General features: G+C 49.2%; 5 protein-coding genes across 6 annotated transcripts in view; 4 read left to right on the top strand and 1 right to left on the bottom strand.

Moving 5' to 3' along the window:
• The first annotated feature begins 19,013 nt into the window (after positions 1-19,013).
• On the top strand, positions 19,014-19,837 carry LOC118983187 (mas-related G-protein coupled receptor member X2-like). Its single transcript, XM_037040539.1, is given in 2 exon segments — positions 19,014-19,200; positions 19,203-19,837. Coding segments are annotated over 2 exon segments (822 nt in total).
• Positions 19,838-32,895: 13,058 nt separating this feature from the next.
• Positions 32,896-79,939, top strand: PTPN5 (protein tyrosine phosphatase non-receptor type 5). 2 transcript variants are annotated; one of them, XM_037040366.1, is made up of 14 exons: positions 32,896-32,959; positions 45,960-46,032; positions 65,603-65,796; positions 66,341-66,424; positions 66,582-66,659; positions 67,102-67,322; positions 68,531-68,720; positions 70,964-71,048; positions 74,779-74,858; positions 75,042-75,179; positions 75,770-75,880; positions 78,007-78,167; positions 78,257-78,370; positions 78,797-79,939. In XM_037040366.1, the coding sequence occupies exons 2-14, from the start codon at positions 46,008-46,010 to the stop codon at positions 78,888-78,890; spliced, it is 1,575 nt and encodes a 524-aa protein (XP_036896261.1). In that variant the 5' UTR covers positions 32,896-32,959; positions 45,960-46,007; the 3' UTR covers positions 78,891-79,939. The 2 variants fall into 2 exon arrangements, with proteins under 2 accessions (XP_036896261.1, XP_036896260.1); XM_037040365.1 differs by having other exon boundaries at positions 67,102-67,343.
• Positions 79,940-81,141: 1,202 nt separating this feature from the next.
• IGSF22 (immunoglobulin superfamily member 22) lies at positions 81,142-100,493 on the top strand. Its single transcript, XM_037040363.1, has 23 exons — positions 81,142-81,267; positions 82,525-82,658; positions 84,861-85,001; positions 85,236-85,372; positions 85,716-85,815; positions 85,895-85,934; positions 86,146-86,320; positions 86,972-87,085; positions 87,608-87,770; positions 88,401-88,673; positions 89,601-89,885; positions 90,863-90,987; positions 91,075-91,216; positions 91,348-91,644; positions 92,683-92,985; positions 94,435-94,608; positions 94,804-94,932; positions 95,587-95,883; positions 96,349-96,437; positions 96,631-96,823; positions 97,497-97,796; positions 98,601-98,930; positions 100,265-100,493. Exons 2-23 carry the CDS (start codon positions 82,550-82,552, stop codon positions 100,333-100,335), a joined length of 3,987 nt encoding a protein of 1,328 aa, XP_036896258.1. The 5' UTR covers positions 81,142-81,267; positions 82,525-82,549; the 3' UTR covers positions 100,336-100,493.
• Positions 100,494-101,718: 1,225 nt separating this feature from the next.
• On the bottom strand, positions 101,719-106,083 carry TMEM86A (transmembrane protein 86A). The gene is made up of 3 exons (XM_037040364.1): positions 105,913-106,083; positions 103,557-103,821; positions 101,719-103,201 (listed from the first exon to the last, which is right to left on the bottom strand). Exons 1-3 carry the CDS (start codon positions 105,931-105,933, stop codon positions 102,765-102,767), a joined length of 723 nt encoding a protein of 240 aa, XP_036896259.1. The 5' UTR covers positions 105,934-106,083; the 3' UTR covers positions 101,719-102,764.
• Positions 106,084-136,961: 30,878 nt separating this feature from the next.
• Positions 136,962-141,519, top strand: part of SPTY2D1 (SPT2 chromatin protein domain containing 1) — a 20,899-nt gene continuing 16,341 nt past the window's right edge. Inside the window, exon 1 of the mRNA XM_037040362.1 lies at positions 136,962-137,240. Within this exon, the coding sequence (XP_036896257.1) occupies positions 137,181-137,240 (60 nt within the window). The 5' untranslated portion in view covers positions 136,962-137,180. The remainder of the gene's footprint in view (positions 137,241-141,519) is intronic.

The following is a 141,519-nucleotide window of genomic DNA, read 5'->3' as shown; positions in this document are numbered from 1 at the left end:
TAGAGCCCTGGCTGGTGTAACTCAGTGGATTGAATGCAGGCTGCAAAACGAAGAGTCTCTGGTTCGATTCCCAGTCAGGGCATATGCCTGGGTTGTGGGCCAGGTCCCCAGTGGGGGCCATGTGAGAGGCAACCACACATTGATAATAAATAAATAAGTAAGTAAATAAATAAAGTGAGGGTAGTTTAAAGGACTCCTGGGACCACATCCAGCATGCTATCACTCCCATATAGGATTCCCAGAAGGAGAAGAAAGAGAAAGGGCCAGGAAGTGAACTTGAGAAGTAATGGCTGAAACTTCCCTAAGTTCAGGAAGGAAAGATTGACATCCAGGTCCAGAAAACACAGGCAACCCCAAACAAGAGGAACCCAAAGAGATTCACACCAGGTCATTTTATGGTTAAAATGGCAAAAGAGAAAGGTAAGAAGCGATGTTAAAGGCAGCAAGAGAAAAAAGAAGTCACATAAAGGGAAAACCCCACAAGGTTATCACCTGATTTTTCAACAGAAACTTTGCAGGGAGAAGGCAGTGGCAGGATGTATTTAAAGTGCTGAAGGAAAAAAATAAAAAAGACAACACACCACCTAGAATATTCTAACAGCAGGTTATCATTCAGAATTGAGAGAGAGATGAAGTATTTCACAGACAAGCAAACTCTAAAGGAGTCACCACCATGAAATTGGCCTCACACGAAATGGTAAAGGTCTTTGTGAAGTGGAAAAGAAAGGCCATAATCAAAGAGAATATATATGAAAGAAAAAACTCACAGACAATGACTAGTAAAGTGAAGGCAGTGAATCAACACCAGAAGTGCTAGTGTGAAAGTTAAAAAAACAAAAACAACAAAATCAACTATAATTAAATTAGGTAGAGGATACACAAAACAGAAATATCTGGACTATGACATCAAAATATAAAACATGGAGGGGGGAGATGACATGTAGTACTTCTAGACTGTGCCAGGACTAAATGTCTATCCACTTTATATATATAAAGTTTTTCACTCATATTGTATGAATGAAAACATATAATAGATAAACAAAAACATAAAGAGAAAGGGATAAAAATATAACACTAAAAAAATTAAACCCCAAGGTTTAAATAAAAAGACTAAGAAAAGAAGAAAAGAAGTACAAAAACAGCCAAAAAAAACAATGCACAAAAGGGCAATAAAGACATAGCTATCATAATTACCTTAATTGTAACTGAATTAAATGCTGCAGTCAGAGATGCAGGGGTGGCTGAATGAATGGGGGAAAGGAGACCCATGTATGTACTACCCATAAGAAACTCACTTTTGGTCAAAACATAGAAAAGACTGAAAGTGAAGGGATGGAAAATAATGTTTCAGGCAATAATGAAAATACAGATGGAGTAGCAATAATCATGAGACCAAATAGACTTTGAAACACAGGCTGTAACAAAAGACAAAGAAGAACATAATGATAAAGCAGTCAACCCAAAAAGAAAATATAATGCTCAAAAATATTTACACACTCAACATCAGGGCATCCGAAAATATCAAGGAAGTATTAAACTGATATAAAGGGAGAAATTAACAACATACAATAATAGCGGAGAATTTAATGTCTCACCTACATTAACAGGAAGATTATCGAGACAGAAAATCAACAGGGAACACTGGCATTAACTGACACATTAGAAAGTGTAGGAGGACAAGGTGGCATGGATGACAGCATGAAGCACCGAGAGAACAGTTTCCATCCAAGAGGTCAAGGTTAAGTGGAGAAGAAAATACATGGGAAAGGGTACTGTCCGTGGAGCATGGGGTTGGAGAAGCCCACACTATTGCCACCTGACCACAGAAGACAATGAGCTGAGTCAGTAAAGTCCAGGCTGAGGACCTCTGGAAAGTTATCAGGTGGAGTCCACATGATAGGGTCAGGTGGTCAGGGAGTCCAGAGTCACTGGACCTGTGGTCAGAAGCCTTCCAGCCATTCCTGGACACCTTTAGAACACAAAGATGTAAATACGCACCAGAATGTCCTTGTAACCATCATCACAGTTAATATGGAACTACTCACTGTTGGCTTTTGAACAAAACAAGGACTAGGGGTTCTGATCCCCTGGACACTTGGAAATCTCCATATAACTTTACTAAAACTTCTAAAGATTTCTAAAAACTTTACTAAAAATCTACTGTTAGCCAAAAGCCTTAGTGCTAATGTACACAATTAACTCATATTTTGTATGTTAAATACATTATATACTGTATTCTTACAATAATGTAAACTTCAGCAAAGCAAATATTACCTAAAAATATAAGGAATAGGAAATATTTACTAAATATTTACCTTATTTACTAAAAATTTCACCTATACCTGGAAGCAAGCAGTTCAAAACCCTGTTGTTCAAGGGTTAACTGTATGAACACCAGACTTACTAACATCCTTTGCTCATACACCCCTGGGCCTGCAGGTGTCCGTGACCCAACACCAGTGACCGGGTGTTCCAGAGTGAGCAGAGCTCCTGAGACCTACCCTCCCCAAACCTTTTCCTCTTTGTCCCCACGCTAGTGCTCTCAAAGAACCACACTCCCACTGCCTTCACTCCTGCACACTCAGTTCATCTCCTAGGTCCTGGCACACAGTAGGTGCTCTGTGGTTTGTTAAATTGAGTCGGTCTGGCTGTGCACCTGGAGCCGACAGCAACCTCAGAGAAGTGCCTGACACTGTGTCTCCAGCTCGGGCTCCAGCGGGAACTCTGCAGGGATTTTAAAGTCCTGACCCTCCTGCTTCTCTGTGGTCCCCCCACTCCTCTAGTCTCCGTGCCCCAGGTAGAGTGGTTAAAAATGAATTGAAGTTTTCATGAGCCCTTTCTTGAGATAACCCCTCTAACTGTTGAGGGTGATGTGAAGGCTGGAGAGTGGGGGCATAGAGAGATAGGAGTGACATGCAACACCATTGACACTAAAAGGAGAAGCAGAAACAGAGCCATGCGGAGACACACAGGGAGGAGACAAAGGCAGCAAAAATCAGAGGGAGTCAGAGACAGGCAGATGCAGAAACAGGCGGACTGAGCACAGAGAGAACCCCACCTGGTGGAGAACTGTGGGGACAGAGAGCCAGCACTTGACAGTGACAGAGGGGCTTCTTGGTCAGGTGTCTTCTGTGATCAGTGAAAGCAGCAGTTGGGCTCCTACTCTTTATCAAAACTGACCGACCAGGAGGCTGGACGCCTCTCCTGGTAGCCTCAGCCAGTGCCCAGCATCCCCTGGAAAACATACTTCCTGTTCTGATAAAGCGGAGATAATTATCAGTGGAGTCCCCACCCCAACAGAATCACCCAATGGAGAAGGAGTCAAAGGGAGGAACTTTGCAGTGGAGGGGAAAGGTGCACACTGGCCTGGGGCCTCAGAATGCTTCACCCATTCCCCAGTATCTTCAAGTAGGTTATTTTAAATCTGGCATTTCTAAGTGGGGTGTTGTCCTTTTTTGGTTTTTTGGTTTTGTTTTGTTTCTCAGAAAAAGCATTAGTCTGAAAGTTATATCTCTCTAGCTTCCTGGACATTACCAATAAATTTCTCACGTAATCTTCCTATGAATGTCTTTATTGAATACTTTTTCTTTACAATTGTCATTGCAATAGAAAGAATCCCTGTTCAAAACCATAAACTCTTGTTCAGAATAGTTTTCTATGTGATGAGATAGAAAAAAAAATCCGTATTTTTTTCAGACTATATAGTCCCCTAGATTTCATGTTTAATCCTATGATCGGAGGCATTCTATAAGTAAAAGGTTCGAGTACATGAGTTGGCCTACCTCTAATCTCACTGGGTTCTCTGGGTTTTGGGAAAATGGTATCCATCAGATAGAGTCTCTTCCTGCATCAGAACAGCCCAGGAAAGCAAGCTTATGAAAAGTCCTCTGGTGGCCTTCGTCCACAGCACGGAGACAAGTTGGCCTTGGGCTGTCATAAAGAAAACCATGGCCTTTACCCTTGAGAAGTGATGAGTGGTTTTATAGTTCTCACCTCAACCAGTGTACAGCCTAGAACTGTGCCTTACCATTTCCAATGCAGCCATTGCAACCACAGTGTCGATTTTAAAACAGCAATCTTAGAAACCATTTATTATTAGCATACAGATATTCGTTTTTGGCACACTGTGTAAGCCTCAAGGTTTTGTACCAATTTTTCTGGCTATGACTTTTAGTCAGTTTTACGGCCAATGCCCATGACGAGCAGGGTTGAAAACATCTGACCCTTTCATAGTCATGCCAGGGTATGGGTAGAAACTTAGGGTCGTTACAGAACTCTGGACTATTCTCTGGCACCAGCTACTTATTCCTCAGAGAACACAGGCAGACAGAGAGGGTCCACTACGTCAATGTGTGACCACACAGAGGGCTGTCTTCACAGTGAGGCTGCCCCCGCGTTTACACTCAGAGGGGAACTGACAAATGAAGGCTGAGTGCTCGGGCCACACTACACGTAGCTATGCAAAATGACACTAACCATAGTTCTCAATTTTCCAACCCAAATATGTCCATCAGAACTAAGTGGCCTGACCCTTAATTCAACACTCTTCCCTGTTCAACACTTGACTGACTTGCATTTAACATGTTCCTCTTCATTTCCAAATGCTGGAATAGAACTTGGCTGTAGGGGAGGGCCTCCTCAGCTGGATGGCAGGGCGGTGGAAGGCAGGAAGACAGTGCCCGAAGCCTGTGCTCCAGGCAGGGTGCCTTGTTGTGATGCCACCAACACAGACTGGGGGTTCTTATAGGATTCAGTCCGGTGTCTTATGATTCTTTCAGCTGTACAGCTTTGAGGAACTCTGTACAGAAAGTTCATTTCGCTTTTGAACCAAACCCTGTTGGGTTTCGCCTAGGCAACTGATCATTTTGATGCCAGTGGCATCCCTTGTCAGATTGGCTGCACTCTGACAGCAACCAACACAATTTGTAGAAACGCTTTTCAAGAAGAGTACCTGCAGGTGCTCAAACCATAGGCGCCGGCCCACCACCTATTTCCAAACCCTGTGTTCCAGCAGAGAAAGCCTTGTCTCCACCCAGCCCACGTTAGCATCCAGAAACCCCGGAATACACAGAAATGCAGAACTCGCCAGTGCTGGGTCTGGAGTAGTGGAGCTGGAGTCAGGGAACCTAGAGTCTCATGCTGACCCCATCAGCAACCCAGCCCACAACTCCAGTCCAGGCTATCCAAGCGATAGTGAGATTATGAAATTGTCCTGGTCTGAATTGCATGCCATTTGTGGTCAGGTACCAGTTTTCAGAATGAGGTAATAGGGTTTGACTTTACCACAGACGTGGACTGGAGGTAACCTCTGTTGCAAGTCAGGCAACCTCAGAAGTTCATGTCTCTACATCTGACTATAATAATGAGCATACAGTCTTCTCACCTGAAGCTATATTTGACAGCTACCTGAAATTCAGAGAGGTTGCCTGATGCTCTTTCTATTTGATAGTAAAATATGTATTGGGCACCAATATTGTCAATGTCATAAAAATAAATGAGATTTGGTTCCTATTCTCCAAAAGTTTACAGTATAGTATAGAAGAGGAAATCGCCTTATACATGCCTATCATATTTGTATATTGGTTCTGAGTCCTTCCAGGACATAAACACAGAGATGGGAGTGAAGAGGGAGAAGGTCACACTACTGTGTATGTCGTGGTAAGTGGACCAGGAAAGACTTCTTGAAATACTTAGAATTTGAACTGACACCTCTACAATTTTTCAAGCAAATACCCTGTGTCACTTTGGCCAGCCACACCAACATTTTGAGACAGGTGAGGAAAGAGAAACAGTAACTGGACAAATGAAAATGGGAGAAGAGGAAATTCTTAGTGGTGTTGTTAAAAGTACAAAGGTTGTTTAGAAAATGGCGATCAAGTATTGGCAGGGATGGCTCAGTTGGTTGGAGTGTTGTCCCATACACTGAAACATTCAAGGTTCAATTCCTGGTCAGGGCACATACCTAGGATGTGGGTTCTGTTCCACCACCTCCCACCCCCGTTGGAGTGTGTATGGGAGGAACCAATCTGCTCCTGTCTCATATCAGTGTTTCTTTATCTCTCTCTCTCTCCCCACCCCCTCTGTCTCTCTAACAGCAATGAAAAAATGCCCTCAAGTGAGGATTAAAATTTCTTTGTTTAATTAAAACAAGAGAAAATGGTGATCCACATGCAAATAAGTTTCATGCCCTGTGACACCCCAAATATATGGTCATGGTTGCTAGATTCCCCTTAAGAAGGCTCATAGGCTGAAGTGTGGTGACCAATGAACAATATCTGTCATGGCTTTGAAGTAACAGAGGTTGGCCTAAGTTTTATAAAATGAGTTGGAGTCAATTTGACAATACTGTCAAGTCCAGATATAGCCAGTCCACTTAAATTCTGCATGTCATTTCCTACCTCTTTTGAAATGTGGTATCTATAGTATCTTGATATTTAGATCAAACTATTTTTAACATCCTGTTACATGTATGGGAGAATAATGCATACCAATGTCAGGTGCTCTGCAGAGCCCAGTGAATGAAACTTGAGACTTCAGTTATATCCATAAAACTTTATTTTTTCATTTTTAAAGACAGACTAGAAGCAAATATAAAGACATTTTAATACATGCTTACTTTTAATAAGGGTTATGTGAATGCTTATTATATTATCTCTCAGCCTACATGCCTGGTTCACAAACTGCTCTCCAGCATAAACCTTGTCCTCATTCTTGGTTCCTGCAATATCCATGTAGGTGGTCCTACAACCAACTTTTCATTCTGAATTCATTACAGACCAACAAGGAGTTGCAAAATTAGTGGAGAAAGTTCCTGTATGCCCATCACCCAGCCTCTGCCAATAGCAGTATCTTACACAAATATAAAACATTATCAAAATCAAGAAACTGACCTAGGTAGGATACAATCGACTACACCACACATCTTACTCAGATCTCACCCATTTTTGCATGCACACATTTTTATTGCATGTAACTCTAGGATATTTTATCATAGGTATCGGCTCATGTAATCACAGCCACATTCAAGTATGGAACTGTTTCCTTATTAAAAAAAAAAAACTCCCTTAGGCAACTCTTCATAGTCATACCCACCCTGTACCCCTTCAAAAACCCATGGGAACCACTGACCTGTTCTCCATCTCTATAATTTTGTCATTTTGAAATGTTGTATTAATGGAATCATACAGTAGTCAACCTTTTGAGTTTGACTTTTTTCATTCAGCACAATGACCTCGAGATCTGCCCAAGTTGGTGCACGTATCAATAGTTTTTCGTTGACTTTTTCCATTGCCATGTTGTGTTCTGTGGTATGGACTGCCGGCTTTGGTTTCCCTGTTCACAAGGGGAAGGACATTTGTGTTTTTTCTGGTTTGATTATTATAACTAAAGCTGCTATGAATATTTGTATAGAGGTTTTCATGTAACTGTAAGTTTGCCAGTCTCTAAAATGAGTGCCAGGAGTAGATTGCTGAGTTGTATAGTAAGTGTATATTCAACTTTTTAAGAAAATACAGAGTTTTCCCGCATGGGTGTACCATTTTACTTTCCTGCCAGCAATGGATGAAAGATCCAGTTTTTTCTAAAGCCTTGCCAATATTTGAAACCATTGGTATTTTTTTATTTTAGCCATTCTAAGAAGTGTGTAATGGTATTTCATCATGGTTTTCATTCTGTATTTCCCTGATGGCTAGGGATATGAAACATTTTTTGTGTATTGATTTGCCTTCCATATATTTCCTTTGGTGAAATGTTGTTCAAGTCTTTTGCCGTGGTGGAATCCAGCTCTCCACCAACTCCCTGCCTGTTCCCAGGAACCATATCCAATGGTTTCACCTTCAACTTATGTCCACAAACCACAAGTAGCCGCTTAGCTCTGCTGAGTGATCATGCACCTTTTCTATAATTACTGTCTCACTATTACTCCAGGGGAAACACTTGATGCCATCTCTCTCCTGAAAACTCCTCCTCATTCTTTTATCACTCTCAGATGTTGCCCTCCTGAGAATGTCCCTGTCTCCCCACACCAAGTCTTCCTGCCAACCTGCCCGTGAGCTCACTTCTTTGCCTTTCTCTCATGCCAGGAGATAGCTCTACATTCTGCTACCCTAAACCTTCCTTCCCACCTGTGTGCAGGTTCTACCCCTCTCCTACACAGAAACACTTTACACAATTATTACCTCTCCCACCTGCATCTTCAGTGTTCCCTTCTCTTCTGGGTCATCCCAACACCATACACAACATGCTATCCTATGTCCTGGCATAAAACACCATACAAGTCTATGTTCCCCTCCACCCACAGCTTGATTTCTCTCCTTCACAGCGAGCCTCCTAAAATGAGTTTTCTATACTCATTATCTTCATTTCCTTACCTCCCAGGCTCTCTCTCCATCCTCCCTCTCTTTTCTCTCTCTTCCATGCTCTCTCTCTCTCTCTCCTGCCACTTCTCTCCTTCTACTCCTCCCCCATGCCTTTTCCTCTCTACCTCTATCTCTCTGTATCTTTCTCCTGTCATCTCCCCCTCCCTCCCTCCCTCTTTCTCTCTCATCTTTTTATGTCTTTTTTTCCTTCACTTGATTAAATCATTAAGTTTATTTTACCTGTTCTAAAAATTTAGTTTTGAAACTGCAATAAATTCACAGGTTTAAAAAATATTTTTGATGCACACACTGAAAATTGTCATTCCTGTAACCACCCAATTAAAAAATGGGCAAATAACCTCAACAGACACTTCTCCAAGGAGGACATAAAGAGGGCCCAGAGACACATGAAAGGATGCTCAGAGTCACTAGCCATCAGACAGATGCAAATTAAAACCACAATGAGATACCACCTCACACCAGTCAGAATGGCCATCATTAACAAATCAACAAACAAGTGCTCGGGAGGACGTGGAGGAAAAGGAAACCCTAATACACTGTTGGTAGGAATGCAGACTGTGCAGCCACCATGGAAAACAGTATGGAATTTCCTCAGGAAACTAAAACTGGACCTGCCTTTTGACCCCACAATTCTATTGCTGGTGTTATACCCTAAGAACCCTGAAACACCAATTCAAAAGAACCTATGCAGACTAGTTTTTCACAGCACCACAATTTACAATAGCCAAGTGCTGGAAGCAACCTAAGTGCCCACCAGTAAATGAGTAGATAAAAAAACTACGGTACATTTACACAGTGGAATACTATGCAGCAGAAAGAAAGAAGGAGTTCCTACCCTTTGCAACGGCATGGATGGAACTGGAGAGCATTATGCTAAGTGAAATAAGCCAGGAGGTGAAAGACAAATACTATATGATCTCATCTATAAGTGGAACCTATTCAAAAAAAACAAGCAAGCAAGCAAAATATAACCAGAGACATTGAACTACAGAACAAACTGACAGTAACCAGAGGGAAGGGGGGAGAGCGATAATGAGGGGAATAGGGGGAGGGCCATCAAGGAACATGTATAAGGGACACATAGACAAAACCAAAGGGGGTAGGTTTNGTGAAATAAGCCAGGAGGTGAAAGACAAATACTATATGATCTCATCTATAAGTGGAACCTATTCAAAAAAAAACAAGCAAGCAAGCAAAATATAACCAGAGACATTGAAATACAGAACAAACTGACAGTAACCAGAGGGAAGGGGGGAGAGCGATAATGAGGGGAATAGGGGGAGGGCCATCAAGGAACATGTATAAGGGACACATAGACAAAACCAAAGGGGGTAGGTTTGAGAGTGAGAGGCAGGAATGGTTGGGGGCAGCGTGTGGTGGGGTGAAAATGGAGACAACTGTACTTGAACAACAATAAAAGAAAAAAGAAAAAAATTGTCATTCCCAGCTTACAGTCAAGGTGGTGACATACACAGACAAGGCTTGCCTCCTCACACAACCACATCAAAATTACAACTAAAATATAGAACAGCCATTACTCAGCAACACCAGAAATCAAGTTGAATGAAGTCTGACAACTACAGAATTGAAGAAACCATATCCACCCAGACTAGTAAAAGGGGCGCAGATGCAAAATGGGTTGGCCCCTCATCCACGTGGATAAAAATTTGGGAGGGATATCTCAGTAGCAAGGAGTTCCAGACCTACACCAGGCTCCCCAGCCCAGAATTCCAGAGCCAGGAAGATAAGTCCACACAACTTCTGGCTGCAAAAACCAATGGGGATTGAGTCAGTGGAAGAGGCTGATGGAGCCCTAAGCAGTTCCCCTTAGAGAACTCACACACAGACTCACCTACTCAGACTCGTCCCTCTGAGCTCCAGCACCGGAATCACAGCTTGAAGGGTACCAGTGGCATACAGGGAGAGACTGAAGTCTCTGGCATTAGGGTGAGCAGAGGCCATTGTCCCTTTCCTGAGTCCTCCCTCTACAGAGCTGGTAGGCCAGAGCCATATCTGAGACTCTATCAACCTGGCTAACACTGTGTGACTCACCTTGGAGATCCCCAGAGGCTCCACCCTACCCAATTTACAGGACCCCCAAGCTGCTCTCCCATAAGAATGGCTTATCTTGGCTCCTAAATCTTATCAAACAAGTAACAGCTGACTTCAGTGAGCCCTAGCAGCTGCCAGATTAGAGTCACAGCTTGGCTTCACCTGGGAATCTCCAAGCCTAGAACAAGTAGCAGCCATCTCAGATTGCTTTACAGCTCAGTCAGGGTGCCCCGGGCAAAACACAGGCAGGGGCTGGCCTTGGCTTGCACCACCTGGGAAACCCTAGGGCCAGTGCATCCAGTGGACAGTTACAGACCATGTTGGAGCACCAGCACCCTGCCCCCGCACAGCTGATCCTCCTTGGAGGGCGGAGGTTGGTGGTCAGTGGTCACAGCCAGTCCTTGCAGCTGACTGGCTTGGGTAAATCCCTTCCGTTGATCTGCCAAACAGAAACCATGACTCAACTACAAGAACAGGGTGTACTCTGCCCACACAAAGAGCATACCTCGAGTACCCAGCTTGGGTGAAAGAGGAGGCTGTGCCACTGGACCCTATAGGACACCTACTACATTAGGCCACACTACCAAGACACAGAGTTAAAGGAGCTTTACCTAATACATAGAAACAAACACAGGGAGGCTGCCAAAACAAGGAAGGAGACAAAGAAACATGGCTCAAATGAAAGAATAGATCAAAACTCCAGAAAAAGAACTAAATGAAAGGGAGATAAGCAATCTGTCAGATGCAGAGTTCAAAACATTGAACTCTGGAATTCAAGGAATTTAGGGAGGACCTCAGCAGCATAAAAAAAGATACAGTGAGAAACGGAAGATATACTAATTAAAATAAAGAACAATTTACAGGGAAACAACAGTAGAGTGGATGAAGCCAAGAATCAAATCAATGATTTGGAATATGAAAGCAAAACACGCACACAACAACAAGAAAAAGAGAACCCCCCAAAATGAGGATACTGTAAGCAGCCTCTGGGACAACTTAAAGCGGTCCAACATTTGCCTCAGAGGGGTAGCAGCTGAAAAGAAAAAGCAAGAAATTGGAAATCTATCTGAAAAAATAGTGAAAAAAAACTTCCCTAATTTGGTGAAGGAAACAGACATACAAGTCCAGGAAGTGCAGAGTCCCAATTATGATGGATTCAAAGAGGCCCACTCCAAGACACACCATTATTAAAAGTCAAAAGTTAAAGATAAAGAAAGACTTTTAAAAACAAGAGAAATTAGTTACCAGAAGGTTGCCAGATGGGAGGGGGAGGGGGATAACAGGTGAAGAGGTGAGGGGAGTAAGAAGTACAAATAGGTAGTTACAGAATAGCCATGGGGATGTAAACTATACAGTATAGGAAATGGAGTAGCCAAAGAACTTACATGCATGACCCATGGGCATGAACAATGGTGGGGGGATTGCCTGAGGGAGTGGAGGGTACTTGGTGGAGGAGGACAAAAGGGGAAAAGTCAGGGCAACTTTAATAGTATACTCAATAAAATATACTTTTTAAAAAAGAGAAAATTGTCATTTCATTTCCTTAGACATCTATGCCTTCTCCTTGAAGATAAATATGATTATTACAGTTGTTTCTTAAATTCTTTCCAGAATTATTTAATGATAAAACAAGCATATACAGATGCGTTTGTATGCAAAGTAATATATAACATATATGTCATATTGTGTATAATACATATAATGTATATGAGTGTATCTTTATTCCTTCTCATACAAATGCACATTGTTCTGCACTCTGGGTTTTTTTTAACTTACTGTATCCTGGAGGACCTTCCACATCCGGTTTGTTGCTCTTTTGATATAGCTGCACAGTAGTGCATCATATGGATGGACCATAATTTGTACAGTATTGGCAGCCATTTTGTCTGTCAATCAATATTTTTATTGCAAACTATCCTACGTTTATTAACTTTCTATATGTCTCTTGCACATGAACAGATATATCTCTAGGATAAATTCCTAGATGAGGAATTATAGGGAGAAAAAGTATGACACTCCGTATGTGTTTATGTATGTTGCAAATAGCCCTCCCCGGGACTCTATCAACCTTCAGTCCCACCAGAAATGTGTGTGAGTGCCTTGTCTCATTCCGTGTCTCACGGAATACACTGCCAAACTTTTTGGTCATTTATATTTTAGTGAATAAAATATTAGTCTGTCTGATTTTAATTTTTATGTCTCTTATTATTGTGTTTGCATGTTTCTGTCTGTTTAACAGCCATTTTTATTTTTGAGGAATTATGTATTTATGACCATAATCATTTTCTTATTGGCTTGTTAGATTTTGAATTATCATTTTCTAGGAACTTTTACAAATAGAGGAATTAGTGGTTTGTCTTTGATGTACATTACCAATACTTTCCCAACTCATTTTTATCTTCTGTGATGGTTCATGACATACAAAAAGAAATGTCTGTATGTTCTTGTCCTTATCAATCTTTTCTTTAATGCCTCCTGAATTTTTGCGCTATACTTTGAAAGTCTTTCCCAACATTGAGTAAAAAAAGAATTTCTCTATGGTTTCTCTAGCAACTGGTATATCTTCAATACTCATTTTTAAGTATTTGGATTACATATGGATTCATCCTAACATCATATATAAAGTATTTTTTCAACTTTATTTTATTTTGGATGACCACCCATTATCCCAATTCCATTTACAGAATAATAGTTCACGTTACACCCACTATTTTAACATACCTTTTTTTAACCTTATACTAAATTCCCATATGCATTTGGGTCTGATTCTGAGACTTCCGTTTCACTGATCAGTTTCCCCACTTACGGCTTTCTGAATCCAACTCCCCCTCCAGACCCCTGATGAGTGAAGTCCCCTTCAGACTCCCTCTCTTCTCCGTCTGTATTTACCACCTGAGGAATCGCATCCAGACCTTTGAGGATAAGCGCCACAGGGCCATGCTCTAGTTCCCAGTTGTCTTCCACACCAACACTCCACCGCCCGAAATATAAGGCCCGGGCTGCCGAAGGTCTCGACCAGTTTCCCGGGGCTGCCCTAACAAAGTCCCACAGCTGGGTGGCTTCAACCACAAGAATTTATTTTCTCCCAGTTCTGGAGACTAGCACTCTGAGAGCAAGGTGCTGGTACGCTGGGAGGCCTCTCTTCTCGGCTAGCACATGGCTTCTTCTTCCTGTTCCTTACATGGTCTTCCTCCTGCGTAAGTATCTGCGTCCTAACCTTCTTGTAAGGACACCAGTCAGTTAGGTAAGTGCCCACCATGATTACCTCACTGTAACTTAATTACCTCTATAAAGACCATCTCCAAATAGTCATGTTGTGAGATGCTGAGAGTGAGGACTTCAGCTTATAAATTTGGGAAGGAGGGACACAATTCAGCCCACTGAAGAACTTTCTGAATGTCTGAAATAGTTCCCAATTCAAATGACACTTTAAAAATTAACAAGGAAGTTAATTTGACTAGCATGAGGCACATGAAAGGAAAATATAGGAGATAAGAGTTAAATTTTTAATATTTACACGAAATAAAAAATACATTTTAAAATTATATAAAGTGGAAGATGGAAAAAGAAGAATACGTTTTGTATGCCGAAGTCCTTACATATTATAAGGGAAGTCAGCTGATCCACTTCTTAATGCTGAAAAATTAAACATGTAATTTTAAGTTTAGGGCTCAGAGCTAATAATAGCAAAGGAAATAAGAATGGGCGGCCTCTGGAGAATGGGATTCGGGGAGACTGTTTCCTTGCATACACCTCTCTATCAGTTAGAAAAAAATGATACACATGAATGCATAATACTGTGAGAATTAAAACTAATAAGTAAAAAAGTGGGTTTAGGCCACGATGAACTATGATATACCTCATTCTTCAGTTTTAAAGCATCACAATGCAAACTCACATTGCTTGACATTTCTCCCCAGGCTCACAGTTGTCAACTGCAGGCTCCACAACAGAGATTCCTTACCAAGAGGATGACCACACAGGGGTGGGAGGGGAGTGGCTGACACGTGAGTGGAAGCGGGACAAATGATGAGAAACATCGTGGTAAGGAGTCNCAGTTAGAAAAAAATGATACACATGAATGCATAATACTGTGAGAATCAGAACTAATAAGCAAAAAAGTGGGTTTAGGCCACGATGACCTATGATATACCTCATTCTTCAGTTTTAAAGCATCACAATGCAAACTCACATTGCTTGACATTTCTCCCCAGGCTCACAGTTGTCAACTGCAGGCTCCACAACAGAGATTCCTTACCAAGAGGATGACCACACAGGGGTGGGAGGGGAGTGGCTGACACGTGAGTGGAAGCGGGACAAATGATGAGAAACATCGTGGTAAGGAGTCATGTCTCAAGCAGCTCCGGGCTCCCCACTGGCCCACAGTCTCTGCACAGCAAATTACAAGATCTGTCCAGGATCTTGATAAACCTTGCTTGGTCACCAGAGGTCACACCCTCTCCTGCACATTTCTCCCGATTTGGAGGACGGAGAAGTGTCTTCTGGCGTCACTCAAGCCCAGAAAAGCTCTTCCCTCCAACACAGAGGTCAGCTCTCCCCCTATGACAAGAAGAATGGAAGAAAGGTAAGAATACATACCCAGAACTGACTTAGGTTCAAAGCCAGTTTCAGATTTGGCTATAAGTTCCTATCCCCACAATTCTACTTTGGGAGCACACGCAGCAACTGTAGTCCCTCCTTCAGGAAAAGGCAGGAGACACGAGGCTCCCCACCCCCACCCCAGCCCACCCCCGGGCACCTGTGCTGTGCAGCAGCTCCGAAAGTCAGAGATGCAGTCGGGGTCAACCAGAACCTTTCTCTCCTCTGCTCCATCTCCCCATAGGCACCCCCTTCATTCCAGCCATTCAGATCTGCTGTCAGGGAAACGGTGTTGCCCCTTAATTTAGGGAGCAAGGTGAAATGTAAGCATTGCTTCCCAGAGCAAAAACTTCTATTAACCCAGATTTCCTTGTTTTCAGAATTCTTTTCTCTTTTGGTTCTGGCAGAGTGCCAGGAGTTAACAGCCCAAACGGGGATAAATGAGGAGTTTTCACGAGGGACCACTGAGCAGGTTCAAGGGAAAGTGGCAATGCATGGTGAAACACCCTGAGGCAAGCAATAGAGGAGCACTGTTCCCACCCTGAGGCTTAGAGGGGCCAGAGAAGGAGCAAGTACACAGAGAAAGCAGAGCCTCAATCATAGCAATAGGAGAGGACCCCCAGCCTGGCGGAGCAGCGGGGCCACTGCCAACACACCGCCCAGCAGGGAGTGAGCCGGGAGATGAAAAGCTCAAATCTCTCCTTCCCTGCCATCCAGTCTCCTGGCAGCTCAGTGTAACCAGAAACCAGGGCAGGATCCCACGGATGAGGTACCTAGGAGCCAGCTTCCTGGGATGCCCAACAGGGTGGAGAAGGCTGAAAAGGAGGTCCTCGGAGCAGATGCACACTCCACTCTTCTCTGCTTCCTGGGTTTTTCTCTATCTCGATGCCATCAAATTATTTCTCGTCTCTGCGGGAGTTCGTATGTCCTTCTTCATGTGCACCTTCTTTCTCCAGTTTTACTTTTATGACGCAATCACCCACATTCATAAAGAAAGAAAATGCCTTGCCACTAGAATGTCATTTTAAAAGGAAAACCTACTTTTTATGGGTTAGAGCAGGAGTGTCAAACTCACTTTCACCGGGGGCCACATCAGCCTCATGGTTGCCTTCGAAGGGCCAAATGGAATTTCAGCTCCTTAACTGTTAAGGAGTAGTTACATTTACACAGTCCAGAAATTATTTCGGCCCATTGAAGGCAACCTTGAGGCTGATGTGGCCCCACAGTGAAAATGAGTTTGACAACCCCTGGGTTAGAGTCTAGGATTGGTTCCTCTAGTAGAGACCTGTTGTAATAAAGACTTAAACAAGCCAGAAAGTTCATTCGTCCCGGACTACAGGATCCAAGGCACTCAGATGTGGCCTTCCCTCCAACTTCCGTCTCCCTGTCCCTGGACAGATGCCCTCGTGCTGCGGCCCCTGTGGCTCCCAGACACACCAGCACTCAGGCCCCAGACAGAGACGGGAAGGGGAAGCCTGGCCCAGGGATTGTGTGCAACACTTCTCCTCGCCACCCACTGGCCAGCGCCGAGTCACACGGCGCCATCAGTAACAACGAAGTTGGAAAATAGGGTCCTTTCTCTGATCTCAACATCCTCAGAATCATTATGTGAAACATGAGGAGAATGAGTATGGGGGGCGATCTCTGCACCCCCTGCTTGTCCCTCACATTCTGAGGTCACGTAAAGATTTTTGGGGAGCTCCTCCAAGATCCTGAATGAGGTAGCAGAGGAGAGCAGGAAAGCCTGGGGCGGGGCTCCAGGACTGGTCATGGGCCCCCTCTTCACAGTGGGACCTCAGGAAAACCCCTCTGACGCTTTGGGCCTCGTGTTCTCCCGGTTTTAAACAAGGATGGTACAAGATGGTCCCCGGGGGACATGTGCTAAAAGGCTGGGTACAGCAGTGAACAGGCCTAGCCCTGTCCTTAGGAAGTGTCTAGTGTGACTGGGATGACACCCCTGACAGGCTAGAAAACGGACTTGCTGTTAAGTTTTCTGAGTGGGGAGAGCAGAGACTCGTTTTCCTCCCACATCCTTTTCTGACCAATCAGGGCTCTGGGAGCTTGTCCCTCTAAGGGAACACAAGGGTGGGTGATTGGGTACTTAATTCCTCCCTGGGCCCAGGAGGAGGATGCCTCTTCCTTCCACGTGGAGGCCTCCTGGCCCAGTGAGTCCTCTGGGTTTTGGAGCAATGGCTGACTTTCTGAGGCAGGAAAGGGCTCCTGGATCCTGCTGTGTGTTCCTAATTGGCTTCCACCCACTTCTTGTTCCCTATTTCATTGACATCTCTTGCTCTCCGTATTTCTGGAGTTTGCTTAAGTTAGATTTTTTTTTAAGCTACCATTATGACTGCCATCTTGAATTAAACTTGGGAATCACTTCTCTGGCTTTTCCCTGTCCGGGAGTAACCAATACTATCACCAATACTACCCGTGGTGGGTCTACACGGCTGGTCAGAAGTGTAGACCCCGAGGGAGCCCTGCTGGGTTCACATCCATGTTCTGTGAGACCGTGAGCAAAACACTCATCTTTTTTTGTGAATCAATTCCACCCTCTGTAAAATGGGAATAATACTAGTTCTCCCCTCAAAGGGGCCTTGAGAGGATTACACAGGCAATACCTGATACGCCGCATCAGCTGCTAATAGGCCCTCACAGGTGAGCAGGTCCTCTCGGTCCACTTGACATCTGCATGAGTGTCTCTCTTGACATTCCAAGCCCACACTTTCCCATTTCCCCTCATACCCGCCCCTCACAGGAACACTTTACTCAGCCAAGAAAACCCCACAAAATATCTCCTGGGAGGAGTGGACTGGGTTTACACTGCACACACCACATCACCCCACTTCATAGCTCCCCATAGTTATTTCTAAACCTGCAGAATCTCTTTCCAATGGCACTCAGACCTCACCCCCACTTCTGCCCTTGTACTCAGCTCCACCCCTGATCTCACCCTCATGTGAGCACCAAAATGGTTCCAGGTGCTCAGCAAAGCCTTCTAGAGGCCTCGGTTCAAACGCACATCAGTGGTCAGTGGATGTTTGGGGCACACATAGGTCACTCTCCTGAATACACACAGACCTTCCAGAAAAAGAATTACAATGTGTGAAATTTTCTTTACCCATTACACGTGTGTGTGTTTTAACACCTTTAATGGTGTTTTCATTTTTTTAAACATTTAATTCAAGTTTTCATTGTCATTATGTTCCTCGTTCATTTATTCTTTCACTAAATAAATATTTCTTGAGACCAGACTGCGTGCCACACACAGCTAGGGCACTAGGGATAAAAAGTGTTTCTGTCTTCATAGAGCTGACACACTGGGCTGTTTTGAGGCCACCTGTCCTAGCAAGAGGTCACATTCCCTTCATGTCCCTAAAGCATGGCCTTTCTCTTTGGTGAATGGGCCCAGTAGCCATGAAGGTGGCCCATGGTCATCTCTGTGTCTTTCTGGCTTCATGCAGCTGAGAGGGAAATCCCAGCCCAGGACAGAGGAATGCTTGGGCCCACGGCCCTCTTCCGGTCTCTCAGATTCGATCCCAGTATTGATCTCGTCTTCAGAAAATTCTGGGGGCATGACATTACCTCTGGACAGTGAGTGGGAGCTCGGAGGGGGGCACATGATGGGACCACAGAACATCCACACATCAGCAGAGGGCCTGTGTGGCAGGAGAGGCAGCCCAGGCTCCAGAGTCAGAGAGGGCTGGGTTTGAACCCAGGTTCCATGACTCCAGGGCTGTGTGGCCTTTGGTAAGTACTTTAATCTCTAGAAGGCTCCATTTCCCTCCTCTGCAACACGGGACAATAACAGCCACACAGCACGGTGACTCTGAGAAACGGTGATCATACCAGGTGCTCAAATATTGTTTGTTTTGTTTGTTTGTTTTTCTGGTGGTCACCACTGCAGGGTTTCTGAGCAAAGATACGACTATCACAGCCTGGGGGACAGAACTCACATCAACAAATAGAGGTGACCAGGTCCCTTCCATGTGTGGCAAGGCAACCCTGAACCTAGATGGGCTGATCTTCGTCACTGCCCTGGTGTGGCTGGCAGGGAACGCCACTGTGCTCCGGCTCCTGGGCTTCCGCTTGAGGAGGAACACCTTCTCCGTCTATATCCTCAACCTGGTGGGGCCCGACTTCCTCTTCCTCCGCTGCCAGGTTGGGTATTCCCTGCGGTCATTCATGGAGCACTCTTGCGGTACCCCCACATCCATCACTTTGCCTACGTCCCAGGCCTGAGCTTTCTCAGCGCCATTATCACAGAGCGCAGCCTGGCCATACTGTGGCCCATCTGGTACCACTACCGCCGCCCCAGACCCATGTCAGCTGTCACATGTGCCCTGCTCTGGGCCCTGTCCCTGCTGCTGAGCATCCTGGAAGGGAGCTACTGTGGCTTCCTGATGAAGATTCGTGACAACACTTGGTGTCAGGGGTTTGATTTCATCATTGTCACCTGGCTGATTTTCTTACGGGTGCATCTCTCCAGGTCCAGCCTGGTTCTGCTGGCCAGGCTGCTGTGTGGCTCCCAGCGGGTGCAGCCCACCAGGCTCAGCGTGGCCATCCTGCTCGCCGTGCTGGTCTTCTTCCTCTGCGTCCTGCCTTTCGGCTACAAGTGGTTTCTGTGTTACTGGATTCAAGAACTTTGCAGTAAAACGTTTTCATACTTTCTGACACTGACTGGGTTTGTCCTGTCTAGTCTCGGCAGCAGTGTCAATCCCACCATTTACCTTTTTGTTGGCTCCTTTAGGGGGCAGCGGCAGCTGCCGCAGCCCCTCAGGTTGGTCTCCATAACGCCTTGGAGGATGTAGCTGAGATGGAGCAAGTGGAGGGAGCCTTCCCCAGGACACCAAGGAGACTTCAGGAAGCAGTTTCACACAGTGATTCTCTATCAAGCAGGGTTCAGTCAGAGAAGGAGTGCTTACAGAAGTTTATATATATATAACTATGTAAAACATATGTATAGTGTAAGGAGATGATATACATATATACTCCTATGTGGTCCCACTGTCTCTGTAAGGCTGCTGCTGGTCTGATTCTAGAGCTTGAAGTCAGCAGGGTAAACGAGAACCCAGGAGCATGAGTTAAAACCCAGGATAACTGACCGGAATTCCCATCAGTCTCTCTCAGTGCTGTCATGTTGATGCTATGAGAGTTCTTCAGAAGTTGGCAGCCCTCATCACAGAGCTAAACACACACCTGGTCCAGAGTCAGGACCCTGAAGGAGGATGCGAGGGAAGGCGGAGCAGCTCCAGACCCAGCTGCTGCCGCGCACCACGCGAGGAGCGTGCATGCGCACCCCGGTGCCCACGCACTACTCTGCTGTGCCCAAAAACAATATGGCTGCCGCTTCATTTCTAACCACCAAATCCTGTGCAGATTGTCTCTTTTTTTTTCAGACTAGTTATTTTTATTATTTTCTCTAGCAATAACAAGATCTTCTGGGATTATATAATTTATGTTTCAGTTCCAATTCCATTGTTGGGGGAATAGTTGTGTAAATTCATAACAATGCCTTTTCTTTTTTTAAGTGTTTTTTATTGATTATGCTATTACAGTTTTCCCAATTTCTCCCCCTTAGTCCCCCCTCTGCCCTGCCCCCCAACCCTCCAGCATCCTCCCCTTTAGTTCATGTCCATGGGTTGTACATATAAGTTGTTTGAGTCCTCTGTTCACTATACCATTTTTTATCTCTCCCTGGCTACTTTACACCTACCAATTATGCTTCTTTTTCCTTGTACCTTCCCCCCATTCCTCCCTTCCCCCTCCCCAATGAAATCCTTCCATGTGATGTCCATTTCCCTGAGTCTGTTCCTGTTCTAGTTGCTTACTTAGTTTTTGTTTTCATTGTTTTTCTTTTAGGTTCATTTGTTGATCATTGTGAGTTTGCTGTCATTTTACTGTTCATATTTTTTATCTTCTATTTCTTAGATAAGTTCCTTTAACATTTCATATAATAAGAGCTTGGTGATGATGAACTCCTTTAACTTGACCTTATGTGGGAAGCACTTTATCTGCCCTTTCATTCTAAATGATAGCTTTGCTGGATAGAGTAATCTTGGATATAGGCCCTTGCCTTTCATGACTTCAAATACTTCTTTCCAGCCCTTTCTTGCCTATAAGGTTTCTTTTGAGAAATCAGCTGATTGCCTTATGGGAGCTCCTTTGTAGGTAACTCTCTCCTTTCCTCTTGCTCCTTTTAGGATTCTCTCTTTATATTTAATCTTGGGTAACTTAATGATGATGTGCCTTGGTGTGTTCCTCCTTGGGTCCAACCTCTTTGGGACTCTCCAGGCTTCCTGGACTTCCTGAAAGTCTATTTCCTTCACCAGACTGGGAGTGTTTTCCTTCACTATTAATTCAAATAAGCTTTCAATTTCTTGCTGTTGTTCTTCTCCTTCTGACACCCCTATAATTTGGATATTGGAATGTTTCATGTTGTCCCAGAGGTTTCTAAGTCTCTCTTCACTTTTCTGAATTCTCGTTTCTTCATTCTGTTCCAGTTGGATGCTTATTTTTTCCTTTTGTTCCAGATCATTGCTTTGAGTACTGGTTTCCTTCCCGCCACTGTTGGTTCCCTGAATATTTTGCTTGATTTCATTTTGGGTATCTTTCATTTGTTTTCTCATTTTTCAACCAAGCTCAAGCAGTTCTGTGAGCATTTTGATTACCACGGCTTTAAATTCTCCATCAGATAGGTTGGCTATCTCCTCATCACTTAGCTCTCTTTCTGAGGCTTTGCTCTGTTCTTTCCTTGGGCCATATTTCTTTGTTCAGGGTCCCTGATAGATTATAAGGGGGGCCTTAGGTGTTCACCTGGGCAGGGCAGACCTCTTTGCTGCGCTGTGGCACTGCCTGTTGGGGAGGGGCTGGAGAGGGAACAGTGTAGCTGGCCTGCTTGTCTCTAGTGCACTTTTCAAAGGACTCTCGTGTGAGACTGGGAGTTTCATGTGCGACTGGGAGTTTCTCCCACCGCAGCAACCGCCGCTGTAGTCCACAGTCAGCTCTGAGTCTCAGTTTCGCCTCAGCTGCGGTTTTTCTGAGCCAGCCCACGCCATCCTTACTGGTCTGGTTGTTCTGGCTGATTTTTCCTTTAATTCCTTGGTTGTCAGAGTTCCATGCAGTTTGATTTTCTCGCACTTCTGGTTGTTTACTGATTTTAGATTGGTTGTTATCCTCCTCTTGGCTGTGCGAGGAAGCAAAGGGTTTCTACCTATGTCCCCATCTTGGCCAGAGCCCTGCCAGTTGTCTCTTGATACACCCCTTGACCGAAACATGCAAGGAAGGGAAAGGAATTCTGGGAAACATAGTTCAGCCTAGCCAAAGTTGACAAGAAGACACTTTCAAACACATCACAGTCTACCCTTTGTCAACTTGGCACCCATAAACATCTCATTAAAGCATATTAATTCCAAATAAAGCTAATAAAGCAAAGTCACCCTTCTCCTAAACGTGGTGTACCTATTTCACCTATACCCGAAACACCCCAACTTTTCCCCTAAAAGAGGGTACATCTTTTCCTGTGTATTGGACCATTTGTATATATATTTTTTGAAGTGCCTGTTCTAGTTTGCTATCCATTTCTATTGGGTCGTTCATCTCTTTACATGGATTTGTTGGACTCCTTACATATTCTAAATAAAAACCCTTTGTCAGATTTCTGCATTGCCAATACTTTTTTCCAGTTTGGTACTTGCCTATCCATTTTTAAAGTATCTTTTGATGGGAAGAAGTTTTTGTTTTTTATGACACCAAATTCATGCTTTTTTTTTTTCCTTTATGGTTAGTGCTTTATGCACTCCAGGAAAGCTTTGCCTACTCCCAAGCAAACGAAGGTATTCTCCAGTGTTTTCATCTAACAGTATTATAATTTTTGCTTTCTAGAAAAAAGCAAAATTACTTTTAGATGTCTGAACCATTTCAAATTCATTTTTGTGCAGAGTTTGAGGTAGGGGAGAAGGCTTCTTTTTCCCCAAAGTCATCCAGTTGCCCAGCACTCTTGTTGAAAAGACACCCCTCTGCCCCCACCCCCATTGAATCATTTAGCTCCCGTGTCAAAAACCACCCTTATCAACACGGACGTACTTCTGCACTTTCTGATCTGTTCTGTCAGTCTATCCCAGGAGTCAGCCTATGGGCCAAATCCAGCTCACTGCCTGTGTTTATAAATAAAGTTTTACTGAAAACTAACCATGCCTGTTGGTTTACTTATTGTTTGTGGCTACTTTCATGCTACAACAGCAGAGCTGAGTAGCTGGCACGGAAAATATTTAGCATCTAGGCCTTTACAAAGGAAGTGTGCCGATCGCTGGTATGTTCTTTAACCCAGCACCCACTGCTGTGACGACCGTAGCTTTGTGGTAATCTATCAGGTAGTATATGTCCTCTCGTTTTGTTTTTCTGCCTCAGGTTTATTTTAGCTACCTAGGTTTTTTCACATTTCTATACAAATTTTAGGGGAAAACTTCTCAAATAGCTATAAAAACCCGGATGGAATTTTGACTGTGATTGTTTTGAATCTATTGATTAATTTGAAGATCACTGACACCTTAGGAAAAAGGATAATTTCAGTACTTCGTTTATGTGTGCCATGAGGTGAAAAAGGTTGAAAGTCGCTGCTGTACCCCAATTGCTATATCACGAACTGAGGGTCAAGACCTGGCTGGTGTGGCTCAGTTGGCTGGGTGTCATCCTGTAAACCGAAAGGTTGTGGGTTTGCACCCCTGTCAGGGCACGTGCAAGAGGCAACAGATCATGTTTCCTTCCCTCTCTTTCTCTCTCCTTTCCCCTTTCTCTAGAATCAATTAAAAAAAAACTTAAAAAGAACCGAGGGGCAAGAGGTAGACATGCCAAATGGGCAAAAGTTGGCTCTGGGAGTGGAAATACATCTATATTCCTTTACACGACATTTATGCACATTTCTTTTATCTTTTCCAGAGGGTTAGGCAGTAGGATTTAAATTCAATGAATAGTGTTTGTTGAATGGCTGAGTCTTTCTGCAATTTTTACATAGGTCACCAGGGGGCGCACTTGTTGCTTAAATCGTCACTTACTCATCTCCGAGGCTGCGGACCAGCGGAGTCCCACAGAGGTACTGGACTAGAAAAATAAATAATCAGACTTTTAGATCCTGTTGCCGGCCTTTTCTACAACAAAGGAACAATGCTAAAAGTAAGATTACCTGGCAAGGCAGATACTCAGGGCACGTCACATCTACTGAGATGGGTGGATGGAAATTCCACCTTTACCACTAATTAAATAGCCAGAGGAGAGCAAGCCAAAGACCTATGGGGAAATAGTGTGGCTCCAAGGTGAAGGGGCTCCAGGGCCTTGGTGAAACAGGAGAGTCATGGAGATTTTACCGGTCGATGCTGCTTTATTCTCTAAATCCCTGGCAGCCTCCTTCTGAAATATTAGGGCTGGAACTACACAGAACACACAAGCATTCTCTCTGCCCTCTCCTTCACAGATGGGGAAGCTGAGGCCCAGAGGAAAATAACTTACTCACCAAAGGCCAAATGAGTATCTAGCAGGCAGGGCCATAATTAAAAGCCAGCAGGTCACTTCACTGAGAGTAGTTTGGCTGGTGGGGGTGTTCTTCAGAAATAACCCTTTGGATTCAAGGTGACCTAAACTCTATCGGAGACTAAGATTAACCTTTTAGAAGGGGTTATTGACTATGATGTCTTTGCTCAAAAGAGGAGAGAGAGAAAAGCAAAGGGAAGGGAATGGAAAGAAAAGGGGAAGACAAGAGTTTTCCGTTGGCCTTGTCTCCAAACAGCCTCTGCGGCCTACAGTTCTCTTAGCAACTGCAGCCCTGCTGCGTTGTCTGACGTACTCCTCTCCTTCCAAAATCAAAAGATGAAGGATAAGCTCCCAGAACAAAAGTCATTCTTCTTCCAAGCACTCCAATAAATCATAACTCAAGGGCAAAAGCGTCAAGGGTGAGCAATCCCTCAAAAACTGCAGGACAATCAAGCGCTGTCTGCAGCACAAGTCATTTCTGAAGTGCAGACTCAGAGGGGCTTGGAAGCCACAACTAGAAAGGGCCTTGGAGCCACCATATTCAAACACCCCACTTTTTCACAGATGAGGAATGTGCAGTTCACAGAGGGGGAGAGAGAAGGTCTTAACTCAAATGCTTTCACAGGCCAGGGAAATGGAGCAAGCTGGGTCAGATAACAGTTATTTCTGATATGTTACAGGAAATATGTGACTTTCCCCTTCCAGAAAAACAACAGGGCAAGCACCTCGACAAATGGTGACTAACACATGCCCTCAGTAATGGGGGTAAGAGTGGGGACCCTGGCAAACCGGACACGCCCTGCCTTGAGGGAGTAACTGCTACCAGCTCCTTGGCCACTCTCATGTAGGCTTCTGAGCCTGAAGTTGCCAGATCTTCTTATTTAATATGGATTTGTACTTGAAATGTCCTAGTTGTTTTTTTAACAATGGCAACTAATTTGCATTGGTCGCAGGCCAACCAGAGCCCTTCTGGAGTCTGGTTTCCGCCCCAAGTTTCTGGTGTGGGTGTTCTGGGACGCACTGGCCTGCACGGCCTCTCGGGGCCCTTTGAGAGGAGAAGAGCTGAGATTCCTGGCGCTTCTAGGGTCCCCACAGTTCAAGTCCAGATCTGATTGCTCTCCCCACTTAGACACCTCCTGTAGCTTCTGAGTACATTAAAATAAAACTTATCCACAGCCTTCAAGGCCCTAGGCAGCCTGGCTCCTGCCTGCCTCTCCCACCTCCTTGCTCACTCTGCCTTCCTGCTGTGCCTGGACAAGAAAGTTCTGCCTGGGAGCCCTCCCCCTACTCTGCATGGCTGGCTCCTTCTCGTCACTCAAGGCCCTGTGTAAATGTTCTCTCCCCTGAGAGGCCATCTCTGAACAAACAACCAAAAGGGACGCCTCTCCACCTTCTCTCCATCACCCCACCCCCTTTTCTCTTTCTTCATTGCACTTACCACTGTCTGAAATGATCTTTTTAGTCATTGTTTTAACCTGGCTATGTCCCCTCTAGAATATCAGCTCCCTGAGACAAAAGACACCATCTTGCTCTCGAATGTGCATCCGGCTGGGGGAACAATGGCTACCTCACAGTAGGCTCTTGATTACCAGGTCAATGACTGCTTTGCAGGACCCCACAACAGTGACCACGGGGGAGACTAACTTCTGACTCCCACTCTGCCTGAGACAAGTATTTCTGATGTTTCTTCCTGGGATCAGCAGCCAGGTGCCCTTGGCCTTCACCTTGAGCTGACAGGCTGGTGTCTGAGGCCCCCAGAGGCTCGCTCCGGATCTGTGGCGGGCTCCTACAGCAAGACCACATCACACCTCCCTCCCCCCGCACACCCACATACAGCCCGGCGATTGGTCTCAGCTCCAATTTTCTCCTGACAAACCTTGCTAATGTCCTTGGCTTTTCACTCTTCAGGCTTGCGGCCAGGAAATACAACAGGAAATACGACTCCAGAGATGAACTCTCAGGAACAGAAGGATGTCCTCTGCCTTCAGATCAATTGGCTCACACCAAAGCTCTGCTTTTCATCTTCCCATCTCCACCCCTACTGCATCTACACCAAGTCCCAAATCCTTGAGACAAGGACTTGGATGCTATTCCTAGACCCCAGAAAAAGGATCACTTTCACCAATGTCGGTGTGGGGACACCACCAAAACCAGCTTCATGAACCTCATTTCTGCTTTCTGCAACAAGACTAAGGTCATCGGCCACAGGGACCCTCGCTCAGGTTCCACCCTCAGAAAACTCTCCCAAAGACTCTCTGAGAGTGAAGTGCTCGAGTTACCTCACATGCTTTATGGATGTGAGACGGTGAAAAAGAAGAAGGAGGAAAGGAAAAGAAAATATGAGCCAGGAGGAAGAATGCACCTGGCTTTGTCACTGTAGAGATGTCTGTTTCTTTCCCTCTGAAATAATTCCTCGAGTGTTCCACAGAAATTTACTGAGAAACTACTACCTACCAGGCAGTGACCTTGACACTGGGTCACATCCAAGGTCTGCCACAGACCTCGATGCCTGCCACTGTGGACCTCGTGTTCCAGTGGAAGAAGACAGGCAGCTGAACAGTGGACATATGAAGTAGATAAATTACCTAATCTGTAATTCCTAAATAAATTTAGCCATACAGAATGTACTACAGAATATCTCACATTATATATAATACACCGTATCATGCACACTTTTTGCCCAAAACTTTGAGGGAAAAATAAGGGTACGCATTATACATGGGTAGTCCTAATTCCATATCTATATAAATGTTTTTCATTCATTTATTTATGCTCACGTGCTAAATCCTAGAAAGCAATAATGGTACCCATATGCAAAATAATACCGTGGAATACGATAACTGGTTTTTAGATATAAATAATTGAATTTAAAAATTTTCATGAAAGGGTTTTTCCTGAAAGTTTGGGCCACAACAGGGGTGCACATTATACACAGCAAAATACAGTAGTTTAGCAACTACCCAGTATGGTAGAAGGTAAAATCTGCCCCAGCAGAAAAGACACAGGGGGACTGAGGCCGCTGAAGGGAGTAGGAAGAGGCGGTCTCCAGTGTTAATTAAGGAGTGGTCAGGGAAGGTCTGTCTCAATGACAAAGTGATGCTTCAGCAAAGGCTTGAAGGAGTGGAAGGCATTAGCTCTACGTAAATGATGTTTTTCCTTCCTTTTTTGCATCCAAGAAGATCAGAACCAAATTTGGAGCTCAGTCCTCTAGAGGCCCCTGTGGTCTGCAAATCTGTGGTCTTTCGTCTGTTGAAGAGGCCGGACAAGACAGTGGGTAAGGCCATGGCTTCCAAAATCCAGCTGGACTCAAACACTGGCTCTACCATTTGCCACTTATGCGACTCTGGGCATCCTATTTAACCTCACCGGGTCTCAGTTCCCTACACTTCAAAATGAAGATAACAACAGCCCCTTCCTTACAGGGCTCTTTTAAGGATTAAATGAAAGAATGTACACAAGTTCCTTTGCACACAAGAACTCAGTAAAAATCAGCTGTGATTATTAAGCTTTGGTCTTGTCTCTCAAAGTTTATGTACAGTTTCCTTGGTCCTCATTCTCTATCTTTATTGACATTTTAACTTTGTTTTATGGTCCCTGCTCTTGTGGTAAGCTACCTCAAACCCTCTGTGGATTGGGGCAGGTTACAAAAAAGTATATAAATAAATAAAAATCTAGAGGAACATTTTCACGGAAGCAAACCATTTCATTACAACAAGCTGAATGGCAAGTGGGGCCAAAAGCAAAAGACACTGACTGACTCTGACCCCTCACCGTCCATCAACACCCACCAGCAAGACACATTGGCTGCCAGACCAGCTCCCTCTTCCCCAAACCCCTGTCCCTCCCTCCATCAGTAGAGGGTAGAGGAGACACACAAAATCACCCAATAAGCCTAAACCCTCCCGACCTCAGGCCCACTTCATCGCCAGGGGTTTCAGAGAGCTCTCCTTCCCCATCGGAGAAGAAAAAGGAACTCGATGGGGCTGCTTTCCATGGAGAGGGGGTTCAGGAACCAGGTGCTGCCTCAGCACACAGTCAGGTTAGAATCTCATTAAGGCCATTCATTAGTGAGCGACGTGGCCACAGGGAAGTCCCAGGCCCCAGTTTCCTTGTTAGTAAAAACAGTACTGCCCCACTAAGGTGTTTGTGCTGATGAAAGAACAGGATGGAGGAAAGCAATATGGAGAGTTTATCAGTCAAGTTCTCAATCCATGTGCAGGTAAGGAAGGGCATGACCTTCCAGAAGCCTTCTGGAAGGTCATGCCCTTCCTTACCTGCACCCCAGGGCAACACTCAATAGACTATGGGAACAGGAACCTCTTCAATGAGAGGGTGTGCGGGGCAGACACCTAGGAAGACGAGTTCAGGTACAGCCCTATGTGACAGAAACTCCCTGCAGGATGTAACAGGGAAAGGTCATTTCTGAGCAACACCAACCTGCTAGGTACCTCATCACGCTTCTTCCTCACCATAACCCTTTGAGATGGGCCTCATCACCCACATCTGACAGCTGCAGCTGGGCTTGAACCCAGAGCACACAATCCCAGCTGCCTCCCAGCTGAGAGGCAGCCCTGGCCCTCTGACACCGACTTCATGAGGGCAAGGACCAGCTCCCAACGCAGGACACCACAAGCACAACTGACAGAAACCTGTGAGCCCCAGGCCCTCCTGGAGCACCGTGCTTCTGTGAGTCCAGAGCTGAGCTCAGCAAGAACGTAGGCCAGGCTGACCTCCCTGCGGCTTCCCAAGCCGCTCCCCTCACCTCCACCAGCCCACAGGGCCTCCCCTGGGAAGGCATCCCTGCTCCCTAAGTTTTGAAATTAGCTACATCTGAATTTGAAACACCCCCCCCCTCGCATATCAATAGGAGGACCTTAGGTAAATCACTTATTCTTTCTTGTTCTCCTTCTGAAAATTGGGATATCATAATCAAATGCCTACCCCCCAAAGTTGCCATGAAGATTAAATAAAGCAGTACACTAAACACACACCAGACACTGCCAGGCACACAGTCAGCACGCATTTATGGTAGTTGCTATCATTACACAGACACTGTCTGGGGGAAAATCAGCCTTATGCTGGCTGAACTGTGACTGAGCAATAAATAAATAAATAAATAAATAAATAAAAAAGAATAAGGAGGTTTGGCTGCCTATTGCCACAAAAGCCAAACTCAAGAGGCGGATGCTGGTGCAAAAGGAAAGAGGTTTCATTCAGGTGCTGTGCCATCTGGGAGAATGGCAGACTCCTGTCTCAAAGCCCATCTCCTTAGCAAGACCAAGACAAAAGCCAGTGTCCAGAGTTCCTGCTCCAATTTAGCACACAGTCCTTTGGAGCCCACAGGCAGCTGCTAAGCGGTCATGGTCCCCATCCAGTAGCCTGGCTTCTTCCTGGCTACTGTTCATTTCAGGCTCCCCGCTGAAGCCTGCCTGTGGAGCTTGCACGCGCCATGCAGCTGCTGGGGCCACATAGTCACATGCCCCCAGGTGAGAGAGCACGCAGACACACTGACCTGTGCGTCACCAGGAGAGAGAGAGAAAGAGAGAGAGAAAGAGAGAGAGAGAGACGAGAGAGAAAGAGAGACTCCTTCCTGGAGGCCATGGGCCACATCGCCGCTTAGGCCACGTAGCCACGAAGAAAACAGCTGAGGACATGGCAGAAGTCCAGGTCGAGAGCAAGAGCGAGCAAGCGAGCGAGACAGGGAGAGAGAGACAGAGAGAGAGAGAGCACGCATGCTTGCTTATTTCCCTGGGATTATATTAGCTTGGATGTGGGACAAACCTGGTGCTTTCTCAAAATGGCCAGTTTTCCCAACTTTTGCATGCGTCAGGTGGGTCCACCTCCCAACCAACTCCTTCTTTTTCCAAGCTAGACTCACAGGCTCATTGGTCAACTACCACCCCTTGTGCCGTTTTGACTTCTCTGGCATACATACCTGCCTTCCCCTTGTCCCACCCCCAATATGGTACCAGACAGTGGCAGAGATGGGGAGCTTTTTTTCCCAACCCAATTTCCTTGCTAGCTTTTCACCCTCGGGCCTATCCATTGATATTTCTAGCTTTCCATACTCAGCGTAAGAACCTCCCCCTGCTGCCATCTTGGCCAATGAGGGAAACTCCCCTGAGCTCCAGACAGACTGTCTACCCTTAACAGAATGACAGAGATGATGCTCTCAAGGGGGAATTGTGTCCCTGAGCACCAGCTGACCGCTCTGCCCACACATCCACAGGGGAGGAGCATCGTGGTCTGGCCATCTGACATTTGACCCCTCCCCATGCCCCACAGGAAACTAACTGGAATAACAAGATTTAGCTGAGCTCTGTGCCCCTCCTAGGAAAAAAGACTAACCCATGCCCAGGCCAGGGCCTCTCATTCACTGCCCCTGATCCACAAACATGTACTGCTGGTCCCTTCTTTGCTGGGAACTGGAGAGAGAGAAGACCCAGCCCTATACCACAAGTTCATAGTACACTGGGGAGACGGGCAGGGTGGGGTGGGGGGCCGTGCGAGGAACTGCCATTAGCAAACGGAATGAGGGCCGAGTGTCCCTGGGAAGATGAGGAAGGCTCCATGGAGGAGGACGTATTTGAGCACGACCTTAAACTTAGGTAAGGCATGAGGCTGTGGGGTGGAGAATGGGGGGAAGGTATTCCAAACTGAAAATACAGCATGAACAGAAGCTAGATATGTGGGGTTTGTGTAGAGAACAGAAGCCTGGTAAGTCAAGAGGGCTGGGAAACTGGAGGACTGAGGAAAGAGCTGGCAGCCAAGGGCCCTGAGCCTGAGGGACAGGGAGCACAAAATAAAGATCCGTACTACCGTGGAGAAAATTGGAGGTGGGGATGGGCCTGCAACTTAAAATGGGATGATCATAGAAAGCCTCTTCGAAGTGACAAGTTAAGATCAGAAGCAAGTCATGTGACTCCCTGGGGGAAGTTTTCAGGCAGAGAAAATAGCAATGCAAAGGTCCTGAGGCCACAGGGTGGTCGCCATGTTGGTAATGCATTAAAAAGGCTTGTGGGACTGGGGTGGTAAGAAGATCCGAAAGTTAAAAGGAAGCCAGTTCATGAGAGACCTTAAAGGCCTTTATAGAGGTTTTTGGCTTTCACTTGGCTGAAATGGAGAGCATTGTAGAATTTCTAGTACCGTTTTCTGACTTACGTTTTAAAAAGACGGCTCTGACTGCTGTGTAGAGGATCAACTGTAAGGAGCCAAGGGCGGAAGCTGGAAAACCGTTTAGGAAGCTGTGCGAACAACCCGGCAAAAGAGGGTGGTGGCTGGAGCTTTCCTCGTGTTAAAATGGAGCTCCGGATCCCTGCACTGTGTGCAGCCCAACGCTTCAAATTATAAATAAATAAATAAATAAAACATTGGAACCTCGGGCCGACGGCGTGTCAGCCTGGGGAGTGTAGGACTATGGGCAGCCCTTTGTGAGTCCGGCCCCTGGTGCCCAGGAAAAAGCCAAGGCAGGTGCGCTCCCCGCAACGCGTCAAAAGAGGGCAGAACTGGCTGAGGGCTGTCTGGCTCCCCAGGGACTGAAGAGAGAGAGAAGGGTGGAAAGGAGGGCGCCCCCTCCCAGCCCTGGAGAGGGTCCTCACTGTGTGCATCCCGGTATGCAACCTCTCCGCCTGTACAGGTGGATCCTATAAGCATCCCGTGGGGAGCGCCACGCACCCCCTCCGTGCAAACCTACCCCCTCACCCCATAGCCCTTTGTTTCACTGTTCCCCTACTCCCATCTGTCTGCCTGTCCGTCCCCTACATGTTTCGGTGCGCACCGATCAGTAGTGATCCCTCTGGCGGTAGCCCTAGCGGCGCAGCCCCGGCCCAGGGCTCCGGAGAGGAGAAAATCATGAATGAAATGGATGCGGTGCTCGCGCTCCCCCGCCCTCCCTGTCCAGGCAACCTCAGCGCGGGGGCGGTGCCTGCGAGGACTCCGAGAGCCGAATCCCGGAGAGGGGGCTCCCGAGATCTGGGTCAGGAATTAGGGGTCTGCGACCCGGCCCCACTCGGGCCCTGGGACCAATGGAGCGCCCCGCCTGCCAGCCCCGCTAGCCCTGCGCAATCCCTGGGAGCGCCGCAAGCCCGCCCGGAGGCGGGGCGGAGCCGGGACTGGGTAGGGGGTGCAGAACCCACCCGCCGGCTGCGCCTGCGACTCCGCAGCTGAGGTGCATTTGGTGCGGCGGTCCGGCGAAGGAGCGTGCACAGAGCGTCGGGCGGACAGACCGACGGACGGACGCCCCCGCACACGCAGACGCACAGAGCTCGGCGTGGCCCCCGTCACATACATACACACTCGCGCAGACACTTACAGGGACACACGCAGATACACGCACACTCGCGCGCGCACATCCTCCCGCCAGCCAGCCTGCCCGCTCGCTCGCCGGCGCCCGGAGCCCGCTCTGGCCGGTAAGTGTGCCGTTTCCGTCGGCGCCTTTGTGTGGGGAGCCGGAAGGCGGAGGGCACGGGGTCTTTCCCGGGGCGGCCTTGCAACTGAGACCTCCTCTAGCCCCCCGCCAGCAAAGCCGGCGCCCGCCCCCGCCACGCCCCCATGGGGCTCCCGGCGCCCCCCGACTGGGGGAGGGGTCCCCATCCAAGGGGGAGGCCGGGCGCTGGGGAGCCGGCTAGGAGCAGCAACCACTACCCGGAGCTCGGACGCGGTTTCGGGGAGGGATTCGGATAGTGGTCCGGGGTCCGAGCTTCTGCGGCCGAGGCTGACGCTCGGCTGTTGGCCGCATTGCCTTTCCAGGGTCTGCAGCTCCAAGGGGAGACTGGAAAACGCCGCTAGCCTGTTGGCTTGTAAACTGCGGCTCCAGACTCCCAGCCTTCCCCTCGCTTCGCCACCCCCGGACCGAGTAGCTTAAACCACCCGCTTCCCACCACCACCGAAATAAAAGCCCAGTACCTTCCCCTCCCCCAGCATGCCCCTTTTCCCTAGATGAGGCCCAAGCTCCGGCAAATCCTGCAGATTGCCTGGGTCAGAGCCCTGAGCTACCTCACCAAGGATCGTGTTGGCTTAGAGGATCAGAATCAGAAGAACCTTTGGAACTCATTTAACCCCCTCCTATTACAGATGGGGAAACTGAGGCCCAGTGAGATGATTTGAGCAAGGTCACAGGAGAGTTAGTGGCAAAGCCTGCATTAGAATCTAGGGTCCCCAGCTTTCGAACTCATTACCCCCCATACAATTTGATCCTATTCCCATTGAAGCCCAGAACCCCAAAATTCATCTAAGTGTACCAGGAAAGTCTCTGTAATCCCCGCCCTGCCCCTACTTGGAGCTTCAAGTACCATTCATTTGTTACCATCCTTACTGTAAAAAAAAAAGAGAGAGAAAGAAAGAAAGGTTAGCCTCTCATTTGCCTCACTTGGCCTCAGAGGAGTGTTGTCTTATGCAAGCACTCCAGGTTTGGGGTTTAGTTTGGGAGAATGAATCAGTCCTGGACGGGAGGTCAGATACCAGGATGTTCCTCCTGGTGCTCCCAGGAGTCTCTGAGCCTGTGTCCTCAGTTGGACCAGGTGATGCAGCATCCGAGGAGTCATCCCCTCCCCCCGACCTGGACCCGACTGCATGCCTTCCCAGCCCAGCTTCCCGCCTCTGTAAAGGCTTGGGCCTTCAATCCAACCAGGACCCTTTCCTCACCCCTTTGTGGAGGGAGGTCCTCGGGTCCCTCACATCTGCTGCGTGTTGCTGACAAAGCTGCTGGGGAAGCCTGAGTTGGAGCCCCCTCAGGTCCTGGTGGCAGCTCAGGGCAAGGCTCCGTCAGGTCAAGGGCAGCTGGGTGTCCCCGGAGCTGGTCCATGGAGGGTGCCCAAGAGACGAGGTGAAGGGGTGCAAGCTGGATGGTGACTGGATTAAGTCAGTCACCTTTGAGGGGACTCCATGGGATGGCAAGGAAGACAATGTTCGTTCTCTACAGACCTGAGGCTCTTGTCTCAGGAGCTTCCTTCTTGAGTGGGATGAGCAGGCTGGCTTGCATGGGTCAAAGCCAGGGCCACCAGGCCGTGTAGCCGCAGGTCCCCCCATTTACACCGTGGCCCACCTACATGGCACTGTGCTCCAGAAGCACCATTTGCATAGACTTCATAAGGAGTGGGGGCCACTGGGGTTTTGCAGGGCAGTGGCTCCCAGCCTAAGAGTGAAGGGATCTGGATTCTGGATTCTCACGTCCTCCCCACTGGTAGGACAGTTTCGGTACATGCTCATGACCTCTCTGGGTCTCAGTCCCTCCTCCCCAAAAAGTAAGATAATTGGATTGAAGAGTTTCAGGATGTCCTTCAAGTCTGAACTGTTTGGGGAGCAGGGAGCACTTATTTATATAACTGCCATGGGCTTGATTTCCTTCTTCTCTTACTCTGTGAAGGAATAAAATGAGATGAGGTAATTTATGTAGGGTGCTTAGCACAGTGCCTGGGGCATAGAAAAAGCTCAGGAATTGGTAGCTTTAGGGCCCCAGTTTTATGGCTATAGCCTCTACTCCCTCCCTTTTTCAGATTGCCCAAGGACATGAGATTTTAGGGCCTCAAAGACCCTCTTCCTCAAAATCCCTCCCCCACTGAGGGGTTCCTGGATTTCGGGCTCAGCCCACATAAGTCATTCATGCAGCCTCCCTGGGAGACGTGGCACTTTTGTTCACCATGTATTTCACACCTAAGTGTGATCCAATTTATTACTTTCTAACACTCTGTCATTAATCCTCATCACACACAGGAGATCAGTTGTATCATTTTGCCATTTTATAGATGGGGAAGTTGAGGCTGGGTGTCATTTACCAGAAGGGGCATCCTATAAAAGCCTCAGAGCCAGAGAGCTGTGCCCCCTGCTCAGACAGCCTGACTCCAGATTCTGAACTCTTTCTTCTCTGTCACGTTGCCTGTCCTCTTCCAAGACCTGCCCTGAAAGAGGATTGATAACCCCTTGGAAAGAGTTGAGGAGAAGGGCAGGTTTTATTCTTCTGGAAAATCAGGAATGGCTTGAGCGTGGGTCTGAATGGTTTGTACCACAGAAGAAAGGAGGGGAAGCATTGCAAGTAGCAGAAACAGCATGAGCAGAGACTAGGCAGTGGAGGTCCCGGGGCCAGGGGTAGAAATGGGAAAGCAGTTTGTTGGACGGGTGCAAAAAGGGAGGCTGGGTAGGAGGGTGGAGACGGTTGCTGGGGGCACTGGGTGCTGAGCAAAGGGATTGGTCTTTGGTTTTTGAGTGTGGGAGAGACATGATCAAACCTGACCATTAGGAAACTCACTCTGAGTGCCCCGCTCTCGTGCTGTGGAAACAGATTGGTGGCAGAGAGCCTGCTCGCAGGCAGCCCAGGTAGGAAGCAATGGCAGCGTTCTGGGTGAGAGGCAAAGAGGATCTGGACAGAGGGAGGTTGGAAGAATGGAGAGAAAAAGGAGTTGATGCGGGAGGCTAAGTGTCACCAAAACCGGCAGCTAATTGGATATGTGTACTAGAGGCAGGAAGGAATGAGAAGTGATGACAAGGTTTTGATCCCGCATGGCTAAGGAGGCCATTCACAGAAAGAGCCCAATGGGGAAGTGTTGGGAGGCTTAGGAGGGGAGGTCACGGAGCCGACAGGGAACCGTAAAAACTACTGCGAAGCAGGCTCACCGAGCACCCCAGACTGTTAAGGGCTGGTTCATTCATTCATTCTTTCATTCTCCAAATGCATATAAACATCTGTTACATGCCAGGTTGTTCTAGGCTCTAGGGACACAGTGCTGAAAAAGATGAACTTCCTGCATAAGCTCTACCAAGGTAGGCAGAAAATAAAATATAAGCAAAGGTAGAGCATTTCAAGGGGGTGAGCAGTGCTGGGGAGGAAAATTAAGCAGGGTCGGGAGTGACTGGAGGACAAGAGTGGGCGAAGGGATTTGCCTTTAAATAGAACTGTCTTTAAGGAGGAGATATTTGGACAGAGACCTGAATGAAGTGAGGAGAAGACCATAGAGAATAAAAGCATTCTAGGAAGAGGAGACCACAAAAGTGGTCATTACCACCATCCTCCAGTGGGCAGCTGTCATTACCCCCATGTCCCAGAGGAAGACACTGAGGCTCTGAGAGGTTCAGACACCCACCTGAGGCCCTGGGGTGAGAAGGTGGCAGAACTTAGCTTTCAGCTAGTTCTCTCTGCCTCCAGATCCACACCGTTGCCTTAAGGTGTGTGACCTCAAACTGGTCAGCCTGTGGTGTTTTCAGAGATTCTGCCCTTGACTGAGGACCTCTGAGGACAGCCCGCCCTGGGCCCTAGGTTTCCAACTGTCCACTGGCACACGGCATTGAGAGAGTCCGTCCTTCTAGGCCCAGGACCAGGCTCTACCCTGTCTTCTCCTTTGGGCACCTGAGCAGGACCAGAGTGACCACTTACCCCACCTCACGCCAGCCCTTAGCCCTTCCAAGTGCCCGTTAGCTCCTGTACAGAGTGGAGTGATGCTGTCTTCTTCACAAGGTTGCCACACATGTCTGATGAAGTAGGGGACAGGAAAGTACATGAAGTCGCAGTTGATTCTCTCTGAATTCAAACCCTTTTCAGCCTTGACTCCTGTCCCCACCTGTTTTGGGTTTTTTTTCCCCATTTTATTTGACTTCCTAGATCACATTCTTCTCTCTCCTGGCAAAGGTGCCTCTGCCGGGCCCTGCTCTGAATCAGTTTGCCTGACTCTTTCACCATGTGCTAAAGGGCCAGAGTCTTCCCAGCTGGCGCTGCCACCGCTCAGCTGGGCCTGAGCACAAAAGGGTTAAGTCAGAGGCTGGGCAGGTGCCCTGACAGTACACTAGCCCCCTCCCTCAGTGGAGTGTAGCAGGAGCTCAGGGCCTCCCGAGCTGCAGGTGGAAGCAAACCAAGCTCCGAACTCCTGCTTTCCCCTCTGTGGGTGGTGCAGGCTCCTGGAGAAGTGGCTTTTTACGCAGTGAAGCTCAGAGCAGACGTCCAAAGGGATCATCTGGAGGATCTGGAGCAAGGCACAGGTGACCCTCGCAGGCCAGGCGAAGGCTCAGCGTCAGGGACACCTGGGAGTGAAACCAGAGGCAGGCAGAGACCCGAGCACAGAATCATTTGTGATCAGGGTGGGTGTGTAGCCAGCACAGGCTCGGTTGGAATTCTAGTTCCAGGTGGAGCGGGGAGAGCTGCAAAAGTGGACAGGCCTTTGTCCTAGAAGGCAGATGACCATGACAGAGACAGTGCCTGCCAGGGCATAAGGCAGAAAGCCAGGTGCTAGGACTGGGCTGGTGTCAGGGCCAGACAAGCAACAGTGAGACTCAGAGTTGTTAAAACTCTTAGCAACAATAATACTAGCTGACACAGTGTACAGTGTGCAAGGTATTTTTTCTAAGAGCGCCCTGTTGGCTCATCACAACAATGTTATGAGTTGGGTTCGGCTGCTGGTGCATTTTACAGATGAGAAGACTGAAGCAGGGAGAAGCCAAGTATCTTTCTCAAGACCAGGCAGCCCGTGGGGGAGCCTTAGTTCATGACTGGCAGCCCAATTCCAAAGCCGGTGCTTTGTGCTGATTTTAATGAGCTGTTTACACATCCTCTAACTCCAGTTGACTTTTAATTTATTTTTCCAAGAAAAATGTCTTGAATATCTGCCTGGCACCAGATAGAGTATTAAGCATAGGAAACAGGAAAGTCCATATAGGAGGTTGTACACCTAATGGTTTAAATAAAAGCTGGGCCCGGAGTTGAGACAAACTCAGCTTGAAGCCCGCTCCTGCCACTTACTAACTGTGTGACCTTGAGCAAGTGAGTCAGTCTCTCCAGGTCCCGCTCTTCACGTGGGCAGGAGGGGGTGATGAGCGGGTTTAGCTCACAGGATATATAGTGAGGGATGGATGACATCGTGCACAGGACTTGGCGAGGTACCCAGCACACAGTCAGCACTCGGTAAGAAGAGGCCACAGGGAGTGCAAACCACAGGTACCGTTAAATGACTACCAAACGGAGAGATGAGAACAGAAAAGGGAGTGCCCAGGTCTTCCTAAGGGAGGCAGGGAGGGTTCTGCGGAGGAGGTGACATTTCAACAGGGTCTTGGAAGGGTCGTAAGGGGGTGGGGAAACGGGGGCTTTTCCAGTGAAGAGAAAGTGCATTCCAAGGCATTATAGGTAAGAGCAGGCATCTCACTAAGTGGAAATACCGGAACACCCCCACAAGAGGTGTGATCTCGCCTTCACGTTCCTGATTGCCTGTTTTCTCCTCGTAAATTAAACTGTGTACCTTGGGGATAGAGGGGGTATAGAGAGAGGGAGCAGAGTGGAGTGTTTTCAGAGTCGTGGAGAACAGAGAATTAAACCAGACCTTTGGACTCTGAAATCCTGCTCTTCACTTGATCTTATGGGCTCCTGTCCACCACAGTGGTAGGACTATCCCAGCCGGTACTCATCCTTAAGGCTGAACAGGGCTCTGTCAGTAACTGGCTGGGGTGGGGGCTTCCCTCTACCCTTGAAGGCGGGGCTGCAGTTGCCCTGGCTCCCTGGCCCAGACCTGGTTTCCCTGGTGCTGGGAGCGCCCTCTGCTGGTTTCCTGCTGCTCCACCCCATCTGCTTCATTAAACCTTGACAGCCCCCAAATTGAAGCTTGACCTTAAGGAAAGGTCAGCCTATAGCCTCTGTAGGCTGGGCGTCTCCGGCACAGTTCCGTCTTCCTTTCCCTTGGGTCTCTGCCACACTGACGCCCCCGTCTCCCACCAACAGAGCAGGATAGAGAAGAAGTCATCGTTTATCTGGGCACATCCCAAGCAGAGAACACTCAGACCCTGTGTTTGGGATGCAGAACACTCCAAGTTTGCAGTCTGCTCAGACGCGGGGACAGATGGCTGGACAGTGGACAGCTGGGCAGGGAGGGTAGGCAGCTTGGCAGGATGGAAATAGCAGTGAACTAAGCATCGGGAGTCCTGGGCTTGGAGCCTATCTGTTCTGCAAGTTTGCTGCACGTATCAGCCTGTGTCCTCTGGTTGCCAGCAACAGTCATGGACTCTCAGTGATGTGCAGAAAAGCTAATTATCAGAAAGCTTTGGGGTGTGACACAGAGTGACAAGTAACTGACCTCTGGTCTTGGGTTCGTCCTCTGACAGGGGACACAGGGCACCAGAGGAAGGGAGAGGTAACTCTTAAAATCTAGATTTTGTTAACTACCTGAAAATAACTGTTCACCTGCTGTGTGGCCTGAGGAAAGTCACTTAAACTCACTTGCCTCAGTTTCCCTCCCTGGATGTTCTAGAGCTGGCCTCTCTCCTCCATTCGCGTGTCCAGTGTGCTTTTTTGCTGAGAAAGCTTCCTGCCCCGGTCCCGTACGGCACCTTTCCCATCTGGGGAATGAATTATGAAGGAATGAGGTGAGTGAGGGGCTGGGTGGTTCCCTGCGCTCATCTATTAAGGGGGATGAGTCCTCTCCCCGTGCATCCTCTGAGACTTGTGACCTGTTTGCAGAGGTGGTCAGCATGGAACCGGCCTTTCCTCCACCCCTGCACACTGACCATGCCAGTGAAACTCTGGATGGCATATGAGCACTTCCTGCCTGTCATCTGGCCACCTTCTCCAGGTTGCAGAGCTCCTCGCCAGAGCCCCAGAGTCGCCACCCCCAAGACCCAACCATGCCTTCTATTTAACACATCTCTTTACAGACTCAAGCCCTGTGCTGAACACCTGGGCTGCAGAGGTAGCTGAGGGGGTGGGGAGGCTCCAAGTCACTGGAAGCCCAATGGAGGTGGCAGGTGCATAAACAGCTAACTGTAGCGGAGGAACAAAGTAAGAGACAGAAGTGTGAGGTGGGGGTGTGGGGGTGCCCAGAGATGGGAGAGCTTGCTTCTTCCTGGGAGATCAGGGTGTGCCCCATGGAAGAGGTAGTATTGAGAATGAATAAGATTGTTATTCAAGGACTGGAGGAGTGGGCCAGAGTCAGAGCTTTAGGAGGCTGGTAGGAGCTCCATGCTGACAGCGTGGGACTTCTAGACAGTCCCAGCAGATTCAAGAGTGTGCAGAGCAAGGTAGAAAGCACATCAGGCTGGGCTTGCGTCAGGAGGTTCTTGCGGGCTCAGCCTCCCACTCAGGGATCCTGGCTTCAGCACCTCAGCCCCTCCTCTGCCTCTGTCCCCAAACCCGTCAGCCATTACTCTGAGTAAGTCCTGGGCACAGCTGGCATCCATGCCAGGGCACCTTCCCATAGCACCCACTCATCCCCTTCCAACCCCCAGCAGAGGTGAGGTGCCCCCAGCTGGTCTTGGACAGACATCAGATAGAACACATCACCCAGCCCACAGCAGTTACCTGTTGTGTCTCCCCCACTAGCCATGAGCTCTGAGAAGATGCAGCGGGCTGGTTCAGGCCGGCGCCCAGCACCCATGCTGGGGCAGCCAGGTGGTAAGTACTACCTTCACATGTATGAGTGGACAGATGACGGCGATGACACTCAAACTGAAAGGGACTTAGAGTCTGACCGATTAGTTTATAGATGAGACCTCGGGGGTCTAGGGTGGGAGAGGATTGCCCAAAGTCAGAGCATGCACAGGGCGGAATTTGAGAGACTTTGGGTGCACAGCAGCCCTGTTCACAAAAGCCAGAAGGTGGGAACAATGCAAATGTCCATCACCTGATGAACGGAGACTAAAATGTAGTATATTTTTACAGTCAAATATTCATCCAAAAAAGGAATAAAGTGCTGTTACAAGTGAATGAACCTTGAAAACGTTATGCTGAGCAAAAGAACCCAGACACAAAAGGCCACACACTGTTTATGATTCCATTTATGTGAAATGTCTAAAACAAGGCAAACAGAGAGAGAGAGACGAAGCAGATTGGTGGTTCCCAGGGGCTGGGAGCGGGTAGAGTGAGTAATAACTTAATGGCAGTGGGGCTTCCTTTTGGGGTGATGAACATGCCTGCAACTGCATGATGGAGGGGGGTGCACAGTCCTGTGAACATACTTAATGTCACTGAAGTGCACACTTTAAAATGGTTAAAATGAGGGATTTTATGTTATATGGGGGGCGGGCGGTTTGGGACCAGAGCAGACACCGGGAGCTGGGCCTAGTCTATTCCTCAAACACAGCTGCTGGCCCCACTTGCCTTTCAGACCTCCCCTGCCCAGGCCATGAGGAGCCTGCAGGGCACCTCTCACCGTGGGGGAGCCCATGTCGAGTGGAACAGGGCTGCCTGCTCCCCGAGGAGGAGGACTCCGGGCAGCCAGGCCTGCCTCTTGCTGTGCTCCTCTGCTGAGGCCTAGTGCCCGTCGATTCCCCACCCCACTAATCAGCCTGCTCCCAGTTAGTGCCAAATGCTCCGTACATCTCGGGCCTCCATGCCTGGCTCTTGCTATTTGTGCTACGCAGGAAGGTCTTTCCCTTGTGGCCCCTCATCCGAGTAGAAACATCCTGTAGGAGCCAGCTCCTATCTTCCCCCTTTGAAAAGACTTCCTCCCCCCCTAACTCCCTCACCGCAAGCTGAGCTGATCCCTTCCCAAGGTGTCCACTCGTGTGTCAATTAAAGCAGATGTGGGTGTGCCGAGTTTGCACCTGTGTCTCCCCAGGAGGACTGGGAGCCAGGGGGCGGGGGGGCTGTATTCTAAGGCAGTCCTGGTGCCTTGTTCGTAGGAGGTGCTCAGCAGACGCTTGTCGAATGAGGTAATGGCTTTGGGAAGGTTCCCTTTCCTCCCAGACATTCGCCATCATTGAGGGAGGGACAGGCTAGGTGATGTCCCTGCATCTCCAGGGTTTTCTGGTTCAAAGAGTGACGGTGAGCAGCCACTCCAGAATTTGCTGCCTGTATCTTGGCCAGTTTCCTGCTCCTTTGCCCACTGATAGAAGTAGAGAAGGAGATGGAAGGGGCCCGCAGCAACCCCCTGCAAGCAGCTCTTTCTGCTCTTGGCGAGGGGGCAGGAGGGCAATGCCCAGAGACTTCTCCGTGTAGCCTGAACGGAACATCTCTTTGGGAATCCGCCTGCAGCCCTCCCCTGAACAGCCTGGGCGTGCAGGTCCGGACGGCGGGTCCCTGGAGTCCTTCAACTACAGGACCAAGCAGCAGGTTCTTGCTCCATTTTCCTCTACAAAAGAGAGGTGCTACTCTTTCTGCTTTTCTGATTATGAAATTAGTCATTTTCTAGGAAGCTTATTTATAGAGTCCTCTGCACACATGCAGCACCAAGCTATTCTGAACACGGCTTGGGGCCAGGGAGCCTTAAGGTGTAAAAGCATCTGTGAGTCACTCCTGGGGCCCCTTCCAGAGAGGTATCTGGGTAGCGTGGTTACCTTTCTGCACCCAGCCAGAGGCCAGCCCTCCCAGATCGCCCTCAGGCTGGGGTGCTCTTTAGGAAAAGGAAAAAACTCACTCTCAGGATTGAGAGATTAGGGATAGGCATTCTTGATCCCAACTTCCCTGGCCACGATGTACAACCTGGGGCAAGTCAGACCCCCGTTTTGTGCCTCAGTTTCCTCCTCTGCAAAATCACTCCTCCAGATACGTGAGTCTGTGACTGCTCTTGACATCAGCCCCCGGGGAGGGTTCCAGGTGACTTAACAAAGATCTGCCCACCAGGCCCTGGCCTGGTAGCTCTGCTGGTTAGAGTGTCATGCCAATACACCATGGTTGTGGGTTCGATCTCTAGTCACGGCACATACAAGAATCAACCAATGAATGCATAACTAAGCAGCACAACAAAAAAATCAGCGTTTCTCCTGCTCTCTCTCTCTCTCTCAAATCAATAAGTAAAAAGTAAAGAAAATTTTTAAAAAGGCATAGCCACCAGGCAGCTCTGATTATAGCCTGGTTTGAGGTTCTTGGCGTTTTTTTCCAGCACAGTCAGGGCAACATTCATTTACTCAACAAGCCTGTGTTCAGCGAGCACCTGCTGGGGGCCAGACACTATGTGGACTTTAAAAATAGAGCAAAAGTGGTGGTGTCTGCCCTCACGGAACTCGTGGCCTAAGGTGCAAATGGGCGTCAATCACGTAATGGCGTAAATCAGAACGAAATATCACATTGTGTCAAGTGCTGTGAGTAACACACGCTGAGAAGCGGAGCTGGGGGGAGCTCCCTGGGTACAGGGGAAAGCGCGTGCAAATTCCTCAGGACAAAAGCGGCCTCTGTGAGCGTGCAGAGGTCAGGGGGGAAGGGGCGAGAAATGAGGTTGGAGGGGCAAACAAGGGTCAGCCATGCAGACCTAGTCCGCTCCGGTAAAGGAGCTTTCTCTTGGTTCTGAGTGTGGCATGACGCCATTAAAGCAGTTTTTCAAGGAGGGTTCCGTGATCCGTGTGGAGTCTGGAAAGAGTTGATTCTAGCTCAACCTACCCCATTCGGCTGTGGGGGGTGTAAACAACTGCCCAGCCTGCACAGCCCCGTGTGTGTGTGGGGGGGGGTGCATGTGGAGGCGGCTTTGGAGGCCAGTTAAAAGACTGACTCGCTAATAAAGGCGGGGTGCTGGGCGTGGACCAACGTGGAGGTGGTGGCGAGGGGAAAAGTGCAGGGATTCAGCAGACGTTTAAAGTCCCGCCGTGCAGGGGAGCTCGGCCCTTAGATCTGGGGTTCTGTGAGGAAACATTGCAGTGAGGAGAACATGAAATAACGCATCGCCAGTGGTTAACCCAGCTCGTCTGCCCGTGATCCTTTCAGGTCTACAGCCTGGCCCGCACTCGGCCTCAGGACCAGCCTGAGGGGCAGGGCTGCGGGACTGGTGGGCCGAGAGGCAACTGGCCTGCTGGACTTCTCGAAAGTATTAGGTTGGCCAAAAAGTCCATCTGATTTTCTTCACAAAATAAAAGACACATTTTTCATGTTCACTAATAACTTTATTGATTTGGCTGTTTTGAGCAAATCAGCTGTCTCCCGCGTGGTATAACATTGATTGTTCTCAGTGAATGTCTCCATCTGATCTCTGTTGGCTTCAGCTGGTCTACCCGACTGCGGCGCACTGTCCAGCGAGAAAGCTCCAGCATGAAACTTCACACTTTGTATTTCAGTTGCGTTTTTACCCTTCTTGAAGCAATAAAGCATAGTATGTCAAAAATGTTGCTTATGTTCTTCCATCTTCACTATTGAAATGGCTTTGCAAAAACTCACCAGTTTTGTTCCGTTGTTTTTTAAAAGCACAGTGATATGACAGCTGTCACAATACAATCTAACAGAATTGTTTCAAATGAAGTTGAAGACAGCTAAGTGCCACTGGAGCCATGTTACGGAAAGAACCAAATGAACTTTTTGGCCAACCCAAAAGTATGCTAGTGAGGCTCTGTTGAAGTTTCTTCTGGTTGCCGGTCTCCAAAATCAAATCCCACTAACTTAAGCTAAAAGGTTGGGATTTGTCAGAAGGATTCCGGGACATTGTGTAGCCTTGCTGGACGTGCTGGGCAGTCATGGCCAAGATGGGCAGGAGTGCAGCAGCTTTGAGGCCCCCAGCAGCAGGTGTTGTGGCCTTTTTCTCCAGCACTGTGGCCACCGTGATTCAGCCACCACAACCACAGACCCTCCAGAGTACATGTGATCGACCCCGCCTGGTTGGTGTGTCCAGCCATCTACCACAGAGGTCGGGAATGTGAAGAGCACAGGGGGCGATTGGAGCCCACCGCGTTTCAGCCTACTCCCATAGTCGGGAACCATTGTGAGCTACGCAGTTGCCCTTAGAGTGTGTCTGTCTGCAGACCCTTCAAGGGCTCTGCCCAATTCATGCGACCTTTTTGCAGCTTATGGGGTAAAGGAGGAAAGCTAGACCCCACTATAGTTCTGGAAAGTGCCCTGATGGTCTAGAAAGAGGGTTTTCTGATTTCAGAAGGAAATAGAGCATTTAGAATATGCAAAAATACTTAATAGCTACTTCTAGCTGTTTCTGGAGATGAGTCTTGCATGCCGCTGTCCACTGCCTGAGGCATAGGGCACTGCAGTCCTCAAGGAGCTGGACACAGATTGTGTTACCCAGACCCCTCTCCTTGCTCCCCCACACTTTCGATTTTTAAACACACAGGAACTAAGAGGCAGGACCGCACAGCAGTGAGGGTGAGCCTGGAGCCTTAGACTAATTTCATACCCCTCTCCACCCTAGTGAGCTGAGTGACCTTGGGCAGGTTGTTTAACTTCTCTGAGCCTCTTTAATGATTCCTGATTCATGGGGCCACCACGAAGACTCGGTGTGATAAAGTGTACAAAGTGCTTTGCACATGGGGAGCCCTCTTTCAATGGCAGAGATGATGATGACAATGGTCACAGTGATGCTGCCGTTGCTGATTTCACCTGGAAGGTGCCTGCAGAACTCCTGTCTCTGCAGCCTGACCCTCCTGCAGGTCGGTCCTTTCCTAAGGTGCCTCTGATGGAGCAGGGTGCAGTTATTCAGAGGGACACAGTGCAAGAAAAGGAGACTTTTTATCTTTGCTCAGGGTTTGGTCTTGATCCCGGCTCAACGGCATCCTCTCCGGTTTTTCATCCTGCTGCAGGAGGGAGACAGCCGCGCCGCTGATGACTCCGAGGCAGGGGCCCTGGACATGTGCTGCTGTGAGAGGCTGTCGGGTGAGTCTTCCAGCACCCAGGCGCCAACCCCCCTGCCCAGAGTTCCAGATGGAGGGAGAGAGCCCCAGATGACACTGGGGCTGGAGCAGAGCCTGGTTAGCTGCGAACTTGCGTGAGAGGAGTGACTCAGCTGGTCCATAGATCTTCACTGAAATGGGGATTTGTTTTTCTAATCCCTGATGTCTCTCTGGCCAGTTATCGTTTGGAGCTGCTCTAGGCTCCTGTGGAGGGAGGAGCAGGTGGCTGAGGGTGTCCTGGGAGGGTAGAGAGAAAGGGGGAGAACTGGGGGGTCCAGGGCTGATCGAGGCATGACCACTGACCAGTAGTGTGCTGGGCTCATTTCAAGCAGTAAGATCAGGAAACAAAACCTGACCTACGTGCGAACCTGAGAGGGCGGAGAGTGTGGAAAAGCTACCTGTTGAGAAGCCTGGTTGGGGGTGTGAAATTGTGTCTGACTGACCACTCAGGGGCAGCCTGGCTGTCTGAACCATGGGCCATGTCACCACAGAGATATTATCAAGGCACTCCTGCCTGGGGGGGGGCAGATGTCCCAGCTATAGACCAGATACCATGTTGTGACAAACAGTCTTGGAAGGAATAGAGACAAGGAAGGTGGGGAAAGATTTTAATGTTTTTTTTTCTTTTTAGAAATTTTTTGTTTTTTTCTTCTTATAACATACCCATTGTAGAAATATTAAAAAATAAAGACAAGTGGTCTGGTTGGTGTGGCTCAGTGGATTCAGTGCCAGCCTGTGAACCAAAGGATCGCCGGTTCAATTCCCAGTCAGGGCACACGCCTGGGTTGTGGGCCAGGTCCCCAGTTGGGGGTGCTCGAGAGGCAACCACATATTGGTGTTTCTCTCTATATATATTTCTCCCTCCCTTTCTCTGCAAATAAATAAATAAAAATCTTTTTAAAAAGACAAGTGAAAAAAAAGAAAAATTACTGTCATCCTATAACACAGCATACTTTTTCATTTCTTTCTTTCCAAACCTTTTTGTTTAAAAAACAAACAGCCATTTGAATTCTAAGACTGATGTTCTAAACCTGTGGCTTGTCAAAAAAACCTCACACTTGGCAAGGAACATTACAATGGAATCTTCAGTGATACTCTTTAAGATAGACGTTTAAACAACTAGGTATGCCTCTAAAGTGGTGACTCTTTAAAATACACAGTTATTTTAGCATTGGCCAGTTTGGCTTAGTTGGTTGGAGCTTTGTCCTGTAACCAAAAGGTCGTAGGTTCAATTCCTTCTCAGGGTACATACCTTTGTTGTGGGTTCTGTCCCCAGTATGAGCTCATATTGGGCTCATACGAGAGGCAACCAATTGATTCTTCTCTCTCACATGGATGTTTCTGTCTCTCTCCCCTCCATGCCCTTTCGTCTCTCTCTAAAAAAAGCAATGAAAAAATGTCCTCAGGTGAGGATAAAAAAATTAAGTAAGCAGTTAATTTTATCCACACCCTAAGCCAGTGCCCCAGGTACTCCTGAAGTGGGCATTGAGCCCCGTGGTGCAATTCACTCTTTATCCAGTAGGGGTGCCATTGCTCAAAATACTGGACAGCCTGTTGAGACAGTCTAGGATGAGGGCCACTGCAGGTGGTGCCCCACAGGTGGGAACTGCACCAGTGGTTCAAGTTCATGGGAACTTGAACCATCCAGCTTGGAGAAGAGACTTCTTCACAGGGATGTGAAAGCTGTCAATGACTGTTTGAAAGACTATGCAAAAGGGGGAGCCAATTCATTCTGTGTGTATCTTAGGAAGATGGCATAAACCCAACACGCAGAAACTAAAGAGAGGCCTGTTGGCCCACGAGAGGCAGAACCTTCTTTTCGACACTAGAAGGTGCCCAGTCATAGACTTTGATAATTCAAGAGGAAGAAAATGAGTGTTTCGTCACTGGAGGCATTCAACTATTTTCTGGATAGACATGGGAGAGGAAATTTCCACAAGGGTGGGAGGTTGAGATGACATCAAAAGTCCTTTTCAACTACTAACCCGTTCTGTGACTCAGATATGAGTCACAGAATTCGGAAATGACTCTACACTCAGGGATGGCCCCACTGGCTAGGAAAAAAAAACGTGGAAAACAGGACATGACATGCAGGAGTCCGAAGAGCAGCACAGTGAGGAGGAAAGAGCATGGGGCCAGCCTTCGAGTCTGGCTGTTCTGTTTACGGGCCGGGTGTTAATGGACAAGTCGCTTAACCTTGCTGGGCCTGTAGTAACCTCCTTTGTAAGTGGAAGCAACAACAAAATGAATATCCTCATAAAGATTAAGTCAATAAAATCACACAAGTCCTTATTTAACAAATATTTACTGAACACCTACTATGTGTCAGGTACTGAACTAGGTGTTAGGGACAGTAGTGGTGAACAAAGGAGGCGTAGTTCCTGCCCTGCTTTGAGTTGCTTCTGGAAAATGGAATGAAGCCACAGCGGAGAAGTTATAGTAATAAGGATGTTTATTTCCACTGTCCACTGCCGTTCCTCCCTGGAAGCCAGCAACCTGTGTAAAATGCAGGAGGAGCATTGGTTGTCCCGCCTGGGGCTGGCATCATCCTTTGCTGTTTCCACCTTCCAGATGGGAGGACCAAGGCCCGGGGCGGTTAGGGAGCCTGTCCAGGTCACTTAGCTAGTGTTTGGTAAAGTGAGAATGGACTCCAGACAGTATCTGCAGAGCTCACGCTGCTGGCCCACGCCCACTGCGCTTCCATCGTCACTGTGGAGCCACCGTCACCTGCAGCCCTGTCGATGGAGGTCAGAGAGCTAAGGGCTGTCTGTCCCTGGGGAGGAGTTTGGAGGAGGTGGGTGATGTCACTGTGCCTGTCCCCGTATATGTCCTTACTCTAGAAAGCCCTGCCTTCCAGAGGCCAAGCAAGTCGTGTGCCCCTTGCCAGCCCCACAGTGCCATCTCGGTGTGTTTATTGAAGTAACTTTTTGTCTGTTTCCTCTCTGGGGCCATGAGCTCCTGGAAGGCAAGCGCCTCTCTGTTTCGTCTTCTGTGTCCAACATTCATTCACTCATTTCTTCATTCCTTCACTGGCTGTTATTCCCTGAGCGCCTGCATGTGCTGAGCGTTCTTGTAAGCACTGAAGGTTCAAAGGTGCATCCAACTGAGAACATTTTCACCCTCACAGAACTGTGTTGTGTGCTGGTTAACAGCAGGCGCTCTTGACCAGACTTAGTTCCACCACTTACCGGGGGGTGATCGTGGGCAAGTGTTAACCTTTCTCTGCGTCCCATTTACAAGATGGCAAGAGTAACTGCACTGTCATGTACAGTTGTTGGAGAATTCAGTAAATTAATAGAGAAATTAGAACAGCACTTGGTACATAGCAAGTGCTGCACAGGCATTTGCAATTAAGGGAAAGATAGACAAATAAAATAAGTAGCATAGATAACATGGTAAATAGTGATAAGTGCTCTGGAGAAAATTAAGGCCAAGAGGCACGGGACGGGGAAGGAATGGAGGGTGGTTCTGGAACCTGGTTAGGAGTTGATTTCCACAAATGTTTGTTAGCTGAAACCACTGACCTGAACTTCAACTTGGACATAAAAGGACTTGGCAATATAAAGGCCAAGAGAATTGGGGTGCTGGCCCTTTAGAATGAGTCTATGGGCACTGCAATCAAGTGCATAAGGATGGTGTAAAAATACAGCCCTTGGGTAATCTCTTCCCCCTCCCAGCTGTCTTCCCTTCGGGGCAAGACCAGAGGCAAGACACAGAGGGGGCCTGTCATGCCTGGTGACTCACTTATTCCCACACACATCACACTACCAGGCTGGGGCAGCTCCCGGCCACAGTCCCCTGGACCTCAGCCATTGCCGAGCAGGTCAGCAGCCCTTCCAGATTGAGATCTCCAGCTGAAAACATCCTCATCTCCAACACGCCAGGCGGCCCACGGCTGCCCCCCGGGTCAGGCACATATGCTCACAGTGCTGGGGCACTCCGCACATGTGCTTGCACTCTCAGCTGTGTTCTCACTTGTCCCAGCCTCATGCTCACGCACTTACATGCACATACCCACGCACCGTCACCCAGGCACGCACCCTGTCTTTCTGTCTCACAGTGCCCTGTGAAGGCGCATAGCCACCCTTAAGCTCACACACCTACCAGTCTTCTTCCTCTTGCACACTCAAGCTGTCTTAGCTCCATGGCTCCACCATGCACCCCCTTCCACTGAATGTGCTTTTAGGGGTGGACAGACTTGCTTGATTTCTCCTTCCCTCTTTAGGTATCTTTCTCTCCCACACCACACCCCTTCTCACACACACATGCAGACAAGCAAGCAGGCGCCTTCCCTCCCGTTCTCTGCCCGGTTCGCAGCCCCTCGGTTATACACGGCTCTCAGATAGTGTTGCAGGCATGGGTTGTGCACCCAGCTCACCCTCTGCTCCGTGCACATGCACACATTTATTTTTCTTCTCCTTTAATGCACATATTCTTTTTTACATGGTCACCCTCCTTTCCTTCTTTTTCACTCTCCCTTGCTTGCTCACTTACTTGCTCACTGTCACCCAAACACATTTATACATTCCAACTCACACTCCCCCTCTTCTGCGCGTAGGTGTTCGCATTCGCAAGAAACCAGGCAACCCTGCTGATGCTAGGGCCTCCGCTCCTTCCCCAGCCAGCACCACTGTGGGCCTCACTAGGGACCAGAAGCTTCTTCAGGGGGACAGGGCAGAGGAGGGAGGGAGGTAAACAGTAGGTACTGGTGATAGCATGACATCACCAAGCGTTATTCTCTGTCTCCAGGGGGCAGGCTCATGGGACTGCAACCAGCCTGCAGATGGGGCCCCGAGAGGTGCATCATTCAGCTGCTCGGTCCTGCACTGCAAGGGGCCTTGTGTGCGTGCATGTGGGCGTGTTAGTCTGTGTGTCTAAGCATGATCCACACCCCGCCCCAACGGCTGTTCCTTAGCTACCCTTCCAACTGGAAAAGCCCCAAGCAAGAGGCCATGTCCAACCTCAGAAGGGTGCACCTGCACCCATGCAGGCTTCAGGCCCCTTGGGCAGGCGGCTCTGGAGTCCTAGCAGCCAGAGCATGGTCTGAAAGGGGGCCTGGGCACACCTCCTGTGTCCACGGGGAGTGGCACAGCCAGAGAAGAGGGACCCAGGGCTAAAGACAACATTGCTCTGGGAAACAGGGTGTTCCCACAGCCCCCCTGTGGCTGGCAGCTGGCCAGAACCATGATGCCACTGCCACCCTGAGATTGTAGCATGTCATGATTAGCTGGCAAGTGGACACTGAGGCCTACATAGGCCATTGCCCATTTGATAGGAGCAGCTGGCCTCTTCAGCCAGCAACCCTGCTATGCACTCCCTACCTAAGTCCCAGTGCCTTAAAGTCTACCCTCCTCCCAGCCTTAGGCTCTGTATTATCATGTGTATCCAGTGGGGGACCCTCCTCTGTGGGGGATGAGGTCTAGGTCTTAGCAGGATGCCACTGCCCAGCATGGGGAGCCTTTTGTGAAGTGGAGAGGGGCTCTGTGTTGAGGAAACCTTTGCTCTCCTAATCCTGCAGCCCCTGCCCTGGCCATCCGGGAGGGGAGGTATGGCCTTCATGGTGGTACCATGGCCACATGGGTAAGGTCTTAGGCCAGAAGCCAACAAGGGCCCACTGAAAAGGCAGCCTGACCCTTTTGTTGACTTGACAGCTTTTTATTGAGCATCTATTCTCAGCCCAATGTGATGCCAAGCACTGGTGGTACAGCAAAGAGCAAGACAGACCCGGTCCCTGCTCTCAGCGAGATCAGGGCTCTGTGGAAGGTTGCAGCAGTGATGGAACACTACACTGCGGGGCCACGGAGGTCTTCCTGGAAGAAATGGCCTTTAAACTGTGACTGAAGGATGAGTAGGGTCTGGTTCATGGTTTGGGGAACTGGCTGTCAAAGCAATTTAAGGAACAAGTTAACCTTGAAATGGGCCTTGTCCTTCATCTGCCAACCCCTGTTCTCACAAAGCGCCTGGTCAGGTACATACTGCCAGTCAAAACGGTCCAGAGGCAGGGGCAAGAGCAGGAGGGTGGGTGGAGAGAGGACAGACGTGGATGCATTGCTGTCACAGAGCTGCCCCTCATGTGTGTCAACACTCAGAAATTTGGGTTCTCCCGACTTTTACTTCTTTGTTTAATGGATGGTTTTGTTTTCACTCCAGACTTTTAATGCATTTAGGGGTATTTATTGTGCCTGATAGTACACTGAATTGTCTTTGACTTGAGTCTTTGGAGTGGAAATTAAAGAAAAACTACACATCATTTGGATGTGCTAAGAACCCTAGGTGGAAAGCATTCTGTAACAACACCACTGTATATAGAGAGAAGTACCTAGGCAGGTACTCAGTGGTCAGTGATGGTGGAGCGTACCTGCTGTCAGACAGCAGGACAGTTACAGAGGCAGCAGCCCAGGTAGCTGGGTCTTGGGATGCCCTGGGTGGGCAGACAGACCTGGGTTCAAATCCCAGCTCTGCCATGGACCAGCAGCTTGACCTCAGGTAAACCAGCTGACTGTTTTGAGTTCCAAACTCTCCACTCTAAAATGAGGGTGATAACATGATAAGATCTTCAGAGAGATTTTTCAAGGATTAAATGAGTTGATGCATGTAAAGTCCTTACTACCCTGTGCTTGCTACACGGCAGGTCCCAGTGATGGTGATGATATGGAGGTGAGCATGTGGAATATGAACACAGAAACCCTTGAGAGTGCCCAGAGCCCAGGTATCAAGTCCCAGGCCATTCCCCCAGCAGTGGAGCGCACAGTGTAGTTTTGTGGTGCTTTCATGACTCCCCACCACAGCCCTGGGACCTCACAGAACCAGCACAGACACACGCAGGAGTGTTGTCTGCTTGCAAAATCAGATGGGAAGAGGAGCCAGAGTTGTAGTACAGGACAGTCATTCATTCGCCTTCACCAGGGTAGAAACAGGCCTGCTATTATGGGGGGGAGCTGGATGTGTGAGGAAACGAGCATCTTTGCACCAGGGAGAAAGGCCGTGTGGTCCAGTCCCTGCCTCCACAGAGGCTGATGCTAAAGCTCCATGAGACAGAGGAGCATCCATCGTATTCCTGGGTCATGCAATGGCAGATACTGTCACCCTTCTCTTTGGCCTGGCCAGGGACTGATCACCCCAGCCCTCGGGAAGTTGTTTATACCTTTAAAATAAAGCTCAGCCTTCCATTTAAGCTTATTTCTCCTTTTTGGGTCTCCTGGTTTGATTTTCTATGGCTGTCTAACAAACTCCCTGAAAACCTAGTGGCTTAAAACCATCATTTTATTTGCTCATGATTTGGGGAGTCATGCAGGGCCCAGCTAGGTGGTTCTTCCGTCCCGTGTGGTGAGGCCACCCACTCAGCTGCACGCGCCTGGCACCAGGCTGGGATAGAAGGTCGGAAAACACTTTTCTGGCGTGTCTGGCACCTCAGTGCTACTTCATTTGGCCTTTCTTGCACACGGCACACTGGGACTTCCTCCTGGTCTGGTGGTCTCAAGGTAGACAGACTTCTCACGTGGCAGCTGACTCCCACGGAGTGTTCCAAGAGGGGCAAAGATGGAAGCTCCAGAAGGCCCAGAAGTGACACGGTGTCACTTCACCATACTTACAGATCAGAGCCTGTCACAGGACCAGCCCAGATTCAAGGGAGGGCCGTAGGTTTCAGCCTTTGACAGGAGCAGTGTGGTGCGTCGGGAGCCATCATTAATCCACCAGCGGTTCCTCTTCAGAAGCTGTCCCTTTCCTCCTAGTCCTAGCTTCTTCCTTCCCTAAACCTTCCTTCTTCCAGCTCCGTCTCATGGGCCATTCTTACCCTGCCTCCGCAGCCTTCCATTATTTAAGCCACTCACCCTTTGTATAGCAGTTTACACCTTCAGCGAGCACAGCTACGTGCAGACCCACCCCTAACGTTTGTAGGGCCTACGTGTATTATATCTACGTGTCTGAACAGTTACAAGTCAAGCTAACAAACTTTTAAATGAACTATATCCTATCCTTCTCCCCTGGCAAATATTCCTTTGTAAGGAGCTTGAAAGTCAGGTTCAGATTTAGAATTCTGACTCCTCAGAGTCTGCTGGAGCCCAAGGAAAGGTTGTCCCCCACGTCCCCAGCTCCGTCCGCCCCCACAAGGCCCTCCTGCATGTGTTTTGTGGATGGGTGCCCCAGCCCAAACATCCAAGCTTCAAACACACCTTCTGCAAACAGTTTCTTCCTGGCCAGCCCTAGTCAGGGAAGAGGGTCACCCAGGCTCAGGAATCAGGCTCAGCACTCTTTGGGCAGGGACCTCTGGGGTTTGTGTTGCCGGGTACCTGATCTAAAGGGGGGAGTATCTCTCTGGCTCTGGCTCCATGGACTCCTCACTGTGAAGAGGAGCGTGCCTCTGAAGGGTTGAAATAGGGGCCCCCTCAAGTGCAAGGTCAGCGTGAGGGATCTTCTCCTGGGTGTGAGGACAGTACTGTGTGTGCCCCTGCACTGGGCCTCCCCCTTTACAGATGGGCTTGGACAAACCCATAGAGTGCTCCAGCACCCCCTCAATCGTCCCCTTTACACCTCCCCTGTAAAATGGGAAACACGGCCTTTTCATGACAGTCACAAGGATGCAGTGCGATAAAGGATGTCAGTGAGGGTTCCCTTATTACCGTGGGAACCATCTTATTACCGTGTCATTTTTATGGTTTCCGGGTGCTGGGTTGAGAAGCCCTAGATGTGAGTGGATTTTGAGCTTGAGGTCTTGCATGAACCACTTGGCATCCCTAAATGTCACACACACACACACACACACACACACACACACACACACACACGAAAATGATGCCCTGGGGCGGGTGGAGCTGCTTATCAGGACCCCAGTGCTGTTTCTTTTTAGTCCTCAGTGATTAAAACCTGGAGGATCCAAGCGACCAGGGAAAGCCCTGATTAAAGGAGGAGCTGGGCTGTTTGACCAAGCACACCAGACATCAGCTGGGGTCCCACTGCCTTTTCAAATACAAAATGAGACGCCTGCCCCAAATTGCCCTCTATGTAATCTTGTTAAACAAAGATAAGGCTTTGCATACAGCAGCATCGGCCCTCGTCTATGGACCGAGCATCAGCCTCCCCTCCTCACCTCAGTCCCACCTGGCTTTGCTCTGGTACAAGCATTAAGCGAGAGTGGTTGCCAGAGCCAACCCTGCGTGGTTCGACGTGCACTAATATGACCATTACACCCTTTTCAATCATCTTTTTGCCCCCATCCCTGCTGGACATCACTTAGCTTAAGACAGACCATTTCTCTGTCAGAAACAAGATCGTCTGGAGTGTGCTTTTCTCCCCCACCCAGCGCAGGCTCACCCTCTGCCAGCTGGAGCCGCCCACCCAGTTGTTCCCACATCCACACCAAGGTCTCCCATCAGCCACACCGGGCCTCTCAGGCCTGCCTGCCCCCAGTGGGAATCTTGGTCTGTTGTGAAAGCCCTCGTTACCTGAGGAATGGATAAAACTGTGTAACATACCTTGCTACAGATTTTGTGTTTGTATATTTTTTCCAGTCTTCCTTAAATAATATTTTTTTGTTTTTAGCCCTGGCTGGTGGGGCTCAGTGGATTGAGTGCCGGCCTGCAAACCAAAGGGTCGCCAGTTCAATCCCCAGTCAGGGTACAGGCCTAGGTTGCAGGCCAGGTCCCCAGTAGGGAGTGAGTGAGAGGTAACCACACGTTGATGTTTCTCTCCCTCTCTTTCTCCCTCCCTTCCTCGCTCTAAAAATAAATAAATAAATCTTTTAAAAATAATAATAACATTTTTGTTTTTCAGTTGCAGCTAACAGAGTATTAGATGAGTCTCAGGTGTACAACATAGTGATTGGATGCTTCTGTAACGGAGGAAATACATGTGCATGGGTCTTTAAGTTGTAAATGTTGGGCTCCTTTAGATGTCATTCCCTTCACTCAGCGCTCTGTCTCTGAGCTCCTTCCATAGTGCCGTGTATCCTCCTAAGTCCTGGACTTGCATGTCTATTTCCTTCACGAAATTAGAGGAGTTTTCTTTCACTATTTTTTCAAATAAGTTTTCACTTTCTTGCTCTTCCTCTTCTCCTTCTGGCACCCCTAAGATTCGGATGTTTCTATGTTTGGAGCTGTCCCAGAGACTCCTTACCTCTCCTCGTTTTTTATTTTCTGTCTTTTTTTGAATTCTTTTTTCTTCTTGCTGTTCCCATTGAATACTTCTTTCTTTCTTGTGTTCCAAATCATTGATTTGATTCTCAGCTTCACACCCTCCACTGTTGGTCCCTGTAGATTTTTGTTTATTTCCTTTAATATAACCTACCTCTCTGCCTTTCTGCCTGGACCTTTTTTATGCTGTTGAAGTACCCGATGCGTTCCTTGAGCATCCTCGTAACCAGGGATTTGAACTCTGCATCTGATAGGTTCCTTATTTCCATTTCATTTAGTTGTTCTTCTGGAGTTCTGTTCTGTTCTTTCATTTGGGCCATATTTCCTTGTCTCCTCAGTTTGACAGCCTCCCTGTGCCTCCCTCCTTGTGTGCTTCTGTGTATTAGGTAGAGCTGCTCTGACTGCCTGTCTTAGCAGTGCGGCTTATTATAGAAAAGCACACCTCTAAGTTGTATGGGGTGGAGCCTTAGGTAACCACCAGGATGGGGCACCCCATATGGCTGCTCTGTGGCTCCATGTGGGGGAGGGCTCGGAGGGGGGACAATGTCGCTGCCTGGCCTCCAGAGTTTTGCCCAGGAAGAAGCTGTGTCCCAGCACTCACCTGTTGCTAGTCAGTTCAGTTTCTCCCCGTATGCCACTGGTGCCCTTTCGGCTGTAGCCCTGGTGCTGAATCCCAGAGGGGTCGAGTCTGCGTAAGCCTTAAGTCTGTTATAAGCCTTGTATGAGCAGTCTCTTGAGAATCCCACAGTTCCTTCCACCACCCCAACCCCCACTGATTTTTACAGGCAAACGTTATGGAGACTTACCTTCCTGGCATTGGAACCCTGGACTGGGTGGTCTGGGGCCAGGATCCCTCACTTCTGAGGTATCCCCCCACTTTTTATCCACCACAGGTGCATGTGGGGCCCCCCATCCTGCGTCTCCATGCTTCTCTGCGCCCCTCCACCTCTCCGTGTGTCTCCGTGCCTCGGCCTCTCCTGCACGTTTGGATGCATACTGCTTCTTTAAATCCTTGGCTGGTGAACGTCCATAGAGCTTGATTTTCTGGTGAATCTCTTCGGTATTTGTTTCGTGGTTTAGTTGTAATTTTTGCTGTAGTCGTGCAAGAAGGCGAAGTGTGTTTACGCCTCCATCTTGACTTGGAAAAACCCAGTTTCCAGACTTTTCTACTTCCCACACTGGTTTGAGGAGAGGATCTGGAAAGAGCTGAAACAGAGAAAACTGGAAAGAAGGTGGTGTGGGTGGAGGCCGGGGAGATAAGCAGGGACCAAAGCATGCTGGGCCTTCCGTGTTGGCCATGGCAAGCATTTTGGTCTTTATCCTAAGGACAAGGGGAACTAAAGCTGGGGCTCTTATTTTTTTGAGTGGGTGTTCAGTCCTGGAAGGGCCCCTCCAGACCCCGTGTCTCAGTCATCTTACAGAAGGCCTCTGAGGTCCCCAAGGTCAGTGAGATGCCCAGGGTCACTCAGCCTCCCAGAGGCACAGCTGAGCTGCCACTTTGCCAACGTCATAAGGCTCCGGTTTGTAGAGGCCCCTGAGGGTGGCAGCCCCTGGAGCCTTGGGGTTTGTTGGCACTACCCCTCTGGGGTGACTCGGATCACTCTTGCTCACCTCCTATCACCTGGAATCCCCTAGACCTCTAAGGGCACCTACAAGGCCCACAAAGAACCGCAAGCCAGGACCCAGCCAGCTCAGACCCGCTCTGAAGCTTCCCGTGCCACCTGCATAGGTGAGACTGACCCAGAAAGTGACAGACCGTGTGCCAGTCCCGGTTGTTACTCGCTGGACCTCAGTTTCCTAGTGTGTGAAATGGGACGATGGAACAAGATGCCCTCTCAAGCCTGTCCCTTCCTCCTCATGCTTTGCATTTAAGTCTCAAGCTCTGGGGGCCTCTGGTACCTCATCACACCAGGGCCTCACTGTGGGCCCTTTTAGTCCTCAGTGTGGGGGGCGGGGGTGCCGCACTCAGAGTTTCACTGACCCTGTCACCCTGGCACTTCTGGGCCTCCACTCCAGAGAGGCCCAGAGAACTGGGCCTTTGTTCGCAGCAACAAAGCTGTTTGGTTCTGCTTCAGATAGAACCATTGTATTATATCCCATCCAACTAGAACTTGAGTTGCGTTTTGTTTTGAAAGCTTGTTCACGTTCTGGTTTTAAATAACTGGCAGAGACGAGGCTGCCCCACTTCTGCCACCCCCGGTCCGTGCCCACTCCAGTTGCTGCCAGCAGCCTCAGAGCCCCTACCCGTGTGGGGGCGGGGACCATCGTCCCCCCGGGGCCCACCTGGCAGATGAAAGGGAAGTCCTTACAGCTGCCTCTTCCCCAGCTCCCTTTCCCTCCCTCTTGTCCCCCTCCTCTGCAAATTCTGGCTACAGTTTGTTGTGTATTCTCATGTGCTGGGCACCAGGCTAAGCTCATTGCCTGTTTTACCTTAAGGTGTCCTCAGAATCCAAGAAGCCAGTCATGTATTTATTGTCCAGAGGAGAGATTAAGTCACTTACTCAAGGTCACATAGGTGGTAAATGGCAAAGGCAGATCTCAGACCTAAGCTTTGTGACTCCAAAGCTTTTTCTGTGGGCCCCTCCACACAGCGGCCTCCCTGGAGACAGAGCCACTAGTGGGGACAGGAGGAGCTGCCATACAGCCTCATAGGGTCCAGGCCTGGAGATACTTATAACTTGGGCATCTGCCCCCCGAGGGCATCCACAAATGGGTCCCATTCTCGCCTCTTGACCTGCCCCCTTCTCTAGCACAGCCTCTCAGGAATCTGCAAGCAGTGCCCACCACCACCCCCTCCCCAACCTGAGCCAACCCCCCTCTCTGGACTGAGCAGCCGACACACTTGGTTCTGCCTCCTCCGTGGTTCTAAGCACCTCCTTCGGTTCTGCCTTCGAGGCCTATCCAAGCAGAAGTTCAAAATAGGCCTGCTCCACCCCATCCCTTGTGGCTTTCCACATCTTTCTGTGGAATAGCAGAAAGATCAGGACTGTAGAGGCCCACAGACCTAAGTTCAAATCCCAGTTCTTCCACTTCCTGGCTCTGTGACCCTGGGCAAGTAACTTAACCTCTGTACCTCTGTGGCTCCACGTGTGAGATGGGACAATGACATCAACCCACAGCATGTTCTGGGTATTGAATAGCATGAAGCTCAACATATGCCTGGCTCAGAGCTGGCAGAGGGGGAGCATAGGGCAGGTGAGTCTTCCCTGTTGGTTAACCCCGTTCACAAAGGTGGGGACCGTCAGAAAACCACTCAGGCCTTCCATGCTCCCTGCATCCCCGCCATGAGATCGGAGCAGTCAGAGCAGTAATCCTGTAGACAAGTGTCCATGTCCAGTGGTGGGACTTCAGACCCTGTGATAGGCCGAGGAGCCCAGCACCGTCTCCCAGACAGATGAGGCCATGCTTCTGAAACGTGGAGAGGTGGAGATTTCTTAAAGGTTATGTGAAGCAGAGAGCAAAATACCTCATCTTGTGTATTGGTGAACAATATGGACTCTGGAGACAGGCTGCCTGAGTTCTAGCCTTAGTTTACCCATTTATTAGCTGACTTTGGCCAAGTGACTTGACTTCCTTGTGCCTCAGTTTCTTCGTCTGTAAAATGGGAGTAAGAGTAGTGCCTACCTTTAGGATTGTGATGGAGACTAACTGTGTTCATAGATGCACTGTGTTAGCTAATAGTGGTCAGAACACCGGCCGACATCCTAGCTCTCCTGTTGGTCAGCTGTTGACCTTGAGCAAGCCACTTCCCATCCCTGGGCCTCAGTTTTCCCACCTAAAAAATTAGCAGACTTGCCCAGATGTCCCACAGGACCTGTCAGGCTATGACATCATTGTTTCTGGAAGCCCAGGCGGGCCTGAGTGTGAGGTTCTGTTGGTCTGGGCCCCCTGTGACTCTGCGGGCATAGCTGGGAGGTCACCCTGGCCGTGTTGGGGGAGGGAAGAAAAGCTGCATGGGACAGAACCAACACCCCTGTTCGTATCACCAGGGGCAGGCTGAGCCGCCTCCCGCTCTAGTTCTGGTGTGCCGGTGGGCTGGCAGCGGGCAGCTCTGGCGATGAGTCACTGACGGGAGCAGCCACGGCTTCTCCAGCTCAGGGAGCGCCAGCCCTGAGCACACAGAAGCTGCAGAGTTTAATGGTGGGTTCAGATGCTAGATGACAGAGAGAGAGCATGGTATTTCCACATGCCCCAGGAAATCGGAAAGCTGCTTGCCTGTAGGCCCTACGCAGTATCTCCAAGAGCTTTGACCTGGGGTCTGGAGCTCGTGCCTTCCAGGACCTCTTCCCTCCATACCGTACGGCTTTTAAGGAGCCATCAGCTGGGGATCAGGCACAAAAGCTGCCTGATCCCCATCCAGCTACAAGGTTCAAGGTTCCCCCAGATACAGGGACTCCCTCTCCTTCTCCCTCCCAGACTCTCACCATCTTCCTGCCTTTGCTGTAGTGACCACTTCCTGAGAAGCAATGTGGCAACATGGGAAGGTCACTTGGTGTCAGGAAGCCCTGGGTTCGAATGTCAGGTCTGCACTTAATTGAGCAAGACACTTAACCTCGCTAAGCCTCAGTTCCCTTGCCTGGAAATCCCCTTCGCCGTGTGCAAGAGGCAAACGCCATAGGAGCTGGCGCGATGTGCAGTCTCTGTCAGCAAGCTGCCTGTGAGTCAGGGTTTCATGCGTGGCGAAGCAGCTTCCTCACTGTGAACGGTTGAAAAGCCAGCCCTTGACACAAGCAGCCGCCTCTCACTGACAAAACGGGGCTGATGATGATAATATCTACCTCACAGGGCTGCTGAGAGAAGCACATGCAACTGCATGTGCAGAAGCGTCTTGGGAAGCGCACCGAGCCTGCCCAGCACGGTGGCATTGTCATTCCCAAAACACCGCAGTGAGGGACGCGGTGAGCAGGGCAAACAGAAGCGGCGATGTCATCTCTGGGAGTGGGACTGGAGGCCGGCAGCACAAGTGGGCCCAGGACCACAGTGGTCCGTGCAGGCAGGATATTCTGAGCCCACTCCAGTCCTTGGCAAAGCACTTAAAGGGCCCTCAGTAATGGTGTGTTGGACGCACATGTAAATGAGCAGAGGTGGGAATCAGCCCAGTTCTCCACCCCACGTACTTGCATAACTTTCTGTCACAGACCTCCACCCCCCACTGCTGAATTTACGGGTTCTTGACCTGAGGTCCGTGAATTCCCTCCAAAATTGTACGCGGAATATAGTGTGTGTTTGAAAACATTATCTTCCTAAGTAAAGGAGTGTTAGAGTTCTACCCAGAAGAGCTTTTAAATATACCCTGCTTGGCCCTGGCCAGGTAGCTCAGTTGGTTGGAGCATCATCGCATGCACCAAAAGGCTGCTGGTTTGATCTCTGGTCAGGCCACATACCTAGGTCTCAGGTTCAATCCCTAGTCACGGCGTGTCCAGGAGGCAACTGATCAATGTCTCTCTTTCCTTTCCTTTCTCTCTCTAAAAATCAATCAATGTAGCCTCAGGTAAGGAACAAAAAACAACCCTGCTTTGAAAGGTGGGCATCTACCAGGTGCTCAGTGAACACCCAGTTGGATTCATTTGGATCCTAGGACTGCCAGGTACCCTGTGGATTCGAAGACAACAAACAAAGCAACAGAGGGCCCTACCTTTGTCTCTGAGGTGTGCGTACAGGCCCCACCGACCTGCAGTTTTTCTTTGCTGCAAGTTAGTTACCTGCCATCTTTCATATGCAAAACTCACGACCGCACATCATCAGGGGCCTGTCTTCTGAGTGGCTGCTCTACAGCAGGGCGGGGCTCAGCCAGCCACACACTCTCCGTCTCTCTCGGCCATCCCACCAAGTGCGTTGATTCTTTTGAGATTTTTTAAAATGTAAGTATAGTTGGTATACAATCTTATATATTGGTTATATTAGCCTCAGGTATGTAATAGAGCAATTCAACATTTTTAGGCCTTCCAAGTCGATCGCTCCACTTAATCTAGGAATTAACTGTCACAGGGCATACTTATCGCAACATTGCTGACTACATTCTCCTTCCCCTTGGCATCTCCCCCCACCCCCTCCCTTCTGGTGACTAGCCCCTTGGTCTGTTTCTATCCACGTAGATGTGGCAGGTGGGGGTCAGGACCCAAAACCTGGGGTTATTCACTAGGCCTCATGGTATCTAAACTCAGAACGGTGATTTTTTGAGAAAAATATTGTTTCTCACTAAAAACAAATACATGTGTATGAGTATATATATATATACACACGTACGTGTATATGTACACACGTTGGTTTATTGGAGGAAATCTAGAATGTATAAACAATGAAAATAGCACCTCTGATTCCACCCTCCTCCAAAGAACTATTGTTAATACCTGGCTTCTCCTCTCCCCACTCACTGTATGGCATTTGTGGCATGCACACTGTGTGCAGGGCGCTCACTGTGTGCGAGGCGCTCACTGCCTAGCGCTCTGCAGGTACCGTTGCATGTTAGCGTCCTGTCTCGCATCGGGCCTACTCCACCTCTTCAATGCACATTTATACTTAATTTTTGAGGCCAAGGGGATCATACTGTTTTGCAACCTTGTCTTTCTCCATAGCATCACCATTTCTTTCCATGTTATTAAATATTCAGCTACAGAGTCATTTGTAACAGCAGCATGATGTTCTATTGCGGGCAGGTTCTGTGCTTCTCAGACTGGGGTGCGTGTACCCCCGAGGGCAGAGCCACAGGATAAATGTAGCGTATTCTCCTGAAGCACAAATCTGATTTGAAGCTTTGGGAGGAAAAAACCACATTAGTATAATATCATAACCAGTGCATATATACCACAGTATAAAACAAAGAGCACCCATGAATTTTAAAACAAAGCATCCAAGTTCAGAATTGTGCGAGCTTATTGTTATTCCCCAAAGACGCAAGTCCCACCCTTCTAGGATGGCGAGAACATCTGAGAAGCACTAGTTCTAGTTCTCGTTCAAGACCCGTTTTTACAAATAAGGCACTTGAGACCCAGGGAGATGGGATTGTCCAAGGTGCGCAGCAGGTGTGTGCCAGAGCCAACCACTGGACCCCAGCCCACATCCCTCCCCTGCTTTTTCAGAGGATGTGGGTAGAGACCTTGCTGCCTGAGTAATTAACCCTCTGCTCATTAATAGTAGAAACTCTTGGCTTCCCGTGTGATCCATCTTTTAACAGCAGCCTTTTTTCCCTACCTTGCTGGCCAGGATCTGAACTGTGCACACCTGCGGTTAGTAACTGTGGCCTTTATGTGCTAGCCCCCATACACTCCAAGCAGCACTTAGATGTTGCACCTAATGCACTGTACTGTGAGCGTGTATCCACTGGTCTGTTTTCCCCAGGAGGCTGGGACTCATGGGTCATCATCATTGTAATCTGACCTTTATCAGGCACCCTCTAGATGCCAGGTGCCATGCTGGGTGTTTTATCTACAATCTTCATAACAGCTTTCCAAAGTGTGTGTGATTATATCCATATATCAGTGAGGAAACCAAGTAAAAGATGATCACTTACCCCTTGTCATTCATTCATTTGATAAGCATTTCCTGTAGGCTTGGATGCCAGCACTTGACTTAGATGCTGTGGACGGTCATGAGGAACCAAAGTGGTACCACGCCTGCCCTTACGGACTTACAGAGGAGTGCGGGGGATGATATTCAACCACTCTGACAAACTTCAGTGAGTGTGAGGTAGCCCAGAGCCCATCCAGCTGCCTCCCCCTTGGCCACTTACTAGCTGGCTGACCTTGTGCAAGTCTGTTAACCTCTCTACACCTCATCTCGGTCTTCTGTAAAAGGAAAATGATCGTAGTGCTGACTTCATGGGGGTCCTCTGACGGAGTCAGTTAGCAAACGTAAATCCCTCAGAGCAGAGCCCTGCACGTTCCAGGTGTGTTGCTCCTGGTGGAATGAAGGAGAGGGGTGGGGTGCCAGGTGCATATGATAGGGCAGGACCTACATCTGGTGACCTCTAGTTGAGTTCTGTAAGATGAATAGAAGTTAACTTGTCCAAGTGTCGGGGGTGACAGGTGTCAGGGGAGCAGAGTGTCGGAGGGGTGTTCTAGGCAGAGGCAACAGCATGTGCAAAGTACAGAGGATGGGCTCCCCTGAGGACATGCATGGCGTGTGGCGGGAACACAGCAGGCAGGGAGCCACACGGGGTCAGCGTCTGGAGGGGAGGAGCCTGTGATGGAAATTCGGCTGTTTCGGGGCCTTGGGCTCTGCGCCACCCTGTCGACCCAGCCCGTGGGAGATGTTTGATCAGTGTTGCGTGAACAAGCAAGCACGTGGACAAACGACGACATTGGCTTCACGTGGTCTTGGCTGTGGGTCTTCTGTTGTTGCCCAACCACATAAGGAGTCCATTGTCCCGTGTACACAGTTGTGTGTGGACAGTTCCATCCCCACTGTCAAGTGGTTCACGTCCCTGTTGCTGGCCCCTGCCTTTTTGGCAGCAGACTGAAATGTTTAGGTTTGGATGGGGGCCTTCAGCACCCAGGACTCACCAAGGGGGCAGCTGGTGGGACCCCTGCACCAGAGTCAGGGCCTCACGTCTAAGCCAGTGCTGTCCAGACTGTTGGAGACATGGGACCCTGTGTCGAAATGATCTTAAAGGAAATCTACTACATGGAACGGGAACAAGCAGAGCTTCCATGGTGCAGCCTCAGGAATAGCGACACAGACCACTTGGTAATACCTTATGCACCTGAGGAAATACGAGGGCTCCGTAAAGCACAGTTAGAAAACCAGGAGGTGAGCCCAGCTCTCATTTTCCAGGTGTGGAAGCCAGTGGGCTTCTCTCCCAACATCACACAACCAGGTGCAGACCCAGAGCTGAATTCCAGATATTTGATACTGATTTTACAATGCCCAGATTGTTCTCCACGCCACCCTGACCGCCCCCACTCCTCCTCAGTCTGGGGTCTCAAGGTTGGGGAGGGGCTCGTGGCTCTGACCTGGGCATGTGGCCAGCCTCCAGCCTCCAGCCCCTGCCAGGGCCCAGAGCACAAAAGTCGCCAACCGCCAACCCGGAGGGCAGGCGTGGGTGGGAGGTTCGAATTCGCAACCTGGTTGTGCCGTGCCTTTTCTCTCTCTCCCTTTTAATTGAGTTTGAGGTGGTTGCTTTTTGTTTCCTTAAGAAATGGAAAAGAATGAAGCTGCGTAAACACAGCGATGTTAACTCCCTGAAAAACCTCCTGCCATTTTAACTCTGTTACTGGAGAAATAAAAGAGAAATAATTTGTCCACCCACACTTAGCTGTTTCTGACGAAGGTAGGTGAATATTGCTTTGCTAATCGAGGGTGACTGCTGGAAGTGGAGCCACGCTGGCTGATCCTGGCTTGAGAGGAAGCCCCGGCTGCCCCAAAAGGAGCGCCCGCCACGGGTCGCCAGGCCCCGAGTCAGCAGTCGCTGTCTGCCTTCCACAGGTCTCCCCCAGCCGGTAGTGATGGAGGCCCTGGATCAGGCCGAAGGACTCGTGGCCTCTCAGAGAGAGATGCCACCACCACCCCCTCCTTCACCGCCCTCAGAGCCAGCTCGGAAGCCGCCACCTCAAGGCAGCAGGAGCCACTCCCTCACTGTCAAGAGCAGCCTCTGCCTGTTAGCTGCCTCCCAGTTCCTGGTAAGGACCTTGCAGGCCTCACGGGGGCCTAGACAGAGTGCGGGTTGAAGGACAGCCCTCCACATCCTTCCCAAGCAGGCCACCTGGGGATGCGGAGACATGAGGGGCCTTCTTGGTGTCCCTCAGTGACTCCCAGCCCTCAGGCTGACGTGAGGAGAGGGCTGGAGTTCAGAGCTGCAGCCTTGATAGCTAAGGCCCTCCCACCCTGCCCTCTGTAACCCCAGAAGCAGGGACACAGCTGGCCCCCCCCCAACCTCTGGCCCTGCAGGGCTCTCTCTGAGGACTTCCTGTCTATGGAGGGATCTCTGGGAGACTTCCCTTTTTGTGTGTGTAGCTGGGGGATCCCTGGGAAGGGCTTTCTCTTGGCTCCCTGTAGTCAGCTTTCCTCCAGAGAGAGCCCTCAGGCCTCCCTTGGGCACACAGCACCTGGGCCCTTCCTCCCGGCTGTGTAGTCCAGACCTCGGGGGCCCAGGTTGAGGTGAGCTCTCTAGGGAGGGAGACGGGGGCAAAGAGCCAGGGCTCCGAACTCAACCCCCTATCGCAGCTTGCATGCGGGATGCTCTGGCTCAGCGGCTATGGCCCCGTCTGGTTGCAGAATGCCACCCTCCTGGAACAGCTGGGACCCGCGGTGAGTAAGCTCGGGATCTCCAGGGAGGGAGGGGACAGCGGGGGGCCCCACCAGCCCCTGCATGGGCGGGGGTTCTCTGAGTCCCACAGACACCTCCACCTCCCTGAAGCTCTTCTCCCTGCTCCCCACCCTGACATGTTTATCCGTTGTTCCCCAGGCCTGGCTGGGCGTGGGGACCTGGGAGGTCCCCAGTCTGCTGCTGGTCTCTGTGTCTGTGCTCCTCATTACCACCCTGGTAAGGTGCCTCCTGACCTGACCTCCGCACTCCCCTCCTCTGGCCCTGAGGCCTGATCCCCACCAGCTCTCATTAGACTTTCTGGGCAGGGCCCAGGACGGGAATCTGTCTCTTTCCACCAGTGTGCCCAGCATGGGGTGGGAGCACCTTCAAAACTGATTACAGTGTTCGAGCAGGGAGAAGGCTGAAGTAGGAGCCCCCATACCCCTCCAAGAAGCCCTCAATGCACAAGGAACTAAGGGGTCAGGTGGGGAGGGGTCAGGGAACAGGGTGGGGTGGAGCCTCCCACCCATGTGAGGTGCATTGCCGTGCAGAGAACTCCCTGGAGAGCAGGGCTGCTCTAGACACCGAGGGCCAAGGGGCTAATCTGTTGGGTAGCCAGCCCAGCAGCTAGGGGCAGCAGCATTGTCCAGGGTCCTTGATGCCATGTGCCTCCAACTAGGTATGGTGCCTCCTGAGGGCTCCCCCAGAGCCCCCCACCCCGGAGCCCCCTGAGGACAGGCGCCAGTCAGTGAGCCGCCAGCCCTCCTTCACCTACTCAGAGTGGATGGAAGAGAAGATGGAGGATGACTTCCTGGACCTGGACCCCGTCCCTGAGACTCCTGTGTTTGACTGCATGATGGACATCAAGCCCGAGGCCGACCCCGCCTCACTGACCGTCAAGTCCGTGGGTCTGCAGGAGAGGTGGGAGGGGTGGAGGAGGGGTGGACTCTGTGGGCCCTGGAGCGCGCTCAGCCCCCAGGCAGAAGGGCAGGTGCCTGACTCTGACCCTGGTGCCCTGGACCTGGCTGACCTCGTAGGCTAGCCAGAGCACACGCGTGCTCTCTAGGTCTGATGCGCGTAGATCAGAATGCCCTGTGGTGAGTGCTCACAGACACTGTGACTGCTCACCAGCAAACAGGCACACACAAGCGTGTGTGTGAGCACACCCACACGTACACTCCTGTGCTCAAGTGAGTCTGGGTGGGTTTCTTTGCTGCAGGACTTGTCAGGGCCTTTAACGTGCTTGTGCTCAGTGTAAGTCGCAAGGGGGCCGTGCGTGGCATCCCCAAAGCCGCTTAACCACATATCATGCTTTGGGAGGTGCCACCACTCTCTTTCAGAGACTAGCTGGGTAAGCCAGGTCAGCTGCAGCTTGGAGTTCCCCACGCCATGTCACGGGCAGAGCACTGAATGAGGAATCTATAAACTTAGCTCGTTTCAGCTCTGCTGCCCCCTTACTGTGCAAGCTCGGGCAATTCTTGTCACCTCTCTGGGACCCAGTTTCCCTTTCTGTATGATGAGGGCCCTCTCCGTTCTGGGCCTTTAGATACTGAACACAGTAGAGACTGTCCAGGGTGGACACCCTTGCCCCCCTGTGCCATCCTTGGAACTCTTTTTCCACCAGCCCAGAGTCCCGGCCTGTCCTGGATAAGATGTCCTTGAGTCACTGGCAACCTCATCCCAGACTGCTGGGCCCAGGACCATGATACAGAGGGCCCAGCCCTGCTTCACTGATATAGGCAGGCCCCCCCCCCTCTCTCTGGGAGCTTCCTGGGGGCTGCAGGGCTAGGCCCTGCCTCCAGTAGTGACGGGGAGAGTCCAGGGAAGGGCTGTGTTAAGGTGCCCCGGATGGAACCTTTGGAACAGGGGCCCACCCCCCACCCCCCACTCAGTCAGCTACTGCACCGGAGGAGGCGGGGAGTCAGGCCTAAGCCCGAGGCTGAGACTTGTGCTCCTTTTGTCAGGGGTGCGATCACAGCCCTTCTGCTCCTCTTGGAGCCCACTCTGCTCCTGCCCTGGTCTCTCTGTCCCTCATCTTCCCACTCCGAGGCCCCAACTGATGCCCCATCCTGCCGCCAAGAGTTACACCCCTTTCCCCATCCTTCCAGGAGGGGCTCCAACGTCTCCCTGACCCTGGACATGTGCACACCTGGCTGCAACGAGGAGGGCTTCGGCTACCTGATGTCCCCCCGCGAGGAGTCAGCCCGGGAGTACCTGCTCAGTGCCTCCCGAGTCCTTCAGGCCGAGGAGCTCCATGAAAAGGCCCTGGACCCCTTCCTGCTGCAGGCGGAATTCTTTGTGAGTCCCCTGAGCCGGCCGCCCCGCAGTGGGCAGGCGGCTCTGCCCACCTCACCCACCTCGCAAGGCTGTGGAGTCCGGTGCCCAGATTTCAGCCTCTGATAGATGAACGTCATTTCTTTATCACCTTTCCTGCTGCCTCGGGCGAGCTGCTTCTCCTCTGGGCCTCAGTGTCCTCATCTGGAAAAGGGGGGTAAAAACAATGGGGATGTTGCAAGGATTAAGGAGAACACAGGTGTGCAGAGCGCCCATGCTGGTGGTGGCTGTCCAGTGGTGTTCCCAAGTCTTCAGTGCTCAGTCCTGTGCTCTGAAAGCCGTAGAAAGCCTTCTCTTCTAGCAGCTGCTTCCTCGACCTCCTGCCCAACATCACCAAGCGTGGTTCAAGCCCCTTCAAAATCTCCTCACCCCTGCGGCTATAGCTTCGGGCGGTCCTAGGTATCTCCTCTCTATACTTCTACGACAGCCTCCGGCTGCTGTTAAACTTCAAGGGACCCAGGGAATGACATCCCTCTTTTCCCTGCCTGCTTGCTCAGCCCGTTAAAAGCTAAGACCTAGGAGATCACAATATCACCTTTGTTTTGTTGATAAGGACCAGGTTTAAAGTGAGGCTTAGGTATGTAGCAATAGTGAGCTTCCGAATACCGACTCCCAGAATTAAATTTGCTCCCCACCCCAGGAGGTGCTGGCATATTCTGGGCCCCATGAGGCGCCCCTGTAATCCTTGACAGGAAGGCCCATCGGGTTACCTGCCTCTGTGGACAGGGTAGGAGTGGAGCCAGGAGCATTTGAGAAGAGTCCCTTCTGGAAGGAGCAAGAGGGACAGGAACCCAGGTGCCTCCCTCATAATCCCCGTCGCCCCAGGCTGCCCTGCTCCCAGTCCGGACCCGATGGCTCTCTGAGAAGGCCTCCGTCACCCTGTGACCCATGGCTCCCCATTCTGCAGAACTTAGCATGGCCTGCATTCCCCAAGCTGGGCCGGCCCCAGCCCCCTTTTCTAGCCTCAGGCCCCCTGAGCCCCTGTAGGGACTGTCCACTTCTAACTAGGCCAGCTCCCCGCCTCGCATCTTCCTCCTCCCAGGCCTTTTTGCACAACATCCCCCACCCTCGATGCTCTGAAAGCCTTCCTGGACCACCCCAGCCCCTGCTGAGATGGAGTTCCCACCCCCATCCCTTGAAGGAAGGACTTGTGCCCTCGGTCACTGTGGATTTTGCCTGGAGATAGAGGAACACAGACTGCACACCCATTCCATGGGCACTTTTACATGTTTTTACTCTTTTGAGTCTCACCACAGTCCTAGAACTTCAGTGCTGTGATCCGCATTTTACGGCGCACATACTCAGTATCCAAACAATGGACCCACCAAGCGTGAACGCTGTGGACTCTGTGTGGTCAGATGCCAAACTGTGTGGATAGATAAAAAGGGAGTAAAGAGGCGCGAGGCACCAGGGTGTCATTCCAAAGGCCAGGGGCATCCCTGACGGGTGAAAATGATGTGGAGAATTGAAGAGGGCTGCTCCCTGCAGGTGGAATGCCACAAGCTCAGACCTGGAGGCCAGGTGGAGAAGAGCCTATTAGCAACAGGAAGAGGCGGGCATAACTGGAGGGCGGGCCTCTTGAGAGCCACTTGGTGGTAAAGACCCCAGAAGGCTTCACATGCCAGGCAGAGAAGTCCAGACTTGGAGCTCTTGACACAGAGAGTGGGAGGTTCAAAGACAGCCTTGGGAGCTCAGGAGGTGCCTTTCCTGCAAGAGAATCAGGGAAGGCTTCTTGGAGGAGGTGGCATTTAAGATGGACAGGACACAAGAAGATGGGGTGCAGCATAGAGCAAGCAGTACAACCCAGGGTTCTGATGTGGGTTTGTCCAGGGCGGGGATACAGGCCAAGAAAGCCAAGAAAGCCACTCAATTTGGCTGTGGCACAGGGAGTGTGGAAGATGGTGGTGACTGACCAGGTCGCTTTTCAAACTCTTCTTCTTCATCAACCATGTATTGAGTGGCTGCTGTGTGCCAGACTGGCCCTCAACAGACAGTAGTGGTAATAACCTGTGTTATGCCCTTGACGTGTGCCAGACCCTGTTCTAAATGCTGTTCGTGTGTGCATCAACTCATTTAGTAGTAAATGGTGAACGAACACACCCACTCCTGCCAGCCCCTGGACAGGAAGTTGGGAACCTGGCAGCCCCCACATTCAGATGTCTGTGAGGATCAGCCCCAGCCGCTCACACCACCATGTCCTCCTGCAGGAGATCCCCATGAACTTTGTGGACCCGAAAGAGTATGACATCCCTGGGCTGGTACGGAAAAACCGGTACAAAACCATCCTTCCCAGTAAGTACTCACTGCGTCTGGGCGGGGTGGGGGGTTGGGACGGGCTCGCCTCCCTGGGGGCGCCCTCCCCCTGAGGAAGACCTTAACCCAACAGCTAGACCTCCAAGGTCATGAGAAAGGATGGAGGGTGGTGCTGCCCAGTGAAGGGAACACCCCCGCCCCCGAGGGCAGCGGTTAGTTCATTCCTTCACACAGCACTCTCGGACCCTTACCCTGGCCAGGCATCGTGCTGGGCTCCGTGGGAACCCAGAGAGAAAGGGTGCCGGCAGCAGCAGCTCCTACACAGTGCATGGTGACGACGAGTGCTTTCATGTCCTGTGCCTCTTCCGAGTGGGCAGACTTGAAGGAGATGCGAATAAGGCTCAGAGAGGTCATTGGCTCATCCACACTCACACAGCTGGGGAGCACAGTACTGAGGTTCAGACCAGGCCTCTGTGCCCCCTGAATTGGGCCCTTGTGTCTGTCCAGACTGTGCACCCATCCTCACAGGCAGGGTGGCCCCATGAGGGGAGGAGCCGCCCGGCGGGTGCGGGTGCGTAGGGATTGCTACGCAGGGATTTCCCCTCTTTGGGGGCGGTTGGGCCAGGTGACCTGATGTTTCTCTTTCAGCCCTGGGGTGTCAGTTTTAAATATTGCAATAACTTTGATCAAACCCTTGTCTCTCTGTCACCCAGCAGAGTTCTGGCCCCAGGTCCCCAGGGCTAGCTTGAGGGGGGGGTGATTTGTTGAAAGTGAATCTCCACGAACCTACTCCACTCAGTTTGTGGAGTGACAAGGCTTTAAAAAGCAGTTTTGCCATCAGCATCTTCAACAATATGTAAGATGTCATGACTTATTTTTAACTTTTAAAATAGCAACTTGTGGTTGCTATGGTTACACAGTCTCTAGGTAGTTCCAGTTCAACAAAGCACCATGTAAGGCCGGGATACACTGTTCCAGCTGCTCACCTCTTCCCTGTCTTGCTCCCCCCACACCCTTCTACCCCACCTGTGGGAGGGGCTCGGGCACCTCAGAACCCAGGCCTGTGCTGGCTTCTCAGCACGGCCGCTAAGGGAGGAGCGGCATCAGGCCACCTGGTCCTGGATTGCTGAGAGGCCTTGAGACACCCCAAGCCCCCAGGCCTCGGAGCCCAACAGCAAAAGTTCTCTGTGACCAGCAAGAATGGACCCCTGCCCTCGGAGACTGGGATAGGGGGCAGTAGCAGAAGGCAGGCCAGGCTTGGCAGAGGCCCCCCCTCAGCCCCAGGACACCCTGAGGGTCGTTCCTGCAGTCATTCCGCTCCAGTTTCCTGAGTCCCTGCCCCTGCAGCTGAGAATTCAGACAGGAATGAGGCACAGACCGGGCACAGGGAGCTCACAGGCCAGTGGGAGAGATGGCCCCGTGGACAGGTACAGGGTGACCGGGAGCCCAGCAGTCAGCACTGAGAACGAGATGCGGGAGGGCGGTTTCTGCCCGTCTCACCCCGTGTCCCAAACTCCAGTCATGCCAGGAACGTCACAGACACTCCCCCATCTGCGGGAACATATGTCTCTCAGATCTGGTTCCCCTCCTCCGTCCTGTCAGTGACTTTTTAGGGGCAAAGAGTAGTTGCTCAGTTTTGGGGGTGCCATTTACATGGGCTGCATGGACGACTGATTGATGCCCCCAGGAACCGGGTGGGGCAGGGTAGCCCACCAAGCCTGACATTTCTCACTGGGGTCACCGCAGCCATCTACCGGCCTGACTCCCACAGCCCTGCCCCCGCCCCGTCCACCCTCCACCCAGTCAGCCAGGTGATGCAAAGCTGAAATCTAATTGTGCCTTTCTCCTCCTCAAACACTATCCTGTCACCCTGGAATCCTCGCGTTCAGGTGCAGCCTGGTGAGCACAGCCCTTTGTCAGCAGGTCCCTCTCCAGTTCATCCCTCACCCTGCCCAATGCGCCCTCAAACCTGGCCCAGGTGCCACCTCTTCTGGAAGTTAGGGTTACAGCCTGGTCCCCCAAATTCGAGGCCTCCTCTGTGTCCCCGGGCCCCAGGACTCACAGGCCACACACTGCCCTTTCCCCCCTCCCCCGCCCAGCACTCGGGGGCAGGGTGGACGTCTTGTTTATGCAGGAGTTTCCGCTCTCAAAGCACAGTGCCAGGCACAGAAGCCGTGTGGTCAGAGGGCCCACAGGACCAGTCCCGTCCCCGCCGTGGTGCTTGAGTACTCTGGCCAGCACCCACTTCCGGCACCTAATCTGAGCTGGCGCCAACAAGGAGAAGGCAGACAGCCCAAGTGGAAAGCCCTGCCACTCTCTGCTGCTGGTCCCCGAGTGCCCCTCTGCTTACCCTCTGCTCCACTTCCGACACCCTGCCACACTCCTGTCCGCAGAGCTGCCCCTGCCCCACCTGCTCCCATCCCCAAATCAACCCGCCAAAACCTCAGGCACTGGGGCGGGGCACACTAGGGCCGGAGAGCAGAGGCTGGTGCCTTTTCTCCTGCCGGGGTTGGCATCCTTCTTTTTATTGTTAACTCATGGTAACACTGTAATGACAGCAGTAATGGTGGCAGCAGCTTTCTGTGAGATGTTTTTCGTGTGTCAGGCCAAGTTACCAGTCTGAGGACTCGGTACCGTTCATCCTTTGACCTTTACAAGAGTAGTCAGGTGATGGTGAAAGGGATGTCCCCAGGGTACAGAGAAGGCATGAGGGAGATTAAGTAAGCAGGCCACGTGGAGACAGCTAGCACCTAAGAGCCAGGATGTGAACCAGGCTGTCTGGCTCAGGGGTGTAGGCGCTTAACCTTCCCCTGTGCTTTGAGAGCCGTGCTGTGCACAGCTTCGGTGCTGTTCACCCGGCCCTCCCTGTACAGGAGAAAACAGAGGCCCGGAGAAGGAGTGAGACAGTGGGCTGGTGACAGAGCGGGGCCACAGCCAGGCCCCTGGGCCCCAGCCAGCTTCCTGTCCACCCCCACACCGTGTCCATCCCAGTCCCAGCCTCTGCAGGCTGACGGGGCAGTCAGTACAGAGAGGCCGGAGCTGAGACAAAACAGATTCCACTCGGGAAGAAGAGCAGGGTGTTATGAGAATGGATTACTATGAGATTTGAGTTGTGAATGGATAGCAGAGGGAGGAGGAGGAGCCTCTGTGTGCACACGTGTCTGCTGCTGAAACCCAAGTCTCATCTCAGACGAGGCGGGCTTTACTGCTCTTATCCCAGTGTTCTTCTTCCTCGGCTTCCGTCCCCCAAATTTACAGCCCCTTCTAGTTGGAAACTGCTTTACGGTGTACATAGCACTTTCACATTGGTTTTCTCAGTTATCTTCCCAGCAATCCTAGGAAGTACGTATCTTTATCCCATATTACAGACAGGGAAACTGAGGTTTACAAAGGCCATGTGCTGTACATAGCATGCTGACGAGAGCACCTGCTCAGACTCTAGCTGCCCCTGCTCTCCAGGATGTGTGCCCCAAGCTTTCTTCTCCAGAATGTGAGGCACAGTGAGGGCCGTGTAAGAGCCACAGGCAAGAGGCTGGCATCGAGGCTGCAGAGGCAGAGTCCTAGGGCCTTGCCCCCCCCCCCTTCAGCCTGGACCCTACCTCCTCAGTGGGCTGTGGGGAGGGTCAATATTTTGTTACCAAGCTGGGGAAGGAGGAACTTTGAATCCCAGAAGAAATGGGGGTGCCCTAAATGGGCCAGACCAGGTGGGTGCTGCCCCAGGAGGATTGCACCTGTCAGACCCCAGCCCCACCTGTCTCCCCCACCCCAGACCCTCACAGCAGAGTGTGTCTGACCTCACCAGACCCTGATGACCCTCTGAGTTCCTACATCAACGCCAACTACATCCGGGTACGTAACCCCATCCCACCAGCCTCTCCCTGAAAAGGACATCCATGCTGGTGGGCTCCATCCTCTGGGCTTGTTCCTCAGCCAACGCACCTGCCGCCAGCCCCCCGGGAGAGCCTGAGGGTGGGGACTGGGCCCCGGGAACACTGCACCTGACCCTGACAGCCTGGATGTGGTTGGTCGCAGGGCTATGGTGGGGAGGAGAAGGTGTACATCGCCACACAGGGCCCCATCGTCAGCACGGTCGGCGACTTCTGGCGCATGGTGTGGCAGGAGCACACGCCCATCATCGTCATGATCACCAACATCGAGGAGATGAACGAGGTGGGCACCCTGTGCGGCTTCCAGGTGTCGCTGCTTTGAGCCCTTGCCACGGCCCTTGTTCTGTGTTCTCACAACAAGCTAGTGAGTCAGCAGTGTCCGCTCCACTGTCGAGATGAGGGAGCAGGAAGCTCAGCAAGGTGGAGTCGTTCACTCAGGGCCACACCAATGGTCTCAGGCGGAGCCTGGAGCTGGCCTCTCCACCTCCAGTGCCCGTGACCTCCAACTAGGTGCCTGCGGCCTCCTAGGCTGCCAGGGCTGACGCTGGCTACTTCCTTACCCATAACAATCCAATTAACCGAAGCCCTAGAAAAGTCCTTCAAAATGGGTGTTACCAAATTGGGACCACTGTAATAGCATAATCAATAAAATATGATTTTAAAAAATGGGCATTACTACCATTGCACAGATGCGGAAACTGAGGCTCAGAAGAAGGAAGTAACTTGCAGGTTAGGAAACTGAGATACGAACCTGGTGCTCTAACCGCAAACCTGTTGCCGTCATATGTCCCTCCCGCTGGCCCTGGAGGGGCACTGGGGAGAGAGTGGCTGGGGGCTGGGGGTATACCACAGCCTGATCTTGGCCCCCCACAGAAGTGCACGGAGTATTGGCCAGAGGAGCAGGTGGTACATGACGGTGTTGAGATCACCGTGCAGAAAGTCATTCACACTGAGGATTACCGGCTGCGACTCATCTCCCTCAGGGTAAGGCCTGGGGCTGGGCTGGGCTGGGCTGGGCTGGGAGGATGCGGGCAAGGGCACTATTGAGGACATCACCGAGAACAGTGTTCTAGAGTCCACTCTGGCAGAAGTCAAGTCCTGTGTCTTCCAGGATTTACTGATGAGCAAGGATGAGGGAGGGGTGAATGGACTTGGGCACAGAAGCAGGACCAAACCTCAGTGGTGTTTCATGCTGTTGGGGTCTCTGTGCGTCTGCACTGTCATTCATGATGCCGCCTAGCACCCAAATCCAGGACTGTCTGGATGAGGGGTCTCCAGCTGCCTGCAGTACTGTCCTTGTAGGAGCATGGTGACTTTGAGATCCTGGCTAGAAGCATCCCTTTCACCTGGGCTACTGGCCTTCTGGCCCGTAGAGCCCAATCTGTCCACCAGAGGGCAGGCACACCTTGCATTGGGGTTGAGCAAGGAAGTTGTGACCACAAAAAGGAAAAAAAAAGGAGACACAAAATATGAGCAATACAAAACGGCCCAGAAGAGTGGGGGAAGGCATCCTCCCACCCTGAAGTTGTGCTTCTTCCAAGAGCAGCAAAACAGAGGAGACTGTTCCTTTGGAATCAAGAGGATCAGTGTGTTATCTTTTTGACAAATGATAAGAGCCACGTTTGGGAAACTCCAATAACCCCAAAGGCTGGGAGAGGTGAGCTGGGCACCAGGAAAATGATGCCCTATCCAGAAACAGCTTGGGAAGTCCAGTAGTGCTGGTGACCACACGGCCCAGTTCAAGGCCTGAGCCCTGTCCCTCCCAGCTGCCCTCTCTCCCACTGGGGAGGATGCGAAGTGGGGTGTTGCGGAGCACTGGGCCCCCAGAAGGTAGTGCCCACCTGGACAGCTCTGAGATACAGACCTGGTGGAGGCAGAGGCTGTGGTAGCTGCCACAGCCAGGTAACTCGGGGGACTGAGGAACCAGCTTCCTGTTTCTCCAGGAAGAGTGGTTGGGAGGAGGTGGGGCTGCCTCATCTTCTTGGTGCCACAGGACCCGTTAGGGAAGAACCAGGGCAGCTTGGGGTTCGGAGGCATTTACTGTGGTCCATAAACAGTTATGTGCACCTGCACCAGCCTGGTTCTGGGCGGGGCACTGGGGACGGAGCTGACTAAAGCCTGTACTCTCCTCGAGGAGCACCCATCCAAAGGCAAGCATTGAGCTAGAGATAGGTAAGGACACAGAAGGACACTCTGCCAGCTGGGGTGCTCCCTGTGTCCTCACCCAGTCCTTCCTGAGGGCTTCCTAGAAGTGGTGACGTTGGAAGTAGATGAGTAAGAGTTGACCAAGGGGCAAACAAATGGTGGTTTTTTTCTCTGCATTCCAGGCAGAGAAGAAAGTAAGGGCATGAAAGTTAGAACATCTCAGTGTGTGTGTGTGTGTGTGTAGGAGAGGGTTTAGCTACACACCATTTGGAATGTGGGAGCGCCGAGGTCTAGCCCAGGGGGCCAGAAAGAACAGGCCTGGAAGGCCTGACTGTGCACCCAGTGTTTGCCAGGCTGAAGGCCGAGGGGACTGGGTTTGTTCAGGGAGCAGGGAGACCCACGAAGGGCTCTGAGCAAGCGGGTCCAGGTCTGCACTGCAGACAGACCTTTTTGACTGGTGTGGAGATGGGATAGTCACGCAGAGGAGAGAGGCCTGCCCAGGGGAGAGATGACCAAAGCCAGAGCGGAAAAAGGCAGGGTGGGTTGGGGCAGGGGGAGGAGGGAAACAACACTCACTGGGGGTTGGGGTCGTCAGGGTCAGGGTCAGGGTGGGCAGGCCAAGCGGGTGAGAGGAAGGAGCTCTGGTTCTGTGACCGAGGGGCAACTAGGCTGTCTGTTAAATGAGGAGCTGGGGACACGCCTCTTGTGGACAATGCCAGAGTAGCAGGGGCAGAACTGAGGTGAAGACCAGTGCTGGCCCCGCTGACCAGCTGCCACTGCCAGACTGGCTTTGGGTCTCTGTATGGTGCCACTCTGCAGTGCGGCGGAGATGGCAGAGGCCAGAGGCCCCACTGCCTGTGTCCTCCCTCCTGTGTCCTTCCTCCCATCCCCTCCCCATCTCTGGGCTGCTCAGTGGGCTCAGAGAGCTCACAAGTCTCTGGGGCGGGCCTCTGTCTCCTGGTCAGAGCGGGACGGAGGAGCGAGGCCTGAAGCATTACTGGTTTACATCCTGGCCCGACCAGAAGACCCCAGACCGGGCCCCCCCACTCCTGCATCTGGTGCAGGAAGTGGAGGAGGCTGCCCAGCAGGAGGGGCCCCACTGCGCCCCCATCATCGTCCACTGCAGGTGGGTCCTCCCAGCCACCCCCGCCAGGGCCGGGCAGCCCCACCCCTGCTGCCCCACCCCCTCACCCCACCCATCGCCTCGGCCCTCAGCGCAGGGATTGGGAGGACTGGCTGCTTCATTGCCACCAGCATCTGCTGCCAGCAGCTGCGGCAGGAGGGCATGGTGGACATCCTGAAGACCACGTGCCAGCTCCGTCAGGACAGGTCAGCCCATGGGCAGGGCAGGGGCACGTGGAGAGCTTGAGCCCTAGGGGTTGAAGGGAGAGACTGACACATGCTTGGGGCAAGGGGCAGGAGCACACTGGGCACGGACCTGGCTGATGGGGTAGGGAAGACAGGTAGGTGAAGGGTGGATCTGCATGGCTGGTGGCTGGACGGAGAGGAAAAAGAAACAGCTGCTGACCCAAAGGGCAGGGGCTGAGGGGTGAGACACACCATCTCTGTGCCTGCTGTCTGTGCCCGGGCTGGGGGGGGCAAGGAGGGGCAGAGGGAGTGGCTGGCCAGGGGTGGCTTCTCCAGGCTGCACAAAGGCAAGGCCCTCACACGTGGTTGGTTCTCCGTGGGCGTGGGGCACCCTCCCACAGCCCGCCCCTCAACAACCCACCCTCGCTGTGCATCTCTGCTGGGCAGGGGCGGCATGATCCAGACCTGTGAGCAGTACCAGTTTGTGCACCATGTCATGAGCCTCTATGAGAAGCAGCTGTCCCGCCAGTCCCCAGAGTGACCTCCCTGCCCCCACCCCGAGGTCCTCTGGGCACCACCCAGCCTGAGTCTGGGCCCTCACCCCAGCCGCACCCCAGGGCCTGCCTCGGGGCCTGGCCTGCTCCCTGCCCCCTCCCCTGCTTCCTTCTTTCCAGCCTGGCCCCTGCCCCTCCCCTCCCCCCGCCACGTAGCTCTTCCTACTGTATATACTGGGGGTGGGGCACGGGGGGAGGGATGTGCCAGGCCAGGCCTGGGGCCCCAGGGCCTGACCCACACCATGCGGACCTGGGGCCTCAGTTTTTAACGACGGTTCCGTTGCTACTTGATTCAAAATGTTTCTGTGCCGCACTCCAAGTGTCCCGCCACAGCGTGTTCGTCTGTCCACCCATCTCTGCTGTCTGTACCGGACACTGTGTCTCCTCAGCCTGGGAAAGGGGTAACATGCTCCAGCCCCTGAGTGGCTCAGCCAGAGGTGCCTGGCACGGGCCCCCACCCGACTCCTTCCAAGGAGATGGCATTTTGCCCCCAGTTATTGGGACAGGGCGGGGAGAAGGGCCTAAGGACCCAGAAGTAAGGCGTGGGGAGAGAGATCTCAGCCAGGAGCGAGGTCTCTGGGTTGGGGTGGGGGGTGTCACAGCCCGGATGGCCTCTAGGTGTCAGGTGCCCTCAGGAGGTAGTGACCAGCCTGGGAGGCATGGGGAGGAAGGGGCAGATGGGGGGCTGTGAACCCAGAAGGCCCGGGCCCTGGTAGGGGTGGGAGGGCAAGGGGGAGCTCCAGGGGTGGGGTGGGGGCTCAGCCCAGCTCTGAGTGGAAGGTTTCTCTGTCACTGTGGGAAGCCTTCCCAGAAGTCTTGCTGCGTGTAGCTCTGTGTGAGTTCCTGTGTCCACATGTGTGTTGAGAGCCCATCAGCAGGGCATGCATGACTCTTTGGCAACATGTGTTATCTTGGAGCCACGTGTTTTTATTGCTGACTTTAAATATTTATTCCACGGCAGACAGAGACATTTGGTGTCTTTTTATAATTTGCTCGTGGTCATTGAATAGAGCAATAAACAGCATTTTGAGCAAAACTAGCCTCCTGGGTCTGTGTGATCTCCTCTTCCCACCATTCCCTGCCTCCCTGTACTATCTTCTCCTCTTCCGAGTGTGCACACATGCACACCCATGGGCACACACACAACACTGCCTGGCCCTCGATCTCCCTGACACTCCCTTGTGGAGACTGGGAATGTGAAGTGAACCCACGTCTGCAAAGCCAAAGACATCATTAGACAGGAATCTCACCCAACCCAACCGGAGCCCTGGGACGTGGGGAGCCTCGAGAACAGGTGTGGGAGGCTTCTACAGGAGGTAGAGTGGCTGGCAGGGCACCAGTTCTGACAGATGGGCCAGAGACACCAAGGCTGGGGCAGGAGGGAGTTTGGAAACACTCAGGTCGCCCTGCCAGGCCCCTCCCTGTTGGCCAGCACACTTGCCCGTGGTAGCCCTACAGCTCCCGGCCGCAGCTGCAACCCAGTAACTTCCCTTTTAAGGTCTGGGCTGAGAGTAGCCCCTCCCAAGGGGCCTAGAGAATCTGCCCACGGGCTCAGATTCTGAACACTTCTACTCTATTCTTGCCCCTGCCCCCAGGGAGGCAGCAAAAGTAACTGTGATGCCAAGGCTGGCAGGCAGGGGTCATTTTGGGGCAGGAGGGGGCCCAGAGCAGGGCTGCTGATCAGCCCGCAGGTCCTTACAGGTACCAGAACCCCGTGTGAGCTGGTCGAGGGTCTAGCCACACAGGTACACCACACGCAGGGAACAACAGGGAGTGGCTTGAACAGCCGGGTGGAAGTCAGGAGTAGGCACCATGCTGTCCAGCCACCCTCCAACAGCAGGCTGGGCCCCCTGCCTGTCCCCCCAAAACTGGTGGATTAGGCTGTAGGAGTGGGCAGGGCGAGGAGGGCTAGCATTTCCCTCTCTTCCCCCAGGGCGGCCCTGTGGTGCTCCCCTGGACTTGGGCAACATGGCGGGGCCCTTGGACCTTCCTGGTGGGCTGTGCACATGCTCACACACACGCTGCCCTGAGCCCTTCAGCTCAGGTGATTCCCACCCAGCAGCAGTGGGAATGAAACCCCTGCCACAAGGGAGCGGTAAAGCGCCCCTGGCAGCTCCCCTCTCCACCCGCACTTGCCCAGCCTCACATCCCCTAACCCCTGCCCCAAAGCACTGTGTCATCTAGCTGGGGCAGCTGCAGGACCTGATTAGGGAATGGCCCCCAGGGGCCAGACATTTAAGGAACCGGCAGCCTCACCATTAAGGCAAAGGAAGAAGACTGGCCAGTCTGCAGCCTCGGCACTAGCTCCCCCTCCAAAGCCGTGGACACAGCGTTTGAGTGTTAGGAGAGACTGGTCACACGAAGGTAAGAAGACCTCCCTTGTCCCTCAAGAAGGGGCAGAGCTGCTACCTACCTTCCGAGCCCAGAGAGGGACAGCAGGAGCTGGGACAGAGGTAGTGTCAGAACCCAGGGGAGGAACAGGATGGGCGGAGCTACATCAAGGTGGAGCAGGGGATAGAGTTCAGCCTCAAACTGCCTAGCTCAAAACAGGGCTTTCGGGGTCCCTAGAAGGGCACTGGACCCCTGGAAGGGCGCTGGCTGGGGCATCAGGGGGCCAGGACTCTAGTCGGAGTGACCTTGGGCAGGTTCTGCCTCTCAGACATCGGTCAGGTCCCTCCCGAACAAAGCAGAAGTCGAAGAGCTGCCACCTCATCAGGTCGAAGACGGTAGGTGCCCGCGTCCTCGGAGATGCTGTGTAGCTGTTAACAATATCGGGGAGACTTCATGAACTGGTGTGGAGAGACCGCCAAGATGTGCGTGGTGAACCGGGGGCTGAGTAGTGTAGATATTAAGCTGCCTTACATGTAGAAAAGGGGGACAAGGACAGAGCCATTCTCATTTTCACGAAGGATCCTGGAGACCGCCGGTGCTCACCTGCCAGGGAGGGTTGGGAGGTGGGGGCTCAAGACTGGACAGGAGCCTCTGCATAAAGATGTTTATGCTGTGTTACCGTTTAACTATGTGACTGAATTACCAATTCAAAAAAAAGTATAAGAGATAAAAACTCAACCTCTGTTTTTGCTTTGTCACAAACGGAAGAGCTGTAGAGGTGAGCTGTCATCTGTCTCAGCATCCCACCCATCCCTAGGGCCCAGGAGGAAGCTGCACAGCGCCCTCACGAGGCCTGCTGCAGTATGGCTTAGTCAGGAGGCTCCTTCCTAGGTCCGACTTCGTCCTAGGTCCTTCCGATGAAACCGCCAGCACTGCCTCCCTAGTTCCACGTAGCTGTCAGTAGCTGCCATCAGCCCACTCGGTTCAGCAAATAAACCTAGGCCCTCCATCCTCTCTCCCAGAGTTCTGAATGGTTTGGGGCTATTCAGTGAGAGACGAGCCCATTGGTCCTTGTAACCAGGCTGGGAAAGTGGGATATAAAGGGATGAGAGGGGCCAGGGAGAAAAGGCTCGCTGCCTGACTTCTTGCTCCCCCCCTCCAGTGCACTGTCACTGTCCCTTATGTCCACCTGCCTCTCCCCCTACACATGCACGCATGCACATGAACATCTCTGAATCTCCCTCCTACTCCCTTGTCCTTCCTGTCCTCATCCTCTCCCTGTCCTCCCAGGTGAGGGCCCACGTCCGCTGTCACCATGACAACCATTCACCACAAGCAGATGCTGCAGGAGCATGTGTCCATGGAGTTCTCCAGCTCCACCACCCACGTGCAGACCTTCTCGCAGACGACCAAGATCACGGGAGGCAAGTGGAATGGGGAGGAGGGGTCAGCAGGGGGCAGTCTGCCTTCCTCCACATCCACCCGACAGGTGGCCTCAGTCTTTGTGACTGCTGGGCCCCTCGAGAGGGCGAGACGCCGAGAGCCACTCTCTCCCATCCTGTGCTTCTTCTAATCTGTGCTTTGATAAAGCTTCAGCCCAGGAAAACAGCTTCGGAAAAACGCATCACCTGGCTGTGTGTGAGTGACCGATGAGCTCTTAAATGCTTGAGGAACTCAGAGCTGTAGGTAAACACTTGTATCTCCAATGGAAGGATTTCAGCACAGAGGAAGTTAGGGAGGTTGCTACCTTGCCTACACAGGAGTAATGCTGACCCTGCTCCACTTAAGGGTTAGAAGACTGAACTGCCAGTGAAGAGAGAATGAGCAGATAAACAAGTGACCTAAGCTTCCAGGCTCTCAGCCCTTGGGGACCAGACCTGAGAGAGAGAAAGCTGAGAAATGGTCTCCGAGCAGAACAGATCGTTTTAGTCGTGTCTCTAGAGAAAAGTGATTAAAAGATGGCCAAGGGCCAGGATATCGAATATCCATCCTCCCAGTCATTGCCCCTCCCTCAAAGTCCTGGAGAGACTGTCCTTCAGAGTCCTCTTCACAGAGGTCAAAGCCAGATAAACACACTATATACCAACCCCTCCTGGTCAGAGAGGCAGAGCAAAGAGACGGCGGGAACTTGAGACCAGAAGTTGCAAATTCAAGTGATTATAGAGTGATTCTTAGCGGGGGCTGCACGTTACAGCCATCTTAGTATGGTGGTAAGAGGAAAAGGAATGAAAACAAATAGCAATACCTGGGTCTCACTCAAGTGTTAAACCAGGTATGTGTTTTCTTTATAACTCTCCAGCGGTTCTCATATGCAGCCAGAGTTTAAAACCACTGGCCAAGAGGGTCCAGGCAGGGAACACGAATGCATGAAAAAGACTGAGGTGAATCAGAGAGGACGCACCCCATCTAAAGGCCGGCCACATTCGCCTCCCACTGGTTGTTACCATGTGGAAATATGAGAATCCAGAAATCTGAATTTTCCCCCCAAATCTCACAATTTTTAAGATATAGGGCTACTTTTTGTTTAAACATTGCAGAGGTCAAACAAAACACAGGCGTAGGCCTGGTGCAGCCTGCCTGATGCTTGTTGAGACCCCTGATCACTATTTGACAACAGGCCACAGGACTTCTCAACACATGTTTTTCTTCTCAGTCGTTCAGATTGGTGGGATAATGAAGGCACCTCCTTCACTGGGTTGCTGTGAGGATTAAATAAAATAATCTCTGAAATGTGCTTAGCACAGTTTCCGGACATAAGGAAAGGACTCTATGATTCAGAGCAATTGTTATTAACTCTCCAGCCAATAAGATTTTGTGTGGTGTAGTTTATATTGAACAAACAACTTTTTGTTTCCTGAATATAAAATTATATTACCACATTGAATATGTTCTTTCAATGATGAGATTCCGAGATGGAGAATCCCACTGGACTGGGATTGCTTCCTGTCCCTCACTCAGGCCTCACCTCTCCATGGCACTGAATGCTGAGCCCACAGAAGGGCAGGGAAAAGGCCCACAACAGAGGTTAGCTAGCTACCAGGCCTTGCAAGTAGAAGCAGGCCAGCCCCTCCTAATGCTACTGGGGGACTTCCAGGAGGGAAGCCCAGAAAATCAGAAAACTCCCAAAGAGACCTGCCTGGTGTGGCCCAGTGGGTTGGGTGTCCACCCACAAACTTCCAGGTCATCAGTTTGATTCCCAGTCTGGGCACGCACCTGGGTTGCAGGCCAGATCCCTGGTTGAGGGCATGTGAGAGGCAACTAGTCGATGTTTCTCTCTTACATCAGTGGTTCTCTCCCTCTTTTTCTCCCTACCTTCCTTCCCCTCTCTCTAAAAGTAAGTAAAATTCCCCAAAGAGAAGTCTCCTAAAAAAGAAAAAATAGGACTCAGGTCTTTGGCTCAAAAACAACGCTGGACTATTGAGGGGTGGGAGAGACGTCGGCTCCCCCTGTTGGTTGAAGGTTGCCATACTAGAATACAATGACCCTCGGACTCCATGGGCCTCCTTACTTGTCCAAAGCCAGTCCTGCCCAAGCTGGCCTAAAGTACCCACCATCCCCTCAAGAAAAGGCCAGCCTTCTAGTCCCGGCCTGAGCTCCACCTGGAGCTCATTCTGACCTCTCGCCAGCTGCCGCAGAGGAAGTCATGACGAGGAAGTCATCGAGCACTGTAGAGTTCTTCAGTTTGGTGACTCGGAGTTCCAACGTCCCTGAAGGCGAGAGCGTCCCAGAGTTCGTGGAGAAGCCTCATCCAGTCACTGCGCCTGAGGGTGCGTCGTCCACACCTCCTCCCCTCAGGTCCCTGGGTACTTCCCTGTCTTCCCCAGTACCCCAGGCACCCCACAACCATCTCCACTGTCCCTTAATACACACACACGGGCAGGGCCAGGCCTGGGGTCCCTCTTCTGCCTGGGCTGGGAGAGATCCCTGGAAGGAGGCAGAGAGCAGCCAGAAGGTGCAACCCAGAAGCTAAGATCTGAACCTCCCTCCTGTGCCCACTGCAGGGGATAAAGCTGTGTTCCGAGCCCAGGTGAAGGGAAACCCCAAACCCAACATTTCCTGGAAGAGGGAAAGCGGTGTCCCCATCAAGGAGTCTGCCAAGATGTTCTACGACAGCATTAACAAGGAGCACGTGCTGAAGGTTCGGGGCCTGAGCCTGCAATCCAGTTACCCACGAGGTCCCTCTCTCCTCTGGGCAAGCCATGAGTCTTCTAATCCACAGGAGTCACAGCGAGTCCCCAGACTGGGATATGGGGAAAGAGGCCATCATTGCCATAGAAGTGGGGCAGGATAAGAGAGTCCATTTAGGAGCTGGGTCTTTCCCAGAATGATCAGGGGGCCAAACTTAGGAGCTGTTCAATCCTCCACATGTGCACCCATCACTCAGCTCCTCCCTCATCTCCCCAAATAGGCCCTCCTTTCCCATAGAAAGTCTCCCTATAGTCCCCTCTCCTGTCCTTACTAACGGCCTGACTCTGATCCAGCTGGAGCCACTGACCGCAGATGACTCTGACAACTACAAGTGCATTGCAAGCAATGAGCATGCAGATGCCATCTACACCGTGTCCTTGCTGGTGACAGAGGGTAGGCCAGCTCCCTCCTCCTGGCCCTTCTTAAGGACCAAACACCCCTTCTCTGACCCTGCCCCTCTCTCTGTCCTTAGGTCAAGATAAAATGGATTTCAAAAAGATGTTGAAGAAGAGGTGAGGCTGGAAGGAGGCGCCTCTGCCCAGAGGCTGTCCCCCCACCCTCCAGGCTAGAGCATCCTGAAGGCCTCTCAAGAGGGTTCTGATTTAATGGACCAGGCTGCAAGAAACCAGGGAGCGGGGCGCGGGGTATCTGAAGGTTAGGAGAGGCTTCCTCTGTCTTCAGAGGGAGTTGCTGAGTCCAAGCTTGGCACCTACCTCCTCCCAGGGCTCCCCCTGCTCCCAAGAAAAAGCAGAAGAAGGTGACAGATGAGAAGGAGATGCTGGAGATTTTGTCCAAGGTGCCCAAGAAGGACTTTGAGAAGGTCTGCATGGAGTACGGTTTCACTGACTTCCGAGGGCTGCTCAAGAAGCTCAAAGGGATGAAAAAAGTAGAGGTGGAGGTCAGTACCCATTGGGGGCAGGGGTCTGCAGGATAGGCCTGGGTCTCATCCAAAGTGCTAGTGCCCATGTGTCTCCCAGGCTGCATGCACAAACCCAATGGCATATATGCTCTACAGCAAAAGCAGGAAAGGAACTCAATTTACCTTTTGCCTCTCCTCTCTGCACCACTCCCTAATATACGTGCATGGACCTGGAGTCCGACAGGCCTGGGTTCAAATCCCAGTTCTACTGCCTTATTAACTGTGTGAATTTGGGCATCTCTCTGAACCTCAGTTTCCTCTTCTGCCACGTGAAAATTATACTTTCCTCTTTCATTTGTTTTTGTGTTGGTATTGTCATTCATTTACTCAACCAGCTTGTCATTATTAAGCATCCACATTGGCATTAAAAAATCTGTGTAATGGGCCCAGGTCCATAGTGACTGTCCTGTGAACGATGGTGCTTTCCTCACCCCCTCCCCCACCCCCCATATCTGTCTCCCCCTAAATCTTCCAGCTGATCAGTGGCAGGAGATAGGGAGAGGCACAGCTGCCTCACCAGTCCAGTTGTTTCTCCCCAGACCCTTGGGGTGCTCCTCCAGCATTGGGGACACAGACTGGGCAGGCTTCAGGTGCCCCTGGCACTGCCATTTTACTATCACAATCTCTCAGGCCATCCGGATTCTGAAGCCACTGGAAGACATAGAGACCAAGATTGACAGCACAGTGACCTTTGACTGCATCATGGAGCTGAAGGATCCCAATACCAAGATGACTTGGGTCAAGGTGGGGGAGCATCTCGTCAGGGCCCACCCCAGCTATACCATTTCCTCTCTGCACCCCTCCCTTTGGAGACCCTCTCATGACCCATCCTGTGTCCTCTCTTACATCCCATTGAGGGGGTGCCTGCTGGTATGGTTTAATCTGCCTGGAAGCTGGGCTCTATTCTTAGCTGTTCTACCACTTTACTCTTTAATTTGAGGCATTCCTTTCCTCACTCTATGCCTCAGTCTACCCATCTGAAAAGGCTGGATTAGATGGCCCTCCTGGTCCCTGAAGATCTGTGCCCCTAAGAGAAAGCATCTAGTGACCTCATGCGTATTAAGAGTTCAGGCCTTAGGGAAAGCAGGGACCCTGGATCCCACTGAGCCGGATGATGAGGCTGGAGAGATCTTAGGGGCCTCGAGGTGCGTTTTAGGACCTTCGAGAGGTAGGCATGGCACCTTCCAGCTCAGACTAGTCTTGGGGACTTGTCTGAAAGTCTCCTAAACCACTTCAATCAACTTTTCTATCTGTTGCGTGAGACAGGATACTGAGCCATTGAGGATCCAGTACTCCCTGGGCAAGTATGATGTGAAGCAGGTGGGCACCAAGTACATGCTGGTCATTACCAACGTGAACATGAACGATGCAGGCTTCTACACGCTGAACGTGGGCGACAAACGGATGACTGCAGAGCTCAAAGTGCTGGGTATGAATGTGGGCATCAGAAAGCACCAGGAGGACAAGGTCAGGGTCAAGGAGGGGGAATAGCCAAGGATGGGGTCCATGGGGAAATGCAAGAGGACTGTGGGGCTCTGCAGGAAAGGCCTGTGTGGGGATGGGAGTTCACAGAGCAGAAAGACAAGCCCCACGGGTGGGTGCAGGAGAGTGGTGAAGGGCACCACCTCTGGAATGAAACTTCTGGGACTCAGATCTCAGCTTCTGTCACTTATGAACAGTGTGATTTGGGGGGAAGTTATTTGACTTTTCTTTGCCTCAGTTTTCCCAACTGTAAAATGGGGAATAATGGCATAATCTACCTATGTGGGAATTCGATGCCTTCCTGGGTGCACATTGGCTTAAAGAGTGCCTGGCCCATATCCAAAACTACACAGGTGCTTTTTAAAACTGCTGTTGAAATCAATAGGGAGGAGACCATAGAAACACCATGAGGGGGGACTCCAGGATCCACCAGCAGGATGAAAGGCAGGGTACTTTCCCCAACTGTGGGCAGTAGAAGGCCGGTGACACCTGGCTGTCTGTGTCCCATTCTCCATCCCAGTCCTCGGGAGAGACAGGGCTGCAGTCCAGTGACCGCCCCTCCTACTTTTTGCTGCAGATGAGCCACTGAAGTTCTTGGGAGAGATGAAGCCAGTGAAGGTGACAGAGCGCCAGACAGCAGTATTTGAGATCCGCCTCTCCAAGAAAGTACCTAATTTTGTGTGGAAGTTCAATGGGAAGGAGCTGAAGAGGGATGAAAAGTATGAAATCACAGTGTCTGAGGATGGTCTGACCCACACACTTAAGATTAAGGATGCCAGACTCAGTGACAGCGGCGAATTCTCTGTGGAGGCAGGGGACCTGGTACAGAAGGCCCAGCTCACTATTGACCGTGAGTGGTTGAGCCAGTTCTGCAGTGGGTGGGCTTCAGGCCACAGTAACCTCCATATGGGCAGTCATCCATCCACCCACCCATCCGTCCATCTACCACACCCACCCATCTTCTCTTGGCGAGGCCCTGGGATGGGTACCAGAAAGAAAAAGGGCTCACCTTTCCACTGACTCCAGTCTGGCTGGAAAGGCACATGTGGAAATGGAACCTGAACAGAAGTTCTTCAGCAGGAAGTCAGGATACACGAGGGTCTTGTTGTCAGCTGGGAAATCATGAGCTGAGAAATTATTAGCTTTTATGGCGCTGATATCATATGTTACAACACATCACTCTTGACTATTTATATTCTTATAATCCATTTGGGAATCGCACATGATGGTGGGTACACCAAGAAACATGTCTCACAGGTGCACCACACTTGACACATGTGACGTAGAGCCATCACTACTGTGATGGAGGGAGACACAGAAGCTGTAGGAACCTAAAGAAGAGGCACCCGTGGCAACGTCAGGAAGAATATGATGAGGGGGTGGTCAAGCTTTACCAAGAAGAACAAAAAGTAGTTCAGCCTCCAGGGGAGCGGGGAGAAGAGAGGACATTCTCCGCAGACGGAATGGCATGTGTAAAGACTCAGACACCAGACAGACAATGCAATTATGGCTGGGGTTACAAGGGGGCATTTATTCCACTTTACAAAAGAGGACAGTGAGACTTCAGAGAATGAATGCATTGCATGCAGTCAGCCGGAAGTAAGGGGCAGAGCCGGGGCTCTCCCTGCCATGTGCCGGGAGCACGTGTTGCACGCCAACGCACTCCACGTCACCAGTCCCTGCATCTTCTATGGCCAATAAGAGGAGCAGAGCAGCATGTAGCTGCAGGAAAGCATGTAGGAGGTTGGGGGCAGGCCCAATGTTTCTCTGTCTGCAGGCATCCCCATCAAGTTTGTGAGCACCCTCAAGAATGTGCGCGTGAAAGAGAGGAGCCGGGCATGCCTTGAGTGTGAGCTGACATCCAAGGACGTGACCCTGCGCTGGAAGAAGGATGGGCAGCTGCTGTCACGTGGCACCAAGTACAGCATGAACCACGAGGGCAAGCGGGCAGAGCTGATCATTGAGGACGCACAGCTCAGCGACAGTGGCGAGTACACTGTGGTGGCCATGCAGGACGGGGACCCCACGGAGTACTACAGTACTGCCGTGGTCACCGTGGAGGGTACACACCCACCCCGTCAGTCCCCACCGCCCGCCCGCCCAACCCAAACAGTTCCCTGTTCTGCACCCCTACTCACTCCAACCCTCCCCCGGACCATGATCAATTTCTGCCCCCCGACTCTGACCACCCCAATCTCCCAAATTCTGACCATCTCTGACCTCTCAGGCCCCGAACATCTCTACCTCCTAGACTAGCGATTTTCAACCAGTGTGCCACAAGAATTTTTAAAACATGTACTACCTGAGTAGCCAGAGGCACTGACCTCTTGTCCCTTAGACTGTCAAATAAGAAAATGACAACAGCCAGCACAACAGTAGCCACCTGGTGTGAATGAATCAAAATTACACCTATTTTCTTTTGTCAGATCATCACAAAATAGGTTTTGGTGTGCTGCCGAATTTTGGTAATTAGTTTATGTGTTCCATGAGATGAAAAAGGTTGAAAATTGCTGCCTTCCCATCTCTCAAACTCTGTCCAAAAATCCCTTGACTTCTTTCATCCTTGACCTCCCGCTTCTGGCTATCCCCCCAAACCATGATCACCCCACACCCCTTACCCCGAGCAGCCCCTACTTGCTAGCCCTGACCATTGGCCACTGACCCTTACCACCTGTGATTCCCAATAACCCTGGGCATCCCACAGACCAGCAAAACCACAGTTCAACATCCTGACTCCACTAACCACCTGTCTCCCCACCATCTAGTCCCCTTCTTTGACTGAGCACCCTAAGTGGCGACTGACCATTCTGTGATAATCAGCTACCCACCCACCTCGTTAGTCATCTCCCAGTCTTCCAAGTTACCAATTCCCAATGCCACAGCCTTTCCCTGAATCCTTCACCTACTTACTTCCATCCCCACACTTACCATTCCCCAGTCACCCCTTGACCATTTCCAAACTTTCTGCTCATCATAACTGATTTTGACAGACGCAGCACACCGGCCCTTTCCCAAAGCCCCTGCCCCCTTTCTCCCCAGAGCGTCTGGCCACAGTGAAGAGCGGGATGTCCGACGTGCACGCAGCCACCGGCAGCCCAGCCGAGCTGTGCGTAGTACTGAATGACGAGAAGGTGGAGGGTGTGTGGCTGAAGGATGGCAAAGAGGTTGGAGCAGGGGCTAGGGAAGGGGACTAAGGAGGGAGGGGTTCGGCGGGCATACACTCACACTCATGCCCACGCCCCGCCCCCCAGATCACGGACTTGCCAGGCGTGCAGATCGTGAAGCAGGGTGCAGTGCATAAGCTCATCTTCCCCAATATGGGCCCCGAGCACGAGGGCAAGTACACATTCCGGGCCAAAGGTGCAGAGAGCGAATCCTCAGTATTCATAGCAGGTAAGGTTGCCTCACACTCAGATGAGCCCCAACCACACCTGCCCCGCCCACACACTCCTAGCTCCTCTTCTGCCCCTCCATGCCTCCCTTATCCCTGCTGGGCCAGTCTTCCCTACCGCCCCTCCCTGCAGACCCTCCTACCATTGACCCCTCGGTACTGGAGGCCCTGGCTGCACACCCCGTGACTGTGAAGGTGGGTCACACTGCACACGTCAAGGTGCCCTTCCGGGCAAAGCCACTCCCCAAAGTGACTTGGTACAAGGACGGTATGGAGGTGACAGAGGAGGAACGCGTGTCCATGGAGCGCAAGGACGACCAGGCGCTGCTCACCATTTCCAACTGCGTGCGGGAGGACAGTGGCCTTATCCTGCTCAAGCTCAAGAATGACCACGGCTCAGCCACAGCCACCGTGCACCTCAACGTGCTGGGTGAGGACAGGGCGCTGGCTGGGCTGGGCTGGGGGCACCCGCTGCCCAGTGCCCAGGGTAGGAGGAAGACTGGAGACAGAGTTGGAGTTCAGGTTGAAAAAGGGATTGGAGTGCTAGCTTTGTGGCCAGAAGCCCCATTTCCTAACGGGGTAGCCTTGGACGAATCAATTAACCTTCCTAAGCTTCAGTTTCTCTTGTGGAAGAGGGTGACTTTTTTTTTTTTTTAGTATCTATTACAAGTGAATACAGCACTTAGGACAGTGCATAACACATAACAGGCCTTCAAATGTGACTTAAGTACTGTTACTGACTTGGAGAGGAGGAGAGGTTGGACGTATGGTAAGCAATGAGGTAAAAGAGAGGTGAGGTTTTAGGGATGGACGTGAGGTTGTCTGGGAAGAGCATTGGGGTTGGGGGTGAAACAGAGAGAGGGGAAGTGACACAGGGTTGAGGATAAAACGAGGTTGGAGAAAAAGGTGGAAGAAGGGTGAGAATGGGATTTGAGATGGGCCTGAGCATAAGGTTAAGGAACGAGGCGAGAAGCTGGCCTCGGTGAGCTCCCGTTCCCTGTGCGGCACACACACACCATCACCACCTCCTCCGCCTGCGTCTCCACCCAGCTGTGGCAGGTTTGGATTTCGGTTCAATTTAGCAGCAAGACTTAGCACCTCCTCTGTGTCCTCAGGACACAGAGGTGAAGTATCCCCAGCAGTCCCTCAGCCCCAAAGGAACAGAAGCTGGTAGACAGCTAATTGTAAAAGAAGGCAGACTGTAATGCCAGAGAACACGAGTGTTCTGGAAACTCCGAAGAGGGGGAGATCTGCCAAGCCCCTCGGGTCTTTAGTCCACCCACTCCTAGGCAGGCAGGAGTCTCGGGGAACAAGGATCAAACTCTGGATACGTCTTAGAAGGAGAGGCAGTGGACACAGGGAAGGGCGAGGGATCCCAAAAGTGCAGAATCTAGCTGCGTTCCAGTCCGGCTGGACCTCTGACCCTTGACTCCAAAGCTCCATCCTGATTCCCGTCCTCCGTCCTCAGACCGCCCCAAGCCTCCCCAGGGCCGCGTGGAGTTCCTGGAGCTGTCCGGCGACTGTGTGCACATGAAGTGGAAGGCGCCGAAGGACAATGGTGGGCGGCCCGTGACACAGTTCATCGTGGAGCGGAGAGCGGTCGGCAAGAAGTCCTGGATCAAAGTGGGCGAAGTGGACGGCAAAGTCACCAAGTTCTCCACTAACAAAGTGGAAGAGGGAAAAGCCTACCAGTTTCGTATCCTAGCCGTCAATTCGGAAGGAGTGAGCGACCCTCTGGAGACAGATGAAGTGTTTGCAGGAAATCCCATTGGTTAGTGGGGAGCTCAGAGGTCAGGATGGGGCCCTTTAGCCAGACAGGAATGCTGGTCTGTGGGGAATTCCACAGGTTCATTTCTCAAGCCACCCTGTGAGACAGATGGGTTCTGGAGTAAGATCCAAATATCGCTGGGGGGGGGGGGGGCAGAGTTCTCAGCTTTTTCCCATCAAAGCACACGCATGGCATACTTCTGTGTGTATGTCCAACACTGCGCACAGTTCGGACTCCACGTGTTTCTCGTTCCAGAAATCACCCCGAGGCTGAGTGACAGGGACGTCACTTTAGAGATAACTTTGCATGCTAGAGAATACCTTATCCATGGGAAGTTTTTTTCCAAAGAGAATCCTTGACAGCATCAACATCTGTCCTGATTAGTAATTAATTACTTGCTACCCTTCTAGCTGATCTCCATGTCCCAATGTATCAAGACAATACCTAAAGAACTGGGACGTTGGGGGTGACACAGGTTCAGTCAGTGGTGCTCAATCTTGGCCACACATTAGAATCACCTGAAGTGTTTTTTAAAATGCTAAGCCCTGGCTGGTGTAGCTCAGTGGATGGCGCGTGGGCCTGCGAACCCCACGATCACGGTTCGATTCCCAGTCAGGGCACATGCCTGGGCTGCAGGCCAGTTCCCAGCAGGGAACTCACGAGAGGCAACCATACATTGATATTTCTGTCCTTCCCTTCCCCTCTAAAGACAAATAAATAAAATAAAATAAAATGCTGGTGCCTGGCCTCCACCCCAGGCCAATTAAATTAAAATGTCTGGAGGTAGGACCTCGACACTAGTGATTGGTGGTGGTTTGTTCCTTTTTTTCTTCCCACTTCATATTAATGTGCAGACAGAGTTAAGAATCATGTGTTTTTAAAAATATGTATTTTATTTTCAGTTACATTTGACATACATCATTATATTAGTTTTGAGCGTGCATCCCAGTGACTAGACATTACACAACTTAGTAAGCGATCGTCCTGATCTCTTACTAATCTCCCACCCATCCGACACCACTCACGGCCTTTAGACTGTTGTTGGCTATGTTCCCTCTGCTGTAGTTTACACCCCCATGATTGTTCTGTAACCACTGATTCGTGCTTCCTAATCCCTTCACCTTTTCACCCATCCCCTGTTCCGCCTCCCATCTGGCAACCATCGAAATGTTCTCTGTATCTGTGAGTCGGTTCCTGTCCTGCTTGGTTTTTTTCTCATTTCGTTTTTTAGATTCAATTGTTGACAGGTACATATTTATTGCCATTTTATTGTCCATTTTTTATATTTGCTTTTTTAACCTCCTGCTTCATATTAGTGTGCAGCCAGTGTTAAGAATCAGGGGTTCAAGGTTTTGTTTTGTTTTTCTAGGAGAGCACCAGAGGTCAGCAGGAGGGTGGGCAATAGTCCATATGCCTCCCTCCTAACCTCTGCCCTCTCTCCATCCCTGAAAGAGCCCCCTGGCCTTGCCTCCCAGCCTCAAGTGACTGATGTGACCAAGGAGGCCGTGACCATCACATGGAACGCCCCCACCCAGGACGGGGGAGCCCCAGTGCTGGGCTACATTGTGGAACGGAGGAAGAAAGGCAGTAACCTGTGGGTGCCATTCAACAAGGACCCCATCCAGGGTGAGCTCCTTGGGACAGGGGCCCAGGAGGAACTCAGGGAGGTTTCGCTGGGTGGACCTGGTACCCTCGCTACTCTGAGCATACTGCCTCCCCCAGCTCATTTGGAAATTTTAACAGGATCCCATGACCCCCTCTTTCATGCCCTCTTACCCTGTGGACCTCCCGGCCTTGTGGCCCCTCAAATTCCCATTTCAGGCACCAAGTGCACAGTGGATGGTCTCCTGGAAGATACGGAATATGAATTCAGAGTTATAGCTGTGAACAAGGCCGGCCCTGGACATCCCAGCATGCCATCCAACTCAGTGGTGGCCAAAGACCCTGTCAGTGAGTGTGGGGCCACAGGGCCACTACACATCGTGGAGTTAGCCCATTCACGGTGGAGAGAGAGGATTTCTTCTCTGGGAAAGTCTAACAAGGGGTGGGGGGGGTATCAAAAAGGCTTCACTTTCTGGAAGCTGCCAGCCTACTGGCAGAACAGAATTCAGACGCATAAGAAAGCCAGCAAATAAAGATTGAGAACCAGGTTAAGAGGCAGGTTGGGAAAAAAGTTTTTTATTAAACTCTGAGTATTTCTGGTATCAGGTGAGGGAGTCGAAGTGTGGCTGAGAATGAAGTAGGGGTGCTTGGTAGACAGTTGGGAGGGCGCTGAGTTTAGGAATGGGGGTGGCGTACTGCAGGTGAATGGATGTGGTGGAGATGGATGGGTTAAAGTTGGGGTTTTGAATACAGGGAGTTGGATGTGTAGATAGGTTGAATTTTGAGGATACTGACTTCAAGGGTGAAAGTGTTAGGTCAGTGAGAGAATTGTATTTGGAGGTTGTTGAGTGCACAAGGCCAGGTATTGAGGGGAGGGTGTGAACTGGGGGAGTTGGCAATCGAAGCTGTGAAGTTAGGTTTCAGGGCTGTTGAGTGTGGGCACTGGCATAGGGCTGAATGGGGAAGAGTTTGGGGGCTGACCGGATGTGTCTTTCTCCCTAGAACCCCCAGGCCTGGTGCAGGGCCTGCGTGTGTCGGACTCCTCCAACTCCAGCATCTCCCTGGCCTGGCGGGAGCCTGCAGAGGGCGACCCTCCCTCTGGCTACATCCTGGAGATGCGGGCTGAAGACACCAAGGAGTGGTCCAAGTGCACAAAGATCCCCATCTCAGGCACCTGCTACACGGTGGGAGGCCTCACCGAGAGGCAGAAATACTTCTTCCGCATCCGGGCTGTGAATGAGGCTGGGGTTGGGGAGCCCGTGGAGCTGGACGAGGGGGTCCGAGCCATGCCACCACCAGGTGAGGATGCAGAGGGCTGGGGCTGCAGGCCCCTGTGTCCTGGCTTGCAAATCTTCTCTCTGGAACCGCATTACACAGGGGAAAATGGGGCCATGCTGCGATCGAGAAAAAGTCATCCACACTTACTGTGCCTGGACAGAGCCGGGGTGACCTTAGGGGCTTCCCTCCCTGCCCCCCCCCCAAAGTCATTATGTACCAAATAGTATCCACCTCATACCAAAGGAGGTGTGGGGGATACAGAAACAAGGAAGATACTCAACCTGCCCTCAAGGGTCTTACATATTATTAGAGGGAGACGGAGGAGGAAAAAAGTGTGTCATGGTGATGCAGGGCTGTTAGACGTCTGTATGGCCTATAACAGGGCCATGAAGGAGGAGAGGCTGGGAAAGGCTTTGGAGGGGAGGCTTAAAACTGGGTCTTCTGGAAAGAGAGGTCCATGCCCAGCCTCTCTCTCCTCCATCTCAGCTGCGCCCAAGTTTGACCTCAGTGCCCGGCTGAAGAGTCACATGGTGGTTCGTGCGGGGACAGCCCTCTGCATCCATGCTGCCTTCTCTGTGAGTCATTCCTGCCCCTGGCCTCAGGTGCCCACCTTCAACCAAGATGACAACTGTAGCTCTCACAGCCTCTGCCTCTGCCCCTTGCCAGACGCCTGACACCAGAGCCTGGCAGGAGATTCCTCAACACTGGGGAAGAGCCTGTCCCCGAAACCCCCTGCATGACCCCTGAAGCCATTTCTGTCCCTACCAGGGCTCACCACCCCCCAACGTGATCTGGCAGAAAGATGGCGTCCCTACCAAGGGCAGGGAAACCATCACCAAGGGCAAAAACCACTCCCAGTTCCTCATCAACAGCACCAAGCGCTCCGACTCGGGGGTGTACCGCATCTTGCTCCAGAATGAGTTCGGAGAGGCACACTATGACATCCATGTACGAGTGGCAGGTATGACAGTGGGCAGAGGCTTCAGGGAGCGTCACTGCACACTCCCCCAAATACAGTTCCCATTGCTGCTTGAGTTCTACCACTAGAAAGTCATGCCTTCCGGTAGTGAAGGCTTCTTTGGCCCCTCAAAGTAAGACTTCATCAGCCTTTGCCTTAACGGGGAGGGTAGTTTCAGTTTTTTCTCACTGTCCTGAAGCCCCAGGGGCATTGAACTTGGACCAAGCCCTCAGTTCAGTTCCTGCAGTCTTATCTAGTGAGCTCCAGGACATGTTCAGAGTAGAGAATGGGTGACAGGAAGGAGGGACAGAGGAAGATAATCCGTTAAAAATTGGGGCAACCTCTTACAGAGGGCTGGAAGCTTTAAATAAAGCCCTCAACCCCCAAGTGGCGAAGGGATGAACTTCTGCTGAACAGTTACTCTATGCCCAGTGGTCTACAACAACCCTCTGATAGTTATTCTTAGCCTTACTTTGCAAATGAGGGATTAAATCTTAGACAAGTAAGTAATTTGCCAAGTTCACAGGGTTAGTAAATGGCAGGGCTGCACTTCAGAAACAAATCTTTCTGACTCCAAGCCACCAGCTACCTAAGACTCAAAGGCCTTGGCAGGTGGCAGGGGTGGGGGCACAGCCCCGGAGGCTCCCCAGGGTGGCTGAGGGACCCTCTGTTTCAGATTTTCCACGGCCTCCCACAAACCTGAAGCTGTTTGAGGAGGTTCCCAACACGGTGACCCTGACCTGGAACCACAGCCCCGACGTACAGGAGGACGGGGAAGCCCACTACGTCATCCTGAAGCGAGATGCCAGCACCGCCACCTGGTTCACCGCAGCAGAGCGCGTCTTCAGCAACAAGTACACGGTGACCGGGCTGCTTCCTGGCAGGAAGTACTACTTCCGAGTGTTGGCCCGGAACGAAATCGGTGACAGTGACCCGCTGGACTCCAAGGATACTTGGCACGTCAACAAGGACAAGAGTGAGTCAGGGTACTGGGGGTTCAGGTTACATCTAAGATCTCTGATGCTGGAGATGACAGAGGAGTCGAAAGGAGGACCCAGGATGTGAGGTAAAATCAGAGAACCGTTGAGGTAGGAGGGGAATGTTGGGAAGAGGAACAGAGAAGTCAATGTCAGGAAGCCTAGAGCAGAAGTCACCTCTGAGGAATACTGAGGGTTGGGACTAAGGTGGAGGTGGGAGGTGTCCTTGGGGACTGGGTGGCACAGTGTTGGGCCAGAGGGAGGGGTGGGGGTGTAATGCTGAGAGCGGTCCTCCGTGAGCCCAGGGGCTAAAGGGGGTGAGGACTGCAAGGGTCTTCAAAGAGTAGGGAGTGGGCATGAAGCCCAGCAACAGAGGAGAGGAGGGCTTAAGGGTAGGGATAGTGTCAGGAAATGTGAAATTCAGGGCTAAATAGGAGAGCGCTGACCCCCCTCGGGGCTGGGATGGCATGGAGGAAAGCTTGGAAGGGTATTAAAAGCAAGGTAACAGCTCCGCTCTGGGAAGAAAATCTAGAACAACAACTCCAGGGCCTGGAGAAGCAGAAAACCCTGCAGACCTGGCTTAGGTTGTGTAACCCCAAAGTGGCAAAGGAGTGGGAGGGTGGTGGAAGGGGAACTTTAGGAAGGGGTAAAAAGCCAGTCCCCAGAGTTGGTGGCATGTGGGACTCTAACCCAGGTCATGGGGATTCCATGAGCCAGGTCTCAGGGGTGCCTTCAGCACTCTGAGGCGGTGAGTGGTGGGTAGGGCCCTGGCGGTGTTCACAGCCTCTGCATCCCACGCACAGTTGAGGACCTGAGCTCCAAGCTGAAGCCGTACCAGCTGAAGGACTGGCGCCACGCGCCACGCTTCCTGACTCCGCTGAAACCACACAAGGTGCTGCGTGGCCAAGACTGCACCATGACCTGTGCCTTCCTTGGGAATCCACGGCCCACGGTGACCCTCTACAAGGGGGATGTTAACATCACAGCCAACTCCAAGTTCTGGTACAACTCCACCAGTGGCGTCTGCACAATTGTCATCCCAACCTGCACACTCAAGGACAGTGGCGAGTACAGTGTGTTGGTGGAGAACGAGCTGGGCAAGGACCGCAGCAGCTGCACGCTCACCGTCTATGGTGAGAATGCTGTGGACCCCGGCCAGGGGTGGGGTTGGGGTAGAGGTGGGAGGTGGGTTGCTTCCCACCTGGGGCAGAGGCACAACATGGCAATCCTGTGGGTTATTGACAGTCTTCCTATGGCTGGCAATGTTTTTTACTCAACCTGCCATCAGGTGGTGTAAACATTAACCACAATCGGTGCCAGTCTCCACCCTCAATGTCATTTGTTAGGTACCTGGCCACTGCAGACATGGGAGCTTGCAAACACTCGGCAGACGGGTTTGCAAACCCTGGTAGGCCTAGATTTGACTGGAAAAAGACACTGAACAGGCCTAAAACAGACTCACCAATCACATCTCTCTGGCAGGGTCCTGGAAGGAATCTTTAGGTGACAAATGTTTGCAAGTGATTCAAGATCGAAAACCACTGGCCTGGTACAAGGACAGAGGAGAGGCACAAATGGGGGAGGACCAAAGGGAACTAACTAGTGGAGACCCTCCCTCCGCACGTGTGTGCCATGTTTCTGGTCCTGTGCATACATGTAGGGAAATACCTCATTCCTTCCTTCACAGTCTACTGTCTTCACAGCTACACAGCTAGGAGCATGAACTCTCTGGCAAAGCTGACTGCCTGGTTCCCTCTAACTAAACTCCCCCCTGGCTTTCCCACTATGCTCTTGATAAAACCCCAACCAACTGAGGCTCCTCCCCCACCTCAACTACCTCTCCAGCTTCATCCGCCACTCCCTGACCTCTCCATGGCATTCCACCGGTACCCGTGGTCTCCATGGTTACGGACCTTTTTCATCCTGTTAGAGATGCCTTTTCCTTGGGGAAAAGACCACAAGAAAAAGGCATCCACAAGGAAAGTCAGCTAAGTGCCTGGCACACTGAGGTGGTCCCTTCAGAGTGGCTGCTGAACCGTATGACAAAACTAGACCAGGGAAGGCACAGTGGGGGATACTAAGCTTTCACACCACACCTGGAGAGACTCCTGATGACTCCATTCCGGCTGTAAGCCCATGGACCCAGGGCCCTGGCTTCACTGCTGACCAGCCCCGTGACCTTGGAAAGCCACTCTGAGCCTACTTCCTCCTCCACTTCTTAGGCTTACATGAGATAGCGCATGGAAGTGCCTGGCAGATACTAAGTGCTGAATAACTGGCAGCTCTTGGCTACACACATTCAGCTGGCCTTGGGAGATTGGAGCTGGGGCCCACCCCAGGGAAGAATTGAGGGTCCCAGGCAGGGTCCAACCCCTGGTTCCTGCACAGTAACTACAAGTCCAGCAACATGGAGGTTCCATTGCCAGTGACATCACTAAACTAACAAATACTTGCTTTGTTCTTTCAGACAAAGATGACAAGTCAATTTTAGCATCAGTCACCGAGAGTCTACAGAAGAAATCAAAGTACCTTATGTGAGCACCAGCCCAGTCCGGGCACCAGGATGTTGTGATGTGGGGCCTCTTGGCCTGTCCTCTGCATGGCCCCAGTAAGGGAAGCCCAGTTTGCTCTCTGGCACGTGTCAATGTAAACATTCAGTGAAGGGACAGGACAATAAACTAACCAAACTCACCCTTTCCCGTTCCTCAGGATGGTGTACAGCTGGTGTACATCAGGGACCACGGAGGTGGAAGTGGAGGTGGAATGGGGCTGCACCGAGGCTGCTGAGAGCCTGGTCCAAACCCACCCACGTAGACAGTGACCAACCCCCCTTTTGACTGGGTCTTTGCCTCCCTCTCCTCTGTGGCTACATTGTACCCTCCCATCCTCTCAGGGTTTAGGTGGGCAAGTCTTGCCTGATTCATCCTTCTCCCCATCCCACTCCCTCCCATTTCTTCACACCAGGTAGGTCCATCATCAGAGTTCTGGGGTTTAAAGGAATCGGGACCTTGCCTCTTTAGTGTCCAGGCTTCCCACTCTTTGAGAACAAGAGCATCTCAGAGCTAGAAAGAATTACTCATCCAGCTCTAGGTTTCAAACTTATGGGTTGGCAGTGGAGTCCTTCCTTTAAAAAACCTTAGGAAGAAGCTGCAAGGCTTGAAACAAGGACAACAGGCTTTGAGCCTCCCTCCTCCACTTATTCTTTTGCTATCTCCCACCAGAGATTTCTGTAAAAAACCTTTGTGGAAAGTCACTGATTCATCTAACACCCACAAGGGACTTGAGTTGCCCTCTATTGTACCCCCACAACTGTTCAACCCCTCCACTAATGGTGTATTCAACACCACCCAAGGCTTCCCTTTAGAATTCTGGGTCAGAGCATTGCCTATTAAGATGCAAATGTCCCTGGAGTGTGGGGGACACATTATTCTGCCAGGGCTTCACATCAGAAGTATGAGTCACCCCGTCTAATTCCATTCCTCCCAGCTGTTCAACTGAGCCCGAGTCTAAGAAGAGAGAAGATGGTCGAAGGGAATCTGGATCGTTTCGGAGCGGGCAGCAGGGCTGGGGTGAGGTGGGGAGGAAGTGGGCAGCAGGACACTGGGCAACTAAGGGTCACCAAAGGTGCTGGGCACCCATGCACAGGCGAGGGCATCAAGGACAAGTTTGGATGGTGACAAATACCACCCATCCCCCACCCTCCCCCCCGAATACCACTACATCCTCACCCACACACGTGACCGGGGAAGTAAGACCCATTCCAACCAGTGATGTTACTGAAGCCAGGGAGCTGGCCTGGCACCAGGATGCACTGGCCAGTACTGTGACCCAGGCTGCGAGGACACCCAGGGCCCCTGGCTCCATGCTCCTCCACCCTGCTCTCCAGGACGGGCATGTGCCACACAGACAGACTAGCAGGGAGTCAATACCCCTTGGTTTTTATTTTTATTTTTATTTTTTCATACGAACAGTAAAGGACAGAATTGTCCCATCTTTGCTCACCTTGCATTGAATGTGCCTCGGGTCTTATGACCCTAGAATGTCACTGGAGCCACCCCACCCTTGCTACCAGTGCAGGAGTGGCAGGGAGGAAAGCCGGTGGGGAGGGGGTTGGGCGTGGGGGGTTCCCAGCTCTCTGAGCCAGGCTCAGCACCCCTTCAACAGCTCCCTGAGGCCTCTCCCTATAAGATTTTAACAGACAGCAGAACAGACACAGATGGCAGAGGAAGACACAGGCTGGGAGACAGATTGCACATACACAGAACGCTCAGGCTGGCCCCTTCCTTTGGCGTGGTTCACCCAGCCCTGGGGGCAGGGTCTGAGGGTGACAGTGTGGGGCCTGAGCTCTGGGCTGACCTTTGAGAGAGAGGGGACCAACCTGAATCCTTAACACCCAAGCTCCCCGGCCAAAGAAGTCCCCTCTTCCCTACCTGGACAGACACCTTTCCACCCATCCATAGAAACTGAGATTGTTCAAGTAATAAGAATAGATGAGGGAAAGGGAGACTCCACCCCTATCCAATCTTCCCAACTTGGGGCCTTCGAAGAGGGCTTCGAGCCCTGGCACAGATTTCTCCCTCCCCTGCCACTCTGCACAAATCAGAAAGAGTGGGAGGGAGGGAGCCGGACTCTCCCATCTAGTAGAAGGGGTGGGGAGGTCAACAAGCTGAGCACCGTCACAGCCCCAGAAGGATCTGACAATCCCGATGGGGTAGCGTTGAGGAGATGTCTACTTCTGGCTCCAGCAAGGAGCGTTGGTCCAGTTCTTTTTAGCTCTGAGCGTTGTCCTGGAGCACTAGCTTCGCTGGAGAGATCCATTCCTGCTCACCCCCTCAAACGTGTGCATTTCCCAGGCGGCACCTGCTGCCTCAGGCTGAAACTCCAGCCATCCTGAAACTCCTCTTGCAGGTTCCCTGGTTCTGGATCCCAGTCCCAGGAGGAGAGAGGGGTGACCAGACCCTAGCCCCTCAGTTGGCCTTGCTCAGTCTGTAGTCTTCCACCGGCTCCCGGCTCTCGACAGCTGACAGGGCAATGAACATCTGGGCAGCATAGTAGGTGGACATGATGAGTGCCTGCGAGTAGGGCACGGGGAAGCAGAATTTGTCGACAGCGATGATCATGTCCGAGATGATAAACAGCACTGCGCCACTGCACGCTGCCAGCTCAGTCCAGCGCCAGGCTGCTTCACCCCACCGTAGCCCTGCCACAGCCCGCCAGCCCATGAAACTGATAAGGGCCACATAGGCCCCCACCGAGTAGGTGAAGGCACCTGAGAGGCCCGGGTAGAGGAAGCCATAGAACAGGCTCGCCAGCACTGCCATCACCAGGCCTGTCCGAAGAGCCAGTGGCCGCATGCCAAAGGCTGAGGCGTAGAGCATGTGGGCCACAGCAAACATCAGTAGACCTGGGAGTGAGAGAAAGGAATGGGTGCTGAGGGCAGGCTCAGGGGAGCAATGAGTAAGAGGGGCTGGGGGTGGGAGTACTTGGGATAACCCAGGAGCTGTGTATTGGGAAGAAGAAGGGTGGGAAGAAATCCACAAAGACTCCCCCCTCCCGACCCTAACTCCTCTGAGGACGTTCAGACGTGATCACCAGATCACTAGCAAAGTCATCCTCCAACTGGGGCCCCACAGTCATTGGTCTGAGAGCCCCTCAGATCCCCAATATTCTTGTTCAAAAGCCCCCAAATCCCTGACCCTCCAGGACTCTCTAGCCCCCAACCCCAGGATTCCTCCCAGGTAGCTACTGCAGCAACTGACCGTGCACAAAGTAGCCCTGGTCCTGCCAGATGAGGAGGGCATCACCTAGGGCAGAGAAGACGAGCCCCACAAAGATGCGGACAGCACTGGGGCGGGCCAGCAGGAATCCTAGACCATGGGCCAGAAGGAAGAGCCAAAGGCAGAAGACGGGCAGGCACTTGATGAGGGCGCTGAACCAAGATGGACTAGACGAGGGCAGCCAGAGCACAAAATACACACAGGTGGCCTTGAAGAAGGGCACCAGCTTGGGTCCCTCACTCTTCACCTGGAGGACACAGGACAAGGGCAGCACTCAGAGCTTGGGAGTTCAAAAGGCCATAGGAGAGCTCCAAGCCAGCATCTTCAGCCCAGACACTCACCCCAGAGACAGGCCCGCCTCCCGGATGGGGAGGATTGACACAAAGAGATCAGTTTGGCCTTTCCTGATCAACCAGCAGAATGTGAACAAGCCCATCACTACCCTGAGGCTTAGTTCCTTAGGAAGGAGAAGGGCTCCACAATTCCGCCTGGCCATATCCATTCTTGGCCCTGGGGCAGGACCAGAATGGTCACTAGGAGCAAACAGTCCTTGGGATAATGTCCCCTCCTTCCCCCCTCCTTTTCCCTCCCCAAAGCCTCTTTGGCCCCTGTCTGCCAGCATCAGCCCTCAGCTGTCTGAATGGAGTGCAGTCATCAGGAAACCACAGAGACACCACAACTGGCCAACTCGTGATCTTCAGCAGTGGGGCCAGGGCACAGACTTAGGGCCCTGGCAACACCAGGTGACTGCCAGGAATGTGTGAGGTGGTGCACTGCCAACCACCTCAAGCCCCACAGGCTCTCTCTCAGCCAGTCTGCTCCTAAGCCTCCATTCCAGCTGCTCCAGGGTAAAGGCAACCATCCTGAGCAAAGAGAGTAGATAGGGATACTGGCTAGAGAAATGGACCCCACAAGTTGTCCCTGAAACACCAGCAATTTCAGGGATCTGAAGGTTGGTGGTGGGTGTCAATCTCATTTCCCAGACAAGAGCAACTCAAGACACATCAGAGAGAGAGGCAGGAAGGGGTGGGGGTTCTCTTCCTGGCTTTTGATCCAAAGCCAGCAGAGACTGGGAGGAGATGGGGAACTAAGAGAGGGAAGTTAGAGCAGCTGACTAGGTCTCAGCCGGATTAAGTGGGGGAGGGCAGCTAGAGAAAGGTTGTATCCAAGGTCACCAAAGGCTCTCTCCAAGCTGAGGGATGGAGCTGCTGTAGATATTCTGAACATAAGATCCCCTGAAACTTCTTTCCTTGGGTTTCTGGTACAGTCTCTTAGACTCATTCGGAGAAGCTGAGGTGCCCTGTATACCCACACTCTGCCCAAAGTGACTGTGCCTGACTGGGTGAGCTGTCCAGCACAGGGCTCAGGGACACACTCAGATACCCAGACCACCAGTTTACCTGGGGACTGATCAGTCGGTGGTGAAGAAGGTTGGGAAGAGGAAGATGGGTGGGTCCAGGGGCTAAGCCTGCCTGTGCTCTGCCGGGGTGAGAGCTGGGAGAAGAGATGACTAAGCCCCTCCTCTGGAGATGCCCCCATCCAGGCTGGACAGGGCAGGGCACAGGCACAGGAGGAGCCTGAGGGAGATGCACAGCCCACACTGTCCCCAGGACTTCTCAGCATCCACCTGCCAGCCCCCGGAAGTACCAACATCTGCTCCATACCCCTCCCCCAGCGCCATAGTTCCTGGAAGAAATAGGCAGTAGTAGCTGGGGACCCTTTGACAGTCACAGAGAACCCAGCACTACAGGAAAGGTGGGAAAAGAGACAAAGGATAGAGCTGAAAAAGTCGAAACAGGAAGAGGTGTCAATAGAGAATGACCCCACTTCCTCCAGCGTGTTACCAAGGATGCTGAGACTCACGAGTGTCCCGTCCACCACCGCTCCAGACTTGTTTATAAAATGAGGAAGGGGAGGAAACAAATCTGGAACAGGGCTCCCAGGAGGGCCCAGTCATCCTCCTACCTTCCCTCGCCCTTTCCCACGCCTCCACGCAGAACTCGGCAGTAGGATCCTGTACCCTTCCTGTCCTCTACAGCAATCCCCACCAACCCGCGCCACACACACACACATCAACAAAGTCACCCTCCGGAGTCATGTGCCCTCTGTGTCCCTCCCTGCCACGGACCAGCGGGGGGCCCCCGCGGAGGAAGGGCGCCGTGGGTCTGGAGAGCCGGGAGGCCCTGACAGCGATCGCCTCCCGCCAAGGTACGCGGCCGCTGCGGGACCCCCTGCCCTTCCTCGGCCCCCAGTGCCTTGGCCTGCTGCGATGCATTCCCCAGGCCGGTAGGCTCCGGCAGAGCACAACATTGGCTCGCTCGCTTGCTCATTCACTCACCACGGTGACCGGGGACACCATGGCGGCGGCAGCGGCGGCTGGCACCCTGCTCTGGGCTACAGCAGCCAAGACGTGCTTGTGGCCAGGTGAGGAGGCAGAGATAACAAAGACCGGGGTGACGGACAGCACCTCCCGCGCGCCGGGCGCTGGGAGTTCTGTCTGCTATCTTCACTACGTCACCGCAGACCGGGCCAATGAGGTGGCTGGAGCGGGTGATGGGGCGGAGCCAGGCTGGAAACGCCGGCCAGGCCCCCGGGTCTTGGGCTCCCTGGGGAAGAAAGGCAGAGGGACTTCCAGGGAAAGCGACGCCAAGGTGTCTCAGAACCTCAGAACGAAACGTAATCCGTTTCTGGGTGATGACCCAGGTCAGGTGAGACACAATCATTCTTGTCTTGCTCTCACGGCGACACACATTTTCTCATGACCAGGCTATAAAAAGCAAATACAGACTCCCTCCAGCCTTTAAACATGCAGTCCACTTGGGCACACTTGAACCCACAGCCTTCACTGTGTACAACCATGCACCCAGGTGGACATACAATGGTCATCTGACATGAGACTTTTAACATGAAAAGAGACACATAAATAGGTATACAGTAGCCCACAGACCCATAATCCTAACATATACATAAGCACACACAGAATCACAATTACTTGTAGGCACTGAACAAGTATGTAGACGCAAAACCAACACACATCTTTCACCTTCAAACAGAGACACATATAGGCCACACACGGCTGTGACACGAGTGCAATAAACACAAGAGCGCACCAGGAACGGTGGGTGGACAGGCAGACCTGAGCATACTGAAGGCCGCCAAGGAGTGGGAACTAACTTTGCCAAAAACACAATTTAAGCAGATCTTAATGTTGATATTACACCAACTACAGATACAGGCATATTTGGAAGTGAGTGTGTTTAGAATCATGGGAATCACATGGGTGCACTGATAGGCAGACACATGGACTGGGATCTAGTCTCAGTTTTGTTGCTTTACCTGTGGGATTGGGTGAATCATTTCCCCACTTTTGCCTGGATTTCCTCGTATGTAAATAGATGATTTATCTCTAGGGTTCCTCCCAAGCCCAACATGTGTAGGGCAGTATAAGGATTCAGAAGAGGCCTCCCCAAAATGGGCCACTTTCACATGTGAATTATTTTGAGCGGAAGGCAACAAAGACCGTGCAGGCTCATGAGAAACTTTTACCTCTCCTTTAGGGAATTTAAGTTAGGGGCCTTGCCCACTTACTACCAGAAATAACTTTTTATGACCTATCTGTAGGGCAGGGCAACCTTTTAACTTCTAAACTTCTGCTCTTCTTATCATCCTGCAATGACTTTTTAAAGCTCCCAAGACACCTTACCTCCTTTTGGTTCAGAATGTCATCTATACCTCACTTTAACTTTCTGTCCCTGAACCTCTCATATCTGTGGAGTCCTTGAGGATCCTCCTTAAGCTGAAACAAAACTAAGTATCCAAAAAAAAAAAGATGCAAATTAGGAAGATGTAGTTAGACAGATGGATCAACTTATGATGTCACTTAAGATAATTTTGTGAGCAATTTGTCTTATATTACAAATCTTTGCAAAGTCAGAATGCGGCTCTAGAAGCAGTTCAAAGCCTACCTACATTTATGATCCCAGATTCAAAAAAAGAGAAACAAGATTTTGGGGTGTTTTGTAAGCCATACGTGGGTTCTCTGACTCCAAGTCTCTCCTTAACAAGGACAAAGACGGATAAATCCTGTTTTCTCCACAAAAGCTAATAATAAGACAAAGTGTTCACCATCAAAGTAGGTAAACTTCATTTATTCCATATGCCAGAAACACAGTTTGGATGCAACGTTTCCTGTCTTTTGCATTACCATACCTGTACCGTGGCAGTAGTTTTGAGATGAAGGCTAAGACTTCTCTGTTTGTGCCTGTCTGTCTGTCCATGTGTGTTGTATGGTCTTTTCTACCTTGGGATGGTATTGTTAATTTGTAAAAGAGCTCTACTTAATTGGTAAACAAATAAGAACTCACATAAGAATTCTCAAAAATAGAAACTAACCCAAATACTTTCAGAATCACATGATCTGCAAAAATATTTGATATTAAAGCTTGTTTGAGTTCAGCATTTCTTTAAAGTTATCAACATTAAGTAAAGGGTGTGGCAAAAGAAGGTGTATGGTTATGAGTGCATGAAACACAGTTTGTTCTTGTATTATTTATTAATTATTGTATTATTTTTCATAAGAACAACTATACACCTACTTTTGCCCCCTCTCCCCTCATATTATATGTGTACTTAAATATGGTTTCCTAAAACTTTCTGGTAATTTGGACACTAATTCATATGCCTGCAAATCAGAAAAGACTGAAAAAATATCCCATTTAGCATTTTGCTAAATTAAATGATAAGTTAAGTTCAGTTCATTGAATGACTCATATCCAAATAAGATGAAAATAATGAAACATGAATTACTGAACATAGGTTTGTCTACTTTTTGCTTCTTCTTTTTTAATTATTTTACTGTTGTTCAAGTACAGTTGTCTGCATTTACCCCTCACCTCTCCACCCCCACCCCAGCCATCCCCACCTCTCTCCCCGGTTTCCACCCTACTATTTCCTTCTTATTATAGAGAAACCAAGGACATTTGGGTCTATGAGAAAATGCGTTTTGTGCCACATTTGGAAAAATTTATGCTGTGAAGAAAGTATATTTTTAGAAATCATGAAATGTGTTCATCAATTTATCAATCTAAAAGAATACTTGTGTGACAGATAGTTCACAGTTACTTACTTTTTAGTTTTCACTAGAAGCTAAGGTTTTTAAAAGTTAAGAATTCTATGTGAAAGTACAAAATGCAATAGACTTCAGCGGTCTTAACTGAGTGCCAAGAATAATACAGGAAAGGAAGATAGTTGATGAATGACTTTATAGGGTTCTAACCTTAAGATAGGAAAAATGTAGAAAGGCCATGCTGGTTCCTTGGGTATCAGTGTCTTCAGCATCTAAATCTAACTTCTGAAGAAAAGGTTGGCATTAAGCACCTTTACCTTCATGGGTAAGCTTTTAGCTTGCTCTTGCCCAGAGAAGAATGCTTGAGTTACAGAAGGAGTTATTAGTTTCAAGGACTCAGCCTTTTTGTAAATTGCCAAATATCAAAATAGATTTTGATATATAAACGAGTTGTCTGAGATGACACTGCCATTATTTCTATAATCATTTTACCTGAATTTTCTAGTCATCCTATGACTGTATCCCTGACTGTGTTTATTAACAGCCAAATAGCTGCCTCATGACAATTGAGTACATATTCTTTAAGAAGGAAAAAAAATATTAAATTTTGAATTGAGTGTGTCAACTCCTTATTCTTATAGTGTTTCTTTTTCCACATTTGTCAATGACTTGAACCTAAATTGTGAATGTTTGTAAAGGGTAATTGCCCTACATCAAACTTACATTAAATAACTCCATCCACTATGGAGGAGGAGGGCATACAAGAGGTGGAGCCTGGACACTAACTTGTATGCCTGCCAGTCAAAATATCCCACGTTGAGGTAGTTATTTTGAAATATGAACAAATATTAAGCTAAAAACAACTCTATTAACTAGATGATCCCAGAATCTACCCATCATATTTTTCAGGATGGATAGTTTTTACTGTGAGGCAAATAGGTAAAAATTATACTGTACGGCAATTGCATTTAGGTTCTAAAGACAAGAATCTTTTTTTAAAAAAGATTTTTGAAAATTTATCTTTAGAGGGGAAGGGAAGGAGAGAAGGAGAGAAATATCAATGTACGGTTGACTCTTGTGAGTCTCCTGCTGGGAACTGGCCTGCAACCCAGGCATGTGCCCTGACTGGGAACCAAACCGCAATGGTGTGGTTCGCAGGCCCATGCTCAATCCGCTGAGCTACACCAGCCAGGGCTAAAGACAAGAATCTTCAGAGAAATCTATGCAATATATAATTTGTCCAGATTAGTTTTTATTTGGGGAAAGAAGTTCCGAACTATGGCCAATGCAGGTTACTCATCAATTGAAAGTCCTTCAAAAACAGGACTATTGGGAAACCGTGGTATGTGTGCGGGGGGGGGGGGGGGGGGGGGGGGGGGGGGGGGGGGGGGGGNAGTTTTTTGGAGGCAATGACTTTAAAAATACTTAAATAACTTAGTTTACTTGGTGCATTAAGAATTCAACTTGTTGACTTTAACATCGCTGTTACATCTGAAATAAACTTCCATGACGCTCTAGTAGTAAAAAAAAAGTAAAGAATTCTAATATAATATATGTGATTAAAGCTACATATATCATTGATAATAGGGAAAACAACTGCATACACCAGAACAACAGGATATGTTTTGGCTTGGAGAAAAACCGGGTATGAGGTACAGAGAAGTGTTTTTATTAGGGAAATAAAGTATTTTTGTCCTGATTATTTCTGAACTGGGTAAGAGAACGAGAAACAAACTAGAAGACACAGAAAGCTGTAGAAAGTTGATGAAAAAGAATCCCAGGAGATGAAATTTTATGTGTGATCAACTGGGTAAGACTGACTGAATCTATCAGAAGTCCAGAGCGGGCTTCCCCAGAATGTGCCACTTTGGCATGTAAACAGTTTTGAGCTGAAGGCGATCCATACCCCTGAGGCTCATGAGAAATTTCTACCTCTCTCTTCAAGAATTTAAATTAGGGGACTTGCCCATAATAAGAGTTATCATCAGAAGTAAATTTTTGTGGCCTATCTATAAGGCAGAGCAAACTTTTTTAATATCTAAATATCTGCTCTTCTTATCATCCTGCAATGAGCCCTCAAAGCCCCTAAGGCACCTTACCCCATCCTTAGCCATACACACCTCATTTTAACTTTCTGTCCGAGAACCTCTCATATAGGAGGGTTATCTGACTGTTGTGTAAGTTGGGTTTCTCATGCATATATACATGTTTGAAAATTGGTTGTTTTTCTCTTGTTAATCTGTCTCATGTCTAATTATTAGATCAGCCAAAAGAACCTTAAGGGTAGAAGAAAGTTTCTTTCTCCCCCATAACAGGGACGGGGAAGGGCCATTAGCTTCGGGAAATTTAAGCCTAAGAAGATTCCGGGAGATGAAGATTTCAGATATAGGGTAAAGGAAGGGCTAGTGGTCTTTGATCTGCAATAGGAGGGAAGCAGTTGTGTGTGAGGCTTTAAGAAATGGGGTGGGGTGGGGGTAGCCAGCCTTAGTTAACCCTAATTAGCAGCCATCAAGGAGTTTTAAACTTCCTGGGATGGTGACAATTACATCCTAGTGCTGAGCCTCTGCCTCGCGCTGGGCAGGGAGAGGGCATCAGGCTTCCGTCTCTCCTGTGAGCCCCTCCCCAGCAAGCATCTTTCTCTTCCTTTTGGGCCCTGCCCCGCGTTCCCTGAAGCTGCTCTCAACCGGACACCTATTCAGAGCAGGGAGCAGCCCTCTTCTAGAGACAATTGACAACCAGAGATTCAGAGACTGAGGCAATAAGGGTGAGAATCAGGGCTTGGGACTGGGGGTCACCCAAGCCTTCTCTTGGCCCTCCAGGCCCCTCCTACCTAGAGCCCCAGTGGCCAATGCACTCAGTCTGCTCTGTTTTCTTTCCAATCAGAGACTGTGGGGAGACCCACCTGACCAGAACAGGAGACTAGAACACTGGAATTGCCGCCCATGGGCCTCTCTCTCTCTCTCTGTCTCTCTGTCTCTCTGTCTCTCTGTCTCTCTCTCTCTCTCTCTCTCTCTCACACACACACACACACACACACACACACACCCCTTCCTGCCAAGTGTGTTCCCTAGAAAGAACACTGGACTGAGTTGGAAACACTGACCTTAGCACTAGTCCCTCCTTCTCTGTGACTTACTACATAGCTAACTCACTACCTGATTACATGACTTATACAACTAAGTGGGCACATGGCTTCATCTTTGAAGACTCAGTTTCCTCATCAGTAAAGTGGAGACATTGGGCTATGTGATAGGTGAAAACCTCTCACTTTTCTGGCCAATCCCTTTAATGTCACCTAAGGGACAGTTCTCAAATGGTATTTTTCATTACTCCAGGCCTATTTTTACTTTCCACGAAAATGAGAGGGTGGGACTATCAAAGTGGCTTTCTAAAAGTGAAGACTCTGCCCTGGCTGGGTACTCAGTTGGTCAGAGCGTTGTCCCGAGGTGCCAAGGTCCTGTGTCCAATTCCTGGTCAGGACACATACAAGAAACAACCAGTGAATGCATAAATAAGTGCAACAACAAACTGATGTCTTTCTCTTTCTCTTCCTTCTTCTCTCTCTAGAATCCATTAATAGAAAAATATATTTTAAAGCAAAGACTATCAAAATTACTTGGAAAGCTTTTTCAAAACATAAGTACCTTTGTCCCACCCAGGCCTACTAATAAAGCAGCACAGATTTTAATAAGCTTAGACACACAAATGCCTAAATATACAAAATATGAGACATAAAATTATCCTCCACAGGGCTAAAATTAATGTTTAATTACCCAACAAGCAACAATCATACACATAGATCACTGGCAGAGTACAGTCATCATCCCTCTGTCCTGATTACTCTCTGCTCTCCCCGCACCCAAATCTGTTCTCAGCCTTTCTCTGCCCAGGCCCTGCCTGCACTATCTCACCAGAGCTTGCTGGCCCTCTGGCGTCAGATTGGCTTCAGCTGAGATCCGGAGGCAGCTCTGACTGGGAAAAGAGCACAGTCAAGGTTTCCCTATCACCAACCCTCCTGGCCAGGCTGAGGTTCTGACATTGGCTTCTGACATTGGCTTTCTTCCTCCAGGGCTATAGCTCCAGGCTCACATCCTAGACCTCAGGCTCAAGTATGGCAACAGCCTTTTTCTGTCACCAAATACATGTCAGCCACTATGTTAGGTTCTGGGGTTCAAATTCAGTAAGATATAAGCTCTGTCCTCATGGAGTATGCAATTCAGTTAAGGAAGGCACACAAATAATTATTATGTAAAATGGCAATTGAAATCATTGAGGTAAGAAGGTATGTCTCAGGTGTCATTAGAATTACTCACTGTGTCTGAAGGAGTTGAAAAATCTCAGGCTCATCTGCTGAGGTGAGCAGTAGGTACCAAGGGAAAAGGTGTTCTAGGCCCAGGGAATTGTGTGGCACATAGAAGCACAAGAAACACACCAAATTCAGGGAAATGCCGGTAGTACTGGGGTGAGCTGAGGAGTGAAAAAGGTGAACCTAGAGAAAGAAGTAAGCATGAGCCAGGTGAGAAAGGATCTGAATATTCTGCTAAGGAGCTTAGACTTGACCTTGTAGATGACAGGCTAGTTATCTTCCGCTCCTTAGCTTCTCTGATTATTCCTGATTCTCACATACCAGATGCATGGATGATGCATGGAAGTGGGCATCAGCCAGCATTCTAGGCTTGCCTTGCTTCCTCCTGTGGGACCTCTGCTCACCCAGCAGCCTCTTCCATCCCTGACACCTGCGGTTTTGCAACAAGATTGCAAAACTGCACATGGTTTGCCTCACAGCATTGTAATCCAGCTCTAAACTGTCGACCTTATTCCTGACTTGCTGCTGGATCTCAGATAACTTCTATTTATCCCAGACCCCCAGGATACTTCTGACCAACTCTCAGAGTCCCCCCACCCCATCCCACCCCTGCCCCATCTATAGATCTGGAGAGGAAACTCAGACACCTGTGAAGAAATGTCAAGGAGGGCGTGACAAGTTCAGGTGTTTCAACAGCATTATGGGGAGTGAGTTGATAAGTTGATAAACATGAGCTGAACATGAATCAACCAAGTGGAGGTGTGTGATGGATGGCAACAGATGGTAATTCTACGTCCCCATTGTGGTAAGTCAGAAGGACAGTGAACTATTTTCATTCCTGACTGCGTGCTTCATCAGCTCATGGTCTGTGTGAGGCTCCGTCCCCCCAACCCCAGTCCAGGGCATTCCTACCTTGTCCTCTCTGTCCTCACTGGTCCTCTCTGCTCACGGGAGTCAACCTGGGAACACAGAACCCCAATATCACCCATCTTCTGAATACGTTTGTTCTAGAATGCCTGTCGAGCTGGAGCCTTGGATCAAATAAGTGAGCCCTGGAGTGGCCAAGGTAAACCAAGATATAGAATCGGCTCCTGGAGGCCTTTAGGAAAAGAACAAAGATTTTAACAGAACTCCTCTTTCTAGACCCTCAGTTAGGGCTAAATTCTAATGCCATCTTGAGATGCTACACGGGTCAGTGTCATTCTGGACACTGACGTTTGGGGTCTTTCTTTGGCTTCTGAGGCCAGACACACCTGGATTTTTACTCCTGTTTCCTTTTCTTTGTTGACAAGGGCATCATCAGGTCTTGACGCATAAGTGGATTTCTTTAAGTGTCAAGCTGCCAAACCAGGGCTTTTCTGATGGGGTTCAATATGGGATGCCCCGGATGAATCCCTGATTTTGGTGGGGTGTGTGGGATTAGACGACCTCTGACACGCAAGTTTGTGTGTTGGTGTCACCCAAGTTCAGTTGTCTCACCAATCCCAGTCCCCCTCCATCTCCCCTCTCCATCCAGAACCTAAGATCTCTGGATTGTGCTTTTCTGGGTTGCTCCTTCCTCAGTATTGGAGAGTTAGTGTGAGGAAGTAGAAATAAAAAAGGAGAAGTATCTGGAGGTTGGGCAGGAAAAAAAAAAATCTAGAAGATTATCTCCTGCGAATCAATGCCTGAGGACCAGTCTTCAGATAATAGGCCAGAGCAGACCCTCCTATCCCTTCCTCTCAAAGACTCCATCTTCCCAGATAAGACAGATGATCTCCCCAGCCTAGATCCTTCCTCTTGTTACCTGAGTCAATGCAATCATTTATCCCTGAGCTAGTATTCATTGACCACTTAGAATGGGCCAGGCCATATCTAGGACACAGACACAAATAAAACAGACCTTCCCTGTCCTCAGGGAGCTCAGGATCCAGTGGGAGGGCCCGACACAATCACCTCGGCCTCAGCTCCCCTCCTCCACCCCACTTCTCTCTCCTCAGATTTCCCAAGACCAGAAAATAAGGCAGGGACAGAGAGGGCTGGCTGGGCCTAGCCAAGCCTGGCTTTGCTCCACAGGAAATGGAGCAAAGCCAGTGAGGGCGAGGCACCCTATGCAGGTGTCAGGAAAGCTATTTGTGTAACCTCAGCTCTCTCCAAACCCTTCACTATTCCAGCTCAGCTTCCTGCCTCCCATCCCATGAAGTTTAGGCTTTGGGAGAGTGCAATACTCTTACGTTACGATCCAGTTTGAACTGCCAAAGAGCTGGAATTGTGAGCCTATTCCTCTCCCTGCTCCTAGGCCTGTACCACACACATACTGCACTCTGCAATGGGTGTCAAACCTCCACTGTACAGGAAGCGCTGCGAGGGATCTCCCCTTGCTGCAGAGAGAGCCGAGGGAACGGCCTCACACTGCAAAAGAGGGATTGCGTCTGAGTCAGCGTGAAACGCATTTTGGGATTTACAGAACAGGTCCAATTTTTTTTTAAAGCTGGACCCCAACTCTTCAATATGGCAGTCAAGGCTTTCCCCACTATTTTCACGTTACTCTCTCATGTGGGCTCTAGACCCAGGAGAGAGGTATGAGCATATAGGGAGTTGTTAAGATACAGAAGGACCGGAGAAAATGGAAATAGATAAAATCAATGAAGGAGAAAGGTAAGGAAGAAGGGAGCCAAAAATAGACTTTCTAGTAACATCCACATTGGAAAGAAGCTAGAGTATAGGGGTCTAGAGTAGAGAGTAGAGAGAAGATCAGGACTCGCACACCCGGTTAAGTACTTTATTGAACAGCAGAAAAATAATGTGGTAAACTACAATAAAATATCAAATAGCCCTTCACAATGATATTTCACCAAACTCTTCCTGACATGGGGAAGCACTTGGGAACATAACAGTACCTGAGGAAGCAGGACCCCTGTATTGTCCTTCTGCCTCTCAGCTCCTGTGTGCATGTGGGGTCCAAAGCAGGTGGGAGGGAAGGAGGCCTGTGGCGAAATAGAATAAAGAAGCAAAGATCCCTATGTTGTTTTCTTCGCTTAGATGTATTTTTTTCTTCACAAGAAGCATCTTCTCTTCAATAATTAAAATGTTAAAGTAAAATTTTAAAACAAATTGGAGCCCAGGCGAGAGTTAACTAGATTTTATTTTGCCAAGACCTTAAAAAGGGGGAGGGAGCACTCTGTAAAGTACACGATTTTCTAACCACAGTGCTGTCCACCTGAAACTAGTACAGGACAATATTGCATGAAGCTGGGTTTGAAAAATAAAAACTAAATTTCAAAAGAAAGGAGAATCCCTCAACTGCCCTCCCCATCATTCTGTGAAAGAAGAGCCATCTTAATCCTACGAATAAAAGAAGATAATCTCCACATTGAGGCCAATACTTTCAATAGACTTTAGCTTAGCCAAAAGAGTGGCCTTACTTTTTCTTTTTTCATTTTCCTTATTTTTCTATTTATTCTAGGCCCAGTGAAACCATCGTCGGGAACCAGCACCTGTTTGCTGGTGGGCATTCGGGAAATGGGGAAAATGTGGCCTCCAGAGAGAGGCACTGGCTGTGGCAGGTTTGGGGCGTGGCTGGGTGTCATGGAAACTCTTTCGGAGGCCAGCAGTTCCTGGCTAGAGTCCCAGCACCCATTTCTCTTGGGCAAGCAAATGAACCTTTCTGAGCCTCAGTCTCCTTTCAAGTGGGGAAATCAATAGTTCGCTGAGAGAGTTTTTGTGCTAATTCAATGAGAGAAGTATATAAGGCGCCTAAACCTAAGGCACCTGATACTTAATAAATGCTCCGTAGTGTCTTTCCTCCTTTGAGAAAACAAAGTCAGAGTGGGCTCTTATCTACCCCAAATGACTTAGGCACAGGCTTTTCTGAAGGTACAGGGGACTTGCTAACAACCACGAACTTTTGAAGCGCATCAGAATTACTCGGGAAGCTTATTAAACCTGACGATGACTCCACCGGGGGTTCCGCTTCAGTCACTTTGGGGTGAGAGCCCAGCAGCTGGATTTTTACAAGCTTCTCCAATGATTCACATGCACGCCGAAGTTTGAGGATCTCTGTGCTAGATAAACCCATTCTGCCATTCATTCAATAAGCATGTAGCATGTGCTGGGCAGGGGCAAAAAATAAGCAACGTAGTTTTTGAAAGACCAATGCCTAGCCCACGTCCTGGCACACAGAGAGCACCTCTTACATAGTTAGCTTTTGAGGAGGTGCATTCGGTTGGGTACATGGACATATAAACCACTCAATAGCCACAAGGACTTGTGATGAAAGTGAGCACCACAGAAAGGGGAGTCAAAGGCTAATAAATACTTCTTAGTCAAAGGCTAAGAAGATGTCACAACCAGTTTCCTAGTGCAGGGGGCATCTGCCAGCTTTAAGGACAGGCTGGGTTTACCAGCCAGAAGAGTGGGCATGTGCAAAGACATGAAGGTGTGATGGTGTGACTAGGTATGTCTGGAGCAAGGGGTGCCAGGGAGGGGGCTGGGAAGTGAAGCAGAAAGAGCTGTGTGTTTGGGGACTGGATTATGACAGGCCTGCTCAGCTAGGCAGTTTCAGCTTTAGGACAAAGTCCATGGGAATCATGAAGATTTGTAGGTAGGGGGTGAACAAACAGATTTTCACTGTAGAAAGGTCAGTATTGCAGCAACTAGTACGGAGACTGGAGTGGCAAAGTCAACACTGGAGGCAAGGAGAGCCATCAGGGAGCTGCTGCAACGGCCAGGAGGCTGGGGAAAGCCCAGACTGTGGGGGGTGGTGAGAGGGTTTTCAGGCAGTTTTTTCACATAAGGGGATTCTGTCAAATGTGCGGTCTTTTACAAAGGCTGGGGGGGAATACGTCTGTGAGGCTATTAAAAAGAACCTTGTTTGACTGTGAAAGTAGCATTTATTATGGAAAATTTGGAAAAAATGGAAAAGCATAAATAATATCACAGGAATCCCTTATCCAGGTAGGAATCCCACAGTCCAGACAGAATCACTGTCAAATAGTTTCATATATTTCCTCCCAAGCGCTTTACATGCATATTTCAAGTTTTAAGAAATATATATTCACCATAACTATTTGTTTCTCATATTGTCGAATATGTTAATTGTTTTCTATTTTAATTAATGCTGTCATAAATATACTCTACACAGCTCTTTGCCCACACCTTTGATTATTTTCTCAGGAAAAATTCTTAGAAGTAGGATGATTAAACCAAAGGGAATTGTTATATTTATGATTCAAAAATTACTCTCCAGATAAATTGCCAAGTTACCCTCTGAAAAGAGTCTCTGTTTTTGTGAGAGCTGTGAGAAATATTTAGTTCACCTGACAAATAAACATGTAAACTCTTTACTCACGGGTGATATGAAGATCGCAATTCTGTTTCAATGAACTTTCCAAAGACTCTACCTCCTGTATTAACAATAAATGTTCACTAAATGCCAGGCAGCATGCTGAGTGATCTGCCTACAAATGGGAGGGAAAACGGGTCCATAGTTTTGTGTGTGGAAAATAATACAATAATTAATAAGTAATAATACAAGAATAAATTCTGTCTTGCTTCCTCAAAACCATAAATGTACTTTAGCCCATCCCGTATAATATATATTTTTATTTCTCACAATATCTTTATAATATAGTCACTCTTTTTTTTTAAGATTTTGTTTATTTATCTTTAGAGTGTGAGGGGAAGAGAGAGGGAGAGAAATATTAATGTATGGTTGCCTCTCGTGCATTCCCGGCTGGGAACCGTACCCTGACTGGGAATCAAACCGCGATCCTCTGGTTCAAAGGCTTGCACTCAATCCACTGAGCTACACCAGCCAGAGCTATAGACACTCTTATTGTCTCCATTTTACAGATGAGCAACTTGAGGCTCAGAGAGGCTGAGGGACTTGACCTAGGTCACAATAGAGAAAACAGAAAAGTATAAACCCTCCAAATTCTTTAATAAGCCTTGTCTAGAAATTATATCTGAAACCAGAGGCTGCAAGCTTTATTTTCCCATTTAATAAAGAATCTTGAAAAGAATAAAATGACTGTTGACATAGGTGCTCGGAGATAAATCGCTCAGGTGGCCTCACAACTCCAATAGATAAAGAAAAGAATAGAGAATATTTACATATAGTTACCATCAAATTTATGTTGAATGTATATGTATTCATATCCTGTCATTATAAAGTTTAATCTCTAAGTTTGTTTACTAAGAATGATAAAGGATTTCCTTGTAATCTGATGGGTTGGTGTTAATGGTTTCCAGGATTGGTGACTAACAACTTTGAGCTATTGGTGGCAAAACGGCGCCAGGTTTTAGACTGGTAGAGTTAGACCCAACCTGGTTCAGCAACCTCGGCACCTGAGTTCTGTCTAAGAAAGAATTCAGAGCCAAGACTCAAACTGTAAGAGAAACTTTGTGTAGAAAGACACAGCCCTGACCAAGTAGCTCAGTTAGTTAGAGCATCATCCCAACACACCGAGGTTGCAGGTTTGATCTCTGGCCAAGACACATACAAGAATCAACCAATGAGTGCGCAGGTGGAACAACAAATTGATGTTTCTCTTTCTCTCTCTCTCTCAAAATCAATCAATAAATTTTACAAATAAAAAAAGCCACAGAGGTATGCCCTGCCTGGTGTGACTCAGTGGATTGAATGCTGGCCTGCAAACCAAAGGGTCACAGGTTTGATTCCCAGTTAGACCTTTTGGTTTCACATGCCTGGGTTTCAGGCCAGGTCCCTCATTGGGGATTTGCGAGAGGCAACCAATTGATGTGTTTCTCACACATTGATGTTTCTATTTATTTTGTTCTCCCTTCCTTACCCTCTGTCTAAAAATAAATTTTTTTAATTTTTTTTTTAAGTCACAGAGGTCGAAGAAATGGGCTCAGGAAACAAGTTACAAAGAGAGGCAAGGAAAATGTGCCCGGGGGAAGGGGGAGGGAAAAGCATGGGCATGCGTGGTAGAGAGAGCCTCACTGGGTCCTCTGTCTTGCTGGTTTTTCAGGGTGCGAGGATTTTAGGAGAGGTCACAGGAGAGGTCCCAGGAGAGGATCGAGACAGAATGTTCATCAGCTTTCAGGTGTGTCCTTTCAGGCTCCTGGCCTGCACTGATTGGTTGGTGCCGGAGCAGGGAGTCATTAGTCAGTGCAGCTGGTCCTGATGTCAGCCATGGTGTGGCTTGTCTGGTTTTGCTGCTTTTCTGGGCCTGGAGCTGAAACACAGCAGAGGCTGAAATGTAGTTGATGCAGATCAGAGTCTCATTGTCCTGGGGGCTTACTGCTTAAGGGCTGTCCTTTGGCTCCCTTGTTTGCTCCCCCTCTAAGGGGATCTAAGCTGCGTGACGAGTGGCATGCCACAGGAAGAAGTGTCAGGGGAGGGTCTGAGCCACAGCACCAGTGATGGGAAGGGTCAGGGGGTCTGAACTGCATGAGCCGATATGCTAGGGGGGCAGAGGTTATGCTGGGGTTGAGGTCCTGGTTTTCCCAGTTTCGCTGCTCGTTAGGTGCCTGGGGCTTTCAGCCCCAGTGACCTGCCACACCTGCCCATTATCTTGACTTTGCTCATGCCTAGCTGCCTACTACAAAGCCATAGTGTTTTTATAGGAAACTACCCTTGTTAAAACATTTGTAACAAGCAAGGTTGCTTACTCAAAGTCATAAACTATGTTTACCATAAGAGGTTGAACTCACTCATCAACTTGTGGTAATTAGCTCTCTATGACTTCCCCGCCTTGGTTAAGCGACTCTGCTCGTAAAGATGATTTAACGTGTCTGTTGGACAGGACCACAGCCACAGCCTTTGATATGTGCCCTCATGGGGCCTGCATCAATTTCTTCTTTTATAGATGTCATCTCAGTGTATCATTATGAGTACAATTAATTAGATTATTTGATTGTCTTCTTCCCCACTGGCTTAAAAGCTCCATAAAAGATGAGGCCACACCGATTTCTGGTCATCCTTACATCGCCAGTGTTTAACTCAGAGACCAGCACATTGTAGATGTGCAATAGATACCGGCAGAATGAAAGATTAGTGTCTGCTATACATGCCATACACCCTATAGGGGTCCTACTGAGGAAGGAGAGCTAGAAATGGTGAAGAGGGAGAAAAGGAAGGGCCCAGATGTTGAAGCCATAGGGAAAGAAAGCCCAGTGGTAATGGGGCAGTTAAGGGGCTAATGAGAATGGAGGCCACTGCGTGGTCAAGCAGTGGTTCTCAAACTGTGTTCCTGCAAGGCTCCAACAGCTCCTTAACGTTCTAGGAGCTGAACAAAGAGCAGATTTATACCACTGAACTAGGCCTATTCTCAATTTTATCTCAATCTTAAATTTTTATTTCATGTATTTTTCTTAACACTAAAGCACTTTAGAACTTCGTTCTAAGGGTGCTTCGTTCTTAGAACTTAGTTCTAAGGCACTTAAGAACCTCGGGGAGGGGCGCTGCCAGGGGGGCCGGTACAAAGTCAGCTCAAGAGCGGCCGCCTCCGAGCAGGGGAGCAGAGTCAGCTGTTTCCGTGAGGACATTGCCCTGTCAGCTCAGGCCAAACTTTTAGTTAATTAAATCTAAAATATTTTCTTCCAAACTTTGACTTAGCAATTTTGTGGATCTAAATTTGGCACCTGGCATTTTTCTTATTCTCATAAAAGCTTTGGGGATCTGGATTCTGGCAATGTGTCCCATAGGTCATGCCCATCCCCTTCGCTATGGACTGAACTGAGTCCCTCCCCAAACTCATTTATGGATGCTCTGGCCCCCTTAGGGGGATGATATTTGGAGACGGGGCCTTTAGGAAGTATTTAGGGTTGAATGAGGTCGAGAGGGTGAGGCTCTCATGATGGGATTACTGGGATTAGTGACTGTGTAAGAAGAGACACAAGAAAAAGGTCTCCCCCTCTCCCTCCCTCCACCATATTGGAAAACAGCTAGAAGAACGGGTCTGCGAGCCAAGAAGAGTTCTCACAGGAACCTGACTATGCCGCTGCCCTGATCTTGGACTTCCAGCCTCCAGAATGCTGAAAAAGTACATGCCTGTTATTTAAGCCACCCAGTCTATGGTATTTTGTTATAGAAGCCATAGCTGATTACAGCACCCTCTTGATACCATTATCTCATGACTCCATAGATTTTGACTCTCCCCTCTTTGTCCTCTAACTACATGACCAAGTTTCCTGGCTATTCACCTTCCAGGTGGCTTTGAATGCTGCCCTAGGCTCCACCTGGCCTATATCCTTCCCACCTCCAATAAAACTGAATATGCCCCCTCCAGGGTCTTCCATCCATAAATCAAGATAGAAAAGAAAGAGAGAGCCACTAACATTTTACAAATCAAATAACTACCTGACATAAAGTAAGTCATTCAGCCTGCCTGTGCCTCCACTCACCTGGAGAATGAGATGATTACATAAGCTAATATATCTGGACTACCTGGTACAATGTCTAGCATATAACAAGGACTCAGTAATTGTTAGCACTATTCATACTCTGTCCCAGGCACAGTACTAAGTGCTTCATGCATCATGTCTTATGTTATCTTTATAGCAGTCCTGTGATGAAGGGGTTGCTATCTTAGTTTTCCTATTTACTGTCTCTTTTTTAAAAATATATTTTATTGATTATACCATTACAGTTGTTCTATTCCCCCCCTTCATTCCCCTCCACCCGCACCCTCCCTCCCCCACCATTCTCCCCCCCTTAGTTTATAACCATGTGTCTCAAGTTCTTTGGATTCTATATTTCCCCCACTATTCTTGCCCTCCCCCCTATCTATTTTCTACCTACCATCTATGCTATTTTCTGTGCCTTATCCCTCCTTCTCCCCCTCCCACCCCCCTATTTCTAACCCTCCATGTGTTCTTCATTTCTATGGTTCCACTCCTGATCTAGCTGTCCTCTTGGTTTGCTTTTGTTTTAGGTGTTGTTGTTAATAACTGTGAGTTTGCTGTCCTTTCACTGTTCATATTTTTCATCTTCTTTTTCTTATATAAGTCCCTTTAGCATTTCATATAATAAGGGCTTGGTGATGATGAACTCCTTGAACTTGACCTTATCTGAGAAGCACTTTATCTGTCCTTCCATTCTAAATGAAAGTTTTGCTGGATAAAGCAATCTTGGCTGTAGGTCTTTGGATTTCATGACTTGGAATACTTCTTTCCAGCCCCTTCTTGCCTGTAAGGTCTCTTTTGAGAAATCCGCTGACAGTCTGATGGGTACTCCTTTGTAGGTGACTGTCCCCTTATCCCTTGCTGCTTCTAGGATTCTCTCCTTCATTTTGGTCTTGGCTAATGTAATTATGATGTGCCTTGGTGTGTTCCTTCTTGGGTCCAACTTCTTTGGCACTCTCTGAGCTTCCTGGATTTCCTGGAAGTCTATTTCCTTTGCCAGACTGGGGAAGTTCTCCTTTATTATTTGTTCAAATAAGTTTTCCACTCGTGGCTGTTTCTTTCCCCCTTCTGGTACCCCTATAATCCGGATGTTGGAACGTTTAAAGATGTCCTGGAGGTTCCTAAGCCTCTCCTCATTTTTTTGAATTCTCATTTCTTCATTCCTTTCTGGTGGGATGTTTTGTTCTTCCTTCTGGTCCATTCCATTGATATGAGTCCCAGTCTCCTTTCCATCACTATTGGTTTCCTGTGCATCTCCCTTCATTTCAATTAGTTTAGCCTTCATATGTTCCTCTAATTTGTGACTTTGTTCCTCTAATTTGTGACTATAATCTACCAGTTCTGTGAGCATCCTGATAAATAGTGTCTTGAATTGTGCTTCTGAGAGGCTGGCAATTTCTCAGTCGCTGAGAGTTATTGGCTCTGGGACTTTGAGTTTTTCTTGCGCCATCTTTCGGGTTGTTTGTGCCTGTTCCATAGCAGGATCAGAGCCCTAAAATGTTCACTAGAACAAGGCAACTAAGTCGCTGGGTTGTGATGTTGTATGTGGGGGCGGGGTCAAAGAGGGACTATGGCGTCATGTTCGCCGCCTGCCGCCACGGCCCTCACCGGTGCCGCAGTTGCTGCCGTCCGGTGAATGTGTCAGTATGTCTCATCCCTCCTCCATCTCTGTTACACACAAGTTGGACAAAATACTATACACTGCCCCTCGCTTTGTTCACCTGGCAGAATATCCTAGAGTTGTTTCCTCATCAGCATATATAGATCTACAGCCTTCTTTTATTTTCTTTATTTTTATTGTTGGAACTGTTGCAGATGTCCCTATTTCCTACAGCATTCTTTAGATGGCTGTATAGCGTTCCATCATCTGGATACGTTATTTATTTCATCAGTTCCCATTTGGATGGATGTTTATGAGAGGAGAACTCAAGAGTTAAAGATTTTAGCTGTAGTTATAGTTGATAGGCTTAAGCGATTAGTCAGTGTGGAAAGCTGTTGTTCCAGGAACTGGAATACAGGACCTACATGACCCCAGGTGGTCTGCAAGTGATGGGGCTGGTATCTGAGCCATTGTGTTCTAGAGAGGGAATGTCTATGACACAGATAAAGAATTGTTGATCAGCCCTGGCTGGTGCGGCTCAGTGGATTGAGCACTGGCCTGCAAATCTAAAGGTTGCTGATTTGATTCCCAGTCAGGGCACATGCCTGGTTTGTGGGCCAGGTCCCCAATAAGGGGCTCGTGAGAAGCAACCATGTATCTCTCACACACTGACGTTTCTCTCCCTTTCTTCCTCTTTCCCTTCCCCTCTAAAAAAGTAAATAAATAAAATCTTTTTTTAAAAAAAGAAAAGCATTGTTGATCAGTAGATGAAGCAATACTAGGAAAATCTCTGCCAGACTGCAACTCTTATCTGATTAACGTTGCTCTCTTTTTATCTCCTGATAAAACAGGCAGTTTGAGATGAGATGTTAAGATGGTTTTTTAGGGAACATAACCCACCATCTTCTCAGACCCCTGGCATCTGAATAAAGCATCCATAAAGCTTCGGTCCTTGTCTCTGCTTATTGGTTCTGACAGTGATGGGCAGCACGAACATCTACTTTTCCAGTTTCATTTAGACTGTGTTTTCTGCTAGTACAACCATGAACATGTTCATGTATTTTCACATATATGTGAGCATAAGTCTGTCTAATAAATCCCTAAGAGTTGAATTACTGGTTAAAGTTTACACACATTTTTCATTTTGACATTAATCCAAAATTGAGGCACCAGTCTCCACTCACATAGTATTTCCTCACACTTTTTAAAGGATTTATTTATTGATTTTTTTTTTTAGAGATAGGGAGTGAGAAAGGGAGAAAGAGAGAGAGAGAGAAAATATGTTGTTCCATCAATTTGTTGTTCCACACGTTTACCCATTCATTGGTTGCTTCTTGCATCTGCCCTGACTGGGGACCAAATCTGCAACCTTAGAGTGTGGGACGACACCCTACCCACCTGAGCTGCCTGGCCAGGGCTTCCTCACACTTTTGTGACACTGAATGGGCTTTTTTTTGGTTTATTTTTACAATTTTATAATACATCACCTGTATATTGTATTATGTGTTCACTATCGTTCTACCGGCACTGTTGGTGGTGAAATGGCCCCAGTTGTTACCAGCGAAGTTAGACCTCGGTTCTTAAGTTCTGGCTAAGAAAGAATTCAGAGCAAGACTCAAACTAGAACAGAAAAGTTTATTTAGAAAGTTACAGAGGCAGTAGAAGTGAACCAGTTGGGCTGTGTAGGCTCAGGAAACAAGTTACAGAGGGAAAGGAAGGGTCCTTGGAGCTTAGGAGAGAGAAAGGCAAAGCTAATGTGTCTGGGGGAGGGAGGAAGAGGGACAAGAGAGGGAAGGGAAAGGCACAGGCATGTTGGTGGGGGGGCAGGGGAGAGCTCTTGCTGGGTCTTTCATCAGGAGGGTTTTAGAGGCTGGGAGGTCATAGGGAGGATGGAAATTCATCAGCCTTATGCCCACGTGCCAAAATGAGATTTATTCCCTTAACTTCACTCATCCTCAGGTGTGGTCAACATAAATGGCACTAATTGGATTTCTGCAATCTGGGTTCCTGAATAGAGTGACTTAAGCTATTTACTCTCTGGTCAAGAAGAGAAGTGTAAAACCTTAACCATTAATTCTTTTTATTTGATTATTTTTCCTTGTTATATTGATTTTAGAGAGAGGAAAAAGGGAAGGAGAGAATCATCAATCTGAGAGAGAAACATTGATCGGTTGCCTCTTGCTCCTGCCCTGACTGAGACCAAACCCACAATGTGGTCATGTGCCCCGACTGGGAATTGAACCAGCAACCCCTCAGTTTGTGGGGCACTATCCAACCAACTAAGTCGCACCAGCCAGGGCTAAACAAACCACTTACCCTTCAGCGTTCTTGGTTAGAGAAGACAGTATTTTGCAACTTTCTAGATAGATGGCTATAAACCGCTTGGCTGTTTATCTGCCTCAGTTTCCCTGCCGTACTAGCCTGCTTCAACCTCTAGTCAACTCTCCTTCCATCACCATTAGTCCCCCTTTACCCTTTCCTACCTCCACCCCAACACTGAGTATTATTAATCTTTGTAATATTTTAATTTTTGCCAATGTAAGAGGTGGAAAATACCTAATTTTAAGTTTATTCATTTAATTATGAATGCAGTTGTGCTTCTTTTTGTGTTTATTAGGCCTGTATAAATTGTGCTTTTTCTGTGAGCTACTGGTTCTTTCGTGCTGATTTGCGATTCTCCGACAAAGCCCTTCCGAAGGATGGCTCTCCTCCACCCGCCGCCAGCCCCACCCCTTGCCCTGCTCGGTCCTCTACTGCCGCCTAGTGACAGCCGGGCTTGGCTTTACCACCGGCCCTCGCGGACTGTTCCTCACTGGAGCTAAACCACCCGCTGGAATCATGCCCTTCATTCCTAGTTACCTGGTTTAGCAAATAAAATCGCAAAAAACTCCAGTTCCGTATCATATGGGTTTTACGTAAATGACCTTTTAGTTGGTACATACCATACTAAAAAGTCATTCATAGTTTTTCTAAAATGTAACTGCGTATCTGATCTTTGTCCCAAAACCCTATTCCAAGACTTCCAGGGAAGTCCAGGACTCTACCCTCATATGCGGGACTTCCTCTATTCTAGCATCCTTTGTCCTTTTTCTCGAGGCTTTTTCTCTTTCTTTGGCCTGTTGGAATCCTAGGGGAAGTCTCAGTGGAGGGTCTTAGAATCTTCATTAGCTTTTCAGGTGTGTCCTTCAATATACTGATTCATCAAAATGTGTCATATAATGGGGTCAGGGGTTATTTTGTGGTTAGTTTTCTTCTTAAAAACCATCATGGAGGAGGGACCAGGACCTAGGCTGTTCTGGGCATGGATGGTCTGGAATGTGTGAACAGTTTGCTCCTAATGTCCTTGGTTAGGGAAGATAAAAACCTGTGGTTCATTGGCTGGCTGTAAATTGGTCAAATCCTTTGTCCTTGCTTCATTATTTTTGTCTCAGTTTCCCTTATTCCGCTTGTCGAGGAATGTCCCTAGCTTCTCACTATCCAGCCTCGAAAGGGGAGTATGTGTTCATAAAGGAGTTACGTGAACTTCACTGATGGTAGATTAGGGAGGCAGGAGAAAGCATAGTGGGGAAATCTCTGGGGGTGAATAAAAAGTAAAAAAAAAAAAACCCCAAAAAAGTAAAACATACTTCTTTTCCATTTGTAGGTATAGCCAATAACAATAACAATTAGTCTCAGCTCTGGTGGTTGTGGCCTGAAGGGGGGGGGGGGCAGGGGAGGCATTAGCTTGACATCCCAAAATTATGTTATTCTAGATGCAAAAAGACTATGAACAGGTACTGTTAAGGTAAAGATTGAACTTTGTTAGGGAGAATACCAGCCTAGGACATGACTACCTGCCATGACCTGCATTTAAGTAGAAAGTTTTCATTTCAGCCCATTCTATGTGGTTACTTTCAGTCTCTGAGTTTGTAAGGCTGCCACGCAGGCCTCCCCTGAGCTTGTCAGGTTAGTATGTGGCCCCTTTCCAACCACAGAGGACGTCCTGAGGTGTATGGAAAGGAGTGGGATCAAAGACTACTCTTCTAAAAATAAGTTTACTGTTTCGCTTTTACAACCAAAGCCAGCATGCATTCATGACTTGGTTAAAAAAACTTTGTTAAGATTTATAAACGTAGAAGCATGAGGGCTCAGTACTCTGACTGCATTTTCCTGTGGCCTTTATTCTGTTTTTGCAGTGTGTCTTTCAGTTTCACTTGCAGTGAAGAAAGTAGCTGCAGCTGTTCTAGGCCTCGTATTAGCAGAGCTAACCATCTGCAGCAGGCTACTTTCCCAACCACTGTTCTGAAGGCCCAGACCTAGAGACTGTCAGGGCCTGGCTGCAGGGCCATATCATGACTTTGATGGGCCCTAGGCACTTTTGCTTTCCTGGGCCCCTTCCTCCATAAAAATAAAACCATTAAATTAAAAAAAAAGATTTGATTTATTTATTTTCAGAGAGAGGGAAAGGGAGGAAGAAAGAGAGGAAAACATCAATGTGTGGTTGCTTCTTACATGCCCCCTACTGGGGACTTGGAGTGCAATCCAGGCCTGTGCCGTGACTGGGAAACGAACCCGTGACCTTTTGGTTCACAGGCTGGCACTGAATCCACTGAGTCACACCAGCCAAGGCTACAAAATTTTCAAATTAAATTCTATTTTATGACTGCACTGGTAATAAAGATGAATATACTGTATGTCCAGGCAGCCATAACAAAACACCACAGAGTGGATTAAACAACAGAAACGTATTCTCTCTCAGTTCTAGAGGCTACAGGTCAAGACGCCTTAAGTGTTGGTGTCTGGTGAGGCCTTTCTTCCTGACTTGCAGACGGCTACCTGCCAGCTGTGTCCTCGCGTGGCTTTTCTTAAGTGTGGACATAGAGAGGGAGTAAACTCTTTGGTGTATCTTCCTCTCCTTGTAAGGACACTGTGAAACAAAAATTTCAACTTCTACAGCTCAAAGTCTTTTTTTAAAGAGAGGATTTATTAGCCCCTGACGCAAGAAAAAGACCAGGTCCTAGGGCTTGCGGTCTCAACCAGCAGCAGTAGGGCCGGGTGGGAAAGGCAAGTGTGGCTGCCAGCCTGCAGCTGGGGAGCATTTCTTACACATCAAGTAGGGGGGGAGAGACGTAAGCCGTTCTGGAAGGATTTACATTAGTTACAGACAAAGGAGGTGGGAGAAGGTGAATCAGGCCAAATGAGAAGGAAAAAGTTTTTGCTCTTGTGGATTGTCTATCGGCAACAGATTGGAAACTTTGTGAGGAAACAAGAAATGGAGGCTCCAGGGGTCCAAAGGTGCCTGGCTATCCTCTCTTTTGGGTAATCTTGGAAATAGCTCTTAGACGTTAATCTGACGTTACAACAGACACGCAGGAATCCCACCAGTCTTTTGTCAGCTGGCCTGCAGTTAACTGGTTGTAATTTAATGTAGAACTTCTCAGAATTTTCTCCTTGTCAACACCAGTCAAATGGGATTACAGCTTTATTCTTAAAACTTCAGCCCTGGCTAGTGTGGTTCAGTGGATTGAGCTCCAGAATGCAAACTAAAGGGTTGCCGGTTCTACTCCCAGTCAGGGCACATGCCTGGGTTGCAGGCCAGGTCCTCATTAGGGAACACACAGGGGTAACCACACATTGATGTTTCTCTCCCTCTCTCCTCTCTCTAAAAATAATTTTAAAAATCTTTTAAAAACTTTATTTAACCTTAATTACCTTCAAACCTAATTGAACCCTAAAGACCTTGTCCTCAAATAGTCACATAGGGAATTAGGATTCAACATAGGAATCTGCGGCGGGGGAGGGACACAATTCAACCCAAATATACTAAAGCATCTTCTTTAACCTAAAACATTTTTTTCCTTTTGATTTTAGAAGGAATTAAGGTATTTTCTTGTGCCCTTAAAAAGATTTTGGGCCTTGGGTGCTGTGTCCACTATGCCTGCGGAATATTCATTCCTGCTTGATGTATTTACAATTGAATCCACTGGGGTTTTAACTTAATCACCTGGAAAAACAGTTAGGTCATGCTGATTAGATTATGGTACTCACTGGGGCTGGGAGCAGGGTTATCCCACCCGGATGGTATTTTCTGCTACACAGTGGGCCAGGGAGTGAGATGGATGTCAGCAAAATAATCAAAATATCCTTTGCACACGTAAACAATTTACACAAGAAGAAAAAAAACACAACAAACCACAATTAGCATATGAAAATTGTGACTAGTAATCCATGCTGGCTAGTAATTGAGGATAGGAAAAATAAGAAAACAATGCTATTTTTCACCTGTCAAATTGACAAAAATTTAAGTCTGGGAATGTCCCCAGCTGTTGTACAGAGAAAAGTGTACTCTACTATATTGGTGGTGGGGATCTACTGGAAAACTGGTAGGCCCTTTTCGGAGGACGATTGAGTAGTAGCTACCAAAATTTTAATTGTGAATACCCTTTATCCCAGCAATCCAATTTTTAGGTATCTAAATCTGTAACATAGGAAAACATGAGGACTATTTGCACACACAAAAAAGGCATTTATAAGGCTATTCATTGCAGCGCTGTTCACGATAGTAAAAAATTGTAAGAAGCCTTACAACTCATTAACAGTAGTGTGGTTAGATAATCTATGCTAAATACATACTATTGAAAATGACACAGCAGCTCTAAAGATAAAGTAGATCAATAGGTACTGACATGAAAAGAGCTCCAAGACATATTGAAAAAAATCCGCGTACTATATATATACTCAGAATGGTCTCAATTCTGTAAATAAACCAAATTACATTTTCAACTATCAGTATTATAAATTTGTATTGATATGTAGGTATTTATGCTACTCTCTGTAGATACATATATTGTACATCTATGTATCTTATATGTATATTGTACATTAGACATAATTGTGCATATTAAAACACCTCAGAAGAACACGTAGCAATTCGATATGGTAGTTTTCCCCTGGTGACAGGAGTGAAATTGAGTGGGACTCCTGCAGTATTTATATTTCTTGCAAATTTCTTACATCAAGCATCGTATTCAAGCACTGTGCCATACATACATTTTAAAAATAACCAGAAAGGCCCTGGCCAGTGTGGCTAGTTGGTTTGTGAACCAAAAGGTCACAGGTTTGATTCCTGGTCAGGGCACCTGCCTGGGCTGTGGTTTCAGTCCCACATGGGGCATATACAAGAGGCAACTGATCAATGGTTCTCTCTTGCATCCATGTTACTCTCCCTCTCTTTCTCCCTCTCTTCCCCTCTCTCTAAAATCAATAAGCATGTCTTCAGGTGAGGATTTTTTTTTTTAAAAAGTAACTTGCCTAAGAGCATTACCCTTCCATGGCAGAGCTAAGATTAAAGCCTAGACCTGGTGTCTGCAAAGACCCAGTTCGCTCCATTATTCCCTGTCCACACAACCTCTCTGGGATGTATTGCCTTCCTCCCACATAGCCCCTACCCCCACGCTCATTACTGCATGTCTCTCACCTTTCCTTCCTCCCCAAATATCTTCTAGTACCATAGTCACACGTCTTTCTGCCCACTCCATTAACCTCTAAGTGGCTCTGTCCTTCCAGTGTCACGTTGTCAATCTGGCCTTCGGGCTGCAGTTGCTTAATTACAGGGGGATGTCTGAGTGCTGAGACAGCCAAACACCCCAGCTGGCCCTGCCCAGGCCCGCGCCTCTCACTAATCATAAAAGCATCACCGCAGCAGCTCTGATGGTCCAGAGGGTCCACTCCAGACGGAAATCTCTGATAGAGCATTTCACGTCTGTGCAATGACTCCCCAGAAAGGGGTCGATAAGGCAGGCTTTCCTCAAAACTGTCAGAAGATCAAAGAAAGGCACGCACATGAGTGCACGTTTATAAAAACACTCCATGGCATTGGCTGTTATAATAATCTTTTTAAAAACTAAAAATTGGTTTGCTTTGAGAAGGCAGTATATGCACAAGGGGAAACATTCAAACAGCACTAAAGAGAATGCAGCAAAAAGTAAGCCTGCCTTTCCCAGGAGTTCTCTCCTCCACAGAGGCAACTCTCTCCTGGATCATCTTGGCGCCCATCCTTTCAGAGATAACCTTATATATATGAGCATATATGTATGTATGTACATCCGTGCTCACTTTTTTTTACCCCATTAGGAGCACACATTGTTCTGTGTCTTGCTTTTTTTTCATTTAATGTACTTCAGAGATTATTCCATATCATGCATGTAGCTCTGCCTCATTCTTTGCATTGTTTTCTACTCTAGGGCTGTACCAAAGTGTATTTCCTTCGTCTCCTACTAATGGACATTCAGATCGTTTTTCAAATCATGCCACGGTAACTAACTTTGTTTAATTGTCTTTTCATGCATGCGGAATACTCTAGTAGAACATATTCCTAGAAAGAGAATTTCCATGTCAGAGGAGTTGAACTTTAGACTTGAACTGATAAAGTCAGTACATAGCAACAGAGCACGGCCTGGAGCCAAGTGCTGGCTTGGCCCCTTATTCGCTGGGTGAACCTGGACAAGTCCCTGATCTCTCCAGGCCACAGTTTCTCCATCCCTCATGGGTTTGCTGTGAAAATTCAGTGAGTTAATACACACACTGCTCAGAGTAGCTGGCATGCAAGAAACACACAGCATTAGCCTTTATTATGTCCATTTATTATTTTGTCAAGTTGCTTTTGTTAAAGTGATAATGCATTCCTACCACAGAGTCTTATTTCTCTGACCCTCACCAACAATGGTTATTTTCCAACTTTCTTAACTTTGCCCATCTGATGGGTGATATTATTGTGGTTTTAATTTTCATATAACAAACTCAATTGCTGAATTCAGTGACCTCTTATTGCTACTGAACCTCCTTGAAGCAATTGACATTTGAAGCCTAGATCTATGAAGCTGTCCCCTCCTTCTTGGCAATTCTCTATTGCCTCCTGGAATGTGACCCTGTACTCCTCTGGTTCGCCTCCTAACTCTCAGGTCTTTTACTGGGTCCTCTCCCTCCCTCCCTCCTGCCCTGGCTGGACCCTACAACAAGGCTTTGCCTACTTTTCTGACCTTATTTCCTATTCTTATTTTTGACATTATTTTACTCTAAACACAGCCACTACCTGTTCTCTGAACCCATTTACATGCTTTCCAGCCTCTCTGCCTTTGTTCATGTTCTAACCCGAATTCCATCACTTTTAGGATTGACAGATAAAATATAGGACAGCTGTGAAATCTGAAGTTTAAGTAAACGGCTAATTATTTTTAGTGTTTTTGTTTATCTGAAATTAAAATTTAACTGGACGTCTTATTTGCTAAATCTGGCAACCATTCCCCCAATACGTTTTATCCCCTGGTACAGGTAATACTTTCTGTCTTACATCATTGTTATTTGTGTTCGTACAAGAATGAAAGCCTTGCCCAGGCAAAGGCTGGGTCCTTCCTTTCTTTGTATTGTACGTAGGGCTGTGCGTAGTTTCTCAGAAAGTATTTGATGAATTCAGTGATGTAAATTTTCTCTCAGATGGTTACAGGAAAACGTCTCCTTTTCCCTCATTCCTTACCTCATTTCCTTCTTTAGCACTTGTTCCTGGTGATTTTGAGTAACCACCCGGTCCAAACTCTCTTAAATTATCTATAATTTCATGGTCATAAAATTATCTATAATTTTATAACCATTTATACCAGTTCAAATGGTTAATTGAAATATAAAGAGGCAAGTTAGCCTGGTGGCTAATATCTTCAAGATTGTCTTGGTTCTCCCATTGACTGGCTGTCCACTATCAGCCCAGTTATCTCATCGCTTCAGGCCTCAGTTTTTTATCTATAAAATAGTAACAAGTGCTTTCCTATAGCACTCATGATTAAATCAGATGATCCATGAAGTACTTAGTATATAGTAAGGGCTCAATATAGGAGGGAGGACCCAAAAATGGAATTTATTTATTAAGAATTGTGCATTTATTCTCACATGTTAAACTTTAGTCACCTTCAAAGGACTCTCCATTCGATGCAGTACACCTACCAAGACATTTTTTTTTCTGCTTAAAACAGTTTTTGAACTCTTTGATTTTGATGCCTTTTGGTTCTTCAATTTGTTTTGTATCACCTTTTCCACATTAGCAAAATGTTTCCCTTTGAGGACTTTTTTCATCTTGAGAAACAAACAAAAAAAATTGCTTGGGGTGAGATTGGGTGAATAGGGAGTGTGGAGCATGGGGGTCATGCTGGTTTTGGTCCAAAACCGTTAAACACTCAGCGCAGTGTGGGCAGGTGTGCTCTTAAAATCACCCATCCTGAAATGGGCAAATGCATTGAGTCTTCAAAAAAAATTTCACTGAAACCAAACGCCGCCTCTTACAACAGCGCCAGCTAGTGCACTGATACAGATGGATTCCTAGAACATTAACCAGTGGGGGAAGCCTGTATTAGAAGGGGCCCACCCTCCAGAAGATAATTCAAGTTTTGGGGGGGTTCCCCCTTGTATGTTAGCTAGTGTATCTGTGAAAAGCTCTGTAAAGGAAAATATACTGGGGACTGTATATACTGCTTTCTACAAAAACAGACCTAAGCTAGTTCAGAGAGAGCTTCCTTGAGAAATAATACCTGATTTTCATTGAGTATTCACTATATGCCTGTATATGCTGCCATAACAAAGCACCACAGACTGGGTCACTTAAATAACAGAAATTTATTTTCTCACAGGCAGAGACTAGAAGTATAAAATCGAGATGGTGGCAGAGTTGTTTTTTTCTGAGGTCTTTCTCCTTGGTTTGTAGGTATCCCTTTTCTGTCTTCACATGGTCTTTGCTCTTGCTTTTGTTCTTATGTCCTCCTTTAAGGATACCCTAATTGGATTAGGAGCCACTCTAATGACCTCATCTTAACTTAATTATCTTTTTAAAGACCTTATCTCCAAACTTGTCACACCCTACCTGAACTATTGAAGTCCAGGTGGTTAGGACTTCAATATATGAATTTTAAGGCCATACAACTCAGGCCCTAACAGTTAGGTACTAATCTATAGTGCTTACATGCATTATTTTACATCAACTGTATCATTGCTATTTTAATCTTATATATTAAACCGAGGTGCAGGGAGAGGTTGAGCACTTGCCCAATTATACAATACCTAGGACCCAGTGGAGCTCATGCTTGAACCTAGACAACCACCCACCAACAGCTTATGAAATTCAGAAGAATGAGTTGAAGCTGGCTCAGCAAAGATAATAGGGAGCATACAAGGTAGAGGGGAGTATATGGGAAGGCTGTGGAGTGGAAGAGAGCTTGGCACATAAGGGGATGTAAGAATTCAGGCGATGATGTTAAGGAAATGGGCCAGAGAAAACCACAGAAGTCATAAAGGTCATGGTTAGGATTAAGATTGTGGTCTTTATTTTAAGAACAATGGGAAGCCATTGAAGGATGACTCTACCCATTGAGTAATAGCAAACCGCTGTAAGGAAACACAAGAATCTTAGTTTTAATTTTTTACAGATGAGGAACCTGAGATCTGCTAGGTTTTTTCAATATTTTGCACCCAGGTTTCCATGTAACTCACAATCGCCAGTGAAATATTAGTAGAGTTGGTCTCCTGCATCTGTGAACTACCTAAAGCGGGTGGGCATGTATATGAAAGGCATTGGTGACCTGTATGCTATGCTGTGCTGGATTCCCCGGAGGGAACGGAAAAGTTGAGAATTCCAGTTCTGCCCTTGAACAAACTGAATCTTGGCCTGTTGCTTTGGCAGCTTTAAATGTAGAAATGGTAGTGAGGGCTACAGCTCAGCATTAAACTTCAGTTGGAAGAGTAAGACCAAGAAGTTTGTCTAATGTTTTTAACAGTTTTATTTAGGTACAATTTACTGTAAAACTCTCCTGTTTTAAGTTTACAGTGACTTTTAGTAAATTTATAGCACAATCATCACTGCAATGTAGTTGTGGAGTATTTCCATCACACTGGAAAGATCCCTGCAGTCCGTTTACAATCAGTTCTGGCTTGTTCCCACTGCCATCCCCCAGTCCACCTAATAGTGTACTTGACTGAGTTGAAATAACCTTACAGAGCTCAGATAACTTTTTTTTCCCCTTTCAAGTGTGTGTCTGCAGTGAGAGCAAGGCAACAAGAAACATGTGAATCAAATTAGGGCAAGGCCTTCAGAACCAGTATCCCTGGGATCCTAGACCTTTGCTAGCTGTTTGGCTCTGAGCAAGTTCACGAACACAAAGCTTCCTGTTTCTTTGTGTGTATGGCATTACTTACGCACATTCACAAAGTTGTTGTGAGGACTGCACAGTCCTCACTTGATGAAAAGCGCTTTGCCCTATGTTTACGGTGAGGCACTGGAGCTCTCGTGGTTATTGTTAGTACTACCAACTCAAGGGAAACAAAAAGCAAACTTCCCCCTTAAAATCAAAATCCAAGAGAGTGGTGGGTGGAAGAGATAAGCAGTCCACAGAAACCTGCCTGTCTTGACCAGCTTCCCCCAACAGGCCTGAACTCCCAGTGAATATGAATATGGGCACACAAGTATGTTTTATCAGTGTGCCAATTACGGCCGGGTTCGGTCTGTAACCACTGAGCAAAACACTGCCCTACGTGGAGTTTATTTGCCCCAAATGGGGCAAAAGCGGTAAGCAGGTGCCGCCAAACCTGGAATGTGTGTATCTTTGTAGGAAGTGAGCGCACACCATGTGCCAGGACGTTATGAATAATGTGTATCCAAGACAGGACAAGTTGGTATCCTGTGCGCCTGCGCAGCTTTGGGAGCGCCAAGAAACCAGTTACTGAAATCCCCCTGCTCGAGACCTGTCGGTTCTGCTGTTCGGGCGCCGTCGTTTCAGACCTGAGCATCCACCCGTGACACCCAGCGAACCCAGGCCTGGTAGGTAACCACCACGCCCCCACTTTGCCTACACAGAGCTCGCCGGAGGCACCAAGACTGTAAGGTTACCCGCCAGGGCCGCTAGGGAACGAACCCTCTGACATAGCCACACCCCATATTTTACTAGGCCGCGTCTCCTTCGTTGGTGAAGGACTTAGTCCCGCCCCCTGGGGTGATGTCATCAGCCACGTATCACGTTTCTACGTGTCTCCAGCCTAAAAGAGGAAGTTACGCCAGGGATTCGCGAGTGTAAGCGACAGACCTGAAAGAATCTAGGCTCCCTGAGGAGAGGGGCGGTTAGACGGCATTGGAAGGCGCCGGAAGTGGTCGTGTCGGGGCGGAGTGGGAAAGGGGTTGGCCAGCCAGTTTATTTGGCTGCAGCTGGCGGCCCGGGAAGGGCGCTCTTTCCCTCCGCTCCGAGAGCCTGGCCCTGCCTGCGGGATTCGGTCAACATGGATTTCAGGGAAATTCTCATGATAGCTTCTAAAGCACAAGGAGTCAACAACGTACCGGTAAGTAACCGCAGGGACGCCCCTGTAGAAGGTCCTAATCTTCAAGTTCGGAATGTGTATCCGTCGGGTGGAACTTAAAGGCATCCGCCTCTCGGCTCCGAAAGGGGGAAAGACCTGCATTTACTTTTCCTGGGCACGGACTTCTGGAAACTCGGGGTGAAGATGGGCTGGCGACGAGGCAGAGCCTTCCAGCGAGTGGGTTTTGCTAGCTCAGTTACCCCTGCAGCAAGGACTTTGCGGTTTGGTTGTTTTAGAGTTGGGCGAGAGCTGATGAGTGGAGTCGTGCCTGGCACACAGTGGAATCTAGCGCTAGTAGTTTCTGGCTTCGGTATAAACTTCTGCCCAAAGGTTGGGAGGAAACATGTATGTTGGGAGATCAGGGATTTTAGAGACTTGGCCTGATTATACTTTTGGCTGGTTTTCCGCCGATTTTCGCATCAAACATTTAGTGATTTCCCGAACAAGTTCTCCAGATTTGTGGCTCCACCCACTTCACAAACGGGGTGGTTAAATTCTCTCCTAAGGACCACCTTTTGTGTTGGGAAGAGAAATTGAGCTGATTCCACGAAGTGCTTGGCTAATAGCATGGGTGAATTAGTTTTAGCTTCCGTTTACTTGTGGCCTTTCAGCTTTGTCTTTGTTTGAAATACAGGTTCCATTTGCTCAAGTAATGTTTGCCAATTCGGTAATCATCGAAGAGGTGGAGAGTACCAGGTTTGTGGGGTTGTAGCAGTTTTGCATAAACCAGTCATTTCTGGGTTCTCAGACGGTACCCACAGGACAGCTGTAAACCGAAAAATTGCTTTGTGATACCTGCGGTTTGAGCAGTGAGATGTAGAACAAACACGTACAGCTCTCTGTTAGAGTCAAATCAGCTGGAATTTATTGCGCTCTCACTGTGGTCTGCATTTCTTAGAATTTTGTGTATTGCAATTTTTTTTCTCTTCTGTACTGGTCTGATGCTGGCTTATTCTTTTACCCTTTTGAAAACATTGATCCGTAGATAGTAAAATGATTGGTAAATAAAACTGATGTCTATCAGTTTATTATCTGTCTAGCCATCTCCATCCCAAGTACTCTTAATCATTCCCTTCAGCCATGAGTCATATGCTATGCAGGTTGAAGTTCTGGGCTTTAAGCCTTTGACACCCTGAACAACAGAATTACTTTCTGCATCTGTAAATTTCCTAGACAAGTCGGTATTGAATCTGGTAATATTGGACCTTTGAATTAGGTCCATATTTAATTCTAGATTCCCGAATTTCAGTGGAGGTCAAAAATAGATGATGATACTAACTTTGATGCCCAAGAATGTTCTGTGGAAGAATTGAAGAGTTAGTAATTCCTTACTCTAAAAACCAATAGCTGCTGGAAGGAAAGCCGATATTCCTAGAGCAGAAGCAGATTTCAAAATATATTGTGTATATTTCAGAATATACACATTATCTATTGATCTATCAAAGACTGGAGGCAGAAGGGGAAAAACAGGTAAATTGGTGAGGTCATTCAAAATTTAATAGATGAAATACAGGCATATGTTATGAAAGCATGCTTTTTAAAAAATATTTTTATTTATTTATCTTTAGAGGGGAAGGGAAGGAGAGAGGGAGAGAAATATCAATGTATGGTTGCCTCTGCCGAGAACACACAATGTATCATGTGTCCCCTGCTGGGAACTGGCCTGCAACGCAGGTATGTGCCCTGACTGGGAATTGAACTGCGATCCTCTGGTTCGCAGGCCCGTGCTCAGTCCACTGAGCTACACCAGTCAGGGCCAAAAGCATGCTTTTTTATCTGCCTCAAAAAGTTAGTAAGCCTAGATGTTGATTTAGTTAGCAGCATTATAATCCTTATCATTTTATATCACATGAAGGTAGAGGTGATATCACATTATCACCTATTACATGTGATGTATCACAAAAGAAACTGTTCAGGAATAGAGCAAGACTTTAGTTAAATTTAACCCATGACGATCGTGGTTCGATTCCCAGTCAGGGCACATGCCTGGGTTGCAGGCCAGTTCCCCGCAGGGGCCAGTTCCCAGCAGGGGATGCACAAGAAGCAACCATACATTGATGTTTCTCTTCTTCTCTCCGTCCCTCCCCCTCTAAAGAAAAATAAATAAAAATATATATAAAAAATGCGGACTTTACTGTAGAAAATATCTTTAAAAAAATTTTTAACCCATGATCTTGCATCAACCTGATTCATCTAACTATTCTAAGTTATATTCTTCATCAGCTCAAAGTCTAGCCTTTAGAGCACACCATCTGTACAAACAGTGTATAATAATAAGGCCCAGGTAAATGTTTTCTTTCTGCAGGATTCTTTTTCCTTTAAAGTCGACTAGAGAAAGAGATAACATTCTTACAAAATAATGTATTTTTAAATTTTTGGACCATTGTAAAACAGAATGTTAACACATACCTATATGCCTACACCTCATATATAACATACATTAATATTTTGCCATTTTCATATTTTTAAAGAAATAAAGCCTAGTTCATACACCTAAAAAGTCTCCCAGGCCCTGTTTCCTTTTTTAAAAACGATAACACATGGTACAGAGTAATAGAGATTCTTATTAAACAAGTATCCTCGTAAACCACCATCCAAATCAAGAAACATTATTTCAAGCCACATACACCCTGCTTGACATTAACTTTACTGATTAATTGGTATTCTGAGAACTACAGTTTGCAGCCATAGCACCATCCCTCTCTGGTGCATAGTTCCTTTTTTCTTTTTAGCCATCTTCTCCCCCACCTTCCACTTGACTCCTATCAGACCTGATGTTCCGAATTAGTCCTCATGGTTCCTATGTCAGACCTTCACTGCAGAAAGATACTGCTGTTGATGATTAGAGTAAAATTTAAGGGAGGCTAAAATCTAAAACACCTGTACAGCCACTTTGACCTCTTTGCAGGGCTTTATTTTTATTTTCAAGAGATGTCTGTTGAATCTGGCTTGAGAAGCAATGAACATTTCCCTAATGGAACATCTTTCTTTTTTCTGTTGTTTCTTTTTAAAAGAATTAGTTATTTTTATAATGTTTTCATTAAAACATAAAAAGGATTGCATCATGCCTAGACATATTAGGCATGCTATGTTCCCAGTGGAAAACTGAGTACAGAATAACAGCTGGTCAAGGTGATGTAACCAGGCATTGTCATTAACTCTGTTTATATTTAAAGGAGAAAAGACATTTTTTGTCCCTGACTTCCTCTAGGAAAAACAAAGCAGTTGTCTTATTTTGATAGAATAGCTTAGAATATGGATTCTTCTAGGTTTCAAGTAGCTATAATTAATGGCTTGTAGTGCATGGTCTTTATCACAGTGAGACTGTGAAAATCATCCCAAACAAGATACCATAGCTCTGATGTGAACCTCAAACCAAAAGGGGAAGCCTTTCTGTGGTACCAGATATTATAAAGATATTGGGGGCTGTGGCTCCTTACGGAGAAAAATACAGGTACTGAAAATGGAGCCCAGGAACTTTAACTGGGATGGCAGTTACAGATGTCTTCAGGAAACAGATGGATATTGTAAATTCTTGAAGTGGTCTGGATATAAAATGATAGGTGCCAAAGCTCCACGTATTCCAAAGAAGCCTACCATTTACTACAATAGTTATATTTCCCTTTAAAGAACAGTATGGCCCTGGCTGGTGTAGCTCAGTGGATTGAGCGCAGGCCTGCGACCAAAGGATCAAAGTTCGATTCCCAATCAGGGCACATGCCTGGGTTGCAGGCCAGTTCCCAGCATGGGATGCACGAGAGGCAACCATACATTGATGTTTCTCTCCTTCTCTCCTTACCTTCCCCTCTAAAGATAAATAAATAAAATCTTAAAAAAAAAAACAGTATGGGCCAACAAAAATGTTTGTGCAGGGAGTGACTTTGTAACCCTTGATCTGTTGGGTTAGCCAAAAAGTTCATTCCGTTTTCCCCATACAATGGCTCTAGTAGTGCTTAGTTGTCTTAATTTCATTTGAAACAATTTTGTTGGATTGTATTGCAACAATCAGTGTCATATCAGTGTGCATGAAATAATTATCAAAATTGGTGATTTTTTTGTGTAGCTATTTTAATATTGAAGATGGAAGAAGATACCCAACATTTTCGGTGTATTATGCTTTATTATTTCAAGAAAGGTAAAAACACAACTGAAAAGCAAAGATTTGTATATGGAGGAGGTGCTATGACTGATGGAATATGTCAGAAGTGGTTCGCAAAGTTTCTTGGTACTATTGGCATATTGGCCAAATAATTCTTTGCTG

Source organism: Sturnira hondurensis, unplaced genomic scaffold, assembly GCF_014824575.4.
Source record: "Sturnira hondurensis isolate 20B ecotype Veracruz unplaced genomic scaffold, ASM1482457v3 Scaffold0002638, whole genome shotgun sequence".
NCBI classification, from domain to species: Eukaryota; Metazoa; Chordata; class Mammalia; order Chiroptera; family Phyllostomidae; genus Sturnira; species Sturnira hondurensis.
The sequence above is the reverse complement of the archived record's forward strand: the minus strand, read 5'-3'. Positions and strand labels throughout refer to the sequence as shown.

What these genes read in the sequence shown, in the direction of transcription:
- PTPN5 (XM_037040365.1), top strand. Translation starts at nt 46,008, where the DNA reads ATGTGCTGCTGTGAGAGGCTGTCGG. An exon ending in TAGCTGCCTCCCAGTTCCTG is followed by an intron (nt 65,797 to 66,340) that starts GTAAGGACCTTG and finishes CCCCTATCGCAG; the next exon opens with CTTGCATGCGGGATGCTCTG. An exon ending in TCAACGCCAACTACATCCGG is followed by an intron (nt 74,859 to 75,041) that starts GTACGTAACCCC and finishes GGTTGGTCGCAG; the next exon opens with GGCTATGGTGGGGAGGAGAA.
- IGSF22 (XM_037040363.1), top strand. Translation starts at nt 82,550, where the DNA reads ATGACAACCATTCACCACAAGCAGATGCTGCAGGAGCATGTGTCCATG. An exon ending in ACAAGGAGCACGTGCTGAAG is followed by an intron (nt 85,373 to 85,715) that starts GTTCGGGGCCTG and finishes ACTCTGATCCAG; the next exon opens with CTGGAGCCACTGACCGCAGA. An exon ending in GCACGTCAACAAGGACAAGA is followed by an intron (nt 97,797 to 98,600) that starts GTGAGTCAGGGT and finishes TCCCACGCACAG; the next exon opens with TTGAGGACCTGAGCTCCAAG.
- TMEM86A (XM_037040364.1), bottom strand. Translation starts at nt 105,933, where the DNA reads ATGGTGTCCCCGGTCACCGTG. An exon ending in TGGTGTCCCCGGTCACCGTG is followed by an intron (nt 103,822 to 105,912) that starts GTGAGTGAATGA and finishes TGTGTCCTCCAG; the next exon opens with GTGAAGAGTGAGGGACCCAA. An exon ending in CCAGGGCTACTTTGTGCACG is followed by an intron (nt 103,202 to 103,556) that starts GTCAGTTGCTGC and finishes TCTCACTCCCAG; the next exon opens with GTCTACTGATGTTTGCTGTG.